The following is a 111,283-nucleotide window of genomic DNA, read 5'->3' as shown; positions in this document are numbered from 1 at the left end:
GTTTAAATGCCTTAACATATGGTTCAGTATTAAAATACCCCTGTTCAAAATATATAATAAATAAATAGAAATAAATAAGAAATAAATAAATAAATAAATAAATAAATAAATAAATAAATAAATAAATAAATAACAAAAAGATCTCAAAATATTTCTGTAGCAATTTTATGTTTCTAAAAAAGAATACATTTTTTGATAAAAATAATTTGCTGCAACTATAGGTTCATGAATATCACTGGATGAAAAGTGAACAGTTACTTCATAATATAAGTATTTTTTTTTTGCTTAAAATGTAATTGTGTTTGTTACAAAAGACAGAATATTTCAAGAAATTAGAAAAAACTACAAACAATTGTTTTCCAACTGAAATATCTCAGTATCAATGTTGTCATGATCTAACATTTTGCCAGCTCACTGGTAATATTATATTATGGACTTACATGTACTACAAGGCTCACACATCCTTATGTAATCTCTATACGCCCTGCCTGAATATCATACAAGCAAGATGGACTTTGTACAAGGATTGCACAAGGTAGCCAGATTCTTGTAGATATCGTGTGAGGGTTGTTACAAAGATGGGCAACTTCTAAGTCAGTATCAGGCAAGTTTATCAAGGATGTCACAAAGTCTACACTACGTTGCAGTTTGTTGGGGCAACCTTGTAACTTTCGTATGGGCGAGGTGAAGCAGGCGAGGGAGGGGCTGTGAGAGAGTCTACTCAAAACCCTGCAAGGAAGATGGGAACTGACAGTTGGAATTTGTTCTTGTGTGGCACTCAAAATCGACCCCATGTTAGACCCTGGTTTACTGTGAATTGATACCCCATTTTAGAGAGTTACAAGAGAGTTTTCTCTGTTGAAGGCAGTGATCGGGCGCAGCACTGCTTAGAACAGTCCCCCATGCCTTCGGCAATCACGGTCATGCCTGCAGCATTCCCAGCTCCCGGCTTTGGCATTATGCTGGCAAACACCCTCCTTAGTTGTATGACAGACTAATAGAAAAAACCACAAGAGACTGTAGACCGCGGACATCCGGGAACTTGCGGATTTTTACGTCATTTTTGCGTCACAGTGCCGTGAGAACAAAATATCAAGTGTGGATTTTTCAACATTTACAACAGTATTCAAAGTTTCAACATTATGTCAATGATAAACACTAAGTTCTGTACTTTGTCACATAATTTCTGCATTGTTCACTGTCCTGTATAGTCAAATCCCATTTCACCTCACTCGCGTGCGTGAGGTGAAAGTGACGTCACTCCGCGGTCAAGAATACACGGCTTCTTCTATCATGTTGGTTGTGTAGTGCCGTCCTGTAGTAATACACAGCCAACGTGACAAGAGAAGCAGGACACACACCTTTGGTTTTCGACTGAAACGGATGGCAGGGGGAGGGGGGAAGGCATAAGACTAACTTTTGTTTATCATATAAATTAGCTGTGGGTCCATAATATTTAAGGTCAACCTGCTGTTTGTAATTGCCGGGATAAGTCTTTATGTCCGTTAAAAGGTGACTGTCAATCCAGGAGTGTCATTTACATGGCCAAACTATCAATGGCAATCAATAAGAGGAAGGTTTTCATCGGCCTCACTGATAACACCTTCAAGACAATTGCTTCGCTTAAATCACATGCCATCATTCCATAAAACAAGTATGAACTAGAACAGTATTGAACTATCAAGGTTTCTTTGGTCTCTCAAGAACAAGGACCAGCTCTTTGACATATCATGGTTAATTATTGACAGAGCATCAAGCCATTCTTACATAATTTGGGGAACTGAGAAATATTCAGATAGGACACCAATTGAAAAATTGAATCTTAAGTTGTGTAAAATACTTCTCCAAGTTAATCAGTCAGCAACAAATTTAGCAGTGAGAGGTGAGATGGGCAGGCATCCTCTTTTAACTTTTATCATGAAAATGATGGTTAAATATTGGTATAGAACATACACTAAGAAAGAAAATACTTTGATCCATGAGGTGATGGTATTTTGTACTAACAATAACATGGCCTGGGCAACTGCAATGCAAGAAATTACAGGATTGGAGAGTGTTGGTAATTTTTGGCAAAATGATAAACATATAAGTGTGAAAAACTTAACAGATAAGATATGTAATGACTACATTTTAAAATGGAAAAATGAAGTTAATGCAGAAAAGACATCATCAGGAGAGAATAACAAATTACGCATTTATAGAAAGTTTAAAACGGATTTTAAAATGGAAAAGTATTTAAGCTGTATCAAGGATAAAAATGACAGAAAATACATTACCAAGCTGAGAATAAGTGACCATAATCTGATGATTGAGAAAGGTAGACACATGAGACCAAAACTAAAAGCTGAGGACAGAATTTGTAATAGGTGTGATACCAACTCAGTTGAGGACGAATTTCATTATATCATGTGTTGTCCATGTCATACACAATCACGACAAAAATTGTTAGACTCGATAGCAGTCAACAATGAAAACTTCAACAACTGGGATTTGCAAGCCAAATTTTGCTATATAATGAGCAGTACAGATAGCATGATATACCTCACAACATTTATCCAAGAAACAGATATTTTTTAAGATTACCCCACATTATATATTCTGCATAAAGTTATATCTTATATTTATATATATATATACATATTTATTATTTTTTTTGATAAAAGTATCCTTATCTTATTTTTGTAGTATTAGTTCTTGACTATGTTCACCTTTGAGGGAATAACGTCAATAAAGTTATTATTATTATTATTATTATTCTTACATAAGCAAGGGACATTAGCTTTGTATATCAAAGAAGCTATATATAATCAATGCTGATAAATCTACACAATACACTCTGAGTTGGTTTCAAAATGTTTCCCCAAAATCAAACATAATTATCAAATTTCAACACCACCTAAAAACACAGCATCATGGTATGAAACTAACCAAATGACAGTGAAAATCTATCCTGAATATGTCAGAACTTTGCAGGATGCAGGAAACTTAAGTAACATATATTATAACTTTATACTTGAAGTTTGCACTTGAAATATTTTGTGTTATTTTTTACAATGCTTTGAGATATATACAAACATACATACATATATATATATATATATATATATATATATATATATATATATATATATATATATATATATATATATATATATATATATATATATATATATATATATATATATATGTGTGTGTGTGTGTGTGTGTGTGTGTGTGTGTGTGTGTGTGTGTGTGTATGTATGTATAAATTAAAATTATTTCTGCTACAAAGTAATCTGTTAATGAAGTTTTAGACATCCTGCCATCTTCAGACAGAAGATTGCAAATCATCTGTCTGAAGATAGCAGGATGCATGAAACTTAAATAACAGATATTACTACTTTACACTTGAAGTAATTTGATTATTTATTATGCTCTGCTTGTCCCATCGAGCACTTTAATCTACCCTGAGGACATCTATATAATTATATATATATATATATATATATATATATATATATATATATATATATATATATATATATATATATATATGTATATATCTCAAAGTATTGTAAAAAAAATTGTATTGCTAAGTTGTCCCTATATACCAAAAATCAGACCTCTAGCTCTACTAACTTGCTCAGAATTAGATATGTGCATAATTAATGAGGTACAGGATGTTGTGTCATAAGGTCTCCCATCATACCAAATATGAAGAGTGTAGCACTTGTGGTTACTTAGTTATGGACATATACGTATATTCAAGGTCATCGAGGTCACATGACATTTTGTCAAAAAAAATGTATTGCTAAGTTGTGCCTTTATACCAAAAATCAGACCTCTAGCTCTATTTGCTGGGTCAGAATTAGATATGCACATAATCAATGAGGTACACATTGCGGTGTCATAAGGTCTCCCATCATACAAAATATGAAGGGTGTAGCACTTGTGGTTACTTAGTTATGGACATATATCTCATATTTAAGGTCAAAGGTCATCGAGGTCACATGACATTTTGTCAAAAAAATTGTATTACTAAGTTGTCCCTATATACCAAAAATCAGACCTCTAGCTCTAATAGCTTGCTCAGAATTAGATATGCGCATAATTAATGATGTACAGGATGTGGTGTCATAAGGTCTCCCATCATACCAAATATGAAGGGTGTAGCACTTGTGGTCACTTAGTTATGGACATATATCTCATATTTCAGGTCAAAGGTCATCGAGGTCACATGACATTTTGTCAAAACAAAGAATATTGCTAAGTTGTCCCTTTATACCAAAAATCAGACCTCCAGCTCTATTGGCTGGCTCAGAATTATATATGCACATAATTAATGAGGTACACATTGCGGTGTCATAAAGTCTCCCATCTTACCAAATAAGAAGGATGTAGCACAAGTAGTTACTTAGTTATGGACATATACGTATTTTGAAGGTCAAAGGTCATCGAGGTCACATGACATTTTGTCAAAAAAATTGTATTGCTAAGTTGTCCCTATATACCAAAAATCAAAAATGTATATTTGTGGTCAAAAATCATCGAGGTCATGTGACATTTTTCCAAAAAAATGCATTCCATAGTTATCCTTATATACCAAAAATCAGACCTCTAGCTCTACTAGCTTGCTCAGAATTAGATATGCACATAATTAATGAGGTACAGGATTTGGTGTCATAAGGTCTACCATCATGCCAAATATGAAGGGTGTAGGACTTGGGGTTACCTATTATGAACTTATACGTATATTCAAGGTCATCGATGTCACATAACATTTTGTGAAAAAAATTGTATTGCTAAGTTGTGCTTATATACCAAAAATCAGACCTCTAGCTCTATTGGCTGGCTTTGAATTAGATATGCGCCTAATTAATGATGTACAGGATGTGGTGTCATAAGGTCTCCCATCATACCAAATATGAAGGGTGTAGCACTTGTGGTTACGTAGTTATGGACATATATCTCATATTTAAGGTCAAAGGTCATCGAGGTCACATGACATTTTGTCAAAAAAATTGTATTGCTAAGTTGTCCCTATATACCAAAAATCAGACCTCTAGCTCTACTAGCTTGTGGTTACTGAATTATGGACAAAAATGTATATTTGAGGTCAAAGGTCATCGAGGTCGTGTGACATTTTGTCAAAAAAATGTATTCCATAGTTATCCCTATATACCAAAAATCAGACCTCTAGCTCTATTAGCTGGCTCAGAATTAGATATGCGCATAATTAATGAGGTACGCGATGTGGTGTCATAAGGTCTCCCATCATACCAAATATGTATGGTGTAGCACTTGTGGTTACTTTCTTTGTATTTAAATTGTTTTATTGGTAACATTTTCTTTAGTAACATGAACTGAAATTAAAATGAAGTACAGTGCTTAGTTATCTACAATTTTGTGTAAAATTGAAATCCATTTGCTGCAATGTCTCTCTAGTTTGTCTTTTTCCAGAGCTATTTCGTACTCTTGATGGTAGTTGAATTTCACTTGCAACATAAAAGATGCAAAGTGTGGTTTACTCTGTTTCATTTTCATGGCATAGATGTGTCTTTTGGCTAACAGTAGCAAGTGATTATGAATGTCAGAGTAACCGTCAACACCAAAGAGCTCTTCATTTTAGTTATGTCTAGTGAACAAACTGAGAGATTCCTCGAAAAATGTGTGAAACTCATTCCAGAAGGTCTCAGTGAATTTACAGGTGTAGAAAAGATGATCTAGTGTTTTGTTGCTGTTTTGGCAGAATGAACAGAGCGGTGATTGGTCCATGCCTCTTCTAGATAGATCGTAGTTTGTGTACAGAATATGATGAAGAAGTTTGAACTGGAATTCACGTGTTTTTGTGTCTATGGCTACCTTAAATGGTAGACTATATATGGGAGACCATGGTCCAGTAAAGTCATATTCTCTTTCATAATAGCGTTCATTAATTGGACTTAGTTCCTCTTTACTGTAAATGGCGTTTCTGATGCTCTCCCTGGTAACTTTGTGGGAGGGTCGAAAGTTACAATTAAAAAACACATATTCGTATCCATCTTTAAACACCGGTTCAACCAGCAATCATGCTCTGGCCACCTAACTCTGAGACATGTGATTGCTCCGCAAAGAAGGAGAACTTCGTTCCCTTGGAGGTTTTTGTTGGCTAATTTTTCCCATGACAGATACCCCTCCTCGGTAAGTAAATCAAATATTAATTCAAATCCTTTCTGTCTTAGCTTTGGATTATAGACAGAATTCCCTCCAATTAGAACATTTCTGTTGTTCCAAATTGTTTGACAAGTAATGTCAATATCAGAGTCATTGACCGCAACATTGCAGACCGACCAGGATTCAAGCATTTCTTGGTAGAATCTCGGTAGGGGCAGGCTGAGTGAGTTAATATCGAAGTTACACTTGAATAGGTACTTTCCACCTACAGATTTTAGGCGTTGGTCTAGAAAGAGTTTTCAGGGGTGCTCTATGTTTTCATCTAAATACCTTTTAATAAGGTTTATACACATAAGCTTGTGCGTAGTTTTCACATCGGGGGCCTTTAAGCCCCCCTCGAAGACCCTTCTGACCATTACCTTTCTGGTTATTCTATCTTTCCCATTCCAGAGGAAAGCTGTTCAAATCTCTTAAGAATTTCAGGTGTTATTGTGGTCATTCTCATGACGTAATTAAGTTGTGATAGGGCGAAGGTTTTCAAAATCTGAACTTTGCCCATGAGTGTCAGGGATCTCTTTTTCCATGTTCCCAGAGTTCCTTCGATCTGGTTGAGTGGTGTTGCATAATTGAGAGTGGTGTTTAACTCTTGGTTATACGAAATGTAAATTCCTGCAATTTTAATCGGTGATGTCGGCCATTTGATGCCAAATGGTTTTTTCTTACGTCTTTTCCACTTACCAAGCGAAATAGCTTCCGTTTTAGTAGGGTTGACCATCAAGCCTGAGAGTGAGTGGAACTTGTGCAACATTTGTTAATAATGTGTCATTGTACTTAATTACACCTAGTTAAGGAGCTCTCTCTTCTCCGTTGGGGCGCATGCTCAGTACCTGCCTCTGTTATTGGAGTTGCTGGCGTCCGAGGGAGCAAAACCTCTGTGCTCTTTTAGAGTGCTGATTTTTCGCATTCAACTGACTTTAGTCTCTGACATTTTGCTAATTTCGTTGCCGCAGTATCTTAGCCTATATTTTTTCCTAATTCATGTCAATATGGCCGAAGCTGGAGAGCCGATGCCAAGGATGAGGCCTTCACAGAACACGAGGCAGGAGGTGCAGGTGAAACGACACGTACACGAGCAGAGATTGAGACAATCGCCCCGAAAGTTCTTCCTAAACAGCCAGCCTACAAAATAACGACATGCAAGAAAATTACTGGTAAGCGTTCCGGAGCTGACCCGAAAGTTCAACAGCAGTTAGACTCTGTAACTTCTCAAGTAAGAGAAATTTCTCATCAAATTACCGAAGTGATGAAGATTGTTAAAGGTGACGTCACAGCCACTCCTGAAAGTGAAAAGCCCGTGCAGCCTCGTCCGAGGGTTACCACTTTGTCCGACCTTAGGCGTGACTCAGCTCTTCAGGACTCGGTTGAGCGTTTGCTGTCGGCAAGTTCGTCCACCACTTCTGGATCCGAATCAAGCAGCAGCTCTTCCAGAGATGATACGAACAGCAAGTACGGAAAAAGTTCGAGATCAGTGGAAAAGACAAAAACTAAACCGCACACGACCAAGAGCAGACGACCCCTGTTGCAGATTGCTATTCCTAAAGGTAAACGCATGAAAAGTGGCGCCAAGAGGAAGCCAACGGACAGAGTCCGGAAGTACATTCCATGGCCACACGAATTCGTCCGTGACCCAAACCCAAACAGGCCAGAAGCCTTGACATTTGATGAGCTGTCCTTACCACAATTAGTGTCTGGTGAACTCGAAATTATCTTGGGGATGGGTTTGGACGATGACTCTACCTTACATAGATTGTCACACTTGCAAGACATTGTCACAGACGCCCAATTGTATAATTGGGAGAGGGTTCGCAAATATCACTCAATAATTTTGCAGTATTTAGAACAAGGGTTATTAAAGTGGAACGATGACTTCGACAATCTCCACACTCGATTTGTCAGAAATCCTCCTCAGAGCACTTCCACCTCAGCCACAAAATCAAAGAAAAGTCGTCGTGCCAGATATTGTTCTGCCTTTCAGTCCCATAAGTGTAATCAAGCTGAGGATCACATTGTGGAAGGCAATTTGGAGAAACATGTTTGTTCTGCCTGTTTGCGTTATCGGCAGCAAGAAAAGAAGCATGCTGCTGCTGATTGTCCATATAATGACAAAGACTTCAGGGAGCAGATGCAAAGGGGCAGCAAGGAATGACCTCAGCCATCTGGGGGATGGGATGGCTCTTCTGACTCTTCTGCCCTGTCTTCCCCATCCCCCTTGCCAGGCTACACGAAACTAGTCTGGATGGGCACCTCCCCATTTCTTGCAGCTCCGTTGCTTCTCAGTCACCTGACCCAGTAGAATTTTTGTCAACCACTCATTTGTACAGTGCTGTTTACTTATTTGAAGATGGTGTACCTTTGCAGACTAGTGAACATTTCGACTACAGTTGCCTATCTGCAAGCAGTTTTGTAAATTTTAGCTCAGTTGTTAGTTGTGAGGTAACCGTTTCTCCTGCAGTTAACTGCGTTTTCCACAAGTTCATCCCCACAGTCACTTGTTCACCTATTTCCGCGTCAATTGCCTTAGCCCAGGCGCTGCAGGGTACTCACGATTTCAAATATCAGACTTTTTTTCACCCTCAGCAGTTGGTAGTCATATCCGCTTTCCGGAAGTACCTGCGTGGATTCCTTCCAGCATCCCCGCTTGGCCGCCAAGTGTCCATATCTCTCCACAGTGGTTGCAAGACACGCATCAGACTGTTTTCGCTTCCGGCAGACCCAATTTTGCAGGCGTCCGCATTCCTGTGCCATCAGCATTGAATATTCCTGCATGGCGAGCGCGACTCCCTGACCAAGCCAGTGCTCTTTTCATCGATTTTCTTGAATTTGGCTGGCCCATAAATTTCACCTCAAGTCAGTTACCCTTTTCGAGTGCACGCAACCACAGTTCCGCTCTGCATTTTGCACAGCACATTGATTCTTTTGTTTGCTCTGAAGTCAGTTTGGGCGCCACTGCCGGTCCATTTGTCGACAATCCCCTCTCACTTCCCGTGGCAACATCCCCACTCTCTTCTGTGCCAAAAAAGGGATCCTCCGACAGGCGTATTATCATGGACCTCAGTTTTCCACCTAATGCTTCCGTTAACGCTGGTATTTCTCGGTCTACGTTTCTGGGGGAACATTTTCATCTCCATTATCCAAATATTGACTCCCTTGTATCTCTTATCAGGGAATTGGGCCCTGGGTGTCACCTTTTCAAGCTTGACTTGCGTGGGGCGTACAGACAACTTCCTGTCGATCCTCACGACTTTCACCTGTTGGGCTACACTTGGCGGGGTAAGCTTTTTATTGATCTCCGACTGCCATTTGGTTTGCGTTCTGCGGCGCTTGCATGTCAGGCGACAACTAACATTATTATTTCTATGTACAATAATATAGGATTTCGTGCAGTCAACTTTTTGGACGATTTTTGTGGTGCGGAGCAGCCAGCCCTTTCGCAGACTGCGTTCCTTGCCTTGCGTTCTCTTTTACAGGAACTGGGTGTAGAAGAGGCCACTAGTAAAGCCGTTCCACCCACTACGTGTCTCTCCTTTTTAGGTATACGGGTTGACACAGTAGCCATGACGTTGGAGGTCAGAGAAGACAGGCTGACCGAGCTTACCGAGCTTCTCCTTTCTTGGTCGGGCAGACAAACAGCCACACGCCGCGATTTGCAAGTTCTTATTGGTAAGCTCTCCTTCGTTTCTGGCTGCGTTCGTGCGGGCCGCCTTTTCATTAGCCGCTTGCTGGACACTCTTCGTTCGGTTGAGTCCGCTCATCACCACATTCATTTAAACGCACAGTTTCACAAAGATGTTAATTGGTGGCTTACCTTCATTAGGCAATTTAATGGAGTCTCTATCATGCCAGACTTAACTTGGACCGCTCCTAACAGCATTGTCTGCACAGACGCTTGTCTTACAGGTTGCGGCGGACTCTCCGGTACACAGTACTTCCACTCCTTGTTTCCAGGTTTCATTTTGCACCAGCAACTCCCTATTCACTGCCTGGAAATGCTCTCTGTTGTTGTGGCAGCTCGTCTTTGGGGAAGCCGATGGACGGGCATGCGTATCTTGGTGTACAGTGACAATACTAGCACAGTTACGGTCCTCAATTCAGGTCGTGGCCGTGACCCATTCCTTATGTCAGCAGCTCGAGAGCTTTGGTTTATTGCAGCGACTTTCCAATTCGAGCTGAAAGCACGGCACCTTCCCTGGTGCGCAGAATCAGCTGGCTGATTGCTTATCTCGATGGCACTTAGATAGCTCCTATCATGAGTCATTTTTTGACCTTACAAGGGGACACAATCTTGAGGACGTCTCCGTTTCTGAGTCCTTGTTCCTTATTAACGATTTGTTCTGATTTTCCTTCAGCTGTTCAGCAAGACCTAGAGTTACTGAGGCAGGAGGTGAAGAGCTCCCGTTTGGCAGCGTTTCGTCCAGGGACTCTCAAAAACTTGAATATTCAGTTTCGCTCCTTCCTTAGTTTTGCTCTTCATTTATGGTTTGCCTGCTCTGCCGGCGTCTGCTACAGTCTTGGCACTTTATGCTCAGTTCCTCAGCAGATCGTTCCGTAGTCCGGTGTCAGTCTCCAATTATATTTCTGGTGTCAAAACGCTTCACATTCTTACCGGCTATAGCCTGGAGGGGTTTGAGTGCCTCAGCTTTAAATTAACTCTAGCTGGCATTCGCAAGAGTAGCGTACACTCGCCCACTCAAAAGTTGCCTATTACGGTTCCCATGTTGGAGGATATGGCCGCATTTATCGACATTAATGTTTTTCTTGTTGTTGTTTGGTGTGCCGTCATAATTGGTTTCTTTGCCTTTCTTAGGAAGTCAAACCTGGTTCCACCCTCCAAGAAATCTTTTTACTGCAAGCGACACCTTTCCCGAAAGGATTTTGTTGTTAAAGGTAGCCATGTTATGCTCGCCGTGCGTTGGTCAAAGACTTTGCAATGCCATGAGCGCACCCTGTTAATTCCTTTTGTCCGCTTTACCAGGCAGCCCTTTGTGCCCTGTGTCGGCACTCAGTCGTATGCTGTCTTCAGTTCCGGCTGCCAGAGATGCGCCAGCGTTCCTATACCCCAAGGGTGGAAAGCTTGTTTCACTGACATATTCATCGTTTTCATCAGCGCTCAGTCGATTGTTAGGAAAAATTGGCAAAGACAGTGGTCTTTACTCAGCCCACAGTTTGCACAGGGGTGGAGCCTCCCTGGCCCATGCAGCAGGGGTGCCCACAGACCTAATTAAACTTCACGGTGATTGGCGGTCAGATGCCTATGAGCGTTACGTTAAAGTACCTTTGTGCACCCGCCTTTCAGTCTCCCAGCGTATGGCTCAGTTAGCCACCACTAAGTAGTTCGCTTTTTTTACTTATTTTTCATCAGTCTGTATGAATCGCTTGTTATGTAAGGCTTTCGTCGCCACCAGTTTCTGGGTACAGTTTTGCCCTTATGGATATAGCCTCAGTGCCATGCATGACTTTGTGAACCGAGCAACTTGTTAGACCCAGTTCGCCTTTATCTTTGCATTGTTACTGCTTGTTCTTATATAAGTCTTTTACATTTTGATTGTTTTTTATTTTATTTTATTATTTCCTTATTTTGAATTTATCTCTACAACTCTCTGGCCGGTTATTGCCTTGGTGGAGTCTTAATAAAGTACTTCCTATTTTACTGCCAGAGAGTTGTCTTCGTCATTCTTTAACTTGAGAGGTGTAATTTGTTAATAATGTGTCATTATAGTTAATTACACCTAGTTACGGAGCTCTCTCTTCTCCGTTGGGGCGCATGCTCAGTACCTGCCTCTGTTATTGGAGTTGCTGGCGTCCGAGGGAGCAAAACCTCTGTGCTCTTTTACCTCCCTCCCTCCCGGCTTAATTTCCTGTTTTTCTGATCTTATTTGATTGTGTCGCCATTTTGAGCTTGAGATTTGTATTCCCTTTTTTTTTCCTTTCAGTAGTGGAGTCTTAATAAAGTACTTCCGTTTTAGTAGGGTTGACCATCAAGCCTGAGAGTGAGTGGAACTCGTGCAACATTTCAAATATTCTCTGACATGACTGTTCATCTGTTACAAAGGTCGTCAGGTCATCCGCAAATGCGGCATATTTGCATTCACCTATTCCTGACCTGATACCCTTGACATTGGCGTCATCATATTTCTAGCGCTAGGATGAACAAATAGGGTGACAATGGATCTCCTTGTCTCAGCCCCCTTTCAATGTTAAAATATCCGGTGCTGAAACCATTGTTCATAACGCAACTGCTCAAGTCTGTGTAAAATGTAATGAACCATACTGTTTAAAGAGTTTGCCAAACCCGTATCTATTTAAACATTCCATAATGTAATCCCATTCTAAACTGTCGAAGGCTTTCTCAAAGTCTATGGCAAGCAGTATTCCCGGGAGGTTATTTTCGTCTGTATGCCAGAGAATTTCCTCTATCAGCCTGATGTAGTCACTTATATCTCTGTCTTTGACAAAGGCACTCTGCTGGGGCTTATGATGAACAACGAAATAGATGCTTTCCGAAATCGCAAAATAACGAAATGACAACATTTCCACAACCCCCAAATTTTTTCTTCAATAAAATCTAATATTTAAATAATGTCCGTGACCGCAGCAGTTGGTTTACTGGGTTTAATGAACGGATTAGGTATGTAATGGAATATTTTGAAGTGACTTCAATCACGGTCGAACTACAAAGTGATACATGGCGAAATAATGGGCCGCCATGAAAATATCAGTATGAACACGTACTCCCACAGTCACTACAGTACCTGTTTAGTCAGGGGAGTTGTGAAGCTTCACAAATCTCTCTCGAAATAAAGCCATAACATTTTGGAATTGAGGTTTTTAATCTTCAAACACTAGCTGTCGAAACGCAGCTATCTGTTGGCGGGTAGCGTGCGTAGCTATGCGGTGGCAGGGTTGACCTTTGATCAGCAAAGCTCTGCGTGCATGGCAGGGCACAGGCGACCCAATAAGTATTACTGAGTTTTTCACACTGTTTTCTCTATCATTTTCTCTTCTTTCTTCATGCTCTGAATGATCGGAATAAATAAATCAAATGGTTTATATAACCTAACCTAGCCTCTGTGACTCTTTTTAAATTTACACTCCATTACAAGGACGTATATCTCTCATACACACATGCTGTAATTAATTAGTCAACACAACTAATTATGCTAATCCGTGGACTTATCAGGGATTTTACGGGATGATCAACATCGCGAAAGATAGGAATGGAATACTAAAACCTATCTTTCCGATGTTGACCAACGTCTGATAAGTCACGCTGATAAGTCCACGGATTAGCATAATTAGTTGTGTTGACTAATTTATTACAGCATGTGTGTATGAGAGATATACGTCCTTGTAATGAAGTGTAAAGTAAATAGTCACGGAGGCTAGGTTAGGTTATGTAAACCATTTATTTTTATTTATTCCGATCATTCAGAGCATGAAGAAAGAAGAGAAAATGATAGAGAAAACAGTGTGAAAAACTCAGTAATACTTATTGGGTCGCCTGTGCCCTGCCATGCATGCAGAGCTTTGCGGATCAAAGGTCAACCCTGCCACCGCATAGCTACGCACGCTAACCCGCCAACAGATAGCTGCGTTTCGACAGCTAGTGTTTGAAGATTAAAAACCTCAATTCCAAAATGTTATGGCTTTATTTCGAGAGAGATTTGTGAAGCTTCACAACTCCCCTGACTAAACAGGTACTGTAGTGACTGTGGGAGTACGTGTTCATACTGATATTTTCATGGCGGCCCATTATTTCGCCATGTATCACTTTGTTAGTTCGACCGTGATTGAAGTCACTTCAAAATATTCCATTACATACCTAATCCGTTCATTAAACCCAGTAAACCAACTGCTGCAGTCACGGACATTATTTAAATACTAGATTTTATTGAAGAAAAAATTGGGGGTTGTGGAAATGTTGTCATTTCGTTATTTCGCGATTTCGCAAAGCATCTATTTCGTTGTTCATCATAAGCCCTCTGCTGGCATATAATGAGGCTAGGCAAAACATTTTTCAGACGATTGGCGAGACACTTTGCAGCTACTTTAGCGTCGGCGTTGATGAGAGAGATCGGTCGCCAATTTTTGATGTATTTGGTGTCTCTCCCTTTCTTTTCTATTAGTGTGATCACACTTTGTCTCTGGGAGTTGGAAAGACTCCCGTTTTCAAACCCATAGTTGAGAGAATCAACTACTGTTGGCCCTATTGTCGGCCAAAATGTTGTATAGAATTTTGCTGGCAAAATCCATCATTGCCAGGGGTCTTATTTCTTGGCATCATGGTGAGGGCACAGTAAATTTCATTGTGGGTTATAGGTGACTCACAATTTTTCATGAGCTTGTGCCCAAGTTTGGGGATGTTGTCATTTTTCAGGAAGTGGTGGTCAGTAATATCCCTTTCTTGGTTGGTTTTGAGGAGTAGAGAGTACTATAAAATGTCTTCAGCTCAGAAAGAATGTCTTTCTGCGATGTTTTCAGTTCATTGTTTGCGCCAATGATTCTTTTGATATGCCCTTTTCTCCCCCTCCTCTTCTCCAGCCCTAGAAAATACTTATTGTTTTTCTCCCCTTTTTCATGCCATCTGACTCTTGAACGAATAATTGAACCTTCAGTTAGGTAGTCATATTCCTTCTCGAGCTCTGCTTTTGCATTTTGGAGTCTGAGGATGTCGTCCTCTGATGCATTTGGCCTGAGGGAGGTCTCTAGATCGGAAACTGCTCCCTCAAGTTCATTGATACGTTTCTTTTTGAGTTTCGCAATTTGTTTTGAGTATGAGATTGAAAATGTTTTAATCTCATATTTCAGGAGGTCCCATTTGAGGCCTTTGTCCTCTATTCCGTCGTAATCTTGGAGCCAAAGGGTAAACTTTTGGGAAAGTTCGTCAATGTAATAAGCTGGTATTTAGTTTCCAATAAGACGGACCAAATGGGGTGGTGACAGGGTCAAAGGTCAGAGTCACTGCTGAATGATCTGTGCTAACGGAAGGGATAATCTCGGTGGAGCTGATATCTTGTTGCAGTGAATCGCTGATAAGGAAGTAGTCTAAACGACTTTGTGTAATGGAAGGCCTGTGTCTATGCCAGGTGAACTGAGTGACCCCGGGATTACATACTCGCCATATATCAATCAAAGTGTGATGTTCTAACAGTTGCAATATGCTCTCCTTGGCTTTGTGCCAATTAGGACCACTGGAGCCCAATCTGTCAATATAATAATTAAATGTAAAATTAAAGTCTCCGCCAATGACAATTTCTGTGTCTGGTTGAACTTCATGAGACGACACTTTATATCGAGAAGTTCCTGTGTGAATTGAACATGAGATTTTTCATCATTGGGTGCATAAATATTTAGGAGCAGGAAGTTTCTGCCATCAATTGTTACATCTAGCAAAGTGTACCTTCCATGCTCAGATGTTAGTGTTTTGTTCACAGTATGATTACAGTTGCGTAAAATAGTCATGACACCTCTACTATTGTGTGTCCCATGAGAATGAAAACAGTCGCCCGAAGCCTGAGATGACCAAAATTTCTCATTATCTGATGTGCTGTGTGTTTCCTGAAGGAAAACAATATTTGGCTTTTTGTGTTTTAACCATGTTAACACCTTCTTTCTTTTCTTAAATTCCCTGAGACCTCTCACGTTAAGTGATAAGAATTTCAATTTCTGCATGTTTGATGAAATTGGAATATTTTAAAAGCACACTTACTTCCATTCTTTTGGTTGTTACCTTTTTTAGGATAGAATAGTGAAGAACAAGGATAAGAAAAGGATATAAAGACAAAAAACAGTTTCTACTAAATCTAATAAAAAAAGTTCCGTCAATAGTTGAACAAAGTTGTTGTCGCATGACTTGAGTGAAGATGATGTGGCAGTGTAGCTCTAATCTGCTGGTCGAATGTTCATGCAGTCGCATGGGTGGTCTGAGGCGCAGTTCTTAAACCACATCGAGTGTCGGTGGGGGTCCTGAGTACTTGACTCCGTCAATGCACAGTATTCCATTCGGGAAGATTGGTTTCTTTCCGTCCTTGTTAGCTTGCGCCATGATCTTGTGGTACAGGCGTTTTTTCTTGTAATCTGCGGGGAGCAGGTCTTGTTTGATGTAGATTTCTGTTCCGACTAGGGCTTGCTTGGCCTTGCGTAATATCTGTTGACTTTTCGCCAGTAGAGTGAATTTGACAATGATGGGTCGTGACCGATTGTTAGTGATGCTCCCTCTTACTGGGGCTCGGAAGGCTTTTTCTATTCCATGATCACTTACTTTGGACTTGTCTATTAGCAATTGTCGGGCGACCTCCATTGGCTTTTCATTTCTTTCTTCTTTTACTCAGTAGAGGCGGAGGGAGCATTCTCTTAGTCGACGTTGTGCTCGAATACTTTCCTCCTGAGTGTTTTTTTTAAGTTTTCTGTAAGTTGACAGACTTTCTGTTCGAGGGCGGCGATCCTGGTTTCATTGTCGTCGGCTTTAGTAGCAGCATATTCACACGATTTCTCGAAGTCGTGTTGCCTCTCCTCGAGTTTTGTTACTCGATCTTCGACATCTGATAATACCATGAGTTTGGTTTTGACCATGGTGACATCTGCTCGCAGACTTTCGAGGCTTCTGTAGAGCATTTCCATGGTGACCTCTAGCTCTACTAGCTTACTCAGAATTAGATATGCGCATAATTAATGAGGTACAGGATGTTGTGTCATAGGGTCTCCCATCATACCAAATATGAAGGGTGTAGCATTTGTGGTTACTTAGTTATTGACATATATCTCATATTTAAGGTCAAAGGTCATCGAAGTCACATGATATTTTGTCAAAAAAAGTGTATTGCTAAGTTGTCCCTATATACCAAAAATCAGACCTCTAGTTCTATTGGCTGGCTATGAATTAGATATGCGCATAATCAATGATGTACAGGATATGGTGTCATAAGGTTTCCCATCATACCAAATATGAAGGGTGTAGCACTTGTGGTTACTTAGTTATGGACATATACGTATTTTCAAGGTCAAAGGTCATCGAGGTCACATGAAATTTTGTCAAAAATATTGTATTGCTCAGTTATTCCAATATACCAAAAATCAGACCTCTAGCTCTATTAGCTGGCTCAGAATTAGATATGCACATAATTAGTAAAATACAGGACGTGGTGTCATAAGGTCTCCCATCATGCCAAATATGAAGGGTGTAGGACTTGTGGTTACTTATTTATGGACATATACGTATATTCCAGGTCAAAGGTCATCGAGGTCACATGACATTTTGTCAAAAAAATTGTATTGCTAAGTTATCCCAATATGCCAAAAATCAGACCTCTAGCTCATTTTTCTTGCTCATAATTAGTTATGCACATAATTAATGAGGTACAGGATGTTTTGTCATAAGGTCTCCCATCATACCAAATATGAAGGGTGTAGCACTTGTGGTCACATAGTTATGGACATATATCTCATATTTAAGGTCAAAGGTCATCGAGGTCACATGACATTTTGTAAATGAAATTGTATTGCTAAGTTGTCCCTTTATACCAAAAATCAGACCTCTATCTCTATTTGCTGGCTCAGAATTAGATATGCGCATAATTAATGAGGTACACGATGCGGTGTCATATCCCATCTTACCAAATAAGAAGGGTGTAGCACTTGTGGGTACTTAGTTATGGATATATACGTTTTTTCAAGGTCAAAGGTCATCGAGGTCACATGACATTTTGTCAAAAAAAATTGTATTGCTAAGGCTGCGTTCACAAAAAACGGTTGGGGGGGGGGGGCTGGAGGAATTCAGGGGGGATTCAAAAATTTTGGGGTAGTGGAGGGGGGACTTGAAAATTTTGCTCTACCTGTAGGGGGGGGGACTTGAAAATTTTTGGGTCCCTTTAGAGTTTTACATTTTCCAATTCCAAGTTTTTGTAGGTAATTCAATGAAAAATAAATACCATTTTTATGTCATCAAAATGTTGTAATGTTAGTGATAATTTAACAAAATCTAGAACCATTCTATCACATTTCATGACTTTTATCTCGAAAAAATCTAAACGTGTGATTTGTCGTAAAAAACAAACTTGAGACTCGTAACAAGGCAGAAGCTGCAACTGTTAATGATTTCTGCAATATTTCTATGCAATATAACAACTACAGTTTCTTGCTATCTCCCTACAGCATGCTCAAACACACAATATTTAGTTTGTCGACAAAGCCTGTATATATAAATATAAATATAAATATGTATTTGGTGATAATTTAATCGGAGTAAAGACTGACAGTCAGTTGTCAGTGATACAAATGCATGGTACACATACATAGGCTGTGATAGCAAGCTGAATACTGGACAATTCAACATGCTGTAGGGAGTAGAACAAGAACGCAGTTGTAAAACAGAATAAAAATATTGTCAAAATTATCAAAGTTAATACAGCTACTGCCTACGGGTAGTGTCACTGTCATTGCATACCTGAACAGTGACAGAGACAGCTCTGGCTCTGATGTACATGGTAGTTGAAGAAGAGTTTTGGTCAAATGACACTCATGACAGTGAAACTCACATGTACACAAGATCAGGCCAGAGAGAAAACAGAAATTTTTGAATTCTGGCATATGAGAATAATCAAATATTAAAGAAAAAAGATGGGGTCACCATGCTTGATTTTCTAAATTTTCACACTCTTATTATAAAATGATACAGAAGTAAAACTTTGAATAGTAGAGGCTAAAAGAGAAAATATGTGACCAAATGGAATTATTTATTTTTTAACCAAATTTGCAATTATCACACCCAAAATTTCAGAGATTAAAACATTTAATTAATGGAATATTTTAACCTTCCGGTATTGTCAATTTTGAGTAGCATCTAATTCATACAGGTCTTGTAGTTTTGAAACAATTTTTTGGTAGGTCACTGTGCAATACGGCAATTAGCCAGAATTCACAATTTTCCTACTCTCTCATGATTGCATTTTGTGTCCTTTTCAACAGGAGCAATTGACCTGGCCAGAGTTGGATTAACTCAAGTTAGCTTTTAGATCAATAAATCTAAAATATTCACGGATACATTTAAAGAACTTGCCTTGGGAATATGACTATACAAGTGCTAATACAGGTAGTGTTGTACACCTGTGAGCAGAACGGGGCATTACATGTTTGTTTGTTCTGCGCTCACATCCTTTACAAATATGCGGGCCTGTGATAGTTGGGGGGGGGACTTGAAAAATTTTTACCATATAGAGGGGGGGGGCATTTGAAAATTTTTTAGGGTACTTAAGGGGGGGATCTGAAAAAAAATAAGATTTCAATCGAGATTCCTCCAGCCCCCCCCCCCTAATCGTTATTTGTGAATGCAGCCTAAGTTGTCCATATATACTAAAAATCAGACCTCTAGCTCTCTTAGCTGGCTCAGAATTAGATATGCGTATAATAAATGAGTTGCAGGAAGAGAGGGTTTCGCACCCATGGTGTCGAAGTAGTCCTCTTTCATAAGTCAGGTCCATGACATATGTACCAACATCATTGATTGGTTCATCTGGTAATTTAAGGTCCATTTGCGTTACGCTGATTGGTGGGACCTCATGCTTTAGGTCTCATTACTATGTATTATTCATTTTGCAGCTCCCTGATTGGTTAATGTGTAGGCCCGGTCCTCAAGTGTTCACTGCCTCTTTATGCAATGTCCCACGTACTTCCTGGCTACCGCTGAATTAATACGTTATTCGTGATATTCACGGATCGGCCGAAAGTTACAACGAAAGTTGCACGACAATACTTAATGCGTTAAATTTCCATGCTTTTACTTATCCCTGTCCCTTTATGCATTACAGTAGACTCGGTTCAAGTCTGTGATTTGTTAATGTTTGAGTGGAGTGAACGCAACGATATGTATTTTGCTTCATGTGAAACGCGCGCGTGAGCGGAGTGGACGCGATGAGTCGGGTGAACACTATACAGGGGAGTTACACCCAAAGGTGAATACGGCAGAAACTAACTCACTATCCTGCGCAGACTCAAAGGTGACGCATTCAATCGCTTGGAAAAACATGGCCTGGGCTGCCAAATTCCGAATAGTTTTGTACGAAATAGGGGAGACACAAGAGAAACCATTGTATTATAAAATGGTTTTATTTTTTTAAATTCACCAACTTGAACTAAGTCTAGCATTACAGGCATGTTGGCTCGTTGTTTTCCAATTGTTGGTTACGTACAAAGTTCACGCTTTTCATTTTCATTTTGATATGACGGTGGCAGTGGCTGCATCGACAACAGTGAGGCATGTGAATGACAAGAGGAAACAAAAGAGCTTCAAGGCATTACGTAACAACAATTACGCAACGGTTTCAGGCATCAGTAGCTCATTTCAACCAACTAGCGCAGGGAAAAGGACAAAATTTCTCCTGACAATATTTAATTCATGTATAGTTCACAGTATTACATAAAATGCAATGAATAGTGAAGGAACTCTCGAACAAGGTCAAATCTAACTAGATATTTTGACAAATACTCGGCATGAGTACCCTTCTTTATATACTGGGGTCGAGCTGCGACCAAATGCAGGCATCATCTAAAAGTACATTGGACATTGCATAATGAGGCAGTGAACACTAGAGGACCGGACCTACACATTAATCAATCAGGAACCTGTAAACTAACACATGAGGTCCCTCAAATGACTGCTCCGAAAATGGACATTTGAGAAGCGGATTAACCATTCAGAGCATGCAGTACATGTGTATAGGACGTGTAATGTAGGTCATTTTGAAACAGGAATAATAAACATAACGATTACAAAAGGTTTTGAGACTTTCGTCTCGAAACCCTAATAATAAAAAACAGAACTATTACTAGAGGATTTCGGGGGAACAGCAGTTCTTGGCACTGGTGATTTATACTTAAGAGAATGTCAGCGACAACTGTGCGATCTGTGGATGCAACACAAATTTGACAACAGAGTAAACGGATTACTGAAATTAAACCACAACAGAACATATAACAACAAAGCCGATTTTGCGCACAATCATCTGAAAGACTGTCGCTTTTTTGCTCCCAAAGTCAAATATTTGCTGCAATTAAAGGAAACATCGAATGAAACAGTCATTTTAAAACTAAAAGTGACAATATTTAAAACTTTCTAACCCTAACCCTAACCCTAACCCTAACAAGTCTTCGCCATGCTTATGATCATGACGCCAATGCTCATACCTATCTCGGGTAAGTTAGGCATTTAGTCGTCACCACTCTCCATGACAGCTAATATCTATGCAAGTTAGGCATTAAGCTTCAACATATCCATAAAAAGCGACAGTAACTTTATCTAGGTAAGTTAGGCATTAATCCTCATCATAGACTGGAAGATCAGTCGAAGAGAGGAGCGCAGGGGTCCGAGCGTCTTCTAAATTTTCTAAATATTGGACAAGGATTTAATTATTCTAAGATAGAGACCTAGAGGTCGAGAAAAGTATCTAATCTACACTATAATCAATGTGAACAACAAATGGGATTCAACTGTTAATCTCTTTCACAGTCTCGATCGCTTCTTTCTCGGATCTTTTCCCATACGCCCTCAAACCTAACCGCTGTCTTATACATTCGATCAATCACAGTTCCCCTCAATAAAGGCTTGTACTGTTCAAATCGCTCAATTGGAGTTTTTCATGCACAAATCACTGAATTAGAGTTTGTTTTGTAGAAGTCGCTCAATCAGCTTTTGTTTTGATACAAATCATTCAATTAGATTCTGTTTTTTACAAATCACTCAATAGGAGTTTTTGTTGTACAAATATCGCAATCGGAGTGTCTCTTGCAAAAATTACTCAATTAGAGTTTTTCTTGTAAAAATTGCTGGATTTCAGTTTGTCTTGCATAAATCACTAAATTGGAGTTTGTCTTGTACAAATCGCTCTATTGGAGTTTTTCTTGCACACAAATCACTCAATTAGAGTTTGTCTTGTAAAAGTTGCTCAATTTGAGTTTTTCTTGCACAAATCACTCAAGTAGATTTTTTTATGTACAAGTCGTTTTGATACAAACCACTCAATTAGATTCTGTTTTGTACAAATCACTCAAAAGGACAACAAATTGCAAACAAACTCTAATTGAGTGATTTGTTCAAGACTAACTCCAATTCAGTGATTTGTGCTCTAAAATCTCCAATTTAGCGATTTGCACAAGAAAAACTCCATTTGAGTGCTTTACGCAAGAGAAACTCAAATTCAACAATTTTTACAAAGCAAATTCCAAAACTAACTCCAACTCAGTAATTTTTGCAGGAAAAAACTCCATTTGAGTGATTTGTACAAGGCACACTCTAATTCAGCGATTTGTACAAATCTAACTCCAATTAGTTGAATGTACAACATAAACCTAAATTTCGTTATTTTTACAAGACAAACTCTAATTGAGTTGAGTGATTTGTGCGGGAAAAACTCCAATTGAGCAAACTGTACAAGACAAACTCCGATTGAGTTATTTGAACAACAGAAAATCCTTTTGAGTGATTTGTACAAAACAAGTGGTTTGTATCAAAACAAAAGCTGATCGAGCGATTTGTACAAACAGACTCTAATTGAGTGATTTGTGCAATAAAAACTCCGATTGAGCGATTTGTACAAGACAAACTCCAATTGAGTGATTTATGCAAGACCAACTGAAATTCAGCAATTTTTACCTAAAAAAATCTAATTGAGAGATTTTTGCAAGAGACACTCTGATTGAGTTATTTGTACAACACAAACTCCTTTTTAGTGATTTGTACAAAACAGAATCTAATTGAGCGGTTTTTATCATAATAAAAGCTTATTTGACCGATTTGTACAAAACACACTCAAATTGAGTGATTTATGCTAGACTAACTCAAATCAATTAATTTTTTTACGAAAAAAACTCCATTTGAGTGATTTGTGCAAGAAAAACTCCGATTGAGCGATTTTTACAAGACAAGCTCTAATTGAGTGATTTGTGCAATAAAAACTCCAATAGAGCGATTTGTACAAGACAAACTCAAATTGAGTGATTTATGCAAGACTAACTGAAATCCAGCAATTTTTACAAGAAAAACTCTAATTGAGTAGACAGACTCAAATTGTGTGATTTATATAGGAAAACTCCAAATTGACAGATTTGTACAAGACTAACTCCAATTGAGTGATTTATGCAAGACTAACTCAAATTCAGCAATTTTAACTAAACAAACCTTAATTGAGTGATTTATATAAGATTATCTCCAATTCAGTGATTTGTGCAAACAAAACTCCAATTGAGCGATTTGTGCAAAACTAACACAAATTCAGCAATTTTTACAAAACAAACTCAAATTGAGTTATTTATGCTGGAAAACTCCAAATTGATAACTTTGTACAAAACTAACTCAAATTGAATGATTTATGGAAGACTAATTCAAATTCAGCAATTTTAATAAGACAAACCCTAATTGAGTGATTTGTATAAGACTAACTCTTATTGAGTGATTTGTGCATAAAAACTCCAATTGAGCGATTTGTAAAAGATAAACTCCAATTGAGTGATTTATGCTGCACTGACTCAAATTCAGCAATTTTTACAAGACTAACTCCAATTGAGCGATTTGTAAAAGATACAAAGATACAAGAGACACTCTGATTGAGTTACTTGTATAACAGAAATTCTTTTGAGTGATTTGTACAAAACAGAATCTAATTGAGTGATGTGTATCAAAACAAAAGCTGTTCGAGCGATTTGTACAAAACAAACTCTAATTGAGTGAAGGATGCAAGAGAAACTCCAATTGAGCGATTTGTATAAGACAAACTCCAATTGAGCGATTTGTACAAGACAAACTCCAATTAAGTAATTTATGCAAGACAAAACCTAATTGAGTGATTTGTATAAGACTAACTCCAATGGAGTGATTTGTGCAAAAAAATCCAATTGAGCGATTTGTACAAGATAAACTCCAATTGAGCGATTTGTGCAAGACCAACATGAATTCAGCAATTTTTACAAAGCAAACTCCAAGACTAACTCCAACTGAGTAATTTTTGCAGGAAAAAACTCCATTTGAGTGATTTGTACAAGGCACACTCTAATTCAGCGATTTGTACAAATCTAACTCCAATTAGTTGAATTGTACAACATAAACTAAATTTGAGCGAATTGTACAAGATAAACTCTAATTGAGTGATTTACGCAAGAATAACCTAAATTCAGTTATTTTTACAAGACAAACTCTAATTGAGTGATTTGTGCGGAAAAACTCAAATTGAGCGAATTGTACAAGACAAACTCCGATTAAGTTATTTGAACAGAAAATCCTTTTGAGTTATTTGTACAAAACAGAATCTAATCAAGTGGTTTGTATCAAAACAAAAGCTGATCGAGCGATTTGTACAAACAAACTCTAATTGAGTGATTTGTGCAATAAAAACTCCGATTGAGCGATTTGTACAACTCCAATTGAGTGATTTATGCAAGACTAACTCAAATTAGTTAATTTTTACGAAAAAAACTCCAATTGAGTGATTTTTGCGCAATAAATACTCCGATTGAGTAATTTGTAAAACAAAAACTCGATTTGTACAAACAATTTCTAATTTAGTGATTTGTACAAGACAAACTCTAATTGAGTGATATATGCAAGACTAACTGAAATCCAGCAATTTTTACAAGAAATCTCTGAGTAATTTTTGCAAAACAGACTCAAATTGAGTGATTTATGCAGGAAAACTCCAAATTGATAGATTTGTACAAGACTAACTCCAATTGAGTGATTTATGCAAGACTAATCAAATTCAGCAATTTTAACAAAACAAGCCCTAATTGAGTGATTTGTTATAAGACTAACTCCAATGGAGTGATTTGTGCAAACAAAACTCCAATTGAGCGATTTGTACAAAACTAACACAAATTCAGCAATTTTTACAAAACAAACTCCAATTGAGTGATTTATGCTGGAAAACTCCACATTGATAGATTTGTACAAGACTAACTCCAATTGAATGATTTATGCAAGAATAATTCAAATTCAGCAATTTTAACAAGACAAACCCTTGTTGAGTGATTTGTATAAGACCAGCAATTTTAACAAGACAAACCCTAATTGAGTGATGTGTATAAGACTAACTCTAATTGAGTGATTTGTGCATAAAAACTGAAATTTGGCGATTTGTAAAAGATAAACTCCAATTGACTGATTTATGCAAACCAATTCAAATTTAGCAATTTTAACAAGACAAATCCTAATTGAGTGATTTGTATAAGACTAACTCTTATTGAGTGATTTGTACACAAACACTCCAATTGAGCGATTTTTAAAAGATAAACTCCAATAAAGTGATTTATGCTACACTAACTCAAATAAATCATTTTTTACGAAAAAGACTCCAATTGAGTTATTTTTGCAAGAGACACTCTGATTGAGTTATTTGTATAACAGAAACTCTTTTGAGTGATTTGTACAAAAAAGAATCTAATTGAGTGTTTCGTATCGAAACAAATAGCTGATCGAGCCATTTCTACAAAACAAACTCTACTTGAGTGAAGGATGTAAGAAAAACTCCGATAGAGCGATTTGTACAAGACAAAGTCAAATTGAGTGATTAATACAAGACTAACTGAAATCCAGCAATTTTTACAAGAAAAACTTTGAGTAATTTTTACAAAACAGACTCAAATTGGGTGATTTATGCAGGAAAACTCCAAATTGATAGATTTGATAGACTAACTCCAATTGAGTGATTTATGCAAGACTAACTCAAATTCAGCAATTTTAACAAAACAAACCTTAATTTAGTGATTTGTATAAGACTAACTCCAATAGAGTGATTTGTGCAAACAAATTTCCAATAGAGCGATTTGTGCAAAACTAACACAAATTCAGCAATTTTTACAAAACAAACTCCAATTGAGTGATTTATGCTGGAAAACTCCAAATTGATAGATTTGTACAAGACTAACTCAAATTAAATGATTTATGCAAGACTAATTCTGTATTTGATGTTGGTGTGTATGTTCACGCAAAGAAGCGATTCCATTCAAACTTGGTACATGGATTACTCTATATGTTATACATATGCACTAATTGATTTTTGTTTTGATACGGTCTAAAATGGCTGCGTGGCGGCCATTTTGTTTCCTATATTTGACGACTTTGCATTCGTTCACGTAAATTTCTCAGTGATACCGGACGCGATTGCATTGAAAGTTGGTACATATATTAATCTCTATGTTATACAAATGCATGTTGATTTTTGTAATGATTCAATCAAAAATGGCTGTGTGACGGCCATTTTCTTTCCTGTATTTGATATCCATCCACTGGGTCCCGAGGTATGATCCACAGGGGTTCAAGGATGGTATCAATATTAATGCTGTGTGCATGCATAGGGGCTCATGAATGCAGATATCTGAAATATGCCTGTGCCAATTCTTTTTAAACTTGGTACAAGGATACTACACTATGGCATATATATGCAGTCGCGTTTATATTTGTGTGACATGCATAATTAGTGCTAATTTGCATAATGTGGGATTAGAGCATTTTTTCTGGTACAACTGCGACAAATTTGATGAAACTTTGTGCAGATCTTTTACACACAGAGTTCTAATATCAATCAATGACATATGTTAGTATTGCATCAATTAATTGCTTATTTGCATATTTAATGAAATTTGTAATTAGGGTGGTCTAGAATATACTGCAACAGATTTAATGAAACAAATGATACAACTCTTTAGCACATAGCCTACAATAGTGTACAAAGACACTTAGCAGTATCATGTTAATTAATTGCTAATTTGCATATTTTGTTCCTTTTCCTAATTAGTGGGCTATCCCCAGAAATACAGTTTAAAATATTATGAAACGTGGTGCAGATGTTGATCTGTCAGTATTATGATGTTATGTGAACACATTAAGGAGTATCATGTCAATTAATTGCCAATTTACATCTTTAATGAACTTTCATAAGTATTGTCATATGTCTAGTAATTCTGCATAAAATTTAATGAAACATGGTGCAGATTTTTTCCTTCTAATAGTCAAATGGCGTACAAAGATATGAAGCTTTTTGTTATCAATTCATCGCTTATTTGCATATTTAATGAATTTTGTAATTAGACAGATATGTCAAGAAAATAGTTCAACAAAATTCATGAAACTTGTGTCAAGTTAATTAATTTGTAATTGCATATGTATTGAACTTTCCTATTTAGAGTGATATATCAACAAATACTGCGATAAATTTGATGAAACTTGGTACAGATTTTGATCTCATCACACTGAGAGCTTGGTACCAGATTTGCATAAATTCAAGGCATGCAAATGATATCATAATGAGGGACAGCCTCTCTTTGAGATTCAGCCTTGAGAAGCATCATGGCAGCCCTGCTGACCGTAGGATACGGATCAACCGAAATTTCTTGCTCTATTAATCCGTAATCGTTCCTTTTCAAACAAACAAAAATCATGTACAAGCATTTTGAAGAGTAATGAACCACCAGGTTCCTTGTTTGTTCAGTTTTATAGCAATAAAGTAAGCGAAACAGACATTTATTTTCCCCGTAGCATTGTGGCCTGGTCCATAGCAACGTCTAAAACATAGGGGTGCTACAACCTTCATATACGGTATAATGGGACACCTTATGACACCACATATTGTACCTCATTAATCTATCTTTGATATCTAATTTTGAGCGAGCCAATACAGCTACAGGTCTGACCTCAAATATACATATTTGTCCATAACTCAGTAACCACAAGTGCCACACCCTTCATATTTGGTATGATGGGAGACTTTATGACGCCACATACTGTACCTCAATAATTATGTGCATATCTAATTCTGAGCAAGCCAATAGAGCGGGATGTCTGGTTTTTGGTATATAGGGATAAATATAGGATAGAAATTTTTTGACAAAATGTCATGTGAACTCGATGACCTTTTACCTAAAATATACTTTAATGTAAATAAATAAGTAACCACAAGTGCTATGTCCTGTATATTTAGTAGAACACTCACTTTACCTCATTAATTATGCACATATCTAATTCTGGGCAAGCGAATAGAGCTAGAGGTCTGATTTTTGGCATATAGGGATTTATTAGCAATACTATTTTTTTTTTCAAAATGTCACACGACCTCGTTGACCTTTGACCTTGATTATACATATATTTATTTTTGGGGACATTTTGTACATTTAGGGGACAACAAGCAGTTGTCAATCAAATTTTGCATTATTTTGTAACACATTGTAGTTTCACTGAACAAAATTCAAGCTACCGGGACTGCGTCGCTATGCTTGAATTTAAGGCAATTGAAGCAGTATACCACATCTGTCGCAAATCAGAGCTCAGACGGACTAAATTCAAGCAAATCATGATATACAGTGCAGCATTTTAATTACTTTTAATCATAGAGCTAGTTCCTAAAGTGCATTTTGTAAGCCTCACAATAATTATGCAAAACAAAGATCATCGTAAGTAACAGATATTACTTATAGACTACACCCATCACAGTTGACTCACGAGTATGCCCAATGTGGGCGGCAGTACGTAAGAGTGCGAGACAATGAATTCCGTTTTGGGGACATTGTCGCAAGGGCGCGTCCGTTTTAAATGAACTTTAGACGAAATCCATTTGCCAACAATAACAACATGTTGTACACAAAACATTGCAAGTTATCACAAAATATTGCACCTTGTACATAAAACATTGCAAGTTTTCACAAAAGATTGCAAGTTTACACAAACTACAAGTTATGACAAAATATTGCGAGGTGTTTATAAAACATTGAACCTTGTACATAATGATTGTGCTTTCAAGTCTGACACTTTGTATGATCATCATACTTTATGGCGCAGCAGGACATATTCAATCATTAATCAAAACTACTGAAAATTGTTTACAAAAGTTTGTCTCCTTTAGCCCTTTCATGCATAGTTTTGCTAAAACCCACTTTAATCAACATCGAGTGTAGTCCAGTTCATAATAAATAGGGGTGAACAGGATGATTAGACTGTAATTGTACCTTATAATCTGGATCTTTGTGTTGAATGTCTCCACTTCATCATGTATGCAATCTGTTTGCTAGCTCTCACTAATCAAGTCACGAAATTTATCCAGAAGGTCATCCATGTTGTTACTGACTTCAAATTTATCTCCAAGACCACCCTCTTCCTTTTTTCAGATTCTTGACTCTCAGGTGCTTGCAAATCCAGAAAATAATTCATCCCATCAAAAACAAAACTACTGACAAAGGACGGAGAGATTTAATAAGTAACCAGGCTTACAGATACAAGTGGTATTTCTGATAACCAATCATTTGCAGTTTTAATTAGTGTCCTTATTTTCAATAGCATTTTGTAACTCATTTTCAGCATAATTTTCAGGATCAGTGAAATCTCTGCCTTCAAGTTCACGTACATTCTTCCTTGCTTTCTTCAGCAGACCTTTAAGATCAGTATCTCCATTTTTGCCAACTTCACCAGCTTTCATTTGGGCACTATTCACAACATCTGTGCAGAGCATGAAAACATTGAAGTCATTATTGAAAACAAATTTGTTGTAATATCAGCATTGAAAACGGTACTGATACCCTTTGTCAATCATCTATGCAAGGTACTAACTCAGTAAGCCCAAGGGATGGCGGTACAAACAAATAAGCGTTTACAAAAACATGTTTGGAAATACACATTGTCACATACCATTATTTCTATGCACATTTGTGAACACGCTTTTGTTGCCGTGGTCACTAAATGCCTTTGAATTCCGGGTTTGACCTATTGTCTGATGTCAGACCCCTTTCATAACTACATTTTTCTGATGCCAGACTGACTTTCTTATCCGATTCGTATCCCAGAGGTCATGCATTGAACAATAGAGATGCTACTTTTGGCATGGTTTGCACACAATGAATTTGCACAATTTGAAAACTTCAGTGGTCCTTATCGTTGTTGTAAGTTGATCAAGGGCATTCTAGCTAAGATCCAATCATACAACTTTTGCAGGTTTCAAATAAATACAGAGCCTGAATATTTTTCATAACGCACTTTGCAACATTTAAGATTTTCTTAAGCTAGTTTGGAAACCACTTTTGAAATCTCCAGTTTGAAATTGAGTAACTTGAGCCATTTGGCATTAAAGAACATGAACTGTCTGAGATTTTAAACCTTTAACAACCATTTTTTGACCCAAATCAATTGCTATTAACATTTGAGGGCAAAGGTCAACTTTTGTTGCCTTATCAAAATATACCCAAGTCAATTTTTTTCAGATTTTTAATCACAATTTTGATAAAAAAAGCCAATGAAATGTGATGTTCATTTGTTCCAAAATTATCAAAAAATTACAGAAAATTCCTAAAAATTGGCAAAATGTTGCACTGTAATTTTGGCGGGAAAAATTATAACACTCAAAGGGATAATTATGATTGTGGAACAGTACTGTTTACAGGGAACAGGGGTGAACAAGTAATATTTAATAATATTTATTTCTTACACGCACTACACATACGTCTCAGTGCGATTTACATATTTTAAAAAAGAAACAAACAAATACAAAAAACCAGCAACAGCAATAAAAGGAAACGAAAACAAACAATGTCAAAATCTGTCAACACCTGTGCCATTCTCGTACAATAAACAAAAGACGGTGATTAAAAAAATTAAATTTAAAAATTAATTAATAAAAATAAAATAAAACAAAAGACGGTGATAAAAAAATATGAAAGCAGCAGAATAAATTAAAAAGTCCCAGTTAAAAAGTCCCAGTTTAAAACCATACAGAAGATGATCCTAAAAACTCAATCACAAATAGCACTGATTAAAAAGATGAGTTTTTAAAAGACGTTTAAAACAGTCAACAGATCTGGCGTTGTGAATCACTGGCGGCAGCGAATTCCACAGAGCATATGCACAAACAGAGAATGCTCTCTGCCCATATGCCTTATTAAAGTTTCCATGAGGTGGCACCAACCACAAAGAGTCAGCTGATCTGAGATTTCTTCCTGGGGTGTAAATTTCAAGCAAATGAATTAAAGGCAAATTTAATACATTAACTGGTTTCAAATCCATGTGGAGCTTGCTAGGGGGATCACTGTGTTTATTCATTGTTTTTCGACAAGCATTTGTTTTTAGTGTTTTAGAGAGTAGTATTATATTATGTAAAGCCACATCTACATTGTGAAGGTTACATTTCCATATGTAAACTTATTGCCTTTCATGACACATTTGAATTGTGAAGGTCAGATTTCCATATGCAACATTTTGCCATTGTCAAGGTTACATTTCCATAAGCAAACTTATTGCCTTTCAAGTCACATTCAAATTATAAAGGTCATATTTCCATATGCAACATTTTGCCGTTGTCAAGGCTAGATTTCCATGTATTAAGTAAACTTAATGGCTTCAAGTCACATTTGAATTTATGCAAAACGAGAATGGTTTTATAGGTAGTTAACAAAATTTTGAATTGCGAGCACCAACCGGCAGCCACACAACATAAATCTGCCAGTCATCCGCATACAACATATAGTTGAAGTGCTTGACAATGATGTCTTCAAGTGGCGCTGTATACAGTGTAAAGAGAGTTGGAACAGAATCTTGGGGGACGCCATATGTCATGTTTGAACTGGGTGACGTAAATGAGTCCATCTTTACACACTGATTACGGATTGTTGAGATAGGATCCGAACCATGATAGAGAAATTACAGAATATTTTCACTATATAGCCATGTTCTAAAAGCTTGGTAATTGAATAGGTCACTCACCTCTAGCTCTTTTGATGGCATCTTCTACAAGTTTCTCTACTTCCCAGGCCCTCTCCTCAGAGTCGGCTGCATCATCAGAAGAATCTTTTGATTTTTCTTTGGATTTTTCAGACTATGTATATGAAAAGAGGTATAATATGAAAGTCACATGTAAACTTTGTTTGACATTTCAATTATCCATCAGGACTTTAAAAGAAAGGGGTCCTCCGAACTCTGCTGAAAGGTTGCCAGGGACCCCTAAGACCGATTTCAACACTGTATCTATGGTACATTGGTGATTGATGAAAGTTAAAACGTGTTTGTCAATGGTGATTGATGAAAGTTAAAACGTGTTTGTCAATAATGAATATCGTATTAAAATTTATATGTTGCAGCTATGTTGACATGATGCATTCAGATTGTAAACAAGAAAATCGCACACATGACCCATCCCTTTAATTTGCATCACTGATATATATATACAAGCAGAACAAGAAATTAAGATGAAGATTTAAAACTTCTTCAGTTAAAGCACATCTTATGACTGTCAATGTGCTGCAGTCTAATTTAAATGAAGTAAAATAGATCAATTTTCACAGTGATATCTGATATTAACTTGGTGTTACCTTCTCTTCAATTTTTGTCAGCTTTCTTTTTACGTTCATCAATCCAATCCAGTTGGAGTTATATTATTGGAGTTATGATTATATTGTTACTAAAACTACGTGGACGGTGCAAAATTCGAAACATTTCAGATACAGTATTTGTATTTAAAAACACCAGGGTTATTAACTTAAGTCTGTGTGCATCCACACACTCAAAGACTCGGTGAAAAGTAGGTTCATTGTCAGTAACCTTCTGGGCATCTTCCTAGTGGAAACTTAAACCCAAACCGAATCTTCCAACTAGAAACTTACAGTACCAGAATAACATAACTTTTAGCTTTTGCCACGCAGTTGCGGTGACTGCTCGTGCGGTAACTTCGCGGTAACACCTCTTTTGTTAGCTGGTGATTTTCTTTGTCCTCGTTTGCAGTTACTGCGGTACGTGAACAATAGTTGCCGCGGTAGTTGCGACAAGTACAACAAAAGAACGTGCAGTATTGCGGCAAGTGAGGAGGTGTTAATGACCCCAAGTTGGTTGCCGCACAGACCTTTTGTGACGGTTTACGTTTTCACCATAGCGATCTAGGCAAAGGCGGGTACCTGGAAGCATTTCTTGCATTCCTTTTCTTCGGAGTGTCTATTGACACCCGGGTGTCAATAGCCAGGAGCTGCCCTATATGGCTATTGACACCCCTCGGCCCGCGACCCAAGTCGAATAACTTCAAAACGGAGCTAAGTTACGTTGTCCATTTCTTGTTTCAGACAAGTTAATGCCCACTTTTTTGCTGTCGTGGGTACAGCTTTAATGGGGTAAAGTAACTGTGTAATGTTGTAGAATCATATCGACAGCTCGGGGTCAATAATTTTTATCCGCGGGCGAAGCTTGTCGAACAACATTTGACCCGAGTTCCTGAACCTTTCAAAAAAAACATGCTGACATACTAAACACCGACAAGCACCGACAATAGACCGACAAGGACCGACAAGTGACCGACAAGTTGAACTAAAACCATTCTTTTTCGATGTTTTGGTTTTAAAATGTCATTCTCTACTATTTTGGTGAATATAAACGCAATTGACAACGGCATTGAAGAAAGAGAACGATTGGCCGACAAGGAAATCGCGTATTGAAGCAGCTGTTATTGGCCTTATTGGACCGACAAGTTGCCGAAAAGTTGAATTTAAACCATTCTTTTTCGATGTTTTGGTTTTAAAATGTCATTTTCTACTGTTTTTGTGAATATTTACTCAAGTGACCGAACTGAATTAACGAAACTAAACGAAATATTGGCCGACAAGTAAATCGCGTATTGAAGCAGGTCTATTGGCCTACTAACAAGGACCGACAAGTGATCGATAAGGTGGATAATTATCATTCTTTTTCGATGTTTGGGCTTCAAATGTCATTTTCTACTATTTTGGTGAATATTAACACAATCGACTGAACAGAACGAAGAAACTGTACGAATATTGGCCGACAATGAAATCGTATCTTGAAGCAAGGTGTCACATATGCCGGAAACCAAAAAAAAAAAAAATTAAACTTGTCAATGACTTCGGTCACCTGTCGTTTTCTTTCTTTATACTTTTAGTTGTCGTAGCTTCAGATCTCTTTGTCGCAGTATTTTGATTTGAAACTGTTCTTTTATTTCGAAACTGTATATATTTACAAAGATAGTAGAAAGTAGAAAGTAGTGTTTGAATGGCGAAAGTTCGAAAAATCGTTTTTTATTTTAACTTGTCGATGAGTTTTTGGTCACTTGTCGGTCCTTTCTTGACTTCATCTCTAAAGTTGAAAGTGAACTAAATGCGTCCATTATATAGACGATGTCGGGTCTCCGTCGTCCGAGGATTGGTTTAGTCTATCTAGTTGATTCAGTTACATTCTAGCGAATGTATGTCGGAGGAGGCAAATTAAGACTCAGTTTATGGTAGATAGATAGGAAGTCTATCGTTATAGGAGTGTGTTGTGATTGGTCGGTTATCACATTAAGGCTCTGTGTGATTGGTTGTTATTTCAAGCGATTTGATTGGTTGGAGTGTCGGATCCGATGATCCTGATTTTTGTTTTTAATCATAAGGAAAGATGGGTGACTCGGTTTTACATAGCCATAGCATGTTTTCCCGCCACTTTTTTGTATTGTTGTAATGATGGTTTGTTATTGCTTTCGTGATGATAGATGAGGGATACTGAAGGGTATTCTCGGGTTTGCCCACTTTCGACTTAACTAGGCAGAAATAAGTAGTAAAATCGAATGTAAAAATGTGAAAGAGGCTCCCCACCTAACTATCCAAAATTTTTTTGTGTCAAGTTTGTGTTTGATTCGTTTCGAACAGTCTTCCTTATTTGGTATTGAGAGTCCTATGCAAAGGACTTTAAATTGTCACCAAGCTATGCAGCAGGAGCCAATTGAAATAATATTCATCAGCATAAGATCACAAAAATGCCACAAATATTTTATATGGAATTGTTTTTTCTTAAACATCGAATACTGTGAACTTTTAAATGAGATGTGCAGTACAATTGTTTGCCTACATCTTCCAAATTATATCAAAACTATCGACACACGGTTCCCTAAGCTATTCAAAGCTATTTACCCTGTTTAACAATGTGAGTAACTCTCCCTTTTTACAGTGAGCTCATTCCTGTTTTATTCGTTGTCAATCATACATACTATTTCAATACATTCCTGATGTGAAAATGGAGCTAGTACAGAATATGGCAGTCTACATGAGGGATTATGATAACATTCATTATCTATGCAGGCACCAATGATGTGAAGAATATCGTAGTTTACCATAATTTTTTTGGTAGGAAACAAATACAAACTTTATCCGAACCGTGGTTTTGTACAGAATTTAAAATGGCAGTAAATGAAAGAAAGAAATCAAGCAGGAAACAGACAAGTGGGTGAAGGAAAGAATGGGGGAAAAATATTAAACAACTACATAAGTAACGTGATACCAGAAATCTCAATAATTATAGAGGTATTTTATTGTGCTAAATTATTGGAAAAATGTACAATAGAATCATACAAAAAGAGGTAACAAATTTAGTTGAATTAAATATTTTTGGTAAAATTCAAAGATTTTTGAAAAATGGGCGAACCATTGGTCAAATTTTCATTTGCTTTTTATGACTTTTGGAAAGCTTATGACAGCTTTTGGAGAGGTGGGTTTGGTACAAATTGTAGAACAATGGAATCAAAGGGAAGTTGTGGCGTGTGATTAAAAACATACATACGGTTATATTGAAAGTAAAGTGTCTTTTGATGACATTGAAAGAATTTTGACCAAAATGAGGGTGTCAAGATGTGTTTAAGCCCCAATTTTAGTTGCAGTACTAGTGTACATCAATAAATTCAAGAAGCTGCTTAATGAATCACTGCTTGGGGTATACTTTAATTCAGAACTCATAAGTGGCCTGTTTTTATGCTGATAATGTAGTCCTTATGGCACCAAATGAAAAACAAATGAAGTCTATGCTATGCATTGCTAATAAGTATTGTGAACTATGGAAAATGTCAATTAATGAAGAGAAGTCTAATATTTTAATAGTAAATAAGAAAGTTGAAAAATACAAAATGAAGTTAAAAATAAATAATCATCAGTGATAAGTATCTAGGCTAATGGACGTCACGTAATCTCTCTCACCATACTCATTTTATGGAAATAAGATCAAAATTTGACAGTTTGTTTCCTCCCATGAAAGCAATCGTTGGAAATCTTGCAAACATTAAAGGAACTGATTATGATTTGACATTATGGAATCATATTATACGTCAGAGCAAAAATATGCGGGGAAAAATGTTGATACTTAGAAAGTCTTCAAAGAATGCAACGATTAGTGGGTAAATTCATCCTAAAAGCATGCAGCTATACATCAGATGAAGCAATTCTTGGTGAGCTTGGTTTGCAGTACTATAAGAAGTAGACTTGATATCATGAAACTTAAATAGTGAAGATTATTGTACATGGCCCATTGGTGTAGACCTATATGTTGTTCAGAATAACTAAGGTAAGTTTGACTGAATTTGGAGGCCGACTGGCGAAAAAACGGGAGGGGTGTCAATAGCCAAATAGAGGGCCGGTTGGCTATTGACACCCATCGGCAGCTTGAGCGGAGATACCCCTATTTGCATATTTATATTAGAATTTCGTTCAAATGGAAGTGATGAGGGCGCTGTTCTACTTGACCGTTAGTGTGATTTTTCCTGTTTTTTGGGGGGCAATTTCAGCCCATTTTTTCCCAACAAACGATGTCAGAGACGTTTCTATGGTCATATAAAGCAGTTAAGTTTGTGCCTATGAATTTTTATCAACTTCTACGGCTTACTTTTGGTGCTATGTGTGTATTGTCGATCTATGGCTCGCTAAACATAGGCCTACTTTTGGGCTGCCGCAACTACATGCACAGCTGATTCTTGTGAATATTTTTACATAGTTAGACAGTCTAATCATTATTGAAGCCCCCTACTTAGTTTTATTCTTGTTCACGCCCTGCAAATCACTGCTTTGGCCTCGTAAAGGTCGTACACCGTCCCGCCATCAGAAGACAAGATGGCCGCTTAGAGTGAGGAACGTGTTGCACTCCGCTGACGCCTTGCTCACGTTTACAAATTGTTTAGGCCCAAAGATTGCACAATATCACATATTTTACTGTTGTCAATCCAACTTATGTTATATTTATATTTGATGCTTGGTTACAATTTCGCGTAGTCCTCGTAGGCATTGGCTACCAATATTCCATTGGGTAACCGGAGAAGTCGGGCAGTTGCGAACTCGCCATCGCCAGCGCCGATGGTGCCGACCAACTCGGCCAGTGCAGTGGGACTCGGCCAGGAGAAGTCTGCCACTCGCAACAAAGCAATATGATTGCATACGCATTCTCTTCACAGTTGAATATGCCAAACAATTTTAACTTTTTACTACCATAGTTTTTGTTATTTTGTCGGTTTAATACTACCGGGTACTACGAACATTCAGAAAACAACTCAAAGTCGAAGAGCTCCCACGTCCACCCTGCAAAACATGTACGGTCTGCCTCCGTGTTTCTGCAGATCGCGCGCGTACCGTATTAAAGTTCAGGCAAACATTATGCCATTTCTTCAGTAAAATTCATGGCTTGATGACTCTTAACTAAGTTGCTTCGCCATCTCCTATGACTTTTTAACGAACTTCAAGTGTAACTATGACGAAGACTGCAAAACTCGCTACCACGATCGCGATACACCGCCATCTTTAATTTTACCCAATGTGTGTATATCATACGTGCGTTGAACTGTGATCTGTGAAGTTTGCAAACATTACGCTCATCTATGAATGACATTTAGATCGCTTTCGTATATAACTTAAGTGAGACTTCAGAAAAAGAAACACTAATATGGAGCATATATTCTAATAGGGTGCATACTGTACTGGCCGACTTCTCTTGTATTCGGTCATTGTCAACTGTCAGTGTCTGTCTGTTTGGAGTCGATGCAGGATGTGGTGGTCGGACATTCCCACGCCTGATTTTACTGACCCCTCAGCCTTTCAAGATAATAATATCTTTGTAAGAGTGGATTTGAGTGACCGTGATTTGTCACAGTTTTCCTTTTCACTGGTAACGGGTAGTATATCACTGTTCAGTTACCATGTTTCAACTCGTCAATGTTGACTGAAGTCCGATAGCATAAAGGCGAGTTTCAGTGCCATAGCGTTGTACGCTGTACACGCGTACACTGGGCTGTACGATCGGCCTTGTAGGGTAACACTAACAGCGCATACATGGCATCATGAAATCATGCCGCAAATATAGGCGCACTGTCAGAAATTCACGAAACTTGTCACAAGCGTTGTTCAATAGCAAGTGGTTTGACACAACAAGTATTATTTTTGTTCAAGACCTGTATCAGTGTGTTTCGGGTCACAGTCTAAAATAGCACACAGCTGAGAGGTATAAACCATCATTGCAACGTACGAATTCAGTTGTCAATTATCATTAGTATTTATTTCTATCATGCATAGATACGATGAAATTACTCTCAAAAGTGTACATTACCTCATAGCATGTTCAATTTCGCATTAAATAATCATATTTGTGAGCTTTCGAGCCCATTTTCACGACCAAGTCGCTCGAACGACGTGTATTCCGACATATTGCTTGTTTACATTCAGAACGAGGCTCTGCAGCCTATTGAATTATGCAAATTTCTATACGTCCGCTCAAGCTGTCGGTAGAGGCCGCCTGCAGTAGCACTATCGGACCGCAAAATGCTGACCAAAGAAGCTTTTTCGAAAGATTTTTTTGGATTTCTATTAAGAATATATGTTGTTCAGAATAACTAAGCTAAGTTTGGCTGAATTTGGAGGCCGACTGGCGAAATAAACGAGAGGATGTCAATAGCCAAATAGAGGGCCGGTTGGCTATTGACACCCATTGGTATAGGCCGCCTGTAGTAGCACTATGGGACCGCAAAATGACGACCAAAGAAGCTTTTTCGAAGGATTTTTTTTTGGATTTCTATTAAGAATATATGTTGTTCAGAATAACTAAGCTGAGTTTGGTTGAATTTGGAGGCCGACTGGCGAAAAAACGGGAGGGATGTCAATAGCCAAATAGAGGGCCGGTTGGCTATTGACACCCATTGATAGAGGCCGCCTGCAGTAGCACTATGGGACTGCAAAATGACGACCAAAGAAGCTTTTTCGAAGGATTTTTTTTGGATTTCTATTGAGAATATATGTTGTTCAGAATAACTAAGCTGAGTTTGGTTGAATTTGGAGGCTGACTGGCGAAAAAACGGGAGGGGTGTCGATAGCCAAATAGAGGGCCGGTTGGCTATTGACACATGGGTGTCAATAGCCAGGAGAAGCTCTATATGGCTATTGACACCCGGGTGTCAATAGACTCGGCCTTTTCTTTGTACTTGGAAATGTATGTAACATACACTCAGTGTGACAGTTTTCGGACGACCTCAGTTTTCGGACATTTAGTGACATGCTGTTAGTTACACTCACTTCGCTCCGTATCGTTGAGTGTACATTCAGTGTGACATTTTTCGGACAGGGTAGTGAATTTCGCCCAAAGTCGTTTCATAAATGACCAGCAATACGAAATCTTATTACCATACCTTTCGAAACTTTATTGTGGTTATCCTCAAACTCAGTTGACACGACGGGAGTGGTATTTCGGGGTCAAAGAGGCCAAAGTTTTGACCCCATGTCGATGGCGTAGTAATCGGACTGCAATCCCAGAAATCGGACGTCGTGTTTGGAATGTGATTAGGAGCTAAGTATTGATAATTTGAAACTTCAAACAACCGATTATTAATTTCGATGTGTTAAGAAAACTGTATATAAGAATATTTCATGATAATTAGTTATGTTTAATCCATGGACGACTCAACTATATTTCGACGTGTATAGCGCTTAGATATCGGACACGGGCTGTCTCTCTGTGTGTGTTCTTTCGGCACCTTGTATCGTACGGTGTGGCTAACTTGTTCAGCGAGTATTACTTATAATTGTTTCCATTGCATATTTTGTTTGTATTAGAATCGCACAGGCATTATTTAATAAAAAAAGCAAGTATATTTCATCGTATGGAATCATTTACCTGTCAAGGTTTACGCAGTAAGTCACTTACTACGTTTACACAATTATGCTAAATATTGTCTGTCCGAAAACATACACTTCTTACGTTCATTAAATGTACTTTTTTTCTCGAAACAACTGCGCAGTTTTTGTTAAAACTACATGCAATCGTAGCGAACAATGTAAAGAATATTTTCAAAATCATTATTCTCCCCCATATTCAAAATTCAATGCTAAATCAGGACTTTATTCAAAATTTCAGTTACTTTGACCTGACGGCAGTATGTTGACAGTATCACTGACGCGGTGTCAGACGACAATTTGTGACCGCCGCTCGTAGTGAACTCAATAGCTTCTACCAAGAAAACTATCGAAAACGGGACAACAGTGTCACCTGACTTAATATGAGGTCACATGACCTGTAAAACGCTATCGATACGGAGCGAAGTGAGTGTAACTAACAGCATGTCACTAAATGTCCGAAAACTGAGGTCGTCCGAAAACTGTCACACTGAGTGTACTACAGTGTGTTCAAAATCAGCGTTCGATTGTTTTAGCAGAGTGGAAAATGTTTACCAAAGTTTAACTACTACTGCTCAACTTTTATTTGGAAGATGTATTCTGGTAAAAGTGTCATGAAAAATTATCATCACTTGGCATTTTATGCACGTAAGAGACTTCCTTGAGTGTAATGTTTTGTCTAAAATGGCAGCTGAATTATTGGTGTTGCAATATTTGTGTAAACAGATTTTGGACATCCAATCTTCCGATCAAACTTCGATATACTGATTTTAGCATAAAATCTGTGTGAAATGGTGTGAAAATCGATGATTACAGTGTACTTGACCAAAAACTTCAGTACTGGGCAATCGAACGACGTGTTTTCCGCTGCGTGATGAACAGCAGCACTGCTCTGTAAATGGTGATATTCACGTTAGCAGTGTTTCTGGTCAATTTGTTGACAATATGAAAACATTTCTCGTGCGCAAAGGCACAGCATATCTATCATCATCATCTGAATGCGTAATGGCCACTTCCCCATGAAAATGATAAAACCATTATCCAAAATTTCGCAAGTTAATGTTGTTGATATCCCAAAGAAATGTTCACGATAACAGGGACATTTTTGACGTATTCATACATGTATTCATACTGAGAATCGAATTTGATTGAAAAAAAAATCGAAACTAATTACAATCACACGTACACTGTCAGCAGGGTTGTACAGCTCAGGTACTGTAACTATCAAACACCGAAACAGTCTGTATATATCTCCCTTGTTCGATCAAAACGAAAGTTTACCTTCTGTAGTGTAAGAGTCATCTGATTATCGGCCTGCTTGTCACGACGCGACGCCCTAGTCGATACTCGCATTGTGCTGTGAGTACTCAAGGTTGACAACAGAAAAAAATCGTTCTCAGTTGGGGCACGGCAGAAATTTGAATTAATAGGATAATGCAGGCTGCTTACACAACTACACAAACATCAAGCTTCATGGTACACGGAAACGCAACGAACGACTTTTATATTATCAGTGTTTTTCAACTCCATTCACACACTTATCTAGAATGCAGATTAAAAAGAGCAAGTTTGCTGATCTGCTACGTGTAATTTTCATCACAGTGAGACTTGAGTGGACACCGTGGCCAATGGGTATGTGTGAAGACAGTGCAGTGGAAAATAAAATTTAATGCAATGAAACACTGAATGCAGTCATTCTTTGGGAACAAATATTTTAATGATATATCAAAGAGAACAACCAGTTAACAAAATTCTTCATAAGAGACACTGTTTAAAGCCACAGTAGCAGTAACTTTGAAGGATATTTGTGTAACTGACTTTAAGAAACAAAGTGGTTAGTTTACATGTGCGATGCAAAGCTAAAACATGTTAGGTGCAAAGCTCAAAGTCTTTTAACGATGCCACACTAGAACTCTAGAGGGCGTTTAGAACGTCTTAAATACCAAACAGGGACTTAACTTTGAGTGTGTGGATGCACACAGACTTAAGTTAATAACCCTGGTGTTTTTAAATACAAATACTGTACCTGAAATGTTTCGAATTTTGCACCGTCCGAACGTAGTTTTAGTAACAATATAATCATGTGTAAACCAAAAATAAACATTGGTTATTGTCTTAGTCAATAAAATTTTTATGACACATTTGAAAAAAGAATGAACAGCAGTAATAGTGATGAGTCCTCTAACAATTAGTAACAATATAATCATGTGTAAAGCAAGAATAAACATTGGTTATTGCCTTAGTCAATAAAATTTTATAACACGTTTTGAAACAAGAATGAAGAATAAATAACAGTAATTGTGACATGTCGTCCAACAATCAGGAACAATATAATCATGTTTAAACAAAAAACAAACATTTAGTTATTGTCATTTTTGTTATTGTCTTAATTTTATAATAAGTTTAAAACAGGTCCCTAATCATGTGTAAAGCAACAATAACCATCATGTCTTAGTCAATGAAAATGTTTTATTAGACATGTTTAAATGAGGAATCAAAAATTAAGAACAGTAACTATCATATAAGTACACTAAAAATTAGTAACATTGTAGCCATGTTTGAAGCTAGAATAAGACATGTTGATATGAAGAATCAAAAATAAAGAACAGTAACTATCATATAAGTACACTAACAATTAGTAACATTGTAGCCATGTTTGAACCTAGAATAAGACATGTTTAAATGAGGAATCAAAAATAAAGAACAGTAACTATCATATAAGTACACTAACAATTAGTAACATTGTTACTATGTTTGAACCTAGAGTACGCATTGGTTAATGTCTTAGTCAATCAAAATGATTATAAGGCATCTTTAAACCAAAAATCATGAATAAACAACAGTAAGAATCAAGAATGAACAACAGCAATTGTCAGAAGTCGAAGATGCACTGTCTTTTGAGAGGAAAGCTATGACTTGTGTTACACATGTTTCCTGGTTTGCTGGGCTGTGCTCAAGAACAGGAACAGGTATGGGGTAATATTTAGGTAGCTATTTGAAGGCCACTATCAGCAACTTTTCAGTTTCCCACTTCATAAATTATCTATTGGAGTAATCAGTTTATTGTCAGATGTTGTCTTATGACAAAACTAACATGGTTTGTCAAAGTATTGGTGACCTACATGTGATAAATACCACTTAATCATGATGTATTCTTTATGGTCAGAACTACTGAGGGCGCTGTCACTCAAAATATGTATTTTCCTAGCATTTTGCCTGATCTTCGTTTTTTAGCTGGCTTGCTGATCATTAATGCCTCAGAGGAATAGTACTGGTATTATTCATGTCAGCTTCATAAGATGCTATATTGGAATGTTGTGTACATGTACATCAGAAAATTACATTTCTGAAGGTGAACAGATTGTTATTGAAGTCCAGACAATGAAAAATGATACTTCATATAAATTTTATATATCCGGATTAAAATGGATTATAACTGGTAGTCCGGCAGCCAGTGGGGTAAACCTTGCTTTGTGGTCTTAATTTTTTTCTTGGTGGATTTCCTTTGTCAAGACCACCACAAAAGAAATATAATTACTGGCCCTCTGTCAGCATTGAGCAATTTGAGAAAATTAGCATAATCAAAATGGCCGCCAGCTTACTGCACTTTGTATGAGAAAGAAGACTCAAATGGCTTTATACATACTGTAACTTTGTTTTTCTCCTTTAATCCCCAAGCAGTTGCTAATGGCAAACTGGAACATAAATATTGGCATATATTATTTGAATGACATGCTAATTTGTATAATTTCAAGATGGCGGCCAGCTGTAAACATGTCCGTCAGCCAGCTGCCAATGGGGAAAACCGTGCTTTGTGGTCTTAAGTTTTTTTCTTGGTGGATTTCGTTTGCCATGACCACCACAAAAAAAGTATAACTACAGGCCCTATGCCAGCATTGAGCAATTTGAGAAAAATAGCATAATCAAAATGGCTGCCAGCTTATTGCACTTTGTATGAGAAAGAAGACTCAAATGGCTTTATACATACTGTAACTTTGTTTTTCTCGTTTAATCACCAAGCAGTTGCTAACGGCAAACTGGAACATAAATGTTGGCATATATTATTCGAATGGCATGCTAATTTGCATAATTTCAAGATGGCGGCCAGCTGTAAACAATTCTCTACATTATTATCATTTTCTGTACTTTACTTTTACATCACTGTTTTAATAGTTGCACGTACATAAACTTCTTTTTCTGTCGCAAATTTAATGTTGATAATCAGACATGTAAGCAGCCGACCAGTTTAGCCTTCGTCCATTGTCGAGTACTTGTCTGTTTACTTGTAAAAATATATAAACTGATGCCAACAGTGTTCTCGTAATTGTGTTTCTCTCTGCCAAGAGCCTCTGTTATGTTTCTAAGTAAGTTAGTGATCTTTATGCCTTGGCTAAAACCAACCTGAGTCGTGATTTTCTAACTGAAACAATGATTAAGTAAGGCAGGAACATTTTCCCAGCTCGACTATCAATGCATTTTATGTACTTTTAAGAAAAAAACGTTGTGATTTACACTACTTTCGAGGTTGATATGGAATCTGCTGACGTCACATTGAATCCATGATTAGTCACACTTTGTGTATCAGAAAAAGACTATGGGTTTGATGTACAATAACTTATAGAAGATATTTCCAAAGTTACTCGGGTTCTCTAATGGTAAAAAGGGGAAGGCGGCTCAACACACCATAGTATTTTTGAGGATGTTCATTTTTTTCGTATGTTACTCTTAATATGTGTATTTTTTGGGGTTTAATTTATTTTTGGATGTACTATGACGATTCGTCGTTCGGTCTGTAGTGTCAAAAATCATTTGTGATCCATTTTAACGTGCATTTCGAAACTCTTAAATGTGAGTTCTTCTTCAGTCTCTTAATATTGTTATCCTTATTTTGTTCGTGTATGACCTCTAGAATTACATTTGTTCATTTAGTAACGAAACTATTATTGATATATTTGGATCTGAATCCGATCCAGTGTGAGATTGTAAATTTGTATTGTCTGTGTATGGCCTGTTTTCCTTTGGATGTTGTTGAACTATGTCTTCCTATCAGTCATCTGCTGAGCTTGTTTTTGAATATAATCTAACTTGTTAGGCACCATTGGAAGGGTAATTTATTCATCTTTAAGAGGGGAAGTTCACCAAGGATGATTTTTACATATGTGCTAGCTTTGTGGTCACTTACCCCGGAAAAGCTATTTTCGCCATTTATAACTCGCAAGATTTTTTACAAAAACCGATAGAAATGGTACAGGAAGTTGCCCATGTAATTTGAATCATGGGAAAAAAGCGCCAAGCTTGGAGCTTGCATAATGTGATATGGAAGGGACCATTTTCCCATGGGTATGGCATTGTAAACTCACCCATGCTTAAAACCAGGCTGTGTGTATTTACATAATTTTTGTTTATACTGAGTATCCTTGCATAAACAATGAATCACTTATAATAAACTTTCCACTGTCAGATTTTGTGTTGCTGTTTACTACTGTGTTACTGCGAGTGGACAATGCGGGGGCAATACCCATCCGAAGATGGTCCCTTCATATCACATTATGCAAGCTCCAAGTTTGGAGCTTTTTTCCCATGATTCAAATTACATGGGCAACTTCCTGTATTTGTTTATTGTTTTTTTGTAAAAAATCCTGCTAGTTATAAATGGTGAAAATAGTTTTTTCCTGGGTAAATGACCACAGAGCTACCAACATATGTAAAATCATACTTGGTGAACTTTCCTTTAAGAGATCATACTTCTGACATTTCCCTGTACCAAATAAAACAGATTTCATACAAAGCATTGCATTTTTAATTATGCCTTGCTAAAAAATTGGCAGAATTTGAGATTTACTGTAATTTGCAATGTTAAACTTTGGGGTATGGGGTAATGTTTCACGAAAACTGTAGAAGATATTGCATAATGCAATATGTCATCTTAAAGAAGAATAAATTGTTTTTCTAATGATACCAAACAAGTGAGGTTATCTCAAAAAATAAGCTCAGCAGATGACTTACAAGAAGACAGATTTGACGAAAATGCAATTGGGTTGCAAAATTGTGATTTTGCAGTACCCTTCAAAACATGACCATAACAGCTATTGCGTCCCTATATTTTTTCTGTTAAAATTCCATTTCGTATTCTAGGGATCCCAAGGCTTCTGAAAAATACAGGTTTGGGGAGGGGGGTGTGCGTAGACCCCCTCTAGCCCAGTGTCGGACTAGAAGTCTTAATACTAACGCAATACACGAGCAAAAGAGATCAACTATCTCACGATGACACAGGTCAGACAATCATAATCTTACCTTACTGTTTATTCAAAGTGCAATCAACACCATAAAATTGAAGATACAAAAGTCGCTTGCTAAAATCATTGACAAAAATATACTTTGAAGACCGAATTTTTGATATCCCGGACTTTCAAAGTGATGCTCTGCATCACACTCGTACCAGCCCGAATGCCATTGTGGCTTGGACCCAAAGCGAGGCTCTGCAGACAAAGATTTTATACAAATTTGGTAGGCAGTTGTCTCTTCATTAGCTTAAAATTCACTTGTACTGGAACAATTATATTAAAATCTGCACTGGCACAAAACAACAAAACTTAAGTCTTAATCTGTTCCCATTACTTTGAAGGCAGAACGTTACCATAAGGCACTAATGAGCTGCATAAAATATATTTATAGGGTGTACCTCACAAAGTATGATGGTATCAAAAAAATTGTCTTGTTCATTCGTTGTTGTATCCACATATGATCCTTACAGAAAAAGACAATATTCTACTTTTCAATAGTCTCATCCATCAAAAGTATGTAGTAAAATTATTCAATCAATAACAGCCTATTTAAAAAAATAAGATAAATAATATTTATGAACATCAAAATTCAAATGCTGCACATAATGTGACACGGAAAAAGAGCCATTACATGGAAAGTATTGGTACATACTTGGAAACTTTGAGACTTCATTTGGCGATGTATTCACTCCTTTGATTGAGTTTGTGTCCAACATATGATAACTATTATGTTTGTGTAAGTGCTTCATGAACTGTAAAGTGTGTAGAAAAGTCTTGGTAAGAAAATTGTAACAACTAGCTTGGTAATGGTTATTGAGCCACTCTTTTTATGGGTGGAAATTTACATTAGAGATTTTGACTGTGATATCTTCACTACATGTAAGTAGGTGGCTTCATGCTGTACATTGTGAATTTCAATCCCATTGAGAATTTTCTGAATAGAAATGTATTCTTGCCTGGAAGATGCCCTGTGATACTTTATACATTTGGTGTGGTACTTTCAGAGATACAGCTCAATAAATGTTGTTAAATATTCAAATTACACAGTAATCCAAAGAAATGTGACAAATATTGCAATTAAAGTACAATTGAGTGTTTGTGTGATCAGCATTTCAACTAGCTTCTATCAAAGTCAGGTTGGTCATCATTAAAATGTTCGTAACTTATTAAATTCATGACTGTAAAATGTAAAAGTGAGTTATTTACAATCAAGTGAGTTACTGTAATGGATCAGCGATATTGTATTTTCGTGTTTGACCATTTTCCTTGATCCTGTTGAAAGTTGGTGTACATGTTATTCTTACTCTTCTATATATGAGTCTTGAAACAACTACCAATAGTTAAGCTATGTCCTCATCAATCAAGTGTCACTTTATGTTTGAGCTTAGCTCGGTGCTTAAGGATACGACTCAGGTTCGTTGACACATATTTTCAATCTGCATTTTCATATAGAAGAAGAGGTCACACACCCAACATGTTGTACTTTTTTTATCAGCTCGGTCACCGAAGTTCAGAAAATTTGTTAGGTTTTCAAAAACAGTGTTCGTATGGTTGTTTTACTCAAAAATACATGTTTTTTAGGTTTTTTACTCAAAAAAGAGTAAGTAAAAATCTACAATAGACCTAGGCGATCTGTTTATGGCAATTGAGAGCTGGGTATACTGGGCAAAAAGTGTCTTGGATTTTTGAAATTCGCTTTTGTTTTCACACAATGAGCCTTCAAAGTGTCAACTTGACGATTTTAAGCATAAATTATCATCCTTTGTTCACGTTTGTCAAGGTATCTTCACTTCCAGGCCTTTTACCGGAAATTTGAGACACGGTCTTTCAGATATCTTCATTCACTGTCCACAGGTGAAAAATCAGGCAAACCTGTCCAAGTGCCGCCAACTTATACTTATTTGAATGAAGTACACTCTGCTAAAAATAGAACTGAGAAAATCAACAATTTGTGTAAACAACCCATGCGTCACACATCATAGTAAAGAAATCCAACTCACGCACTGTTTTCTGCAAATTTCATAGCACCAGTACAAAGTTTAAATATTTAGCATCAGTTTTGTGAATTTAGAGCATGTTTTGAATTGCAGATCATGTGAAAGTGGAAAGAAATTGCACAGTGAAACAGCTATTGCTTGGTGCCAGCAGTGGGTGGTATTTACACAACAAACACAGCAAAGTAATTCACATTTAATCCATTTGTCGAACTCTAAACTGGCATATTAACTATGTATACTGTTGTCTCAACAATTACAATCTGGTTACCAGAGTTAACGGTCAGGGTGAAAATGTTGAAATTTGTGTAAGATAATACAACTACTTGATCCAGACCTGTGTGCTGTCGTTGCATTGGGCATGCACTTGTTTTCAACTTGACTCAACTGTCATTGCAACTTCCTGTCTTGAGATTGGCAATTTATGCATGTTCTTAAACTGTTAGAAGTGTTGTCAAGTTCATACTAGCGCTGACTTCTATGCAAACCTCAGTTGCTAGTTTTTCTACCTAAAGATGAGATTAATAATTCTTGACACCATGAAAACTTCAGTAAAAATACCATCAAGGACAGTGGGCTCATATTTGGTTTTGAATTGGTCCATCAAGAATTATTTAAACCAGAAAAACAAGAATGACAAAAGTAAATAAGGTCTGAAACTTTAGGTACTGGAGGTCAACTTTAGGAACAGACTTAGCAGAAGAATGTTTCAACACAGTCCTTCATGGTTTCAGCAAGTCTGCAATTAAATTTTTTTTACACCGAACAAGCAAACATGCAAAGACACAAAAACACAAAGACTTCTTCGAGTACAGTTTGTCCGGACCTCAGCAAAAAATGTTGTCAGTGCAGAGTCTAGGGTTGCCGCTGAAAGTTTGCTGATCTCATCGGTGGCGTATCCAAATTTGTTGCTTGCATAGTCACTGAACACAGAAATTGCATTCCTTGTTGCCATTTTCATTCGTTTGCTGTTTACTTGCATCAAAATATTGTCTAACTGTGCCGGTGATAGTTCTGCATGAAGTTTTGCGGCTGTAGTTGCCGACTGCAAGTACAAGTGAATGACAATTTGTTATGTGCAGAAAGGATGCGCAGTGAGTAAAATGACGTCATCCATGTAATATCAAATGCAGAGGGCATCATCACATTCGCAGTGGGCATCATCACGTTCTTTTACATGTCATGTGAGTCGTGTTTAACCAATGGCAGTGCATGCTGAATGAGTGAGGTGTAATAAATATGTATCAGTTCATGAACAATGACAGGAAATGACTCAAGGTCAGTGGAGTAGCCAGTTTCAGTCACTGCCACCATTCCTACACATAATAAGTACACTGCATACAAATAGGTGAGAGATTACAGAATCTCCAACTCAGATGTGTGGGCTGTTCAAGTTAATGCAACCACTCCTGCACATTTGCAGGATTTCCCCTTTTTCTCACCTCATTTGCATATTGTTGACACTGACTTTCATTTGAACAACCTCACATCTCAACCCCTGCATCTACCTGTACACCAAATACTGTGATGGTAGGTGCGGCAGTATGGGAACTTTTGCGTGTGATGGACATACATCCGCACATACATACATACATACATACAGACGCCACCGACTCACCGTATAAGCTCTTTTTGGTATTTATATACATACCAAATATGAGCTAAAAATGTACTTTCTTAGCTTTTGCACTGCGCTTCAGACTTGTTGCCCTTTGTTACGAGAGATCGTCCAGTGTTATTTCAAGTGTCAAACTTCATTTTTATGTTCTTGTCTTCCATTGAGTCAGTACCGATTTTCTCAAACCACAGGCCTTCTTTGATCAAACTAACACTCATGCCGTAGCGTAGAACAGTGTGGGCTGTCGTTGCCATCTTGTTTTGAGGAAGTTTCGACTATGGTATAGTGGAGTTACGCAATGGGAAGGTTTTGCACAACTAGCAATACCAGCGCACATGATTTCGGTGATTTTTTCGTGTAATAATAACTTTAAATCAAACTCTGAATGACTGACAATATTTTATCCCAAAATCATTATTCATCTTAAGGTGAAATTCTCTACACCATTAATCCCACCGCTGTGTAAGTAGAACCTGGTAGCTAAAATAAAATAAAAGTGAAGCTTAATACGCAAGTCTACTAATGCAGTCCATCCCGATGGACCGTCGTTGTTTCAGATAGTTTATATATAAAGTTCTGAAGAGCATAAATACAAAATCCTTGCTATTAAACATTTTCTGACTATACATTTGACTTGTGTGAAACCATGGTGAAATCAACCTCATATAGCCAAAATTCTAGTTTCAGCACTTCTAGAAGTTCCGGTTCGTTTTGGGTTTATATTCAGCTGGAGTCTCCAAAGTGATAATTTACAAAGTTCAGACAACACAACTTTCCACAGCATAGTCATTTCTGAACTCTCGCAATCCACTGTGATTTGATGTAATTTAATATTTAAAGAAAGAAAAGGCAAGAAATAAAAACTTAATTTCCATTTTGTTTTGAAAATTAACAGATCGGTGAACTCGCTATTGTGAATCTGCGTTACGGATTAATGTGTGAATGAACTCAACCACTCTCTCAGAAAACTGTAAAATGTCGCGTCATGCCAGATACAGTGTAGCTTGAAGTTTGTGTAGTTGTACCTAATAGACACCACGATGAAAAGGCTGCACGATGTCAGCGGCTGCGTCCTCGGTCAAATCAGATGTTCTTGCACGGTCACTTCACAAAGTCTGACCATAGTTCTTCATTGTTGTTGAGTGAGCCATGGTCAAACTGTTTTACGCATTGTACGTCCATACATTTCGGTCTTTTTCCGGTTGCTTTTGTGGCCCTCGCTTGCATTTTCGACGATGATGAGCATAAGTGCCAACTTAGTCTGCTCATGAACGTAAAAAAATGGTCTGCTGGATGTCAGAAATGTTTGACAATGCATTGTACTGGCCAAAGTCACAGCATGGACGTACAAAAAGACGTCCATGGTCACACTGATTGTTTACAAGCCACGTTGAGAACGCTCAGCATTGTATTACTGACAGGGCATGCGCACTATACAGCAAAGACTGTGCATAATCTCAGCATGTTTATCAAAGATATCGTGGTCGGTAATCTGGGACCATTAAGACAAAAGGAAAATAATGGCATGCAGTGTAGCTGATAGTTCGCCATTTAGTAATATTTCAGGAATTTCCTGGGGCGATGTGACCCAACACTTTTTGCCAACAGAAAGACTATGTGTCAGTGGTCTGAAATTTGAAATAAAAATTGCTAAAATTGACCTTTGAACCTGAGTCGCATTGTTAAATTGATCGGCAAGATACCAGGTCTTACTTTATACAATGTATTTCAAATATAATAAGAAAATAATTATTTCCATAGAAAAACAAGAGAACTTGTCATTTCTGTTATTTTCAACAGACAAGTTTTTAAAAAAACATACTTTTTTCAGTTGTTAATCTTAACATTTTCATTTTTCTTGTTTGCTGGTTCAAAAACTATAGCCTATAATTGTATTCTAATTTATTATTTTTGGATTTCATATGCTGTTCTCCATGATTATGGTGCAAGATCTTCAACTGAATGTATAGCAGCATACTGCCTTTTGCGTGGAGGAAGTCCTTGCTGGCTGTCTTCATAAGTATGATAAAACTTTAAAAACCGTATTGCCTCTTCATATCCATTAATGTAGAATGCTTCAAGATGACCTTTTGGTGGACCGAACAGACCTTTTCCAACTTGAAACATGTTTAATGGGCTGATGTCAAATCTTTGACCACTTGTATCCATCCAACCAGTTGCAATTTTATCTCTCATTTTGTTGTGGTTCTTAGGATCAGGTGATATTCTAATGAGCCTTCCAGGAGGGAATGGAAACTGTACTTCTTCTGGCAAGTTATCTTTCTGTGAAAGACTTCCATCAACCAGGTACTGCATGAAGTGAGAGAGATATAATAGGACCATAAGTTTGCCGTGAGAATTTATTGCTCTCCCACAGGCTGATTAAAAAAATACTGTCAAGGACAGTGTGCTCATATTTGGTTTAAATTAATTGGTCCATCAAGAAATATTTAAACCAAAGAAATAAGAACAAAAGGTCTGAAACTTTGGCACACAGTCCATGTAGCCGACAATGAGATGCAAATGATATGCGGTTAAGGTCTCCTCAACTAACTTTCAGCTGGTTCTTCACTTTCTACTATTTTTATAGTATTTTTTACAAAGGCACAGACTTATTCTACCTGCAACTTAAAACTGACGGTGATTTTGTAGCTCATTCTTCACTATTTTTAATAGTTTTTGGTAGCCGGTAACAGACACTTCGTGTTCGTGTCGGCTACATGGACGATCTGCCGAAACTTTAGGTACTGGAGGTCAACTTTAGGAATAGGCTTTAAGCAGAGGAATGTTTCAACACAGTCCTTCATGGTTTCAGCAGGTCTGCCATTAATATGTATCAGTTCATGAACAACGACAGGAAATGACTCAAGGTCAGAGAAGTAGCCTGTTTCAGTCACTGCCACAACTCCTACACATAATAAGTGCACTGCATACAAATAGGTGAGAGATTACAGAATCTCCAACTCGGATGTGTGGGCTGTTCAAGTTAATGCCACCACTCCTGCACATTTGCAGGATTTCCCCTTTTTCTTACCTCATTTGCATATTTTTGACACTGACTTTCATTTGAACAACCTCACATCTCAACCCCTGCATCTACCTGTACACCAAATACTGTGATGGTAGGTGCGGCAGTATGGGAACTTTTGCGTGTGATGGACATACATCCACACATACATACATACATACATACATACATACATACACACATACATACATGCATACCGCCACCGACTCACCATATAAGCTCTTTTTGGTTTTTATAGACAGTCCAAATATGAGCTAAATATCAAAGTCATATTGACTTAAACAAGTGATTGTTGATGACACAGTTCCCACTTGTTGATTGGTACTTTGATTACAAGTCCTCGGAGAGCAAGGATTAGAGTCCGGTTCATTTAAGTGGGTCTGCAATTAAAATAGCCTGTTCAGGTGAAAATCAATGATGACTTTCACAGCATCAGAAATGTTGTATCAGAATAAAACTCTTAAAAAGACGAAGAATGCACTTTATTTGATGAAAATCAGATTATCCCTTTTGAAGATACGGATTTTTGAAGAATTAAATTTTCAGCATTAATTTGGAAGGGTCTTTGGCACCAATTTGGACTGTCACAAGGAAATCTGGTTAAATGCTTGTAACTTTGCCTGATTTGCATAAAATCTTCAGCAAATGTAGTACTAAGTGAGACCAATTGTACAATGTTATGTATACTTTTGCATATCCACAAAACACGTTGCCATGGAACCATGATATTTCAAAAATACAGTCAAGGACACTATGTGCTCACATTCAGTTTTAATTGGTCCATTCAAGAAATATTTAAACCAGAAAAACAAGAATGACAAAAGCAAATAAGGTCTGCAACTTAGGTACTGGTGATCTTTAGGAACATGCATATCAAATTCTATAGCAATGGGACAAGCAGATCCTACATGCATAAGTAAATGTCAACAAAAAATCAGCCAGAGAAGGCTTGACAAAATGAAAAGGTGAAAGAGTGGGGAAAAATGTACAAAGGATCTGGAAAAGAGTAATGCTACCTTATCAATCTTCTAGACCCTAACCCCTTGTGAATTTATCTAATAACATTCCTCGGGACTTTTATACCAAATTACAAAGCTATTAGACAAGTAATTTGGAGAAGAAGTTTTCTTGACCAAAAGTGACAAAATTGTCTTAAAAATACAATTCACACATTTGAGGACAACTTCCACATATCTAACTATTGTCATCATTGGACATCTGTATACCAAATATAAAAAGCTAATTGTCCAGCGGCTTTCAAAAGGAATTATTTTTTAAGATTTTTTGACCAAAAATGACAAAAAAAGTGCAAATGGCACTGGAACACAACTGGCACATAAGCCTTATTTGCGACATTTGCAAACAATATATGTTTCTGTGATCAAGAATAACCAATGAGTTAATTTGCAGTGAAGCTGAAAGACATTGCTCACAATGTGAAATATTAACCCATTTTCGTGCCAAAGATGCTGAAACTTGATGTTTGCTGCTATTGGTATATTGAAATGTTAAATAGATAAGTAAGAAATGTGACAGGAGACAAGTATGTGAAATGCAAATAAAATTTCTTGAATATGATAAATAGTGAATGGTATTGAAAAACAAGCAGATGATATATTTGTAAGCGGATGTTTACTCCAAAAATGATAAGTAATGGTAATCCAAAACCAGTAATCTTTACTGCCCTGATACGGCTTTTACAGCCCGAGGTCGTATGGTGGAAGGGCCCAAGCATGCGAGGGCCCGTACGCCGTATGACCTAGGGCCGCAAAAGCCGTATCAGGGCCGTAAAGGTTTTATCATATACCTTATGGAATTAAATGATAAATATGTAGTTTACATAATATTCAACATTGTTTAGGACATAAAAATGTGTGCGATATCAACCATTTGTGTCAATTTTTTGTAAATACGATGGCTGCTTCCCGTCGCGGATTGCCATACATAATGTCATTTGTTTACCTGCAGAATTCTAGAACGCGCAAAGCAACATGCATACTATTACGCGACCAACAGAGATCCAGGTTGAAATCAAGGTGTAAGAAGGACAAAGACGTGATGTCAGCGTCTTTTAATTTATACTGAACAAGTATGCACTTAGTATACACAGGATTTCACTAGAATTTAGAAATAAAAAGCCAATGTCACCAGTACGGCTCTACTGTCGCCACGTGCAACTACGATCTGAGCGAGCAGATGTTTTCCTAATCTCACACTGGCTTTGTGTACAAATGGAACATTTGCCGATAGCAACGCCCGTAGAAACCAGAAGCGAAGTAGTTCAGAAATGCACGCAATTGCCCATATTTGGGCACCGGACTGGGGTGTGATACGTAAAAAAAAATGCATGGATCCGAGGGCGCTTTCTCCCATAGCTTTACACAGGCACGTGAATGTAGGTATATGATAACAAAAGTAGTGACTTATGTATACTTTTGGCACCACAAGGTCTTAAGGGGAATTGTAGATGTGAATATCATCTAAATAGGTCATCAAAATCATGGTCGTCTTTTGTTTCCCGGCTCCAACGCATACAGTATGATATGGCCATGCTCAAATATTTCTTCACCATTTCACAAAACATCTCCTCAATGGGCGCATGGGGCACATCTTTGTGCATTGGTCAAAACTAATGACAGTATAGGTCAGGATATAACATTGGTCAAAGTAAGATTGAATATGGAAGATGAAAATGCTTTCATCGATTGACAAAAATGAGAGGGAACGAGTTAGTAAATATCAAATCATAAAGGGGAGATTGAGACTGCCATGATTAATCAACTGGGAACAAAATATATATTTCGATTGACAGACTTACACAACCAGAGAGAGCATTTTATTCAGATTTAAAAATAAGTCACCGCCTTTCCTTTAATAACACCCCGTTTGTGTTTTGATCTACTCCGTCTCCAATCTGTATGGGCGTCCAGGTTTCGCCTGCCGTACTGACTGATACATGGTTATTTTTTCAGCTATTTTCTCATCATTTTGCATAAGATACAGCCAGCTATCTCTTTTGGTGCACAAGGCAAGTTAACGTTTAGAAGGAACCAGTCACAGGAGGTTAGGATATTATATAGGTGAAATCAGAATGGAATATTGAAGATGACTTTTAAAAAGACTTTTAACAATCGAAAAAAATTTGCCATAAACCAAGAATTGAGATTGTCTATGATTTATTAATTGGGAACAAAAACATTCAATTCATTCATTCATTAACACAACCAGAAAGAGCATTTTCTTCAGCTTGAAAAAATAAGTCGTCGTCTTTCCTTGACACTGTCCCCGTTTGCGTTTGAAAATACTAGTCTGTTCCAAGTCAGCAAGAATGTATGGGGCAGCGTCGGCCGTACTTGCCGACATGTAACATTTCAAGATTTCTTCAGCATTTTTTTCAGCGTTTTGCAATAGATATCACCAACTTGTCCTTTTAGTGCACCGGGCACATCTGTCTATGTGTTTCAGGAACAACTAGTGGTTTAGAACATAATATCTGTCAAATTAATAAGGAAAATTGATTCACACACAGAAATAGTCTGTAAACTTCAATCCACACGGGATGGTAAGAATTCCGAAAAGATGATGAGAAAGAGAGAAAGTAGGTAATTTATTCTGACTTTCTTTGATATTAAGGTGAGAAAATAGTGACAAAACCAGAGACTAGAGGGCTGGTACTTCACACACGCTGAAACTTCACACATATTTCGAAAGCAGCGACTGAGATCCAGCTCACTAAAATCAGTTAGAAGGTTTCCCATTCAGCAAAATAATCATGTGACCCAATGGAAACCATGCAGTCTGAAAGCCGTTTACAAACCCCTTTGTGGTTCTCATTTCTATCTTTTTGTCTGACCTGTGGTTCATTGTATTCGCAACGCTGTTGTTTTTGATGTCTTGAAATGTCGTTCATTCACCAACTGAAGGAATGTTTTTGAAGGCTCTGTCATTTGGTCAAATTAATAGGGATTGAGAAAGTCCAAGTTTCTGTTGGTGGTCGAATTGATAGGGGCAAAATAAAATTATGTTTTGAGAAAAAAATAGGGTGGTAGAATTAAATGGGTGGTAAAATTATTAGGGTTTTTACGGTATATTGAATTCAGGTTGTCTGTAACATCTTGGCAAAAGTAGTGACAACATTAATTCATATCCTAATATATGGTATTCCATGAGTCTATACTCATTGTTATTGATGTTACTGTACTGTTTGTATAAAAATAAACTGATCATCCATGACTTTAAAGCGCAGTGGTCGTCGCGCTGCGCGTGCGTGATTTTTTGTTGATAAACATAAATTTTTGTAAACATAAGTCTTCTCAACTTCAATAGGAGTGAGATGGGAGCAGTCCCCCACTCTGTTAAGGCCTTTGTAAGACTCAACATCATGCAATAGTAAAATATTAACATCGGAAACGAACTTCAGTGGTGTATTTCTTTCTATAAACTCGTGTAGAGCTACGAACATCGGGACACTACACTAGCACATTATGTCGCTGAGTTTACTGCACGCAGACACAGTTAACAAAAAGGTTTGATCGCGCGCGATCACGTTGGTTGTACACAATGCTATGTACAGTACAGTGAAAATACATAACTAAAATGATCAACGTTGCCTATATATGTAGACCAGCAACAAGCACAATGCCTAACACAAAAATTACACTCAAGACCATGATCGGCAAGCCAGAGCAGGACACGAGAGATGTTGTCGGGAGACGGTCACCGCGTTGACGTACACGGATATAGAGAATCCGGTCCCACAACGTACCAGCCCGCGACGACTTGGCCCACAACCAACTGTTGATCACCATGTCTTACTTCTCCTAGTATTACTTGGTAAGAAATAGTAAAATGACAGGAAACAATAGACAAAACGAGCGGGTTTTCGCGGCATTTGGCAGGAAAATTGCACGGCTACACCGTGCATAGACGTATCGAGAGATCCTGTGCCCCGGTCCTGTGCACGGTCATGGCAGTGATCCAACCGCTAGCTGGTGTAGGCCTACCGCGGTGATGGGCAAATGTCGTTGTTGTACCTCCTGATTGCCGGGTAGGTCTGAATCATCTTTCAAGTGAGATAACCCCCACATAACAAGAAGACCTATGAAAGGTCCTTCGCTTGACTTGATACCTGTACTCAGAATTCTCGTTTGCACCCCCAAACGGGGTAAACTTTGTAGTTGAGTTGGATTCTCCACAGCCGAGTGAAGCACGCCATATACCAGGTTTGACACGGACATTCATACAGACCACAGAACGGAACAGATGCAGAGATGCTTCTTGCTGCAGCGGGCATTGCTCTGCGAGCTGTAGATTTCTGTAGTTTGGGTTGTTGCCTTTGTACTCCTGTCGGGCCTCTTGAAATGAAAGCTCTCGTCCTTGCTAGCGATGTCGAAAACTAGAGCCCGGTCGTTGATAGTCTGTTGGCGTATACATGCGTACATGCGTACGTCTAGCTCTATGGCTCGCCGAGCCCCATTCAACTGATTCAAGAAAATCATGAGCAAATGTGATCTCAATCCAGCGTGCAATTATTGTTCAATATTCAGCAGATATTTAACTTAGATTAATTGACCTTTTATCGCGTGTTACATTTGGTTAGTTGGTATACTTGTGACAGAGCAGCCGCCATTTTAACAAGCGGCAATATCGCAAACATTACAATCAACCCGTAATATGTGCGGCGTTCTTGGATTTGTTTACAACAGAGGGGGACCCCCTCAGGAGGATGCGCAGCGCGACGACCACTGCGCTTTAAAAGATTCAGACCACAGTTTTTGATGATAATATTTTTCTTGGTTTTCTTCTGACCCAGTTGTCAAAAAATCTTTTTGGTATTGAATTTCATCTTCTACAGAATTCATTTTCACAAATACTATAAATTAGACACTCCTTTACCTTGCCATTTGAGGATGGTGGCTTGCACACTTCAAACCATGGAACACATGCACATCCAAGCAGAATCTATGACAGAATCAAAGATCATGATTGTGATAAATTATATATATAATATATATATATATATATATATATATATATATATATATATATATATATATATATATATATATATATATATATATATATATATATATATATATATATATATATATATATTTTGTGTTTGTTTTTTTGTTTTTACTGGTATATAGATTTAGAGAGAGAGAGAGAGAGAGAGAGAGAGTGAGAGAGAGATAAAACACAAATTATGCAAGTACAAAACAGTACATCGTTTTGTAGGTCATTCTCCACTCATAACCATGCAGTAACAGTGCAGTGTGGCCTAGCTAGAACACTCTGCAAGGTAATGTCTAGTACAAGTGAAGATATTTTAGAACCTTAATTAGCACATCAATAGAAACTCACAATTTTTCTGGTGGTCTCGGGAGAGCTTTTCACTTAAAATATAAGGCCACACAATACATTTGTCAAACTTAAGGATTTTCACTTCAATATTGTCTACAAGATGCTGGATTTTGCTCTATGAACTCTGCATGGTTCAGACCTACATCAAGCCTGTAGCTAGACAAGGACTCACTTTGTCACTCATCGTATCTCTCTGGACTCAACCTGCTAGAGACTGAATTTTAGGAGTTCTGTACTGTTTCAGCTGAGCTAATTAGTACTGAACTCTTTGAATTAGTTTGTACCTTACAGTTAATTTCCCCTATAGACATCATTATTGGTTTAAATAAATTTATTTTAGAGAAAATTGAAAGAAAATCTATATATCGAAGTATACAGATGTCATCGTAGGAAATTACAGTGCTCGATACTGCAAGCATAGCATTCTAAATAATAAGACTATAATGATATCTGTTACTTACATTTCATGCATCCTGAAATCATCACACAGATCACTATAGGAAAAATTGTGAGACTGGAGCGAAAAAGTGACGCTTTCTCGCAATTGGTGAGAATCTCTCGTCATTGTCACTGCTATTGATGAGAATTTTTGAATTCTCACCGATGAGCAGTGAGAAATACACTCCTTGGTGAGATAATAGATTCTCACCAGTGAGAATGGAAATTCTCACAAAGCACTGTGAGAATGGTAATTTTTATGGTGAGAATCAACCAGACTCACCATTCACTGGTGATAATCAACCAGACTCATTGTTCACTGGTGAGAATTGCCCAGATTGATTCACATCAGTGAACAACAAATCTGGCTGATTCAGCCGGCGAAATTGACTAGCTATTAAAATGTTTTTTAAATTCTGAAATGGTGTGGATATGTAGTAGGCCCATGTGTGTTGCACTTCAGTAGGTGTCAATGTACTGAAAGCATCATTACCAGCTGATCATGGTCAACTTGAAGGTAGATGATCACAAAGTGATATGTATGGTACACTGCTTGGCATCGCGTGTTTTCACAAAATGATTATTAATTATCAACAATTTCAATTTGATTGTTAATTTAGATGGGGAAGTGGTTTTGTAATAAAGTGAAGATAGCTTCACACATCAGCACATATCTTGTTTTGTATCATGCACTTCTATGTGTTTTGTGTCTATTTATTGTGTTTTGGCAGTTACTGTTAGTGTTTTGGAGTGTTTATATGGTAATTTTTTTATGATTTCAGAAGAATATTTTGACAGACCCTTACTCCTCAGGAGTAAATTGTAAATCAAGGTTCATACACTCAAATACGACAACATACGGCATCAGTCGCCAAGCGGAGAGGCCAAATGCAAATGTTATGCAAATAAGCATGCTAATTTACGCATATTAGATGCCACATAAATTTTCCAACTGGTGGAGAACATTGATTTGTGTATATATATATATATATATATATATATATATATATATATATATATATATATATATATATATATATATATATATATATATATATATATATATAATTTTTTTTTTTTGGGGGGGTTTAAATTTATTATTTTAACGAAAATTGCTGACTTCATTACCTTTTTCTGTATATATACATGTATATCATACCACATTTACTTTTGTTCCCTTTGTACTTACTTCAATAAGCTCATTTTTGTCTCCAAAGTTGCTAAATATAAGCTGTTCACCCAATTCCCAGCAGTACTTTCCCACTTGAAAGCGCTTTGGTCCTTTTGAAAAGCGACTTGAGCTGGTACCTTGTTCAACATCATGTACTGTGAGGGGAGCATATTGATCAACAGGAACTAGTTGCGTGCAACAAACAAAAAGTTTACCATTGGCTTTCTGATGAGCATCATCAGGCAGAATCTGATGGAGGATTTGTCTCAGATGTTCCACCATGTCAAAGCCTTCTGTTAGTGCACCCAGTGGTTGTCGGGATATTTTATCCACAAGATCATAAAGAGCAGCTTGATAATTCTGAGGAAAAATTAAACGATAAAAATATATTTGTCCTAGATTAGACAGTAGAGGATTATTGATAGAAACTATATTTTGACTTTAAACAAACATGAACACCATACATGAAGGAATGTGCACATCAAATATGAAATTGTGTTTGGACTTTACAATGCTTATACCGGTACATCTGCATATTATGTAATCAAAGAAGGTATCTCACTAGACTTCCTTGAGTTATGGTTTTTGGCTAATTTATACTCATATTCACTCATATTCAATCTGAATTGGAAATTAAACATGGATTTTTGTGCCTTAGTAACTATGAAAAATTTCCTTTTTCAATTTACAAACATACAACTTTAGTGTTACCTTCAAACAAGTCACTTAAATATGACACATTATCGCCTGTTCTTTGATGACATTATGTGTGTTATAAGAGAATGGAAGAACAGTAGTAAATGAGGATTGGTTGTGCAGTTTATGTAAGTGAAAGAGTCTCACTTACTATACCATAGCTTTCACCAATGTTAGCAGCTACTTTCAGTTAAAGCCACAATTTCTCTGTAAAGGGCAACAATCTGTGAGACTGCATAATGGTGGGAGATTTAAACTAAATGGAACAAAAGACAGTGTCTCACTAAGAAGTACATAATATGTACCAGGACTGATTGACCAAAATGACTTATGTTTTATCAATGCTAATTGAAAATTAGGATGGAGGACAGACAGATGGATGGACAAAGGACAGACACACGACAACAAAAATCAGCCTATAAGCTCTACATCACTGACAGCAAAGCTAATAAAACAGTGTAAGATGACACTATGCATACACTCATAGCCTGTAGAGAAAACTAGTGTGTGTGGTACTGTGAAGAGAACAACCTCAACAAGAAATCTTCAGAAAATCAGTTTTTTAAGACCAAGACACTTTAGGTTGATAGTATACATCTTTATTGGTAATACATATCATACTCCAATGTATAAAATTAACGATCGCAACAAGAAACATATGTTGAGACAAAGATCCAAACCACTGCCCCAACCTCTGGGGACATACATGACAATTGTTCCCTATGATTATAGTTCGTGTCCTAAGTGTTGGTTTAGTCTTCTTACATTCAATTTCAATTGTTGAAGCAACTACATTACATCTGTGAAGAGTCTTCACCAGTGAATATTATAATTTGTACTTCTACCGTATGTTGTTGTTTTTCACAAAATTTATACCGTTTGATGTCGGAAAGTTCAGTTGCTTTTACATGCAGCCAATGCATACCGGTTTACAGTTCACACTATGCTGTTAGATGGCAGGATGATGACACTTTCTTTCAAGTTCATTTCTTATTTCAACAAATGATCAAGCAGAAATCTAACCAAAATGTCACGTCTATATCTTTATGACTGTCAAAAAAAATACTCTATCAGTTTGACCGGCCTGGTTTTTGTAATTTTTACGCTCCCATATATGCATATGTATATATGCAAATGTGAGGTATTCATATAAGGTGGCAAAATGGCGTCTGTGTGTATATGTATAAGTATGTATGTATGTTTGTTAGTCCGTCCACATCAAAAACTCCTAAACCGTAGCACCTACTGTCTTAGTATTTGGTGTATAGGTGCACCTAAGGGTGGAGATGTGAATTTGTTCAAATGAACATGTCAATGCCAAAAATATGCAAATGAGGGGAAGGAAAAAATCCTGCAAATGGCTAAAACTCAGTAAGCATGGGTCAGATTTCGTTGAAACTTGGTATGCAGATTTCTTTAGGTATTCTAAATTATGAGTCAAAAAATTTAGATGAAATTTGCATGTTTGTATTTTTAGGGTATTTTTTCCGTTTTTAGTCAAAAAATCTTGTTCTCTGAAATCGCTCGTCTGATTGCTATGAAACTTAATATTCATGTTCCTCAGAATGACCTCAGTCATGCTTGTACAAATTGTATTGATATTGTCATATTTGTAATTTTGGGGCAATTTTCCCAATTTTTGATAAAAATTTTTTTAATCCAAAAACTACTGATTTGATAGCTTTGATACATGTATTTGGTATACAGGTATCTAAGATTAATCTCAATATAATGTATTGAAGGTATGTTGAAACTGGCATTTTTTTTTTATTTTTTCGGCAATTTTTGCCTTTTTGGTCAAAAAATTTTTCTCCTAAAACTTCTGATCTAGTAGCTTTGATATCTAGTGTACAGGTTCCTAGGGTTTATGTTAATTAGGTATATTTAAAATTAGGATGAAATCTGCAATTTTGTATTTTTGGGGGCAATTTTTCTCATTTTTGGTCAAAAAATTTGTTTCTCAAAATTTACCAGACTGGTTGCTTTGATATTTAGTAAACCGGTCCTCAGGGTTTTTGTTAATAAGATATATTGAAATTAAAGGGAAACCTAAGTCCAGCAACATTGACTGTTTATCCCTTCCAAAATCACCCATGAGTAAAATGCAGCTCAAATTTGCAACATAATTGCACGCGCTGACGACTACGGCGCGACGAAAAGAGATGTCGAAGTAGACGACATATATGAAAATGAGCTCGGAATCCCATGGGCGCGAAAGGGCTCATGGGAGGAGCGTGCGTGATGTCATCGGCGATACAGACGATTGTAGCTTGCAGCTGGAGGAGTACCGTGAGCAGTTCAGCGCGTTCGTAAGACGACTCTGGAGAGTTCGGACAGCGATATTTCTGACGTCGAGTATTACTTTTCCCTGACTGAAATCAAACCATACTAATTTGAACCAAGATATGTAATAATGGGAAAGCATTTCCACACATCGTTCATAATTCCGCGGAGGGAGTCACTTTGCTTGTACAGACCCCGAACTGGATTGGAGACACTGAGTGACTCTGCGATCCTTCAGCGCTACGTTTCTAAAACAGAGTTTTCTTTATCAGTCGCTTAAAATTACTTTTTGGTTCGTGAATGATACGTAAGTCGAGCTTGGCCAGATCTTTAAGGTTGCGAAATCTTCGATATATATTGGAAAATATTTATTCGCACTTTGACAAATGTATAGTGTCACCTATTTTTCGAAGTTGGTGTCGAACTTAGGAAGTCGGGCTAACTCAGATCTACAAAGTGATGAAATCTCCGATATAATGGATATTTGCCCGCTATTTAAAAAAAATAGTATTGTCTATATTGTTGTAAAGAATGTATTTCATACAAGACCAGCCAAAACTCTCGATGATGTCCGATATGTCCTCTGTTCAAGTCTCGATCGCCAAGTAAAAATGTATTACATGTAAAGAATATGAATGTAATTCGTGCAAGGCGCTCCCCAACTCACGGTGATATCCGATCGGCCCTCTCGACGAAGTTCCGATTGTAGTGTATGAAAGTTCGTGTGGAAATTTAATGAAAAAATGCTTTGCATGTAAAAAATGCATTTCGTGCATGAATAAATATAATAATGTAAAACATACAGTATAGTATTCTTGACTACCGGTCACGGATGCTATGAACTAAGAGTCGGACAGAGGTGGTCGGGTGGTCAGATCTGTTAGGCACGTGGTGAAATCTCCGATATACATCGGATATTTACCCACAATTTGACAAAGTATCGTCTAGTATATCAGAGTTAATGTCCTAAGTCGCTGATATTTATCGGATAAATATCCGTGATTTCGCAGACCCGGCGTGCCGACACAGTGCACGTAAATCTAGTATCGTCTGGTATCGATATTAGCCTAGGAGTCTCGGCGCAATTGATATTTAATGGGTAAAAATAATATCAGCGATTTCTCAGACCCGGCGTGCCGATCGAGACACATCATTCTCGACCGCGAGCCATCCGGGTACTTGTGGATTCTTACGTCATTTTTGCGTCACACCGCCGTTAGAAGTTCGAATTTTTCAACCACCAAAGAAATATTCAAAGTTTCAATATACATAAATGACATAACTTTTAGTTCTGCTTTTTTCCACACAATTTCTATATCATTCACTCTTCTGTATCGTCTGATCTCTCATTCACCTCGCTCGTATGCGTTTCACCTACTGACGTCTCTCCGCGGTCGAGAATAGGCAAGAATTCATTTCAGTATCTTGTAATATCAATATTACCAGGTGTAGTCACGAAATTGCCTATATTTATCGGGTATATAAGGGCGATTTCGCAGATCCGGGCTGTCGAGACGAGAGACGCTTTGTGTAGTTTCGTCTTCGGATTTTAGAGTCCCGAAATCGCCAATATTAACATTTATCTGGTTAAAACCGGCGATAGTAGGCTGACTCAGCATGTCAAGATACGAACCGCATTGTGTAATATAGTCTTGTATCGGTATCAGAATCCCGAAATCCCTTATAAAACAATCATCATGAAAGAAGTAGAACACAACTTTGTATCTTTTACAGATTTTAAAACTCGCCCAACTTTCTGTTTTCGAAAAAGCTGTTCCGTGGGACGACGATAAAAGCTGACTCCGTTTGTTCTTCCTTGAGTGATTTTTGCTCTCAACTGAACAACAGTTAATCATTTTTTATGCTACTGAGCATTAAAGAGTCGTAACGTGCAGAACTGCACTGCTGCAGTCATAGACTCCAATGCTTTGGTAAAGCAGTCGCACATGTTCGTGTATCACCGATGACGTCACGTACGCTCCTCCCATAAGCCCTTTCACGCCCATGGGATTCCGAGCTCATTTTCATAAATGTCGTCTACTTCGACTTTTCTTTTTGTCACGCCGTAGTCGTCAGTGCGTGCAATTATTTGCAGATTTGAGCTGCATTTTACTCAAGAGTGATTTTGGAAGGGATAAATGGTCAATGTCGCTGGACTTAGGTTTCCCTTTAAGTTGAAATCCGGAATTTTGAATTTTTGGGGCAACTTTGCGAAACTTTCAGTTTTACTGGGATATCTTTCATTTTGTATTTTTAAGATTTTTTTTGTAATTTTATACCTACTGGAACTAAGAGTATATAATGTGGTGATTTAGTAAGCATTTGATATGGTAAACTGTATTTGGTGTTGAAATGCGGTAAAAAAATGCTGGCAGATTTTGAAAAAATTCCAAACAAATGCCAATAAAAAATTCAGCCAGAAAAGGTGGGAGAGTGGGGAAAAAAGAATGTACAATGGATCGGATAAAAAAGATAATGTACCTCATCGATCTTCCAGACACTGTCCCTTATCAAATGGTCAACCCCGATGTACCGGTATTTTTGTGCACAATCAACCATGCAGTGTACTAGTATTTTAGTTTAAGATGTCAAGTTAGGTAAGGATTTGAAAGGAATAGTCAAGTTCACCACAGTTTAACTTTATCTCTTGTGTCATCATCCTTGTGTAATTGGTTAAGTTTGTAAGTTGTTCCAGATGTGGATGCACCAGCTGTTCTGGAAGAAAACAATGTTTACTTTTCCCTGTAGGGTTTCTGAGTTGATGATTGTATGTTGAAAATTCTCCATGTATCTGGTGTATGGGCAAAGCATAAACATTGGTTGCATGTTATGTATTTCAGTCTATGTCAAATATTGTAAATGAAAAATCAAGAACAGTTTACTGTGTGCTTGTAAAAGATAACATATTTGTCAATACATAAACTGCCTTGCAGATTGATTTTCTTAAAGATTATCACAGAAGCAGAAAAGGAAAAGAAACTAATCAAATTGCTGTAACATATTCACTCTCAGTGCCTGTATAGGCCTATACTTAACTATTTTATCATTACATTCAGCTGTTTGTTATATCTTTATCACTCTCGGACACTCCATGGGCCAAGGCACACTTGGGGTCAATGTCATCACTCTGTGCCAGTCTGTGTATGTCAGTCTGTCTGTATATGTTATATGTATATCCATGTTTCATACAATTGTTGACTTGTTTTAATAACTATATGGGAGCGAACAGTGATGTTGTCACTATTTTTCTTTTCTTCTATCAGTTCCTCTTTTCATAAATCATATTTATTTTTTTCTGGTCAAATTGATGGAGTGATTAAGGTACATAGCAAGTTTCGTGACCTTTGATCTAGTAAATTTAGATATACATCCTTTAATATGAAAGTTTGTGAAATATGCAAATTAGTAAATAGCTGTGTTAAAGGTGAAATGTAAAGAAAAAAAATTAGCTAAAAAGTTACCCTGTTCCACGTATTAGTATGTACAAGAAGTTCAAAGAAAACGTCTTAAAAAACAACCTTTCCATTTCGCCAAAAGCTCAATCTGCAAGACTGACTCTGAATCAGTTTTGTTACCAATTTCTCAAATTTGCCATCAGAGGGCGTCTAGTGACGTCATATGAGCCAAACAAAATGTCACTCAGTGACAGGGAGAATGGTGCAGACTATATTCAGACTTCGAAGACGCCAGAGTACAACGGTATTCTGGCCTAATACTCTCAATATTTCAATCTTTTCTATTGAAAGACCGGGTTTAAAATAAAAAGTGCACAACTCTGTACCTATACTCCATACACATGCATACACGATCAGAATACCATTCACTATGGTGTCAAGGCTACGACACCCATACAAGCGTGTTGAAGCAATCGAGGTACTCGAGGTCAATCGAGGTACTCGAAGTAATGCTGGAAAATCTGTACTGCCAGCGACGCTGGCTGATGATTGACATTGCTAAATTATTCCAGTCCTGGTCCCAGCCACAGAGACTAAGGAGACTGCGTTTGCAGACGAGGTACTCGAGGTCAATCGAGGTACTCGAAGTAATGCTGGAAAATCTGTACTGCCAGCGACGCTGGCTGATGATTGACATTGCTAAATTATTCCAGTCCTGGTCCCAGCCACAGAGACTAAGGAGACTGCGTTTGCAGACGCAGGAACTTTTTGACTCCCTGAACTGGGACATTGATATCATCAATGGTATGTTGGAGATACTTCGCTGGCCATGGCTTGATACTGAAGCGTTATAGATCCCATCATCAGATGATCAAAAATAGCGCCAATGGCACTTGATCACAACTGGCACATTGTGAAACTACTCTATCTCTGGGTACACCTGTACATGAAATACTAAATGGGTAGGTGCTGCGGGTTTGGAGTTTGTCAGTAAATCCACACAGAAAACAAAGTCCCGAAGTAGCGAATTCCAGCCATTTTCAAACCACACTGTTTGTCAGTGGGGTAAGCAATATTCGCAAAAATCACATTTCCAGGCTAATAGACTATGTTTTACGAAATCACACGTCCTTATTACAAAATAAAACAATCTTTATCTTTAAATCAATGTGCCAGTAAACAGGTCAAGCAGCTAGTTATGTCATCAAGTCTGTAATGTTAAGGGTCATAACAAATGTGAGAAATCTAAAACATTAAATATGTTGTTTTTTATCAATTTTATTACCAAAAGCGCATGAAAATCTCTGATACTTTGAATCAGCCATCCTGCATATTTGTAACATTCATCAAAACCTCATTTCTGTTCCACAACTCATTAAATAGTCCACAATGCAGGATTGGTGTACATTCCAAAACTACATATATGAAAGACCCCTAAAATCAATTAGTTAAAGGGGGGTTAGAAATTTCCAAAAACTATCTAACCGCTGCTCCGTTTGGCTCCATTTTTCGGAATCGGAACCTTGGAATTAGTCTGAATAACTCTACCAAATATCAATGCAGTCTGTTCAGCGGTTTTTGACTTTTTGTCGTTTACAGAAAATGGACACTATCCCACACCGGTTGAAGCTAACCCTATATCACAACTTCCAGTTGTGATAATGACCTATGGTCATTATGTTAAAAATACCACCAATGGCGCTTGGACATAATGACCGCCTAGTATTATCGGCATTTATCAACAACCACACTCACTGTGAATTAGACAGACCACGAAGTCAATGAGCAACATATAGCTGAAAGACTATTTTTCACATTGTGATTTTAAGCTCATTTTTATGAGAAAAGAGACATGTATATGTATATGGAGAAAAAGCAGAAGACATATTTGTAAATTGTTTGTTAAGTGACAATCATATATGCATCTCTTGAAATTTTGTGGTTATAAGGTATAACAGTAGTGTAAGAATAATGAGGTATGAATAAGTTAGTAAAGCTAAGTTGACAGTAATTAAGATTACAAAATTATACACTAAACTGAGGAAATCTGAATGAAATAAATGTTGAAAAGTTGCAAAGTCATGGTCATCTTTTGTCTAATACCTTGTATAAGTTCATGAACTTTACATAAATCTTGCTTCAGATTTGTTGCTAATGTGCAATAACTGTGTTTCAGATCATTTGAGAGCAATCTATCCATGACAGGTTTAAATTGTAATATACTTCTATTTAAAGGAGAGAAACTTCTCAAATAATTTTTTTCCCTGTAATTTGCTGTGAGAACACATGGACAGATGCTCAGGACTCTATGCTGGTGCTACCTTGATAACTAACCTACAACTTGTAACGTCATTGTCTAACCTGTTCATCCCAATTTCCTGTAGACAGGTCCACACTCTCCATTGATAACAATGGGTTTGGGCCGTACCATTGTAGTGAAAGACTGTAACATGTGAGGTTGTGGATACTTAATCTCTGGAATGTCAAAGTCTGTATATTGACTCAAGGATGTTTACTTAACAAATGCCTAAGGTCATCTCAAAAGTGAGAATCTAAACTATGAAATATGTTTTTTTTTAATGCTTTTGATGCCCAAAAGACCATAGAAATCTCTTATACTTCGAATCAGCCATCCTGCATATTTCTAACATTCATCAAAACATCATTTCTGTTCAACAACTCATAAAACAGTCCACAATGCAGGATTGGTGTACATTCCAAAACTACATGTATGAAAGACCCCTAAAATCAATTAGATAAAAAGGGGGGTTAGAAATTTCCCAAAACTATCTTACCGGCGCTCCGTTTGGCTCCATTTTTCGGAATTGGAACCTTGGAACCAGTCTATGTATCAGTATCAAATATCAACGCACTCTGTTCAGCAGTTTTTGACTTTTTGTCGTTTACGGAAATGGACGACATCAAACACCGGTTGAAACCACCTCTATATCACAACTTCCAGTTGTGATAAAAACCAAACGGCTCTTTTCAGGGCCACCACATCCTCCAAAAAGAGATCATCCATTTAATGGGATAGTCCACCCAAATATCAACCTGCCTTTCAAAGTTGAAGTGGATTATTTTTGTAACATTTATGATAAAAAGATGAGAAATGTGCTGTTTATTCTCCTAGAAATTAATGTTTTATTAACTGATGTATATGATGCCATTTTCGCGATATGGAAACACTACCTATCAGAATTCCTCAGAGAGGCTTGACCTTATTTGACGTAAAGTTTTTATGGTTGGTTGAGAAAGTTAGGGTTATCGCTAGGGGGTCTGATCTACTGTACGTTTGTATTGAGCTACTGCCCCATGGATACACTTTGCCCTCAACCTTATAACTTTGAACCTGAATTCAGCGACTCAGGACTCAAGGATTTCAAACTTGGTGTTTCCGAAGAATACACGGACATATTGATAAATTTGGAAGTAAAAGAAGAGCACGTGGCTCCACCAGTTACCCAAGGAAGCTGTACAAGCATGACTTTTTAGGTAGCTCCATGGTATAAGTTAAAACATTACAGGAGGCCATGTTTGGAGCTGAACGCATCTTTGATATCGCCTGGTGATGAAACGAACTCTAACTTACCCAAAATTGTTGTATTTTTGGGCAAAACATTTCGATCAGCATTGCAAGCTAGCTGTTATCACTTGAAAAAAGCGATGTTTCGATTTCAAACGCCTGAAGAGAATTGCATGATGAAATTGCTCCGCATGTTTAGCCATTGCAACGCTGGTTTTAAAATACGAATAACTCTTTTTATATCAAAGAATGGTTATCGAAAAATGCCAATTCAATAATAATAATAATAATAATAATAATAATGGGTTCTTATATAGCACACATACCCACAAGTTAATGTGATCAAGGCGCTTTACAATAAATTACTCCTGGTCACTGGACCTAATATGATACCACTCAACTCACTAGGGAGCAAACAAGAGCTCATATGTGCAGCCAACAAGCGCAGCAGAGCTAAATGCACACATTACAATCACTGTCCTACCAGGTACCATCACTCCTGGGTGGGGAGAAGCAATGAGGAACAAAGTGCCTTGCTCAAGGACACAACACCATGGCCATGCCGGGGCTCGAACTCACCATCCTGTGATCATGCATCCACTGCATTAGCCACTGGCCCATTCAAAGTGCAAGTTTTTCAGTGACATATGGGGTAGAAAAAGAATGAACAAATGATGAGATAATTCCAAGCACCGTTCGCAATGGGGGGGGAGGGGAGGAGAGACAAAGCAGACGACTGGAAACGGCTCATCTGTCGACTCTAAATGGAGTGTCTCTCATCCAACAAACAATAGTTATACATACACACTTTCATGTTCTCCTGGGTACTAAATTAAACTTTGAACACACTTTCATGTTCTAGGGGCACTAAATGAAATTTTAATTTATCCTTTCAATGTACTGTCATAAACTACAAACTACAATTTTCTCACAACTCACATTGAACTTTAATCGTGAGTTACGGTAAACCGCCATGGAGGTAGGAAGAGATTGCAAATCCAAGTCTCCGTTTTCTGCTGTCAACTTGGTGAAGTCTTGGGGATAAATAATCGAGAATGGTCAAAATCTGAAAGCCACGACCTCACAACCAGTCATTGGAAAAATGTTGGGAAAAATTTGACACTTTACAGCAATGTACGGGCGACAGGTCGTGGAGAGAAAATACCCCCCAAAAAATCACAAACATACTATCTGGTGTGTGCCAAGAGACAAATGTTAAAATTGGACAGCATCATCCTGACCACAGTTTCTCTGACGGATTTGTTTCCTTCTAATTTTCTGACACAGTGATAGATACAAAATATTTATTTATATTATGCTGCTATTCACGATGGTTATACAACATAGCTTGCATTTGTTCACAGTAGAACTGAGTTTTAAATGTAAGATAACTTTCCCGTAAACTGTAAATTCTGGCTTCGGGAAGCTCTAACGTCACAATACTACATTATGATATAGAGTGACTTGCAGTTGCACACATGCAATATGCAGTGACAGTCAATGTAATTCATAGTATGAGAGTCAAGCATAGTGATGTTGACAATTACATGCATGCCAGTGCACGATTTCAAGTAGCCAAGACAAAATTCTGATGGCCTTATAGTGGAAATATGGGCAACAACAGTGAAAAAATACCATCAAGGGCAGTGTGCTCACATTCAGTTTGAATTGGTCCATTCAAGAAATATTTAAACCAGAAAAACAAGAATGATAAAAGCAAATAAGGTCTGCAACTTAGGTACTGGATGTCATCTTCAGCAACATGCATATCAACTTCTATAGCAATAGGACAAGCAGAACCTACATACATAAGCAAATGTCAACAAAAAAATTAGCCAGAGAAGGCTTGACAAAAAGAAAAGGTTGGAAGAGTGGGGAAAAAATTAAGAGTGGGAAAAAAATGTTCAAGGGATCTGGTAAAAAGTAATGCTACCTCATCAATCTTCTAGACCCTACCCCCTCCTGAATATCAAGTGTTCCATCCCTTTGTTGATTACGTTTACATAACGCCAGATGGCAGGAAATATATTTACAACCTTGGGGATTTTTTAATCAATGCTATGAGTGCTATCATTTGAATGTAAACAGCAATTTATTAGTTACAGATAGTGAAATGCATTCCACTGTGGGGGGTGATTATGACATCTGGAATTATGCTGGATCCAAATTTCTCATCAATTCTTGTGTGTCTTACATGGAAATGTTGCAAAAATTGATCTGCAATGAAAAAAATAGCGTCAATGACACTGTGTAGCTCCCATCCTAATTTAGTGTTTGTTCTCCTGTCAGATATTTGAACATGTGTGAAAGGGATAAAGTGCATGAAGTGAAAATACTTAAATGTAATGTATTGGAGACAGTGAAATATGTTTAATGTATTTATTCAGAATATAAAATGGAAAAAATACAGAATTAGAAATATCGAATACTGTGATACAACCATTAACTCAACAAGTCATTGACAATGACATAGTCCCCACTTGTAATAGGAGTATTAGTCTTGATGGGGCAGGGAAATGTAGTCATTAAGAAGTATCACTGGAGTGTATATGTTGAGATCTATGGGCACATAGGTCTATGTCATTGTTCCCAATTTGAAACACATGAGGCATGTCTAAGTTATGGTTCTAAATCGGGAAAAAAGATCAGACCTCTAGCAGTATTGCCCAGCCAAGAAATACATATGTGCATAATAAATGAGGTACAAGATGTGACATCTTAAGGTCTTATATCCTATCAAAATTGGAGGGTATGGAACTTGTGGTTACTGAGACAGGGCTGTCAATTATAGCCGGTCATCGGCGGCAAATCGCCGTCTGACACAGGTCTTGCCGCCGCCTGTTTTCCATATTCCAGGCCTGCAATAATGATCTTTACACACGTTATGAATTCTTTCCTGTCCAAATTCTACCGTTGGCTGCGCTGTGCTACAGAGGCGCATCCCCTAAGGCTCGTTGGTAGCCGATTTCTGATTGGTTTGAATTGGTACCAGCTGTCAAAAAACTTTACGTGTTCTGATTGGTTTTCGGACGTACACTATCGATATGGCTACGAAAGTCGACAGCCACGTTGGATTTATGGGTCCAAAAAAGACCCCCGAGAGGCTCACACTAGCTCTGGATATAAAAGTAATGTCAATATTTGTAAATCATTTTATTTTCCTGAGGAATTTCAGTGATCGGGGTTTCAATGCATCAATGGTATAGCATGCAATGTAGATTTCACGCCGCGTCTGAGCAAAATGCCATAGCATTACGTGTATTTAGCGACTGGAATTTTTTATTTGTTTTCCCATTTGCAGATCGTGAACACTCTTTACAATGAGTAAGAATCGTTTACTCAACGCAAAACAAACTTTGTGGGGATTGACATAATTTTTAGTGAGTTTTGACTACCACTGAATTTGTTTGCACCAAGCCGCTGTTCTATGAAATGTATTCATACGGTAGTACATGCTGTGTACTGTGGTTGTTTCGAAGGCCTGAGTATTGAAGTTTGATAAATATTTTCCGACATCCGAAATCTTTCCTCAAAAGCAAACATCGGTATTCTAATCCTTCAAAATCATTTACCAAGACCATAGACTCTCGAGTTTTTCTCTCGAGTCTATGCCAAGACCAACATTTTTTAATGTTTAGGGCAATCACAAAATTTAGCTAGGCTTGACTATATACTTTTGCGGTATCGTACGTGCAGCGGTAAACCATGTTTTGAATATGAATATAACATACATGTAGTGAGCCTACCCACTTGGCAGGCGTGGGTTTCGACAAAACTCTGATTACTGTGAGGGATATCAGAAAAGATACTATGATAGTCATCAGGAGAAAATATTTGATCGTTAACTTTCACGCGCAAGGATTTACTACGTAAATAAATCAACATACTCTCAATCTTGTCGATTGAGAGGCCAACGGACAACGAAGCCACGCAATTTCATTTGCGGATATAAACTTGAATATTGTAATTGTTTTTATGACGTATTGTCTACTCAAATTGTCTCTGGTAATGGTCTCGTATTTACCCCATTACATAAATTTTGTAAATTTTCACACTGGAAATTCATAGCCGGTAACTCTGAGAGGTCTTGAAACAGACAAAATAAAATTACAGCAGTATCAACCAGACGCAGATCGGAATTTTTTGTCGTGACGTTATGACATCAGTTTTGCAGTGGGGACAAGATTGTTTTAAATTCTATACAATTACCGGGGGGTAGCTGTTTTTGAATGGGAACGTATTACAATTATTGAATTACTTTCTGCAGATGTTGTTTCTTAAGAAATAGTTTCTGCTGGTGTAGTTTCTAAAGCTACATCTGAAGAAATAGTTTTTGCAGATGTAGTTTCTGAAGCTACTGTTTCATCAGCCTGAGAATCGCACAATATTGAGGTATTGTCAGCTGGTACTGCTATACAAGCCTTGGGCTTAGATGAGTTCTCCAGTGATTCTGATTATGGTTCAGATTATGATCTTTATTAAAGCAGGTTGTAATTCAACACAATTTGTAGGCAAATAATAATAACCTGGTGAATCAATAAACATATATACTCTGTAATACTTCTGTTTGTCTTCCATAATTTATTTCACAAGATTCAATTTCATGTTACTTTTTATACTTCAGTTATAATAAACTTGACAGTAATTTGCCCTCAAAAGTGCCACCACAGGCCACCAATTGAAGATGAATAATTTAGAAAAGCTTCAGCTTCAGGAGGGGGGATACCCCCCTCCTGGCCTCCCCCCGCGTGCGCTTACACACACGCCTTGCGAGGTCACATGACATTTTGAAAAAAAAATCATATTGCTAATTAATCCCTATATGCCAAAAAATCAGACCTCTAGCTCTATTCGCTTGCCCAGAATTAGATGTGTGCATAATTAATGAGGTAAGTATTCTAAATAATGAGGTAAATACCAAATATTCTAAATCAAATCTGCTTTTATGCCCCCAGTAGAAATTTACGCAAGAAACCCCTTTTTAAACCAGGCTTGTGTACTGCTAATTGCAGAAAATTCTCGACAGTGCCCAGATGCATGTCTGTTTTTAATGATATCTCTCTTAAATGTAATATAGATATTTTTTCTACGCTGTGTAGTTTTAAAACTATTTTATTTAGTCATTTTAACAGTTCTCCTTTTTGATTCGTGTATGTTTTTTTCAATTTAATGTAACATGTTACTTTTATGGTTGTGTTGTACATTTGTCTTGTAATGGTGTGACTTTTATGTTTCGCAGATCTGTTAGTGGGTTTGCCCGTTGATCTGTGTATCAAATAAAATAAAATAAAAAAATAAAATAAAGTAAACCGTGTATTGTCATAAGGTCTCCCATCCTACTAAATACAAAGGACATAGCACTTGTGGTTACTTATTTATTGACATAAACATATATTTTAGGTCAAAGGTCATCAAGGTCACATGACATGTGGTCAAAAAATTTCTCTCCTGTAGTTATCCCTATATACCAAAAATCAGACATCCGGCTCTATTGGCTTGCTCAGAATTAGATATGTGCATAATTAATGAGGTACAGTATGTGGTGTCATAAGGTGTCCAATCATACCCAATATGAAGGGTGTAGCACTTGCGGTTACTGAGTTATGGACAAATATGTATATTTGAGGTCAAAGGTCACAGAGGTCACGTGACATTTTGTGAAAAAAAAATTGTATTGCTAAGTTATCCCTATATACCAAAAATCAGACCTCTAGCTCTATTGGCTCGCTCAATATTAGATATTTGCATAATTAATGAGGTACAATATGTGGCGTCATAAAGTGTCCCATCATACCATACATGAAGGGTGTAGCACTTGTGGTTACTGAGTTATGGACAAATATGTATATTTGAGGTCAAAGGTCACTGAGGTCACGTGACATTTTGTCAAAAAAATAGTGTTGCTAAGTTATCCCTATATACCAAAAGTCAGACCTCTAGCTCTATTGGCTTGCTCAAAATTAGATATGCGCATAATTAATGAGGTACAATATGTGGTGTCATAAGGTGTCCCATCATACCATATATGAAGGGTGGTAGCACTTGTGGTTACTGAGTATGGACAAATATGTATATTTGAGGTCAAAGGTCATCGAGGTCGCATGACATTTTGTCAAAATATCCAAGATATCTGCGTGAACGGATGGACTCACGGATGGACTCACAGACGGACATGACCCAATCTATAAGCCCACTGGACTTCATCCGTGGGGACTAAAAACTGTATCACTGCATCCTTTTTGCAATATGAATACGATGTGAAACTATATTTTTATTTTTCGTGGCCTTATACATGGGAGTCTATTGAGATCTGCCTTATATATGGGAGTCTATGGACATGTAAACTAAAAATATGCGAATTTCACCACGATTTGCCCAAATTTGGGAAAGGTCACTTCTATGCACTTCCATATCAAGTTTCAAATCAATTGGACTTGTTGTCTCAGAGAAGAAGATATTTTGACCATAAATAGGAGAAAATTACAAAAAAAATTCATGAAAAATAGCAAGTCCAAGATACTGACCCAAGATGTGCACAATCATTTCAGGTCAGCCCAAAGTACTTACATGCTAATTTTTCATGTAATCTGCTCAGTGGTTATTGAGTTTTTCAATTTAGACTGTTTTTACATTTTTTCACTTAATTTGCATATTTTTGGCAATGACAACTTCATTTGAACAAAATCTCATCTACAGTCCATCATCCATGTACATACCAAATATCAAGATGAAATGTGCAGCGGTTTTGGAGTTTTTGATGTTGACGGACAGACATACAGACATACATACATCCAGACATACATACATACAGACAGTTCCCTAACCTATAAGAATAGCTTGCATTGCCATATATACATATGGCTATGGGAGCTAAAAATTACATCAGTTTTGTTTTCTGGATCAAATTTTACCACAAATTGATACCAAATATGACAAAATTATGTTCACAGCCTTTGAAACTTTCTCATAACATATCCTAGGTCATTAATTAAAGGTCACAAACTGAGAAAATTACCTAAATTATGAAAAATTGGGGACTTCCCAACACTTTGAGCAGAAAATTTATCTAATAACATCCCTCAGGACTTTTGTACTAAATTACAAGGCTATCAGACAAGTAATTTTGAGAAACAAGTTTTCTTGACCGAAAATGACAAAATTGTCTTAAAAATACAAATTTGTATATTTCAGGAAAACTTCCATATATCTACCTATTCTCATCTCTGAACATCTGTACACCAAATATAAATTTAAAACTGTCTGTCCAGGGGCTTTGAAAAGAAATATATTTTACGATTTTTTGACCAAAAATGACAAAAATTGCCCCAAAACCAATTTTCTTATAATTTCAAGAAATTAGAAGGGTATACCATTGCAAACATCCAACCCAAATTTGAGAGAAACTGGGCTTGCGGTTTCAGAGAAGAAGAATTTTTACTTAAAATGAGGAAAATAATAAAAAAATTCAGCAAAAATACAAAATTCACGATATCTTCACGATATACATAAAACTGTATAAGGTCTACCTAAGGTACTTGCATACTAATTTTCAAAGCAATCAAACCAGCGGTTCTTCAGTTATTCATTTTTGACCATTTTCACATTTTTTAAGCTCATTTGCATAATGTGGGCACTGCAAACTTCATTTGAACAAAATCCCATCTAAAGCCCAGGATGCATCCACAGACCAAATACTGAGCTAAAAGAGCAGCAGTTCATGAGCTTTTGAAGTTGACAGACACACTGTACGTACTTACATACATACTGGTATTTACCTTTTCTTTGGCACGCTATGTCAGTGTGTGACGGCCTAACGGTAAGTAATCCAAGCTAAATTCTAACATTAACTTGTCTGCATGCATCGATCCATTTAGAAATACAGAAAAAAATCTTGAACTCATTAAAATTGCCTTATATGATGTAAAAAAAAACAATTGAGGCAATTTCTTCACTCAAAGATAAATTTGTTCAGTCAACAAGTTTTCAATAAGTCAAAAGAACCAGTTCCTAGACAATATGATGCATCTATTGGGTAAGTCAGATGGTTCTTAAGTTGGTTGGAAAGGCTAGAGCGTCAGTTATAAATTTCAACAAAACTATTAAAATATAAAAGTAGTCAACATTCTCTGTGGAATAAAAAAACTAGACATTTGGGCACAAAGGCATTGCAGAGTTATAGCCTGTTAAAACTTCTGAAAAACTGACCAAATAAGAAGAAGTTGGGGAGTCCTTAGTGTATTAATTATGGTAGAGGTCCCCTAGCTTTTAATAAAATGTTTGAAAAGGGAAAGTCATTATTTGCTGTTTTTCTGGAAAGTTTGACAAGGCGGTGCTGGCATTCAGAGTGAGTGACTGCTATTGTAAATGCATTTTTAGATTCTTTGAGTGTCAAAGAGGTGTCAAAAGTGAGATTAACCAAAAAATAGCGCCAATGGCACTTGATCACAACTGGCACATTGTGAAACTACTCTATCTCTGGGTGCACCTGTACATGAAATACTGAATGGGTAGGTGCTGCGGGTTTTGAGTTTGTCAGTACATGTACACACCACACATAATATCATATACATACAGACAAACTCAAAGACATGCAATTTCAAACCTATAAGAAGAGTTTTCACTGGCACATATACTCTTGCCCATATGGGAGTTTGAATGGGTTAGCTCTACATACTGACATACAGGAGTTGTTGATTTTGCCTGCACTTCAAATATTAAAGAATAGCCACCTGGTATTTGTAGCTGACAGCTGGGGAAAAAGTGATATGGGACAAGTATGGATTTTAACTGTAAGCAAATTTTATTCAATATATAAACACTGAACAGTATTAAAAAATCAAAAATCACTGTCAAGGACAGTGTGCTCACATTCAGTTTGAATTGGTCTATTCAAGAAATATTTAAACCAGGAAAAACAAGAATGACAAAAGCAAATAAGGTCTGAAAGGTAGGTACTCGAGGTCATCTTTGGAAACATGCATATCGACTTCTATAGCAATGGGACAAGCAGATCCTAAACGCATAAGCAAATGTCAACAACAAAAAATAGACAGAGATTAGGCTTGATAAAAAGAAAAGGTGGGAGTGGTAAAAAAAATGTACAAGGGATCTGGTAAAAAAGTAATGCTACCTCATCAATCTTCTAGACCCTACCCCCTCCTGAATATCAAATGTTCCATCCCTTGGTATTACGTAACGCCAGATGACAGGAAATATATTTACAACCTTGCGTAGTTTTTAATTACAATGGATGAGTGTTATCATTCTAATGTAAACAGCACTTAAGTTAGTTACAGATAGTGAAATGCCTTCCACTGTGGGCGGTGATTACAATATCTGGAATTATCCTGGATCCAAATTTCTCATCAGTTCTTCTATGTCTTACATAGAGTAGTTGCAAAAATTAGTCTGCAATGAAAAAATTTACCTCAGCTTTGTTTCCTACAAATTGATACCAAATATGACAAAATTATGTTCACAGCCTTCGAAACTGTCTCATAATACGGTATATCCTGCGTTGGTGTACCCGGTAGGTCATTTAAAGTCACAAACTGAGAAAATTACCTGAACTATACAAATATGGGGGGTTCACATCACTTTGAGCAGAAAATTCATCTAATAACATCCCTCGGGACTTTATACCAAATTACAAAGCTATCAAACAAGTTATTTTGAGAACAAGTTTTCTTGACCAAAAATGACAATATTGTCTCAAAAATACAAATTTGCATATTTCAGGACAATTTCCACATATCTAACTATTGTCATATCTGTACATCTGTGTACCAGATATAAAAGCTGCCTGTCCAGGGGTTTTAAAAAGAAAATACTGTTTAAGATTTTTTGACCAAAAATGACAAAATTGCTCCAAAATAGTAATTTTCCAAATTTTGTCATAATTTCAACAAATTAGAAGAGTAACACCTGCGCAAAGATCCAACCCAAATTTGAAAGTGATTGGGCTGGCAGTTTCAGAGAAGAATTTTTACTGAAAATGAGAAAAATCACCAAAATATTCAGCAAAAATACAAAATTACGGATTTCTTCACAATATTCATAAAACTGTATAAGGTTCACCTAAGGTACTTGCACAAATTTTCAAAGCAATCAAAACAGTGGTTCTAGAGTTATTAATTCTTGACCATTTCACATTTTGTAAGCTCATTTGCATAATTCTGGAAATGCAGACTTCATTTGAACAAAATCCCATCTATAGCCCAGGATGCATTTAGACACCAAGTACCAAGCTGAAACGTGCAGTGGTTTGTGTGTTTTTGATGTTGACAGACATACTGTACGTACGTACATACATACATACATACATACATACACACATACCGTACATACTGTCTCGAGACCTCCAGTGTCCCATTGTTTTGTAATATATAACAAGTGTGCCATGAGCTTCTATTTAAAGGAGAGAAACTTCTCAAATAATTTTTTTTCCCTGTAATTTCCTGTGAGAACACATGGACAGATGCTCAGAACTCTATGCTGGTGCTACCTTGATAACTAACCTACAACTTGTAACGTCATTGTCTAACCTGTTCACCCCAATTTCCTGTAGACAGGTCCACACTCACCATTGATAACAATGGGTTTGGGCCATACCATGGTAGTGAAAGACTGTAACATGTGAGGTGTGGATACTTAATCTCTGGAATGTCAAAGTCTGTATATTGACTCAAGGATGTTTACTTAACAAATGCCTAGGGTTATCTCAAAAGTGAGAATCTAAACTATGAAATATGTTTTTTTTTATTGCTTTTGATGCCCAAAAGAGCATAGAAATCTCTTATACTTCGAATCAGCCATCCTGCATATTTCTAACATTCATCAAAACCTAATTTCTGTTCCACAACTCATAAAACAGTCCACAATGCAGGATTGGTGTACATTCCAAAACTACATATGAAAGACCCCTAAAATCAATTAGTTAAAAAGGGGGGTTAGAAATTTCCCAAAACTATATAATCGCCGCTCCGTTTGGCTCCATTTTTCTGAATCGGAACCTTGGAACCAGTCTGAATATCGGTACCAAATATCAACGCAGTCTGTTCAGCAGTTTTTGACTTTTTGTCGTTTACGGAAATGGACAACATCTAACACCGGTTGAAACTACCCCTACATCACAACTTCCAGTTGTGATAACTTCCAGTTGTGATAAAAAACTGCTCTATGACTTCAAAAGAGGGGTGCAAATATGGCTTGTTTTCAACATTTTTGACAGAATAACAGTTTTCCTACATAATTGTATACCAATTTAATCCAATTTTAAAATAAGATATGGACATGGAATTTTTACAGCCTATTAACAAGGTTACAGATAAGATTTGTACGGCACAATTTTCCTGTATTTGAAGTACTTTTTGAAAAATCACATTTTGAAATTTGAAAGAATTTTTAATAATATTTTGATATATAAACCGATGTAAAATCATAAAAACAAATTTTATTTACAAATCCTGCCGTACAAATTTTACAATAAATAGTGTCAACATATTTATAACTAATTTGGTAACATTAATACTATCCAATTATTATTAAATTCAAATATGTAAAAAAAATATGAAAAATTAAATTTTAATATTTCCTGGTGTCATATTTCAAAATCATGGCTGCAAATATACAATTTTTATATTCTTTGGAGAAAATATTAACTAAGGGAGTTATCCTGAAAATTTGAACTAAATATCTTGATTCTAACACTTGAAATTTGACATTAACTCTGAGAAAAGAATTGGTGCAAAAATAGCCTTTCCAACCACCTTAAACATAAATGTTTGGCATACAATATTGCATTATGATGAATTACTTCTGATTTCATCTTCATTAAAAATGAAGTGTCCTCTCGGCGTCAATAATTTATGATTGACTGTATTTATAATGTCTTCCATGGGCAACCAAGATACCGGTACGTCATCTTGTGTGGGCCAGATGTACCTTTCATTTCCAACTTTTTTTCATATATTTTACCTGGAAGAGTGCAGCATCTTGTTGAACAATCTGCAAGAAAATTATACTGAGTAGTGTCAATATTTAAGTGATGCTTACATTATTTGCATTGCAAAAGTATTTTATCTATGAAGATTTATGGGTAGCTATGGCATTGCTATAATCATGGAGACCAGAACCATTGGCCCATATAGCCTATTCACCACGATATTATCTGGACACAATGAAGCAAAGTTGCCTTTTTCCTGCATATTTAACAGCAATCAACACAAGAATTTCTGAGGCAATAAGATTAGAATCAGATTTCGAGGTATACTCTTTCTTTTCCATTAACATTTATGCTATTATCCTCAGCTCTCTAGAGACTAGGACAGCATTAGTAAATATTACAGGAATAAAACATGAAAAGACTGAGTAACTCTCTACATATGAATTTAATCAGATTGTTGTTGAGTTTGTAACATTTGAGTTGTATAAACCACCAAGTTCAATCATACCTGTCCAAGAAACACTTGTGGACGGCCTCGTGTATTGTACACATTGGTCAGCACACAGTCACAAACATGTAATTTACACCTGCAAAAGAAATAGAGAGTACATATTTAACCCTTTCCTTCCCCCATAGACTTAGAGGTTAAAGACCCCCTAGGGACTGAATTAATTTGCATTTACAACATAAATATGACATTGATTTAATAAATTGATTATAACTTTGTTTTAATGACTACAATGCCTACCCCTACAGGTGATGTTAGTTGAACATGAACTAGAAAATGTATCAATTCTTTCCATATGCAAATTAGTCACTTGTTATGCAAATTAGGACATCAATCATTGGCTACATACCTAGATTCCTGTTGAAAGAAGACATTTGCCAGAAATAAAATGGTTATTTACTCACCAAAAGTCTGATTTCTTTGTGTTATATATCTATACTGCCTATTCTATCTATTCTAATGCTTTTTCCTTTTCCTCGCTAAATCCCTGCCTGCACATTTCAGGTCATCAAAGCTATAATCCTGCATGTAGTGATAGTGATGAAATGAGCTATGGCCAGTAGTTGGTAAAAATGCACGTTTCACATTGTTGAAGCTATCGTGCTAGGGGAGTTGTATGCCATTGTACATTATAGAACCCAAACGTGTAAGGCAAACGTGCATGACTAAACACTGTAAAAGTCTGCACGTTAGACATTTTAGACACGTTAGGTCCGTACACGTTAGGTTTGCACGATACACGATAGGTTAGCATGATTGGCATGGTAGATTTTGACCGATGTTGAAAACCTAAAATGACATACACGTTAGACATTTTAGACACGTTAGGTCCGTACACGTTAGGTTTGCACGATACACGATAGGTTTGCATGATTGGCATGGTAGATTTTGACCGATGTTGAAAACCTAAAATGACATACACGTTAGACATTTTAGACACGTTAGGTCCGTACACGTTAGGTTTGCACGATACACGATAGGTTTGCACGATTGGCATGATAGATTTTGACTCATGTGGAGAACCTAAAATGACATGCACGTTAGACATTTTAGACACGTTAGGTCCGTACACGTTAGGTTTGCACGATACACGATAGGTTTGCACGATTGGCATGATAGATTTTGACTCATGTGGAGAACCTAAAATGACATGCACGTTAGACATTTTAGACACGTTAGGTCCGTACACGTTAGGTTTGCACGATACACGATAGGTTTGCACAATTGGCATGATAGATTTTGACTCATGTGGAGAACCTAAAATGACATGCACGTTTGACATTTTAGACACGTTAGGTTCGTACACGTTAGGTCTGCACGATACAAGATAGGTTTGCACGATTGGCATGATAGAGTTAGACCTTACCGTGTTTGTAGGCCATCACGTGAATCTTGAGACATATCGTATAACGTGCCGACCTAAGATTTACGGAGCTAACGTGTCTAAAATGTCTAACGTGTATGTCATTTTAGGTTTTCCACCAGTCAAAATCTATCATGGCAATCATGCAAACCTATCATGTATCGTGCATACCTAAAGAGTACGGATCTAACGTGTCTAAAATGTCTAACGTGTATGTCATTTTAGGGTCTCCAGATAAGTTGAATGGTACAGTCATGATATACACGTTAGACATTTTAGACACGTTAGGTCCGTACACATTAGGTTTGCACGATACACGATAAGTTTGCACGATTGGCATGATAGATTTTGACCCATGTCGAGAACCTAAAATGACATGCACGTTAGACATTTTAGACACGTTAGGTCCGTACACGTTAGGTCTGCACGATACAAGATAGGTTTGCACGATTGGCATGATAGATTTTGACTCATGTTGAGAACCTAAAATGACATGCACGTTAGACATTTTAGACACGTTAGGTGCGTACACGTTAGGTCGGCACGTTACACGATAGGTTTGCACGATTGGCATGATAGATTTTGACTCATGTGGAGAACCTAAAATGACATGCACTTTAGACATTATAGACACGTTAGGTTTGCACGTTACACGATAGGTTTGCACGATTGGCATGATAGATTTTGACTCATGTGGAGAACCTAAAATGACATGCACGTTAGACATTTTAGACACGTTAGGTCCGTACACGTTAGGTTTGCACGATACACGATAAGTTTGCACGATTGGCATGATAGATTTTGACTCATGTGGAGAACCTAAAATGACATGCACGTTAGACATTTTAGACACGTTAGGTCCGTACAAGTTAGGTTTGCACGATACACCATAGGTTTGCACGATTGGCATCATAGATTTTGACTCATGTGGAGAACCTAAAATGACATGGCACGTTAGACATTTTAGACACGTTAGGTCCGTACACGTTAGGTTTGCACGATACACGATAGGTTTGCACGATTGGCATGATAGATTTTGACTCATGTGGAGAACCTAAAATGACATGAATGTTTGACATTTTAGACACGTTAGGTTCGTACCAGTTAGGTCTGCACGATACAAGATAGGTTTGCACGATGGCATGATAGAGTTAGACCTTACCGTGTTTGTAGGCCATCACGTGAATCTTGAGACATATCGTATAACGTGCCGACCTAAGATTTACGGAGCTAACGTGTCTAAAATGTCTAACGTGTATGTCATTTTAGCTTTTCCACCAGTCAAAATCTATCATGGCAATCATGCAAACCTATCGTGTATCGTGCATACCTAACGAGTACGGATCTAACGTGTCTAAAATGTCTAACGTGTATATCATGACTGGTACAGTCATGATATACACGTTAGACATTTTAGACACGTTAGGTCCGTACACATTAGGTTTGCACGATACACGATAAGTTTGCATGATTGGCATGATAGATTTTGACCCATGTCGAGAACCTAAAATGATATGCACGTTAGACATTTTAGACACGTTAGGTCCGTACACGTTAGGTCTGCACGATACAAGATAGGTTTGCACGATTGGCATGATAGATTTTGACTAATGTTGAGAACCTAAAATGACATGCACGTTAGACATTTTAGACACGTTAGGTGCGTACACGTTAGGTCGGCACATTACACTATAGGTTTGCGCGATTGGCATGATAGATTTTGACTCATGTGGAGAACCTAAAATGACATGCACTTTAGACATTATAGACACGTTAGGTTTGCACGTTACACGATAGGTTTGCTTGATTGGCATGATAGATTTTGACTCATGTGGAGAACCTAAAATGACATGCACGTTAGACATTTTAGACACGTTAGGTGCGTACACGTTAGGTCTGCACGATACAAGATAGGTTTGCACGATTGGCATGATAGAGTTAGACCTTACACCTTACCGTGTTTGTAGGCCATCACGTGAATCTTGAGACATATCGTATAACGTGCCGACCTAAGATTTACGGAGCTAACGTGTCTAAAATGTCTAACGTGTATGTCATTTTAGGTTGTCCACCAGTCAAAATCTATCATGCCAATAGTGCAAACTTATCGTGTAACGTGCTGAACCAACGTGTACGGACCTAACGTGTCTAAAATGTCTAACGTGTATGTCCAGATAAGTCGAATGGTACCACAGTCGTAGTCATGATATACACGTTAGACACTTAGGCACGATAGGTGCATCCATGTTTGGCGTGCACAATACACGATAGGTTTGCACGATTGGCATGATAGAATAGGACTTATTTGTACGCCCTAAAATGCTATACATGTTAGACTTAGGTCTGCACGATACACGATAGGTTTGCACGTTTGGCATTTTAGGCACGTTAGTTCCGACCTAACATACACGTTAGACATTTTAGAAACGATATGTGCGGATATGTTGGTCTGCACGATACACGATAGGTTTGCAAGTTTGGCTTTTTTGGTCACGTTAGTTCCGATCTAACATGTCAAACATGCACTACTAAAATGTAAAAATGTCTAAAATGAAAAAATCCCGACTTCTGGCCATGGATGGAAAGCATGGAACAGGGCACATTCTTACTTTACACACCCCACACATGTATTTAGTATCTTTCCTCTGCTTATGAACCTGACATTTTGACTGAGTTTCCACTAATGCTGGAGCATGTTGGAGTTTACGATCTAACCTGACATCAGTATTCTGATTAAGTGACTTCCTGCCTGGTCTCTTCACAAATGATCGCCCAGCAATTAGCTGTTCACAAAGCTGGCCACAGAAGACTCGAAGGGTTCGGGGCTTATTCGGATTTGCTTTCTTGAACAGAATGTATGAGTTGATGACACACACTTCAAGTATGTACCAAAATATCTGCAAGTACCATGTCAGCCCTTTCATGTGACGTTTGTACGATGACAGACGCTGATCAGCTAGGTCAACACCTCCCATATACTTGTTGTATCTCTCAACAAGTATAGGACGTTGCACTTCCTGATGCTCCCACCTGCCATGAACTTTGACTGCTCTCAGAACAGGGTTACTACCTCCAGTGACGGGCAGAGTTGTAAGAACATTGACTATCCTAGCATCTTTCCAAGCTACTGCTGTTAGTTTCCCTTTTTGCCAGTGAACAAACTGTCCGCGACTTAGACGTTTGACATCTGCACTAGCTGGTTTCATTTCTGACGGGAGTCCCTTTCTATTCGGCCTTACTGTTCCGCAAGCTAAAATCTTCCTACTCTGAAGGTTTTCAAATAAAGTTGGACTAGTATAGTAGTTATTGCAATAAAGCTCATATCCCTTATCAAAGTAGGGCTGCATTAAACTCATCACTACCCTGTCTGTCACAGATTCCTCAGTAGTTTGCTGCAATTCTCTGCCTTGGTATACTTTCAAATTCAAAACCTATCCCAAAATCGCCTCGGCTACATTGACAACTTTGATGCCCCACTTCGTCGGTTTATTTTTTATGTATTGTCTAAACGATAATCTGCCCTTGAATTTAATCATACTCTCATTGAGGGAACGCTGTCTTTCTGGCGAATACAGTTCCTGGAACTTTGGCAACACGCTGTCAATAACCGGTTTTATTTTCTGCAGTTTATCGTATCTACGGTCATTCCTGTCGGTTGGGATGGCTTCGTTATCGACAAAATGAATGTGTCGTAAAATTTGACAGTACAAATCGCGTGGCATATGATTTCTGAAGGCTCAGGTATTAGTTAGCCAATATTCTGACCAATATTCTCTGAACGAACCTTTCTTGTCGACAAAACCCATCGCTAGCGTAAGACCGAGAAAGACCTCAAGCTGATCTACGGTCATATTTGTCCATTCTGACTTCCAGTTTCCCGGATCACAACGTTTCTGTTCGGCTTAACGATTAGTTTCAGTAACGATGCAGCCCATAAGCTCAGGGGTGAACAGACAATCAAAGACATCTTTTGCCAATTGACCTGAAAAATCTTTCTTTATTCGAGAAGGTTCCGTGAAATTAACATCGTCATGTTCTTCGATCGAGCGACTCCATTGTAAGTCTTCACTGCTGTCATAATTCTCAGCCGAGTCGTCGTCACTTTGAGTGTCTATTTCAAAGTCAGATCCTACCTCATTATCGGAATCCCGCCGTAATCGCGGCAACCTAGCTAATGGAATGTCATCCTCATATTCAGATTCCGTGAAACCCATAAATTCAGTCTCAGAATCGGATGATGATTCAAAAATATCAGCAATTCTATGTCCTAGAGCGATGTCGTCATCACCAGTCGCCATTTTTAAACAGTTCATTCATAAATTTCACCAAAACGAGTTTGAAATTCCCACGGTCAGTGACACACGATAGCGGGCAATCAGGAAACTGCGTATCATTATGGAGGTGACGTGATTCCCTAGCCAATGGTATTAGCTAGACCCCCCTATAGCGGCAATTGGCGCTAAAAGCAAGATTAAAGGTTACTAGTGTACGTTATACGTATATATACGTCTACCGGCAGCAACGTGAACCGGAAGTAAGGCGTATTTATACGCCGTCCAGCGGCAAAGGGTTAAAATATTTTAGAGTGCAGTTATAATCATATTTCATTTATGACATTTCTAGTTTATGGAATTACAAAGTCCTTTTATAGAAACAAAACAAAAACTGCAAATATGCACAATTGTATGTGATGTGGCATGCTCTGCATCTATACACATTACCAGAGAGTGTTTCAAAAAAAAGAAAGAAATCAAGTCTGTACTCCATTTAACAAAGTCTACATTGTGCGGAAAAAAAGAATGCCCACAATTTCATTAAGCACAACTGCAATCAACATATTGTTACAGGACCTGTAGTTGAGCTACAGTACTGACCTTTCATCTGATTGTGTAGTTTTACACTCATCCTCATTAGACTGGATGACACTTAGGCTCGTTAGACTGGATGACACTAGGCTCGCTAGACTGGATGACACTAGGCTCGTTAGACTGGATGATACGAGGCTCGCTAGACTGAATGACACTACACCCATTTGACTGGATGACACTAGACTCGTTAGATTGGATGACACTAGGCTTGCTAGACTGGATGACACTAGGCTCGTTTGACTGGATGACACTAGACCCGTTAGACTGGATGACACTAGGCTCGCTAGACTGGATGACACCAGGCTTGTTAGACTGGATGACATTAGGCTCGTTAGACTGGATGACACTGGGTTCAGGATTCACTTCTGAAAGTGAAAGCACAACATATAAATAAAGTTATTTTTCCAATGCAGAACCCCATCTTTACACTGAAGTACACGCGTGGAATGTATACAGGTATTAAAGTTGACGATTTAAATTTTCACCCATTTGGTGCAATTGAATTCACATATAAAAGACCACATTGATAATGCACAAGTCTTTGTTCTTTATATGGAGATGGTGTTAAAGTATGATTGAGTGCTTACCCTGATGAACATTCTTTATGGGGAACAGCTTCAGGTTTCTCCAAGGCTCTACCCAACTCCTGATTATCACACTCATCTGCATTTCCCAACATGCATTGGCTGCAATAGCATGACAATTAATGGTCGTGTCTTCAGTACATACGCTTCTCCAGTGCTCAGTACTGAATGGAGTTGCCTGGTCCCTTTCACAGTTTTTACCAGACTAGATGGCCTGTTACACTGGATGTTGTTGGTAGATATCCAGTAGAAAGTTTGCTTAAATGACTCGGAATCCTTTGACAGTGATTTCGCGTACACAGACTTTGCATCAATTTATGCATGCGAACTCATTGAAAGGTGCTAACTGCTTTACCGTACATCACATCCCGACAGGGTACTAGGGACACCGCGGACTCCGCACGAGGTACCGCCTGTTTGAAAATGACCTCCTTCCTGAGGACATGAAAAAATTGTAACAAAAAGGCCGCCATGCAGCCATATTGGATCATGTCGTGAAACAAATTGACGTGCATATGTATGACTTAGGTCAAATGTCCTTGTACCAACTTTCAATAAAATCAGTTGAAACATGTCTGAGTTATATGGCTCTGTACATGAAAAAAATTGTAATAAAGCAGCCATATTGGATTGTATCACAAAACAAATCAACGTGCATATGTATAACATATGAAGTAATCCTTGTACCAAGTTTAAGTGAAATTGCTCCAGGCATCTCTGAGATATCTGCGTGAATGCACGGACGCACAGATGCATGGACACACAGACGCATGCAAGTACGCACGGATGCAAGGACATGACCAAACCTATAAGTACCCCTGAACGGTGTCCGTTGGGACTAAAAGGGCAGCCGTGGTGTGAAATATGTAAAAATGGCCACCATGAAAGTGTATGGAAAGCCCTAATTATTTAGAGAATATATAAAACAATGAACTTGTGTACCTATGACTGGAGGCCTGAAAAGTCAACATAAAAGTACAACATTCAAACTAGGGCTCAGAATGTTGTGTTATAACTACATCGTGAGAAACAGATATTAAGATGGACAGGTTACTAAAAATTATGATGTGATATAAAATTTGGAGCATATTTTTACATTCGTTTTTTCACTTATCATTTATCATTCCATTAGACACAGTCAGGAATAATTGGATCTGGTGCCAGTGAAGCTGACACCATAGCATCATCCTCATACTCATCCCAGAGAATGAGGATAGGGATAATTTTACACTCCTGTACGTTGTATAGACCTGTTCCTTGTGCTTCCTATGTTTGTATACTTGGTGAGGCAGTGCACGATGGACGAGTGTAAGTCACCGAAAGAAATATTTTCACTGAAAACCCCACAAAAATGTGGAAAACAAGTAATTCAGCATTAAGGCTAATGATTATTGTTAACTTTTGCAGATATACATTACGGTATTTGTTACCAGCTATTCATTCCTGTTTCAGGTGATAACAGGCGGCTATGATTGCCTTACAGCTGCAGTGATCTCCCAAGGATTTTCTGATAGAGTGGTGGCTAATTTACATAACAATAAATGTAATTGTTATGGTAATGAGTTTCTATTGTTTACCAAAAATTATAGAGTGATGGCCACCACTCTATAATAGCTCTGGGGAGAACACTGAGCTGACAATATGGCTGGTGGCCAGCTTTTAATGAAACCCCTGCAGGGGTCTCGAAAGAGGTTTATTATAGCTACAATAATTCAAACCACATACCAGTACATCATAAATTGCGAAGTTGCAAAAAAGTCAAACCTTAAACATTATCCCACCTTTTGACATGCTTCCTTGCTTGACACAATTAAGCCGACTTTGCAAAGTATATACATACAATATATAAACTCGGTCCTTACTGTAATTTGTCAGGGACTGTTGCCATAATGGAAGCCACTAAAGCCCCTGATGACATTCCACCATAGGCTTGAACTTGCTGAAGAACACTTTTACCATGATCTAATAGACACTGTGCGGAACCAATATTTAGGAATCCAAGAAAAGAACTCCCACTGAAAATGCAGTTGAAGGGAGGGTTGAGATATTCGGACATCATTAAATCTGAAAGAAAAAGATTAATATTCCAAACATTTTTAGAAGTTTCTGAACAATAATAGTCCTCTCTTTACAATGACTAGCCAAACCAGTTTGTATACATGGCCATGGAGATGTGGATGCAGGGGTTTCGTTAAAAGCCGGCTGTAAAGCGATTACGGCCGCCTGTTATTACCTGAAAATCGTGTGTAATGATCTTATTTTATTTGTTTCGGGATGAGTTAATTGATTTGGAAGGCCTTGGTTTCGACTGGCCGTGGGTAAGTGGGGAGACAGAACTCTTAATGTGATCGATGTTACCACAGGCTACCCAGACAGAATAAAATAAGCTTGTCATTGAGTTTTTCTCACTGTTTTCTCTATCAGTTCCTCTCCTTTTCTTCATCACAGTCCCTCTATGGATATAGGGACTGTGTCTTCATGCTCTGAATGATCGGAGTAAATAAAATAAACGGTTATATAATCTAACCTAGCCTCTTATAAACCCTTTATTCATTTTACACCAATTACAAGGACGTTTATCTCTCATATACACATCGTGTAATTAATTAGTCAACACAACTAATTATGCTAATCCGTGGACTTATCAAGAGTTGGTCAACATTGCAAAGATAGAGATGTAAGTGAAAAAGGAGAAGGTATGAAGATCTTGGGAAACGTGTCCCGAGGACGTCCGTAAACCTAGTGGACGCTTATATATTCATGATATGCTCAAACAAACACTGCTCATTATTCAAAAATAAACGGGAAGTTGGATCGAAAGGAACGCAGTGAAAACGCGCATGCTTTTCGTTGCCAAGCGCCAAATTCACACATAGCCAAGCAGACATGGCCCTGCTGCATGTAACAAATGCCACCCAGAAAGTATCGACCGACCAAGCAGAAAAAGATCGCCGGAGTGGCAATTTTATGAGCTTTTCAACAAAATTATATAGATGCATGTTTCACGTCGTCAACGTCGTTTTCTTGGAGTGTATATACCAAGTATAATTTACAAACCGTGTCGTGATTCAAGGCACAATGGTGACACATTAGCAGCAGCACGCACTGGAGAATTTTTGCCAGCACTTTGAATTTTAAACCAGTCACCGTCATTTCTCTGCACTCGCTATTAAATCCATGTCTGCCGGTAACATATCGTTTTTTTCTGTCTCAAACTACGTACCAGCAACAGGCCTTTGACGTCAAAGTCGGTTGTTTTCTGATATACGGTAGCAACCAAGCTCATGACTAGAATGACTCTACGGCGTCAAAGAGTTAATCTCAGCCACAGCCATGGGAACGTCCATGTTCTGCCCGACAGCACGCGTGTCGCAACTTTGTTCGTCGATATTTTGAAACGTTTCCACCCAAATTGCAATTGCCAACACGCATCAACAGCTTGGTTATTAGGGGCCTGCCACGACCAGAAATTCGCTCAAAAATTACCAAACTATCGCCGTTTTTCAAGCTTTTTTCCGACATGTTTACTTGCAGACCGTTCTTTTTTCTAGCGTACAAGCGATGGGCAAGGCTCAGGGCAGCCCGTCACTCAAGTCACGTCAGCGGTGACCTCGCAACTTCTGAACACAAACTGACATCACCGATGATGTCGGCCACTACGTTAAGAAGCAAGTGAGAATTTTTGCCAGCACTTTGAATTTTTTAAACCAGTCACCGTCATTTCTATTCACTCGCTATTACCTCCATGTCTGCCGGTAACATATCGTTATAGAGAAGTTTAGTTGCACGTAATTACGTTCCATCATCAGTTCGGGAAGTGTCTTTGTCACGTGATAACCAGACTTCGTGTACGTGTAGAACAGACGTTCGTGAACGGCAAACAACACCTCTACACATACAAAATGTAGTCATAATTACGTGTAGTATTTTTTAGATATTCTTGATGATTTTAGCAAATTTAGACAGGAAACCTTGTATCATTGCTAACACCTTTGATATCATAATATTTCGTAGAGTTTGCACCAGCGCAAGAAGTACTTGCTATATGATTTCTTTACATTAACGAAATGTTGTCTCATTCCACTTGTTATCTGACGCCGCCCTAAAGATTTCTCAAAACCACATAAATAACTGTATCAAAGAAAATCGGCCGATTTAATTCGAGGATACAACAATCTAGAACATTCCTGTCATAGACAAATTAATGTTTCTTAAAACTTAAACGAATTTCCCATGTTTCGAGAAAAAATACAGCAAAATTATCGAGAACGCACAGCTAAACTAAATGACTGACAAAACCTTAGCAACACCACCGAGAGAACAACTCTTAACCACACGAACTTTGACCCCAGTCAAAATCAGACTTGTCCCTGGGAAATATGTTTACAAGTTTGCCCACTTATAAACAACGTAAAGGTCAAAGGTTTCAACTTCCGACTTCCTGCTTTACGGACTTCCTCATGCCATGAACTGCACGCAAGGCACTGGTAGGGTTTGCACTGTTCGCGACCATATACACGTTTGAAATTAGAGTAGCTGGCTCCCCTCAGCCATCGAAATACATTGGCTGCAGTAAAGTTTGGATTAATGGTCATGAATGGCAGCAATTTAGTAATTTCTGAAAACACTTCAGGAGAGCTTCTTACCTTCCCGTTTTAGTAACCATTCCTATCTTTCGCGATGTTGACCAACCCGTAAAATCCCTGATAAGTCCACGGATTAGCATAATTAGTTGTGTTGACTAATTAATTACAAGGTGTGTATATGAGCTCTAGATAAACGTCCTTGTAATGTATGTAAAATGAATAAAGGGTTAAGAGGCTAGGTTAGATTATATAACCGTTTATTTTATTTACTCCGATCAGTCAGAGCATGAAGACACAGTCCCTATATCCATAGGGGGACTGTGATGAAGAAAAGGAGAGGAACTGATAGAGAAAACAGTGAGAAAAACTCAATAATGAGCTTATTAATACTGTCTGGGTAGCCTGTGATGTTACCAGCTGTCGTCCATGCAACAGGAATCCAGACACACACAAAAAATATAGTAATTCTCCTATTTATTCTAATTAAATATAAAAGAAATATTAAGTTACAATAATAAGAAAAACTTATCTGACTCCTGTGCATAAGAGAGGGGGTAGGGGAGTAATGTGTAGTACAGTCTATGAGCTCTACAGTTGCCCGGGTTAAGTAAGCGTCCGTCTGCCGTGTTCACTTTCCAGTCGAGCATACAATTCCTTGATCCGGTAACTTCAACACAGATCCCGTCCAAGTCCTTTCCCGTAGCACATGTGCAAAGTTGTTTGTCCTAGCACCAGAGGTCCTGCAATTCAAGCCCTGTACGGTAATTCCGTAGGATGTCAAGATTGTCTCTGTTCAGGTACAACTGGCCAAGTGTATGCACACCCAGTGCTTCTCTCGTAGTTCAGTCACTCTGCTCAAAGGTGGGACCACAGTCTTGACACCGTAGAGTCCCAGCCTTCAGCACACACAGCAGGCTCCGCAGGGAGGAGTGCAGCGCAAGGAGGAGAAGTGAGGAGTGAGCTTTCCAAGCTCAATCATACAGTTATATTCACTAAGTATTGCATTTGACATTAAAGGTTTGATCCTTGATAAATTGTCAAAGAGTGGACGCAAAGTCTGGTCTCAGCGTCATAGTCAAAGATAACAATTACTGTTACAGTACTGATCGATCTCCAAATAAAGGGAGTTAAACTTGCTTTCAGTATAAATAACTCGGTTTTAAACTCTTCCCAAATACTCAACACTTTCTATAAAAATTATTACATTACCAATGAGGTACGTCAGACTCAACCACGTAGCTCAGAAATACGGAGAATTCACACGTGACTTTAAACTCTTGACAGTGGGGATTTGGATGGGCGGTTGTCTGTTGCTTCTCTGCTAGGTGACTGGATACAGCTCAGGATACCGTATTTTGTGGGTTTGAACTCCGATTGAAGACACCGTATGTTGTCAATGTGAATCTTGTTCATCAATGAACGCGATTGTCAGTCCGGTACAATGTCCGTGCGTAGAAATCGGCGACAACACACATTATCCACCGCAGACCCATGGCAATACCATGTGCGCAGCCATTTTGAATTTTGTTTACTTCCGCTCGTATCCACAGAAACACTCGTATATGAATTGATGAAGTCTTCACAACTCAAACTGTGTGCATCGGCAAATGCTCAGAGAAACAATCACAGAAAATGTTCTCTTGTTAATCAAAGACATCTGACCGTACCTATGCACTACGTAAAGTTTGTAGTCAGCACACACTTTGCTGTAGAATTACTAAATTTCAACTCACGGCAATACATCTCTGCGTACAGTATATCGCACATATACGTGCATGGCTTTCACTTGCTAGCGATGCTATGTCTGTTCGATCGACCAAGTAGGATGGTTTTAGAGTTTACAAAATAGTCCGATCCGCATAAAGTTCGATCTCTATCAATACATCAGTCTTCATGTATATTCATCGCCTTGAGAAAAACTCCAAACTGTAGACACTAGAAGGTTTCCGGTCTCGCTGTACTGCACCATGCATGATATGTACACCTCGTACTTCGCAGAAAATATAGTCGGCATATTACTGCTTTTTCACGTTCTCAAATTTTGAACTCTGTCTTGTCCCTGGTACTGTGTACACATTTTTGCGACACCATGATGTCATTTGGCGAGCGATTCCACAGAAAGACCACAAAACTATCCGCTAAATATTAAAGAAACTCCTTTGGTCATAAATACCCGGCTGGCAGATACAGAAATCGTACTTTGCGCCGTTCAAGCCTTATGACGCCATGGAAGGGCGATCTATAAATCATTACGCGATTGATAACAAAGTCCTGTTTTTCAACGCTGGAAATGTCGATTGTCTATCTGCTTCACACCGTTAGTTTTCATACTAGACATAGAATTTAATTTATTAGATCAAACATAGGGCCAAAGTCCCTGAAGCTACTATAGACATAGATATAAAATTAAGTATTTCCTAACTATATGAAATTATCTCACTAAGGTCAAGCTTTACGTCATAAAAATACAGCATATCTGTCAGGTTATAAATAATCTTAAATTTTCATCCTAACCAACCACATTTTAACTTTCAAACTAACATTGTAAGTAAGTTCTGTTGAATAAGTTGAGACTGTACGTACTCAGAGAAAGCACACTGAAGAGACAAATGTTTGAAACTTAAGAAGTTCAAGGTCATCAAAAGCATTGTATGGAGTCATGTAACACTTTCATGGCACTGTTTACACAGATTGCATAATTGCTATAAAATAGCACATGAGGAATCTTACAGCCAAGCTTTACCATAAAAACCCTATCACTTTGACCACTTAATTTTTTTCCTCAAAAAGTAATTTTATTTTATCCTCAGCAAGTCAACCATACATGAAAATTAGAACTTTCTCTATCTCTATTTATTTGACCACCCTATCATGACAAACTATTACGAGCAATTTCTTTGAGATAACATACAGGGCACAATAAATGACGGTTCAGATATGTCAAAGTTGGGATTCAGGAAAGTTACCTTTACATGTTTTAATCCTCTAAGATGGTAAGCATTTCACTATGTACTGTCAAAAAAGTTGAACTTTCTGATAATTCTACACTAAAATTATTTTGGCTTTGATGATTATTCAATTATTTGAAATCATATTAATTATTTTTTCTGGGTGAATTGATAGGGTTTATACAGTACAAGAATTACATACAATGTAAGTCAAATTTTGACCAAAAATGACAAAAAAATTCCTTAAAAATACAGATTTGCATATTTCATCACAATTTGAACAAATCTAAGTTTGGTTGTCCCTAGGGACCTGTATACTGAATAACAAAGCTGACTGACCAGCGGTTATGAAGAAGAAGATTTTTTACCAAAAACGCCGTTTTTGGCATTAATTTGCCTATTTTCAACATTATCAAAAAATTAAAAAAAAAAGTTTCTCAAAATCATATTTTTCATCTACACAAGAAATATCAAATCAGTAAGTACTGCGGTTCTCAAGATATTTGAGTGGACGGACGCCTCACAAACGGACATACATACATACATACATACATACATACATACAGACTGACGCCGGACGCCGGACGGATACCCATCCCAATAGCTTCTATAGACTATAGTCTATAGTAGCTAATAAAACTGGTTATATTTCTTATATAAAGACTCAAAAGAGAATAAAATTCTTTGAGCATGAAGAATTGATATCAATGCGCGAAGTGAACTTTCTATTATGAGCGTGATCACGTGACCCGATAGTAAACATGTTGGTTGTAAACAGCTGGGCTAGCCGTGATGGATCAGGTCCAATAATCGTTATCATTCAAGGTAACTAAGAAAGTTACCAGGTCCAAGGAACATATTGAAAATGACAAAGGCAATGGGGTCATCTTGAACCACAAAATAGTGGTGGCACCAGGTGTCCGGAATGGGTAAGCGTACCCTGCCAGCTAGCCGCACCTGTCAAGATTGACCCAAAGTGACAAATCCATTGTTATTTGGGGAATTCACCAAATTACTTTTGTGAGTCAAAATTTGGTATGCTGTCACTCATCATTTGAGTAACAGACAGGTCATATTTTGATACAACATCTCCGTATCTACTGTAGAACTTCTTAAATGATTTCACTAATCTACTTTCTGAGAACCCTTGCCTCACTAACTTTTGAGCTAATAGGCTGTGTCTAACTCGAAAGTCTTCATATGAATTGCATGCTCTACTGTATCTAAGAAGTTGTGAAATATACACACCATAAGCTGGAGATGATGGTATATTGGCAAAGTAGCCGTACTCGATTTTTGTACGGCAGCTCAGGATGAAGTGTAATTCTAACCCTCTCATCTATGCTCGGCAATATAGCTGTCATGCTGAAAACATTTAGTACAAAAACAATCACCTCAATGGGCTAGTGATAGAGCTGACTATAGGCTATATCCACCACGGGCATTCAACTCAATGCAAGCATGGATGTAAAAAATAGATTTTTTGCAAGCAAACCGTCGCGACAGATGCAACCATGCAGTAAGTACAAAGTACTGTAAGTACTGGTTGCGTCCACAGGCTCATGGAACATTTCGTAGATCGTCGTCGAATGGGAAGTGACTGACACTGTGAGGCCGAAGGCCGAACTTCGGTACTGTATAAGAATACCTTATTCTGAGGTTCCGAGGTTTGGCCTTCGGCCTCACAGTGTCAATCACTTCCCATTCGACGACGATCTACGAAACATTCCGTGGGCCTGTGGTTGTGTCAGTGACATTTTGCCAGCATTGAGTCGAATGCCTGTGATATCTATAGCCCTGCGTTACGTTGCTGTGTCCATAAACCGCCGGAAACACGCAGGGCTATGGGATCTACATTTTACATGTATACAATGAAGGCAGTAGCTGTGACCATGGGTGTAAAACACGACCGGCATGCAGTAACTTTATCTCCATCACCGGGGGCTTAATTGTACCAGACATTTACGCATGACAGCAATTTCTGTTTCTACAAAGAAATGATCTCTTCTGTCGATATTTTAAAGGTAGAAATTTGCAGTAACAAAAGTCTATGACCCGTGGTGGCTTGTTTTCAATGAGGATATAAGGGCAAGACGTATGTTGTGTTCAAAATTGCATACACTTTCACAGAAATTTTAGGGTTTAACTTGCAAGACTGGCAAGTTCACCAGATATTCATGAATTTGTTGTTTCATGCACTTCATTATTCATCAACATTCATTAGAAATTCATCATTATACTTCATGAGTTATTTATGAATTTTCATGAATACATCGAATTCATCAAAATTTCATAAAAATTTTGCTTCATGCACTTGATAGTTCATTTAAATTCATTATAAGGTTCATCTTTATGTGTGATGAATTTTTTATGAACACATCTAGTCCGTGATTTATTCATGAAATCTAATTGTGATATTTTCATGAACTTATAAAATTCATCAAAGGTCTTAAAATGTTCATCAAAAATGACATCAATGGTTCAATAAATTGCAAGACTGACAGGTTCACCAGATATTCATGAATTTTTGTTTCATGCACTTCGTTATTCATTAAACATTCATTAGAAATTCATCATTATACTTCATGAGTTATTTATGAATTTTCAAGAATACATCGAATTCATCAAAATTTCATAAAACTTTTGCTTCATGCACTTGATAGTTCATTAAAAATCATCATAAGTTCATCTTTATGTGTGATGAATTTTTTATGAACACATCTAGTTCATGACTTATTCATCAAATTTCACTCATGACCTTTGATGAGTTTAATAAGTTCATGAAAAATTCACAATGAAATTTCATGAATAAACCATGAACTTATTAAATTCATCAAAGGTCTGGAAATATTCATCAATAATGAGATGGATGTTTCATGAATTTTTAATGTACTGATGAGCAATTCACAAAATGTGCATCAAAGGTTCATGCACATATTTTCTTATTCATCAATGTTCATCAAATGTTCATGCACAGGAGTTTTGTGGTACAAGCCAAAATAATACATAAACTGACAGGTGAATTTTTTATGAATTACGATGAATAGTTCATGAATGTTCAAAAAGTCATGAATTTTTCTTCGCCGGGGAACATTGCATGCGTCGGCCATGAGATGTGGGTGAAGTGATTAAGTTGGGTTGAAATGGAGAAATACATGACGGGTTGATGAGGGAAAGGTACAGCTGATGGCAATTTCTCAGATCATATTGATACTTATACGGCGTTTTATGAATATTTATCGCGATCTGAACAAAATGAACCAACGTAACCTTTGACCCTTGTTACATATACAGTACGTGATTGGTTGACTGACTGTATATGGAATTCAGCATACAGTGACCTTCTGAAGCAGCTAGGTACAACTCACAGTGAGGCTACCCTGGGTCCATTCCCCTGAATTGTACTTTCAGACAGTTTTTGCCAAAGACTTATTCAATTTTATAAATTTCTGAACAATTTGAAACTTAGAATTTAAACTGACAAACTGCCAAATACCTTAATTATTGAAGTATCTTCCCTAGCTCAATTCGGGCAATTACCGGCATGGCAACACCATCATTCATCATCATTCTTTATTAACACGTAATAATTCCCTGAGGAATTAAAAAATGTTACAGATCAAAACATACAACAAAGAAGAGAAAAGAAAATCTTACTTGAAAAAGAAAAAAAATCCAAGTTAGGGGGGTTTGTGTCTTGTCAAAAGACCAATTTTTATGTACTGTGCAAGTTTGATTGTGCAAATATTAGGGAGGCCAGCAGGTCGCCCAGGACGTGCTGAATTGACACTCAATCACCAGTGACTTAGTCATGTTCAAAATTGAAAAACATCGATAACGGGAAAGAAAATTGTAGAAAAAAATACATGAGGCTAAAAATTAAAAATGCAGCTATCTCTCATATGTTTTTTATTTCTTTATATGAACTACCGGTACTTACTTTTTGAATAAACTGCAAAATTGAGCTAGAAACGGTACCGGGAACGGCAATCTGAAACATGGCAGCACCTAATATTTACATCGCTGATTTTGAAACGCATTTTTGAAAGTGAGCCAATCAAAACATCCCTTACATCGAATACTCATTTGAAAGCCCAGATCTCGCTCTTTCTCGCGATATAAGGTTCTTCACCAACATAGGGCAGTGTATATGACCAAATCCGAGACAAAAAATTGAGAGCGATTTTTCCGAGACCTAACCCGACCAACTCTCAGTGAAACGTCCTCTAGTATGCAGTTTATCATTATTTCTTTGGAATTTTTGCTAGAAAAATGAGCAATTTTGAACAGCTCATGTATTTATTGACGGAGATATTGACCACGCTTCACAGTAAGTGAGGCTACCCACAATTCTCCATGATCCGTACACACGGTATCACTCATTGAACTGGAGCAAATTTCTTCTGTACACAGAACAGCTCGGTCCATATATCAAAATTCTGGGACCATAGTTTTGATAATCATAATTCTCTAATTTCTCACGGTGAATAATGAGAAGATCAATCCCTTTTGCGCAGAGGAGAGAGCAATTTTGTGATTTTGTCGACATAGATTTTTGACAGCCATACACAATATTTTCAAGGAAACTACGGGAATAAGTTGCATCTGTGTTGGCAAAAGAAAGGGTATTGATTTTTTTAAATGTTTGTAACAAAGGAAATTTGCATGTCTGACAGGTGGTATGATGAGACCATCTTAGTTGCTGATAACTTTACCATGACAAGTATGCAATTTTTAGCACCTCCAAACATCGACTTCTCATTCAATTTACTCCTGAATTTTAAAGATGATCAATAATTTTGGAACATATTTTTAACCAATAATCCTTAAATTAAATTCTAAGTTTCAAATTGTTCAGAAACTGATAAAATTGAAGAAGCCTTTACCAAATAATGTTAAAACTCCACATGGCCCCAGTGGTGATGTTTTGAAAGCCTTTATTTGGATAAAATACTTTTTGTAGGTACTTTTAATGCAGTAGAGCTATTCAAAAGTGTCATCAGCTCAAAAAGACCTTCAATTTGATATATCACTTATGCCATTTGAGCTTAATATTTTCATTTTGTCATTTCTCGTTAAGTGTCGTTCATCCGTTGCCATGGATAAATCCAATATGGCCACCATCGTAATCGCGTAATTTTAGGATACATTTGTGTGTGCCATTGAAATCTATCTCCATGCCAAATTTGGTACAAAAAGATGTTTTATTAACAAAGTTACAGCAAATTTACTGTAAATTTCAGCTAAAACTCCTTCATTTTTGTCCCATTGTTCCCATTGTTATTATATGTATTGTCTTTCTGCAGAAAGAGTAAAAGTGAATGATTTAAAAAGCTATAAAATTGTAACCGTTCATCCAATTTCGAAAATTAAAAAAATGTTTAGCTTCTCTCATTGAATCTAAAAAACTACATTAATTAAAATGCAGATTGAACATTTCAAAATTTCAGTTGGCCTCCCTACAAATATTGTTGCTAATAATTTCTATAAATTTTGTATCATATCATCTACTGAGGAGAAATTCAGAATCTTAGATGAGATATGGTAAAATAAACACTCTCTGTCTTTTTGGTGTAATTTACAGTACATAATAAAGTGTTTCTCATCATCTAACTGATCTATACAAGTGGGACAAATTCTTTTTTTCCACAGGGATTTTAGAATGTCTACCTGTCTCTATTTTTAAATTGTGTGAACCAAGTCTAAATTTGCTCATTATATTTCTTAATTCATAGTTTTGTAATTTTATTAAGTATTCTTCCTGACCAAACTTTTGTTTGAATGATCTATATGTCCTTAATTTATTTTTTGATTTAGTGTTTGATCTGTTTCATTATTAAGGTCACTTTTCCACTGTGTTATAAATAAGTCTTTTATGTTACAATGTACACTTGTTCAATATAGATTCTGATAATTTGGTTAAAGCGCAGTGGTCGTCGCGCTGCGCGTGCGTGATTTTTTTGTTGTTAAACATAAATTTTTGTAAACATAAGTCTTCTCAACTTCAATAGGAGTGAGATGGGAGCAGTCCCCCACTTTGTTAAGGCCTTTGTAAGACTCAACATCATGCAATAGTAAAATATTAAGATCGGAAACGAACTTCTGTGGTGTATTTCTATCTATAAACTCATGTAGAGCAACGAACATTGGGACACTACACTCAGCACATTATGTCACTGAGTTTACTGCACGCAGACACAGTGAACAAAAAGCTTTGATCGCGCGCGATCACGCTGGTTGTACACAATGCTATGTACATTACAGTGAAAATACATAACTAAAATGATCAACATTGCCTATATATGTAGACCAGCAACAAGCACAATGCCTAACACAAAAGTTACACTCAAGACCATGATCGGCAAGCCAGAGCAGGACACGGGAGATGTTGTTAGGAGACGGTCACCGCGTTGACGTATACACGGATATAGAGAATCCGGTCCCACAACGTACCGGCCCGCGACGACTTGGCCCACAACCAACTGTTGATCACCATGTCTTACTTCTCCTAGTATTACGTGGTAAGAAATACTAAAATGACAGGAAACAATAGACAAAACGAGCGGGTTTTCGCGGCATTTGGCAGGAAATTGCACGGCTACACCGTGCATAGACGTATCGAGAGATCCTGTGCCCCGGTCCTGTGCACGGTGATGGCAGTGATCCAACAGCTAGCTGGTGTAGGCCTAGCGGTGCTGGGCAAACTTCGTTGTTGTACCTCCTGATTGCCAGGTAGGTCTGAATCCTCTTTCAAGTGAGATAACCCCCACATAACAAGAAGACCTATGAAAGGTCCTTCGCTTGACTTGATACCTGTACTCGGAATTCTCGTTTGCACCCCCAAACGGGGTAAACATTGTAGTTGAGTTGGATTCTCCACAGCCGAGTGTAGCGCGCCATATACCCGGTTTGACACGGACGTTCATACAGACCACGAAACGGAACAGATGCAGAGATGCTTCTTGCCGCAGCGGGCATTGCTCTGCGAGCTGTAGATTTCTGTAGTTTGGGTTGTTGTCTTTGTACTCCTGTCGGGCCTCTTGAAATGAAAGCTCTCGTCCTTGCTAGCGATGTCGAAAACTAGAGCCCGGTCGTTGATAGTCTGTTGGCGTATACATGCGTACATGCGTACGTCTAGCTCTATGGCTCGAGCGATAACAGTAGCCGAGCCCCATTCAACTGATTCAAGAAAATCATGAGCAAATGTGATCTCAATCCAGCGTGCAATTATTGTTCAATATTCAGCTGATATTCAACTAAGATTAATTGATTTTTTATCGCGTGTTACATTTGGTTAGTTGGTACGCTTGTGACAGATCAGCCGCCATTTTAACAAACGGCAATATCGCAAACATTACAATCAAGCCGTAACATGTGCGGCGTTCTTGGATTTGTTTACAACAGAGGGGGACCCCCTCAGGAGGATGCGCAGCGCGACGACCACTGCGCTTTAAAGGAGAATCTAGAATACCAGACAGTTTAACAAGTGACTCAGTTGTTTGATACCAGTTACTTTTTACACTTGAATTAAATAAATATGATTTACTTAACAAATTGTTGTGTGATTCTACTATATGGTTGTAATATTTAGGTAGTTGATTTTTTACACCGTAGCGTAGGCCCGTCTTGCTCGTATGCTATTGTTACATTTATGTTAGCCCTGCATGGTCTGCATGGCAGGGCTGTGTGTTACCGGCGTTATACGGCCTCCCATCACATGTGGTGGGAGGCCGTATAACGCCGGTAACACACGGACCTGCCATGCAGAGTTACATTTATGTAAGCTCGGGACAGGGGCTTGGTACCGGTAATACACCTAAAAGTACTCGTGCTACAAACTCATAGTAATACCGGTACTATCTAATAGTGTTTCACCATTCGCCATTGCTGTCCTGTGCTGGTCGCTCTATGGACTTTTCTTCGAAGGAAAAATTCATATTTTAATAGGTGAAAAGCTGATTACGAGCTCTGTGACTCTCAGAAGCGTTCGCAAGTTGTCAGTAGCATGGAGGTAAAATGAAAAGCACTCCCATATACATGGATATCTTTCTTTTACATCCTCTGTCCAACTCCAAGTCACATAGTACTTCTACCATGGATGTAAAAAATAGATGCTTCTACTACTACCAGCGCGATGCAAAGTTCACGGGAATTCCTACATTGCTGAACAACAACGAAAACTTACGGAGGGAAGAAGTAAGTCCGTAATTCATATTCGAATAGTACTCACCTTAAGAAATGTATATCCCGAGTCACCCTCTATTTTCTTTTTTAAAGAAGGTTCGTTTGATTCACCTGCTTGGCTACCGCGGTACCGCGCACCTGTTGTTATAGCGAAGGCTGGTCTCTCGACAACAAATCATTAGCATGAAGTCACATGACGTCTAGTTATATGTACACGTACGTCTTTGGGGCGCATATATACATGATACACGCAGAGCGGAGCATTCCACAGTTCCACAGCACAGGTGACATTAGCTCTGCATGGCAGGGCTGTGTGTTACCGGTGTTACACGGCCTGGGAGGCCGTGTAACGCCGGTAACACACAGCCCTGCCATGCAGACCTAAGGTGACATGACTGTGCGTTCGGGCTGTCGACGTCGGTGCAGTGAATGCATGGAGCTCCATGGTGTACGTAAAATATTATTCACGTACACGAAACACTCACTCCGATCGAGTGTTTGTGAGGCAGCTAGCGAGAAGGGTCTTGCAGCATGACTCGCACGAGTGATCGCTGGCATGGAAGTCGGCTCTCGCAATCGTATAACGTAATCCCGGCGGTGGGCGGTGATAGTCTGGTTCCCGATGCTGAAGTTGGACTCAGTTTCGGATTCGGTTTCGGATTTGACTAACTGAGAGTAGCTTTTATATTTTCAGCTAATTTTTGGCCCACGCGGTGGGCATAGCTCACCTAAGTGGGCCATTGTCATAGGGTGGCGTTTTTAGTCTGTATGTGTGTCTGTAATATGTATGTCTGTCTGTCTGTCTGTCTGTCTGTCTGTGTTATGGGCCATTAATCTCTCGAACTCCTTCATCAAATGTCATCAATCATTCAATGGAGCAATGACACAACCACAGAACAGCAAACCGAATCACCAACTCAGCCATCATCAGTGAGCTCTGATAGTCCAATACCTGCCTTGTCATTACATCATTTGACCAACACCATTTCTGATCACACAACACAAAGTAAATCAACAGGCAATTCACGTGTCACCACACAAGACAGTAGCAAATATATGAAGAAAACAACAGCTGCAAAATTCTACACCGAAGAAGTCCAACAAAGAAAACACGCCATCTAAGATATTCCAAAACGGCAACAAGTAACGAAAACAAATACTCCATCATCAGTAAAAGCAGGATCCAACTACAGTATAAATATACTCAGGATCTGGCAACCCTTATCAGGCATGTTCAAGACTGTTCAGCAAATTGACCATAAGTATTGTGAACTCATGAGAAATGGACATAACATCACTGACATTGCAAATAAGTTAAGATCGTTTGAATCAAATCTAAATCAGCAAAACACTCATATACAACAACTTCTGAAGATGACAGAAAAAACATCACCAAATGTACACAGAGATAAAACATGCAATCATCACAGAAAGCAAGTGAGTGTGTTGACTGCAGAGATATGACATTAAGCAACTGGATAAGAAAATTAATCACCTTAACAAGTCTATCCAAGGATTACAGGAAATGATGCAACAATCTCAAATTAAGGTGGATACCATCCTACACAACCAGCAGCAACAACAGAGACATTTCCAGGACACCATTATAGAGATGCAAAAAATGAACGACTCACTGCTCAAGGCTCAAAATTGAAACAGAATTCTTAAGCCAGAATGAAAGTGCTGATAAAGGAAAAAGAGGAGAAGCCTCGACACAACAAAGGGAAATATCAGGAACTATCAACCAACCCTTTCGCACCACTCATGAATGCAGAGGAATCCATTTGCAAGGGAAGATGAATCATCTGAAGAACAACTGTTGAAAACACCCAGGGTAAAGTTTGTAAGAAAGACTCAGACACTCATTGTTGGTGACTCTATTGCTGAAGATATCAATCCTTCACTCATTGTTGGTGACTCTATGCTGAAGGATATCAATCCTTCCAGGGTGTACATGAATACTCATGTGAGAACTCTTAGAGGAAGTAATATTCCTCAAATCACAAGTTATATGCAATCTGTGTCAGCTTCCAACATAAATAATATTGTCATTCATGCTGGTACTTATATTGATAGTGGTATTCCTGTAGAGGAATGTGTAAACAAATATTCTGAGTTGGTTCAGGTAACATTAGATAAATTCCCAAAGTCCACAGTTTTTATCTCATCAGTCATTCCAAGACAAAATAATTCATTATTCCATGCTTTAAACACACAACTGCATAAAATGTGCGATATGCGTAATAATTTAGTGTTTATGGATCACAACAATATCAATGCAGCAACACATTTGCATGACAATGTTCATTTAAATGACCAGGGTACAGCTTTGTTAGTAAGGAATATTAATTAAGGATATGCTTGCTCCAAACCTTGTTGTGAACCGAAACCTTTTCAGGAGAAGACAGTATTTTCAACATCCTGTTAATCCAGTGGTACAGCAATACGGGGACGCAACACAAGGTTTTCATTGGTCTAGAAATGTAAACAAACATTCCTGGATACTATGACTATTCTGTTGTCAGAAAAAAGAAAAAACAGAGGGGTGGTCTTTCACTTTTGGTAAAAAATACTATAAAGAAGGGTGTAAAAATGGTTCATTCAGATGCGGAAGATATGGTACGTGTGGTGCAAACTTTCAAAAGTTTTTTTCAGATTACAACAGGATATATTTATTTGCTTTGTTTACAATGCACCACAAAATTCCAAACATAAGTCTGAATCATTTTTCGAACGTTTAGAACAGTTGATCATAAAATATAGCTGTTCTGGATCTGTCATGATTTTAGGGGATTTTAACGCCAGAGTAGGATTACTGCCAGATTTTATTGACAATATATGATTTCTCAAATCATATACCAGTTCCACCAGGATATTCTGTTGATACACATCTTAATTGCTGCTATATGGATAAGATTGAAAATAAGTATGGTAGAAACCTCATAGATTTATGTAAAACCACAAATACAAGAATTATGAATGGCAGACTACCTGGAGATATTTGTGGAAAATTTACATGTTACCACTGGAATGGAAACAGTGCAGTAGATTATGGTCTTGCAACAACAGACATCATCGATAACTTTGAGTATTTTAAAATACACAATTTCACAATTTTCTCAGATCACTGTCAAATTTCTACTCTTCTCAAACTAACAAATTTTAATCCAAGCAGTGTTAAAGATACTGTGAATTTGTTACAAATGCCCCAAAAATGGAAATGGGATAAGTTATCTGTTTTTAATTACACGGATAGATTAGCATCAGATGAGCTACAAAAAGATTTTGCAGAATTTTTGAGTACTAATATTGGTAATAACAAATCTGACATTAACTCAGCCACTAAGCATTTTAATGACATCTTAGATAAAGCCTGCAATGCATTGGGTTTTAAGATACAGGCTAGCTGGGATGCCAGGTGCTAATTAGAATGGAGATAATTTATGCAAAGAAATTAATTAATAAGTGATGTGTTTGTGTTGATACATGTACAAAGAACCTTGTACGTTTGATTGATGTTCACATGACTTCACCAGATATGAACTGTAAATGCTCACGTGTTTCATTATATATTGCAGTTATGTGTAAATTTGAACCTTTGCCACATGTTTGCAACTTCATTGAAAGTGTTATGATCAACATAATGAATAATATTCACCACAGATTAACTCTATAGGTCATTAAGTATTCAAATATGTAATTAGCTTAAATAAAAAAAATTAATTTCTTTGAGTGCTGTCATCACCACTTTATATAGCAAGTGTAATTGCCTTTGGTCAAGTCCTTCAAACTATATATTCCAAACTTTGAAAGCTCATTATATATGCAAACTATAAATTAGCTGACATGAAAACTTAAGTGCGAAATGACTTCCAATATTGGTATAACCTGGTATAATCATCAATGTACATAGCATGTTATGCCAACTTTGATCAAATAAATCCAAGTATATATCCCTAATTAGGAATGTTAATTAAATACACAAATTAGGAATAGGCTGAAGCAAAAATGCTTAAATGCCTTTCAATGTTAGCCTACGTAATACCCTAGTACCGGTATCTTTAATGTACATAGCAAGTTTAATCAATTTTGGTCATGTAAATTCAAATATATATCCCTAATTTCAAGAGTTCCTTAAATATGCAAATTAGGAGCTGGATGAAGTAAAAATGCTTAATGACTTTCAATAATGTTGTATCATAGTATCTTTAATGTACATAGCAAGTTTCGTCAACTTTGGTGTAGTCAATGCAGATAAATATCCCTGATTATGAAAGTTCATTAAATATGCAAATGCTTAATGACTTTCAATTATGTTCTATCATAGTATATTTAGTGTACATAGCCAGTTTCATCAACTTTGGTCTCGTCAATTCAGATAAATACCCCTATAATTAGGAAAGTTCATAAAATATGCAAATTAGGAATTGGCTGATGTAAAAATTCTTAATGACATTTAATAATGTTCTATCATAGTATCTTTAATGTACATAGCAAGTTTCATCAATTTTGGTCATGTAACTTCAAATATATATCCTTAATTTCAAAAGGTCATTAAATATGCAAATTAGGATTTGGATGAAGTAAAAATGCTTAATGACTTTCAATAATGTTAAATCATAGTATCTTCAATATGTGTACCAAGTTTCGTCAATTTTGATCGAGTAAATTCAGATATACTCCTAATTAGGAAATTTCATTAAACATGCAAATTAGTAATTATCTTTCACTTCATCCCTTAATATCTTTCAAAGCTGATATATCTTGGTGTGATCAACATTTGTAGCAAATCTCATTAAATTGTTTGCAGTCGTTGTCAATAAACATCGTTTTTTTCTAAAATCATTAATTATGCAAATGAGCTAAAAGTAAGCAAGCCACACCCACCAAAAACTAATCAGTTCTTGCCATTTGCAAACTGAATCTATGTACCAGATTTGATACTGATCTGATCACCCGTTTTTGAGATATTGAGTACACAGACAGACAGACAGACACACAGACAGACAGACAGACAGACATCGCTGCGACATATGCTCATGTGTGTCAACACGTGAGCAAATAACCATACTGTGCCAAAAGATATGACTTTTCATACCAATAGTGCTATAGAGGTCAAATTCCAAAGGTCATTTGAGGTTTCACCTGCAGAATTCAAATAAGAAGTAGATCTTAATCAACTCACTTCAAGGACCAGATATGAACTGTAAATGCTCACATGTTTCACGTATATTGCAGTTATCTGTAAATTTGAACCTTTGCCACATGTTTGCAACTTCATTGAAAGTATAATGATCAACATAATGAACAATATTCACCACAGATTAAACTCGATAGGTCATTAAGTATTAAAATAGGCAATTAGCTGAAATAGAAATAATTAATTTCTTTGACTGCTGTCATTGTATCACCA

General features: G+C 37.5%; 1 protein-coding gene across 6 annotated transcripts; it reads right to left on the bottom strand.

The window, feature by feature from the left end:
* Positions 1–46,374: 46,374 nt before the first annotated feature.
* Positions 46,375–106,497, bottom strand: LOC139131160 (patatin-like phospholipase domain-containing protein 4). 6 transcript variants are annotated; one of them, XM_070698298.1, is made up of 8 exons: positions 105,917–106,497; positions 90,156–92,216; positions 89,575–89,933; positions 83,338–83,416; positions 82,701–82,891; positions 61,004–61,345; positions 58,909–58,974; positions 46,375–52,295 (listed from the first exon to the last, which is right to left on the bottom strand). In XM_070698298.1, the coding sequence occupies exons 5-8, from the start codon at positions 82,716–82,718 to the stop codon at positions 51,924–51,926; spliced, it is 798 nt and encodes a 265-aa protein (XP_070554399.1). In that variant the 5' UTR covers positions 82,719–82,891; positions 83,338–83,416; positions 89,575–89,933; positions 90,156–92,216; positions 105,917–106,497; the 3' UTR covers positions 46,375–51,923. The 6 variants fall into 6 exon arrangements, 5 of the variants coding, with proteins under 5 accessions (XP_070554399.1, XP_070555747.1, XP_070556556.1 ...); XM_070699646.1 differs by lacking the exons at positions 82,701–82,891; positions 83,338–83,416; XM_070700455.1 differs by lacking the exons at positions 82,701–82,891; positions 83,338–83,416; positions 89,575–89,933; positions 90,156–92,216.
* Between the last annotated feature and the right edge of the window lie 4,786 nt (positions 106,498–111,283).

Source organism: Ptychodera flava, chromosome 1, assembly GCF_041260155.1.
Source record: "Ptychodera flava strain L36383 chromosome 1, AS_Pfla_20210202, whole genome shotgun sequence".
Classification (NCBI taxonomy): domain Eukaryota; kingdom Metazoa; phylum Hemichordata; class Enteropneusta; family Ptychoderidae; genus Ptychodera; species Ptychodera flava.
Note: the sequence above shows the minus strand (reverse complement) of the source record. Positions and strands in the feature narration are given on the sequence as shown.

Coding starts and splice junctions, on each gene's coding strand:
- LOC139131160 (XM_070697505.1), bottom strand. CDS start 69,762: ATGGAGAGTGTGGACCTGTCTACAGGAAATTGGGATGAACAG. Junction 61,346..69,720: donor CAGGAAATTGGGATGAACAG/GTTAGACAATGA, acceptor ATTTTTCCTCAG/AATTATCAAGCTGCTCTTTA. Junction 58,975..61,003: donor ACAAAAATGAGCTTATTGAA/GTAAGTACAAAG, acceptor ATTCTGTCATAG/ATTCTGCTTGGATGTGCATG.